Consider the following 144,179-nt stretch of genomic DNA (forward strand, 5'->3'; position numbering starts at 1 on the left):
CATTATAATTTAAAGATGCCTTGCTGCAGTCTTGTGAAGATGGTCTACATCTAAGCTAATGGATGTCACTATTATGCATGACTGTTATATGATATGTACACATGGTTGGTTTTTCTTTTCTTTCTCCTTCCAAGCCACCATGTTTGCAGAAAGCATGGGATTTCCAAGTGAAGACTTGACTACACAGAATTCTCTTTCAATATATTTAAAGTGGCTTAATCAAAACTGTCAGCCAAACTTCTGGAAGGTAGACTACAACTCTTTTCTCTCTATAGCCCTGGTTGACTGTGTTGCTGTTTACTAAATAATTTTTATAAGTTTGAAAATTAGATAATATGTCAGTTATATGTCCAATAAATAATTTCTGGATTTAGCTTTCATTTGAATTTGGCATGGGTGTCTGCAGTCTGATTTGCAAATTTTTAATCAGCTTTGAATGTAGATATAATTTGTCATTGAAAGATGATTAAGGAAGCATGGGGAAAGGATAGCTATTCTTAAATTTGCAGAACTTGTGCCAGATCTTTCAGTTGGTGAAGGAAGGAGAATAGGATGATTCCCACGAATTGTAGCCATAGAATGTTCCTAGCTGTTTGAGGAAACCCTTTGCTGGACCATTGCAAAGCAACTGAGCATACTTTAAGTAATATTCTGGAGCCAATTGGGCTATTTTTTAATTGTCTGATTGCCAGCCAAATCAGCACTAACTACTGACAACCCTGACTTCTATATTTTTATCCAGCTTTCTTGCTTTTTCAAGCAGGTGACTTGGTGATAATGGCTTATGAAGACAGATTCTTCCCTCCCTACTTTCTTTCAAAAGTCTTCCCTCTTCAGGGCTTTCAACTGGCTTTCCTTTGGGAACTAATTAAAGACTTCCACTTTCTCTCATTTGTCACTTACAGCCTTCAACACTGCATCTGATGTGTTCTCCCTTTTAGAATGGAACTTCCTAGCTTTGCTTCAAGTTGACATGCTTAGAATTAGAATTTGTGGAACAGTTTCTCTCCCCAGCTGTTTTTTTGTTTGTTTCGTTTCTGTTATGAACATGCAAGCGGTGTTCTGTTTCATTTTTTAGCATCGCAGTGATCCTGGTAAATGTATGAATACCTCGTCAGTGTGGCAACCAATAGGATGAGGACATCTTACATTATGGATGCAAACCGAAACAAGCTTATTTGGAAGGACGGTCACACTGAAATCCAGAACTTTCACATTAAGCTTCAGATACAGTCGTTCTTTTTGAATCTTTAATTTGACATTCTCATTTAGCTTGGCATGCTAAAATGCACAAAAACACCAAAAGATTCAGTCTCAACACGAAATGTAAATCATTTTTTTCTTTTGATGATATGCTTTATAGGTGGGAGGCAACAGTGCCAGATGTGATGTGAGAAAACTGTGTGTAATCACACAAACAGAATTATCTCTTCCTCTATAGCCAGGCATGCTTGAGTTGTTCCATTTGAGCTTCATCCATTGTTCCATCTGATTGAATTCTTCTCTTCAGAAAATGAGTTTATTTTCACCACCTATTGTCTTTTTCTGTGTGCTTTATTGTATATGTTAAATTGAGTAAATAATTTTTTGTTTGTTATTGTTAGAAGCCGCTCCAAACCTGTAAGGAGAAGAGCGACATAGAAATTTAATGAATAATAAATAATTGCAGCCTAACGTTGTCTGAGGTTGCTACCCATGAGCCAAACTGGTGGGTAATTAACATTCCCAGCAATTAAGAAATATCACCAGATTTTCTACCATCATTGTTTCATACTTGAATTGGGAGCAAATTGCGATTTTAAAAAAATCAGTTTTCTTACTTGCAGCCTGCAAAAATGCCATATCTAGGGTATTTTCTGCAAGTTTTTCCACATAAAACAAAAGACATGCAGTGGCCTATTAAGAAACCAAGATCATTGGAGGGACATTGGAAATCTTGCAAGGGGAAATTTGAGTTTGTTAAACCCCAGAAATCCTTGTGGCTTTAGTGGAGTCACCAGTGACAGGAAAACAACAGTGTTGTAGTTTGTGAAGTGTGTACAATGGGAAAGTGAGTAGAGTTATGAGGCTTCAGTCCTACAGAGACTAGCAGTGTAGCTTTAAATATATGCAAGTTGTCTTATCGTGACCAGTAGGGATGCTCATAAGACTTGGGAAGAACTGATCTTAAATTACAGCTGTAGGTGGTAAGAAATATTATCATGCTGGGTTTTTTGCACACAGAATGCTGATGTATTGTATTTCTCTTCTGGCTATTCATTGCAGGACACATTTGCAAATCACATAACAACATGAGATCTGAGAGGGTTGTTTGTAACTGAAGTGTTTCAATATTGAGTGACTCTAAATTGAGAAATATGCTTTGTCTGTTCTTTGTTCAAAGCGTCTGAACTACAGTAATTTGCTTTCAACAAAACTTTGCTCTTGACATATACAGAAGCCTTATATTATTCTTTTAGTATGGAAATTTTGTTCTGTTTTTTGACTTACAAAAAGATACAAGTTTGTAAGATACCTTTTTCTTTCTTAAGGATTTCATATGAATAAAATTTTGATTGCAGAACGTTATGCCAGATGCTTCAAAATCATGCGGACCATACAAAAAGATTGAAGATTTCAGTACAGAAGAGCAGAACATCTTGGAAAGAACAATTCAAGTTCATAATCATGATACTATCGGTATATTTTTTGCAACTATTCCACGCCACAAAACTTAGGGGGGTTTTTCTGTCATCCTTGACAGACCTGATTGAGCGTATGTTTTTAATTTTATGTAAGTTACAGATAACAGAATATTCTGTCTTTTTCCCTCAAAGGGACCCAAACAAAAATTAAATAGCTATACCTTGGTCTGATCCTGGATCTGATGAACCGAGTCATCCAAGGCCACAGGGCATAAGCCAAAAGCCCTTTGCCTTTTGCCCTTGTGCCCAAGGGCTCGTACCTCTGACCATTCCTGCAATTTTATACTTGGAGACAGGAAGATCAAACAAAAGCACAGCCAGAATCTTCCTGTCTCCAAGTATAAAAGATGCACAAAAGAGCATCAGAGATGCAGCAATAAACAGTAAACTTACTTGGTACTTAGATATTGTGGTTACCTAGCTTACACTTCTCTATTTAGTTTGAGAATCTGAACTATTTGCACCCTGTTTCATCATTTTAATGCAAATCCTAATGACACAATTTCAGAGGAGAGGCATTTTGGTTTGCGGTAGAAATGCTAGATTCAAGTCCAGTAACACTTTAGAGGTTAACAGGATTTTGCGAGAATAAACTGTCAGGAGTTACCACCAGTGGTAATCACATGCAGCTCTCAGCTCAGGTTCAAGTTCAGTTTTGTTGCATAGGGCCAAAGGCCACAAAAATTAACAAAGAAAAAAAACTGTAAAACCACGTAACAAACATTGTTACAAGTTACGTTTTAATAACAATTTAGATCTCAACGGATTTGTTTCTCTAACCCACTGCTGTTATCAGACTGTTAAACATAAAACCTTTTTTGAAAAAATATTCAAAGCTATCTGGAATTTGACTAAAAATATAACAGCAAAAACACCCATGGCTTGGAAAAGACTGTGGAATAAAGGAAACCCATGTTAGGAAGTTTCAATCCTGCTGTGATTTTAATCCTATGTTATAACATGATTTTTAAAAGCTGCCTTAATAGAGTTTATTTTTATGAATAGAAAATCTCACTTCACATCAGCCTCATAAAAATGGTATTTGTAGTTCACTTCTGTTCAGTTTTATTGCATTAGCCACCCTGATCCAGATTTTCTTTGCAACTTAAAGCAAAGAAGGCAACTTTATAAGACACTGCAGGTCCAGCATCTGCACAAAGAAATAAAACTTTCTCCATCACTGTGCATGGGCCTAAATTGGCCAAGATTGGTATCTGATTTTTTTTTTGCTTTGTTACAAGATATAATGACAAACAAGCAAATAATGGCATGGATCTTCAGGTTTTGAACCTCTGCAAATGCATAGATGCTGACCAACTGGTTGTTGGGTATAACTTCTTGCAAACATGACAATTTGCATCATTTTAAAAGTGAATAGATATAAAGGTTGATAATCCTTTTTAAAATGTGATCTTAGATAGGTAGTGTGCCCTAGAAAAATTAATTAATTTGTACCATTATGGATATTTGGATCTTAATATGATTTGCCTGTTGAATACGGCATTGTATCTATGTATCTGGGCCCATGCAATTTACCTGGGAGACCCCATGAACACCATGTGACAAATTGTATAATTGAAGGATTTTATTGTAATAGATTGACCATATGAGGTCTTTTAGAATTATGGTAAAATAAATGCCTGAGAGATGGCTTGCTGGAACTGTCTTCAGTTTATGATACTAGTTAAGATGGGCTTTGTGTGCACTAGCCTGAAGGGACAGGAGACCTATTTACGCTCTCAGCAAGGCAGCTGGAATGTTTGGGGGCAGAGCTAGAATCTTTTTTCAGAAAGATATTTTGGATTCTCTCCAAATTAGCTAGCAAAGCATCATTCCATCCCCAAACCTAAATGCCATATAAAAATTGGGAAGTCACCTTGCTGCGGAAGAGCTTTAAAACTGAATATCTTGAGAAAAAACCCTGTAGTACAATACATTTTTAAGACGGCTCCCATCACCTAGAAGGATGTTGCTTTTATAAGGTGGGCCTTATACGCAAATGTGACACTAAATGCGATTCCCACATTTGAAGGTTCAACATTGGTCAACTTGGAAATCATCTGTGCACCATCTGGAAATTCATTGCTGTTTTCTGAAGACTGTCATTTTGGTCTTATAGTAATTAATGTTTAACAGTTCTTCTTTACAGTAGTCCTTGAGTCTAGACAGCAACCTTCTTCACCCAGTATGGGATAGGGACAGCAAGACTATATTGCCTGCATACAGAAAGGCTAATATTTTCCATGAGCCGGGGGGGGGGGGGGGGTGTCAGCACCTGATGGTCTCTTAATGATGGTGCTAGTGTAAAAGGTTGAAAAGAGGAGGAATCAGAACACAACCCTGTATCACACCTCTAACCACAGAGGTGCTATATGTCAGGAAACTTGGAATTCCACCTCTGTTTTTAGAAGAAAGTTACTGTGACATTTCCTTATCGAAAGCAAAAGATGTTATCAGCGTTAGTGCTTGCCAGTTTAAATCAAAATCTTTATCAAAGGCAGCAGCAAGATCAATAAAAGCCACATAAATATTTTTGGTAATACGTTTTACGCAGTCTGTAGTAAGACATGGCAGTGGTTGATAGTACATTAGCCTTTCCTAAAGCCAGTTTGTACTGGAGTGATGACCTGATTGTCCAGCTCCCAATGTACCAGTTTTCTCAATGAGAAGTTACTGTACAGTTTGACAAGCAATATGTAACAAGATGATGGAACTATAGTTGTGGGGGTTGTGTTTATTATCCCTTTTATATATTGGGATGACTATACTTTGCTTCTAGCCAGTAGAAGGCTTCCAAAAGAATTTATCTGAATAAACACTCTTTCCAAAAGGGGCTCTCACCAATTCTGAAATTGCTTTAAAAGCTCCAGAAGGGTCATATCTTCTCCAGGGCTTTTGCTAGATGACAGTGAGACCTCTTGCCTCAGATGTTGAGGGCTGCTGATGTACATCAGAGAAGCGTAGTGGAAAAATATATTGATCAGTTAAAAGGGAGTTTCCAGCAACCCGGCTGAAGTGGAAACGCGTGTCTTTAGTATTAACTGGGTATCTTACAATGGATATGCATTGGCCTTACCTAAGGATACCAAGTTCCAAAACCTTGTCTCATTTCTTTCACGAAGCGCAAGACCTAATTCTTCCTATTGAGATCTGGCATAAGTGACCTTCTTTTTCTCAGCTCAAACTGGTTCAATCCATCATTAACAACCTACAATCTATGCTGGACAATTACACTCCTCTTCTTGTCCACATACAGCATTCTAACCATAAACAACCTGTCAGCCACAACAGTGTGCTTCTGAACATGGACAGGGACTCTGGGACCAGGACCTACAACAAACCAAGATGCTAACTTTGTCCCCATAATCACTCTGACAACACAGTTGCCAGACCTAATGAGGCCAACCATAACATCTCAGATTCATTCACTTGCTCATCTTTCAGGGTTATATGTGGCATAAAATGTCAACAGTACCCTTCCACACTGTACATTAGACAAACATGTTAGTCCCTATGCAATAGAATAAATTGGTATAAATCTGACATTAGGAATCACAACACTCAAAAACCAATGGGAGGACATGTTAATCTTACAGGACATTGCTGATCTAAGAGTGGCAGTCCTCATACAGTGAAGCTTCAAAGGGAGATTACATGAGTTTGCTGAACTTGAGTTCATTCACAAATTCAGAACAATACACACATACACACCCAAGGCTGAATAGGGACCAAGGATTTTTATCTTGCTTATTTTCTACCCGTTGGCACTTTACCTCTGCTCAAATCAAGCTGATTACATTATACCTTTGCATTCTATGTCCTTTCTTAGCAACATTCCTCCCAGTTTCTGACTGGGATATGACTCTGGGATCTCCCTTCCAACTAGTATTTGATAAAGGGAGCTTTGACTCTTGAAAGTTTATACCCCACCAAAAAAATCTTGTTGGTCTCCAAGGTAGTACTGGACTTCAATCTAGCTGTCCTAATAAATTGGCAGAGCTTGCATTAGGAGAGCATAGTGGCGGTGGCTCTGGATTGTGAAGTCCTACTATAGGCCGAATATATGTTCTGTATAATTTCATGACCCTTCTGCTTGCTTTTTAAAATGTTATACAGTACAGCTGCTAAAGCTGAAATTGAAAAGAAGAGAACAGGGAAAGAGAGATTTTTAAATCTACAAATCTCTTAACTACTCACAAATTTCTTTTCACTTTGGAGAAAACATATGTTCACCTGTAAGTTTTCCCCAGTGAGGACAAAAGCAGTGGGTGTAGATATAATGTTCAGAAGCAAAATCTGGAAAATGTTTAGTTAACACCCTCAACCTTTGCACCATTCTTTGCCTTTAAATTGCACCCCCAGTGGCTTCATTCTGTTTGGGTTGTTTTTTTTTCAAACAACTTGGCAAAACATTGCTTGTTCAAGACCTGCCATCAAAGGAACGTGATGATAAAGAAAAGGTAAAATATTGCCAAAACAGGACACAAGATGCAGTTCCATACTAACATTTCAGGTCAGAACACTGCATGTAAAAATACATCGAGGTAGGCTCTGTTATTTAGGAAATCATGTCAAGAGTTACTTAATATGTCACATTGATTTTCATTGTGGATGTTTCAAAACTACATAGAGCTGACAAATCTTTGTAAACACCAGATGCAAGTTCACATTGGAAAAAGTTTACTAAAGCTGGAGAAGGTGTTTTCTGGGTTTGATCTCTCCATCTGCATAGCAATTATATATGAAATTTACAAAAACACCTAAGTGACTTGGGAACACAAGTCTCAGTCTTAAGGAGACACTTCTAGTATGATTAAATTTATAATCACCAAGCAATTAGCACTTTAAAAATGTCAAATGATAAAGCTCTTACTAAGGTGTGTACTCATGAACACTTATACCATGGCAGCTTGCCAATCTAGTTGTTCTTACAACCAGTTTTCCTTTGGGGAGGGTGTTTTTTGAGTTGCTGTGAAGAAGGAGCAGATCCAATGCAGCTCTATTGAGGCGCTTTGCCCACTGCAGGCAAACTGCCCCTTTGCTCAGTTTTTGTTTTCCGGTAAGGGCAGCATTATGCAATCATCCAGACTTTGCAGAGCAGGACTTTCCTGCATTTGTCTCTTACTGCATCCCCCATCCTAAAACTTTGTTTCTGGAAGTCAGTGTGTGATCCTGGCCATTGCTGATGAGCAGGGACAGGGTGCCCAGCAGGCTGGAAGGAGATCTAACCTCCCTAGGATCAAGGGGAGTCACAAGGTGTGTGGCAACCAGCCTGCTCTGGCAACCAGTTACTGCAACACATTTCCCGGCATCACACCCATTACCTTACCTTACCCCTTGGCTCCATCGGTGCTAAGGCATGTGCTCCCCTGCTAGGCCATTGCCTTCCAAGTCATGCCCCCTTCCCTGCCTTCCAGTTCCTGCATACAACTGCCTGCAAGTGCTCCCCAGCCAGCTGCCCTTGCTTGGGGTAATTACTGTGCGCTGTTAAAAATGGGGGAAATGGCTAAACCTCTCCCCACCCCCTCCATTCCCTGGCTCTAATCTGAATTTATCTCATGGTATGCTACACATAATCCTAACTCCCACACAGGGTAGGCTGTACCTTTCAGTCAATTGATAGACTTTTTGCCATGCCCTAAGTTTCATTCTTTTTGGCTTTTTAGGCATGATTGTGATTGGTCAAAATGGAAGCATTGCTGCAGGGACATCTACAAATGGCGCTGTCCACAAAATCCAGGGGTTTGTATTTGTCATAATATAATTCTTTATTGCATGTAGATTGAAATATTTCTCTAAACTGAACTGTGCACTGTGTGTATTAACTGCTCCTATAATGGAGGTACATTTTATATAACTGGAATAAAAGAACTTTGAAAAGCTTGGTTCATGAAGAATCACCAATATATTAACCAGCAACTATTACTGATTATAAAATTTTATTCTTTAGGGCTGCCTTGAATTGAACTAGTATGTGCTAGTGATTTTTGCTAAAAGGCCTTATTACCTATCTAAATCTGACCACATTCACTAGGCAGGCCTTAAGCAAGCATTTGTCTTTAAAAGTTAAACCCAGCTCTCTCATTTATAGTAAGGGGGTTATTACTAGCTGAGTTGTTTGTGAAGTGTTTTGATCTAGGTTGAAGTTTACTGCAGTGGAACCATTTCAATATCAAAAAATAATGAAATAATTCCCTAGTACAGGAGAACCTAATTTGTCATAAACTACTGAGACTTGGATCTAGCTCTCATTGAGTTTGCATTTTAGACTGCAGGCGGGAATACATGTGATTTAACATGCTGCCATGAAGAAACAAGCAAAAATCCCCAAAAAAACTTGGAATGTTTTTGTGGAAGAATGTTCAGTTGCATGAGTGACCTGAAACCTGAACTGGTTATGCCCCAACAAAGATATTCTGCCTCACAGAGAACTCCTCCTTCAAACTGCTTTCTTAAGTATGAAATACCAAATATTGTCCTCATCAGCCAAATTATTAACATTATTTTCCTTCTCCTGATTTAGACGTGTGGGCGACTCTCCCATAGCTGGAGCTGGAGCATACGCTGATAGCACAGCTGGAGCTGCTGCTGCCACTGGAGATGGTGATGTTATGATGCGCTTCTTGCCCAGGTTTTTAACTTAATGATATTCAGGACAAGGCACTTTTGATATCATTTGGGAGAGAGATTCTAGAAAGTTTCAGGACAAGGCACTTTTGATATCATTTGGGATAGAGATTCTAGAAAGAATTGGGTACTCACAGGATTCCCAATTAAAATTCTGTAAGTCATAACAACAAATAAATGATACACATATTTGCTTGATCATTGGACTGTGAGTTCCTATGCTACATAATCTCAATCCTCTAACAAAGAATTGAAATCTCTCTTTCTTAAGCTAAAATGGTATATCATCTTTCATTTCTGGAGAGCCAGTGTAGTGTAGCCATTACTGTGTCATATTAGAACTGGTTTAGCCTATATGCCACATTAGAGGTAAGTCCTAGGCCACAATAGGTCTCTCAGCAAGGGTTCTTGGCTTTTAGTCCAAAATCAAAATCCAGGGTTCAGTAGTACAGCCCAGAATCATAGACTAAGATTTCCAGAATCATAGACTAAGTAGGTTTCCAGAACTTCAACAAGACAGGCAACTGGTAGGGTTTATTAAAAGGGTTGCAGCAAGGTTGCAGACTTATGTAGTGAGTTCCCCTACTGGTGGTGCTGGATTTCAGGTCAGGCTTCTCTTAGTAAGTTAAGTCAACTTGACTACTTGTAAAGAGTACTGGGGCCCAGATCTTGTGATGACTTATCTGTCTCACCTAGCATTACTTTAGCAGAGGGGAGACCTTGAGATGCCAGACATGTCTCAGCCCTAAACTTTGCCTCTTCCATTTCTGTAGTGCTTCAGGAGATCGTGATGGGTTTGGTCATAGGTGGGTCCATGCTGGGACCTCCAAGCATGAGGACCCTACAGGCTCAGGAAGCAGTGTCAGTGCTTACCCAGGGTCCCTTTGGCATAGAAATTCCACCTCACTGGGTGGGTCTGCCAGGGCAGAGCTTGGGAGCAGGTTGCTCTCCTCCAAAGTTTCCTTTTCCCATTCTAACCCAGGACAGTCCAGGACATGGAGAGACCCCATTCCAATCCTTGTTCATCCATGAAGCTCAGTGGACAGCCTTGGGCCAGTCATTGTCTTATGTTTTAAGGAAATAATTTCACACATTGTTGTGCAGATAAAACAGATGACAGGAAATCTGTGTATCCTGCTCTGAACTCCGCCATGGATAAAAATCTAAAGAGTCCTATGAATGCAAAACTATGAAATGGTATGATGATTCCTTAGTATCTCACCCTTCTTCTTAAAACAGTAGTTTTCCTGTATGAATTCCTGTTAAAGCATCCAGGTGATGCTGCAAAGGGCTCTAGGGGGCACTAGCAACTTCACTAGTTCACTTTCACGAGCCCATTTTTATTACTGGAGAAAGTCGTAAAAATCATTTGCTTGATGGGAGCGGCAGGCTTACTATGACAGTTTTGAGAATGCTTGTCTGTTCATTTACCTTAAACCAGCTATCAAGCCGTGGAATATATGCGAATGGGAATGGAGCCAACGTTGGCGTGCCAGCAAGTTATTTCTAGAATTCGGAAGTATGCCTCAAACTTCTTTGGTGCTGTTATCTGTGCCAACACAAGTGGAAGCTACGGTATGTCTTCAAACATTTTCCCCCGTTCTCATTTTACATTTGTGCAAGTTAGCAAAACTTTGACTCTGCATATATCCTCCATTTTTCACATTTGCCTAGGTATGACTGTGATTACTAAGAAAGTGTTTAATGTTCACATTCTCGTCAGAAAATAACATGTGGCTGTAGCGACTTCAAAGCGCTCAGAGATCAGACATGCTGGGTGACTCATTAGCTAGCCACTGGATCAGGAAGAAGTATCATTTTGCTAATCAATATGGCTTATTGGGTTAGGGTGCTTATTTGGAGTTCTTTTATCTTTAATTTCCCACTGTTCTGTGTTTGAAAGATTAGAGATGCAAGGACTCATTACGTTTCCCAGTATTAAGATGTAAATTTAAAACAAAATATATTAAACTTTGAATTATATTTTAAGGAGATGAGGTCCAGGGAGCTGCTTGGAGGCCCTTTCTTCTTCAAAGGTTAAAAAAGAGACTTTAAAAAGAAATCTCAATGCTGAGTTAATTAAGGCTATGAAAGAATAATTAAACCATTGTAGTCAAGTTATTAGAGGAATCCTCAGATGTTAAAAAGACAAGGAAACAGATTAATGCATCTATCATATTTGCTCTCTTTATTTTCTTATCTTTCCCCTTCCTGCCACAGGTGCTGCCTGCAATAAAGTTCCAGGATTCACACAGTTTCATTTCATGGCTGCTAATCCCACTTTGAGGAAACCATCTCAACAAGTAGTGGACTGCATTTAACATCGGTTTCCTCTTAACCTCAGCATTTATATTCAATAATTGAAGAAGGAATTAAGCTTTGGGGGCTTCCATGTTCACAAAAAAAAAGTTTGCACACTTTCCCTAGAAATGCTATAAGGGGAAATATATGGCCCCTTCCGCACACGCAAAATAATGCGTTTTCAAACCACTTTCACAACTGTTTGCTAGTGGATTTTGCTATTCCGCACAGCTTTAAAGAGCACTGAAAGCAGTTTGAAAGTGCATTATTCTGCATGTGCGGAATGAGCCTATGTTTGCGCCAAGTGTTGCAATACTTAAGTAAATATTAAGCGTGTATGAAAGTATAGCAAAAAGGTTCAGAAAGTGGACAATTATTTTTCAAATTCTACCAAAGATGCCATTTTAAAGAGAACACAAAGAAACGAGCACCTCAATAGTGTCACGAAACCATCTTTCTGACCTTGCTTTTTATTTGGAAATATCTTCTTGAAATGTATTTTCTGTATTTAAATGAGGAATATTTCTGGGTAAAACCATTTAAATGGCAGTGCGGTTTTGCAGCAAAATAGGAGAAAAGGACTGGATTGGACAGTATTGTAGCTGCCACAATTAACCCTTTATTTGAGGTACACAGCCAACTATGTTGTTAGATTGATATTGCTTTGGTTCTCTCATACAAGAAAGACCCATCTGTCAAATGCATGACTAACAGGATCACAAAAAATGGGCAAGGCTCTTGATCACCTGAACTGAATAGTTCTTCACCCCACCAAACAATTTTAACAAATTGTGCACACTAATATAAAACTTGCATTGTGATAACTCGAACAATAACATATTGCCTCTTTTATGCAGAAACAAATGAAGCACAAGATTATTCTAGCTGGACTTTTTTTCTCCTTGTATTTTTAGTTACTGGGGATTTTTCCCCCATGAGCTGTGATTTGTGTCACTGCAGCCACAATTCTATGCAGTCCTTAAAGAGAAAGATGGCCTCTCAGGGTCTAAATCTGGCAGTTTTTTGTTATCCATGATTCCATTGAAAACAGTAGAGCAATACATAGTTACCTGGATACAAGTACTGCTTTCCCCTTGTGATTGCAGGAAACTTTTTCTGAGTGTCTCCATTCTATTCACCTTTCAGAATTAATAGCATCTTTTTTGTATTGACATAGTTTGTCCTGCATTAGACATGTCAAATATAGGGATGGAAGGATTTCAAATCCAAAATCACTCATATTGTTCCTAATAAGCTGGAAAGCCTTTCAGAGCTTGTCAATTTGCCTGCATAGTTTGGATCTATGAATATCTGACATGCTTCCTTCTAACATGTTCTGTTATTCATATTCTGGTACAAACCTAAAATACCTGTTTAGGCTATTCTCAGATACAATGTTATGAATTATTTCAAAAGGCAAATGGAAAAGTTAGTTTAATTTGCTTAGTGATAGCAACAAGCCTTCATCAGGTATCCTGAAAATATATATATATATTAAAACCCAGTATATTTTATAATAGACCTGTTTGAAACAACCACTTTATATGCACCAATAGGCACTGGAGAGACCGAAGAAAACTGTCATATTTCATGCCAAGAATGTCTTGTCTGTAGCAGAGATCCCTACTGTTCTGATAGCCAGTGGTACAATTATATGTAGGAACCCTGCAGTGATGCCTTTCAAAAATATATAGCCCAGGAAACAATTGGAGGTCAGCTATGCAGAAAACAAGACACCTTTTTTCATTAAATAAAGGTAAAATGGCAGCAGGCATCACCCATGATATGTCCAAGCTGACACTTGTTAAAGAAAATATTTTCTTTCAAATCATTTATAGTCACTGGAACTTTTAAAAAATCCAAAACGTCTGATTTTTAGTAAATAAATTCATACTGTAAATTCAGAATTAAGTCATATAAAATTGTGTATATTTAACAGTATATTTGGTGGAATCTATTTAAATTAGGTACTTGGATTTCACAAAAGGTAAGGAAGGACCGTGGTATACATCACTGAACAGTTTAATTGGTTCTCAACATTAGTTGAATGTTTTTGAAAGTGAATTCACAGGGGGCGCCTATCGTGATCACATCCAACCTGTGCTGCGCAGCCTGCACTGGCTCCCAGTTGAGTTCCGAATCATCTTCAAGGTGTGGGTGTTAACCTTTAAGGCCTTACGCGGCCTGGGACCCTCGTATCTTCAGGACCGCATTACCCCATATGTCCCTACTCGGCCCCTGCGTTCAGCAGAGGCCAATTTACTGGTGGTTCCTGGCCCCTCAATGATGCGGCTGGCCTCCACACGGGCCAGGGCCTTTTCTGCCTTGGCCCCTGCCTGGTGGAACACTCTCCCTCCAGCTGTCCGGGCCCTGCGGGATCTTTTTGTTATCTTTTTGTTATCCGCAGGGCCTGTAAGACTGAGTTGTTCCACCGGGCTTTTGGAGTGCCCAGCCGCTGATTAGGTGCCCCTTCTACTCTATTCCTCTGGTTTTCGGAGTCCCCCTGTCATCTAGGGGACCCACTTTTGTTACTGTCTTGTTCTCCCTTTTTTGGGAGGGTTTAATCTGGGGTATTGCTGACGCCATTTTACTGAATTACTGCTGCGTTTTAAATATTTAAACTTTTAAACTTACATTTTAATTTAATGGGGTTTTGTTTATATACTGTATATGGAATCCATGTTGTACACTGCCCAGAGCCCTTTGGGGATTGGGCGGTATAGAAATCCCATAAATAAATAAAATAAAATAAAATAAATAATGAGCTTTTCCTTGTATATTTTCGACAAGAGACTTAAAACCCAATTCAGGGGTTAAATTTCCCTCTGGAGCAGTCACACCCCTGTGCTGACATGGGTGTCTACTCCACAGGCACAAGGGGCAAATGTGCCGGTGGAGGGGGTACTTAACTTGCCGGCCAGGTGCTGCGCAGTACCCAACCCAGAAACTGCTTTCGTCTACCCAACCCATTGGTGCAAAATGCTGTACCGGCATAGCCACTGCCCAGTCGTACCCTGTGTGACAGAGGAGCCACTGGTGGACAAATGCCATGATTTTCATGGCATATCTCTATAAGAAGGGGTTACCATTTTATTTGTTTTTACTTTTGGGGGGCTTCCTGTGCCACAGGAAAACTGTTTGGAAGGCGTGGGGTGGTGTCAGGGCAGTGCCATCCTTTCCTGCTGACTCACTCAGGATTGGGCTGTTAGTATCTTTGCACAGGTGTTTCATTGGCTAGGTACAACACTAGATAAGACTTGTTTGTGTGTGAAACAGTCAACAATGTTAAACTACCACAGAGAGACTTTTAAGTGTAATCCCACATAAACAGATCTAAATGGTAATATCAGAGATCACTAGAACCTGCCTGTTTTAAGATTATCTGCCAAGGCCCTCGTGTAGAGTTCCCTTCTTTAGACAGGGCCTTTTTAGCTGTGGTGTCCAGATATTGCAGCACCCTCCTGAAGTTCATCAGTCTGGCTCTTATTGGCTGGATGTTTCATCAGTTGTCACATGCTCGTTCTTTGCCTAAGCCTTTGGTAGCTTTTGTCTATAGTTTGTGAACTGTTTGTTAATATTGAGTGTTATGTATTGTTTTACTACTTTTTAGCTATAGGTTGTTTTATTGTTTTCATTTTGACTGTATTTTTTAAACTGGCTGAAGAAGTTGGAGCATAATGCTTATTTCAATGTAATCAGTTACTTGCTGAATGATGCAGATGCACGTGTAAATCACTCTGATAACAGGATCCACTTAATCAGACTGTTTGCATTTTTTCTCTCTCTATCTTCCTGACCATTTCCAGTTTCAGAATGTCAAGCCAAAATGTGATATGTGAACTGGCACTATGCAAATATAATTTGCTGTTATACCAGAACAGTTTTAGGATCTGCCACCATCCTGGACGTTATGCAGATGTCCATGTAGAATGAAACCATACAGTTCCTTTTGAGCACATGATGGGAGACAGGACTGGGAAGGCAGACACAGCGGTTTTCATGCAAGTGCATCTATGGTAGGCCCAGAGTTGAACTGACATTTTAATGAATTGGTTCATTTTAAGTGGTATTGTTCATATCCTAATGCATATTCTCATGTTCTGGATGCATTTCAGTTTTTAATTATTATTTTTTAAAAACCCTTTATTTCCACAACATAAATTAATATCAATTTGTTATGGTGCACATGATCTCCTAACTGCACTCCATTGCCACTCACATTTGGTCTGATTTTTGCTATATTAATCAGATCAGCCACAAATGTATACCTACTAGGTATGGCCTGTCCAGTAACAGTTAGGCAGGAGACTGGGCAATGCTACTCCCTCATACCCCTTTTTTTCCATAGTTATGCAAGAGAAGCAGGTTATCTATGTGATGGATACTGAAGTTCTCAAATACAGCTGAAACTCTACACATCATTTCAAGGAGACTATTAAACCAGTCTGTCTGGCGTTGGGGGTAATGGGAGAAGCATTATCCTCACTTTTCTTCCTCTCAATGATATTTTTTTTTTAAAAAAATGTCCTGCAAAGTGGCTGGTTAGCATATATATACTATCTTGAAGAAAGAAGGCAAGAGTGGTTTGGCTAACAGCGACTCTACAGCTATTTCTCTTTCCCAGAAAATGTTTGCTGGTGTGATTGGCCACACTGAGCGCATTATAAAACTTAAAGAAGGAACACAGTGTCCGGGCTCGGCTGCAGCGCCCGGACTTACCCCACTGAGTCCCGCACCAGCTGGCACTGCGGGAGATGGGAAGGCTGCAGAGGAGCCTTTTGCAGGGAGGGAGAAGGCCTTAGAGGCCCCAGAAGCCTTGTTCAAAGGTGAAGGCAGGGAAGAGAGGAGGCTTAGGCCCAGCCCGCCCACAGCTGAGGCGGCTGTAAAAGATGGGCTGGAGAAGCAGCTGGGACGAGGAAGAGGAATGAGAGGGCAGAAGGTATGTAAGGAAATGGGAAAAGACAAGTCTGGAGCTGCCACAGCATCAGGGAATGTGGGTGGTGGTGTGAAGAGACAAGGGAAAGGGACAGCTCAATGGTGGGAAGGAGGGAAGAGGGCCCTGAAGCCCAGACCCCCTTTGAGAACCTAGACCCCGATTCAAGCTGGTCCCCACCCTGTGCAGTAACAGGGTGGGAGTCATTCACACAAGCTGTAAACACCTCTCCCTGTGAGGCCATAGGGGAGAGACAAAGCCCTGGAAACTCCTTTCTCTGTGAAGCAATAAGGGAGAGAGAGAGGGAGGGTGTGAACTTGATGGTTTTTTGCCATCAAGAGGGTGTGAACGAGGGTGTGAACTATCAAGACACGGGAAGGGAGGCAAGGAGACCTACTAGGAAGAGGGAGGCGTGGGTGAGGGCTGCCCTGTACACCCAGTGCTTTGGGTGGTTTCTTGGCCCTTGGACCAATTGGCGCAGTGGTTTCTTGGCCCTTGGACCAATTGGGAAAGTCATTGTCTGGGGAGACCAAACCCCAGGTTAGGGAGGAGGGAAGGATATACCACCCAAAGGGCCCAGGCGAGGGGGGAGGGGGAAACGCCACACTCAGCATATATCAACAATGTGTGCTATGCTTGTCTTTTTCTTCCACCTTAATTAGCTGGATTTTATTTCAGTGACTAAAATATATCGCCCTGCTCCTGGCCATATTAGTCAGCATGGCTTTAAAGCATAGCTGGTACACTAAATCTAGAGAGAAAAAAGTCTGTTCATTATCTTTCTTTCCAAAACAAAAAACAAGCCCAAAAGACCCCTTTAAACCTTGCTCCTCAATCAGTAGAAGTATTCAATCAACCGGGCTGGCCACAGTCACCTAAGCAATTGTTCAAGTATCCGTCTCTATCTGTAGAAACCATTTGACAATTGCAGTCTGAACAATTACGATTAACAGACCACATATTATGTTGGTCAAACCAAGTGAATGCTGCTTGATTAATACAGCTCTCAAGGACATGCTTTTTTTTTTTTAACCATCAAAGCTGGAATTCAGTTTTCTGTTAACAAAGTGCTCAAAGGTAGCCTGAGCAGTGAGGAAAGGAATGTGCAACATAAAATCCAATTGAATGGATTGTTGTGTGCATATTAAATGCGGATAATGTATTTTTAATGTCAAACACACATGTGATCTTGACCATACTTTATCATACATTACTTTTATAGCACATAAGATGGGTTCCATACATTTAAAGAAGAATGCTTCCTATTTATTATGGTTTTATCTGTGCATTTATTCTATATATTAAAAAATTCATCATGTATTCTTTTCCCATGTTGGCATACTTGGACAAAAGAAAGAAGCATCTTTGTTGATGCAAACTGGCTCTTCATATCTGCTGGTATGTGGAGTCACTGTCTTCACACCTATTAGACAACCTATACACTAAGAGACATTTTATCAGGTAAATTCACAATTTATTACATGTATCTCACACACTCCTACCATCCTGGAGCCTAAAGCAGAGTATACAGATTATCTACGACATCTACCATGTAGGCAGCACTCAGAAGGTTTTGGGTTTTTTGCCATCAAGATACATATGACTCATGGCAACCTCATAGCAATAGATGTTCAGAGGTGGTTGCCACTACCTGCCTCGATGTCATGACCCTGGTGGTATGCCTTGGAGGTCTCCCATCTGAACGTATGCAAGGGTTGATCCTGCTTAGCTTCTGAGATCTGATGAGATCAGGTTAGATTGGGCTATCCATGTTGGGGCATTTAAGGCTTTAGCTGTGACTTATGTGTGGGTCCTAGCCACCAACTGGAGCAAATGTATTAAAATGGTCTCCACACAATGCAGAAACATTCTAATGTGACCAGTTCTGTTATAATTATTGCAAGTAGATTGTATGAATATTCCCAATAGGAACTAAGACTGCTGGCCTGTATAAACGCTGTACTGCTACTGTTAAACTGGCAAACATGTGAAATAACCAATCCCTTTATGAGTTATAATTACATATTAAAATATTGTTTAAAATGATGTCGCAAATGCTGGCTAAAGTAAGAATATGTCATTTTTACTAGCTTCATAGTAGGGAAGATTTGGACAAAGCTGCAGTGGAGGGATAAACAGTTTTAGCCAAAGTTGTCCTTTCTAACTCAGCTGTTAAAGGCCCAAGTATCCTCTCTGGTATTGAACCTGGCAACCTGAGGCACTTGGCTTAAAAGCTGAGAAGCTTTCTAACAAACTCTTCCCGTAACTAGAGAGGCAAGAGGTGTAACGGGATCCTCAAAAGGGACCAGAGGTGCAGTTTTAATTATAAGAAAAAAGCATTTTAAATATTCCCCTCTCTCCAAACTGAATCCTTACTTTCAGAGAGAACCACAACTGACAGCTGATATACTATTGCCATTACATTATCTTCCCCCGCCCCCGAAACAGCTCCCAGAGTGCAAGCCCAAACAAGATGAATGACTGTGTAATTCAGCTAAAAAGCTTCTGTGGGCTTCAGCCATCAGTTTTTCCACCTCCCATCTGTTAGCATCCTGAAATCTGATGCACACAATTGTTGCCTAACTTGCACTTAACTACACTTATGCTTAAGTGGAATTTTCATGCCAACACTTGGTATTCATCATCTACTTTAAATTGCCATTTGGTACTTGATTTTTTTCCTTTACTCTGATGAATGATGTTAGGTTTAAATATTAACATGAGCAGTACATGAGGGGGAGGGGCAAGAGTAGCTAATTGCTTGCATGGGCAAGAGAACTTCACTGAAGCAACAGAGCTTATGTGATGCAAACTACCGGTAAGTCTCACTGGTGCACAAGCAAATGAGCCAAACTGTACTCCTAGTGAACCCTCTTATGAGGCTGAGGGAATGGGCCAGAGCAGAAACAGCTGCTACGCTAGACTCTGCCCAGCTTGCTTGTTTCCAAAGAGTCATTAAAGGCTCCTGGCGAGGAAAGGCTGAGAGCAGCAAAAAAATGGACCCAAGTTCTCATCTTTTTATGATGTCCTGTTGCTAATTGGAGATCAGCGACCCATGGGGGTCCAGGACAGTTTCATTCCTCCCTCTTCTACTGACTTCTTTCAAGCTGATGGACTGAAGACACAGGTGATTAAATGGTCCTTCTCACAATCAGTACTGTTACGCACAGATATCTAAAGATGCTGGCCTGTTTAGTTTAGGAAATATGACAGGAGAGGGCAAAGGTTAAAGTGGACGCAAGAACAAATGGCAAATGTTGGACAAAAACCAGAAGGTTGGATTTTTTTTTAAAAAACCCTCTTTACTATGTTCTTTTATAGTGTCTTCAGGGGGAAAAAAGCACAAGCCGCAGAAGTGAATGCAGACAAAGAGCCATCAATCTTGCTCTCATCTGTTCCTTTGGCTTCAATAGGACTTAACTTTTCTCAAATTGAGCTCACTACTGGGCAATTCTGTAAGCTTTATTGACTCTGGCAAGGGCTGCCTAGGGGTTTGTAAGTTATCTGTCTCTAATATGGGGAGATTGCTGGCAATGAGCTGTTGAGAGACTGGCTTTGACCCTGCATGGCAAGATCAGAGCTGTGTTACATCGACCGCAACTTTCACCCCATGCACAAACACTTCTGCTGTAGTCTTCTGCGACCGTCCTCCTAAACTGTGTTCCATTAATTCCTAGGAGCATTATTGGGGGGGGTTGTCAAAGGGAGGGTATAGTAAGAGGAAGGAATCAGCCACAAATTTTCTGTGAACAGAAAGAGAAATCAGAATCTAAGCTACTGTTTCCTTCCATTACAGTTATTCTTAATAGTACTGCAATCTACCTTTTGAGCATTCACAAAGTAAACATACAAAACATACTGCTTTCCTGCTTTCAAAAGTAGAACTGCTAGAGCACCAAATCCTATTTGCACTTATAATTGCATTATGTGTTGTAACTTAAAAATTTGTGGCAATTGCCAAAAGAAAATTACAAATATAATGATCTTAATCATTGTTTATTAAGGCTGCCTTCAGACAGCTTGAACAAACTTGTTAGTGACTGGCACACACTTGGTTAATCATGCTTACATGCTCCAATACCTGCTTGAGGGGAGAAAGCTGTGAGGAATGCATGATTATTAACTAGGAACCAAAATAGGGTTTATGTTGACTAAAGGTAGATGTTGCTTTTCTCCTTCCAAAATAAGAACTATCCCTGATTTCAAAGATCAAATTCATTTATAAAAAGGCATGAGGATCTGCATATGAACAGCAATCCCATTTTCTCACTGTAGGGTTGCATCCCCAGTGAAGTGGGGGATCCTATGCCACCAACTTCTGCTTCCTGTCACTTGCCTAGGGTTGCCAGCTCTGGATTGGAAGTACCTGGGGATTTTAGGAATGGAACCTGAGGAAGATGAGGTTTGGGGAAGGGCTTCAATAGGGTGTAACATCATGCAGTCTCCCTTCCAAAGAGGTTATTTTCTTCAGATGATTTCTGTTGCCTGAAGATCAGTTGTAATCTTAGGAGATCTCCAGCTACCACCTGAATTTTTTTGGATAACCACCTGGAAGTTGGCATCTCTAGCCACTGCTCTGACCAGCGGCAGGAGTAAAATAGAAAAGGGCAATGAGCTGCCAGGCCTATGGCAATTCAGTTTTGAGGAACAACTTGAAGAGGACATGCATCTCTTTGAGATAGGGTGCCAATCTCCAGGCGGTGGCTGGACAACTCTCAGAATTATTTCTGGCCTACAGTGACAGAGATCAGTTCCGCTGGAGAAAATGACTACTTTGGAAGGTGGACTTGATGGCATTATACTTTTCTGAAATTCTCTCCCTCCAAACCCGCTCTCTTGGGGCTTTACCCTCCAAATTTTCAGGACTCTCACAACCCAGAGCTGGCAGCCCTAATCTGGGAATCTCTCTGATCCTGGAGAGGCATGACATCACTTCTGGGGAAACCCTGGAAGTGACACCATGCCTTCACTGATGCCCTTCCCATGTCTTTGACCCCTGCTCTCCTGCTTGTAACCAGAGTGCATCCACCATATTCCACAGCAAGGGGAGGGAGAGCATTGTGCAACTAATGTACAGACTGGATCAAAATTGCACAATACGAGGCTAATAAGTTCAAAGTTTATTTGACAATGTAAATAATATCTATGTACAACAAAAGCTTTCAAGCAAGCTTCATCTTGACTTCAAATCAAAATTAATATCCATAAAGTGTTTTCCTGAAATCTAGCCAGTTTCCAGGATATGCCTGGTTTCCATGTGTCTTTGAAGGTTCATGGTATATTCAATGTTCATCAAAGTTCCAAACAGAAAATGGACATATTCACGGCAATTGAGAAACTCGTTGGGTTGAATTATGAGAATGTTTCTGTTCGGAACATTGATGAGCACTGAATATACCACGACCCTTCAAAGCTAGGCATATACTGGAAATTGGCTAGCTCTAAGGAAAATGCCTTATGTGTATTACTTTTCATTTGAAGCTTGCTTTATTTATTTATTTGCATTTCTATCCCAAAGGGCTCAGGGAAGATAAGAAGCTTGAAAGCTCTTGTTGAACATAGAGATTATTTACACTGACAACTTTGAACTTATTCAGTCTTTAGTAACTGTTGTACAGTTTAGTAACTTGTATTGTACAATTTTGATCCAGTGTGACCAGAGTGGACCTGAAAACCCTATGCCTTTGAATTCTTTCACCTTCTGGTTTGCTTTCTCATCCTGTCCTCTCTTCCCCTACTTAGGTTTTCTTACTCTCTCCTGCCTGTTGTGCTCACCATTACCTCTCCCTTCCCCCAGTGAGCTGGAAGAAGTAAGTGGTGTTGGTAGGAGGCAAGCCAGCTACCCTCCCTCTTCTCTTTAGCACCTGGTGGCCACTGCTACATTTCTGTATGCCACCCAAACTCTAGGATTTTTTTTAATGTCTGTACATGACCAAGCATCACTATTAAAATGCGATAGAGCAGGGTATAATGCCATCGAATCTGAAGCAGCCATTTTCTCCAGAGTAAATTATTTGTGCAGGCTTGAGATCAGTTGCAATTTGGGGAGATCTCCAAGCCCCACTGGGAGTTTGGCAAATATAATACAGCCCAATTCAGAGCTGTCCAGCGGGTTGGGATGGTGCCACTTCAGTGCCACTCCAAAAGGTTTTCATACAGTGCAGGAAGTCTGAAAAATTTTTTTAATAAAAAAGACTCACTTGAAACTACCTAGGGGACAACAGATCTATGCCACAAAAATTGTGGCTTATGTCTGCCATTCCCCCACACATGGGGGCTGAATGGGCTCTGGAGCCCAAATAAGATTGGCCCCGGCCCCAAAATGTTCCTGGCCACGCTGGAGCAGAGTTTTGCTCTGGTGGGCCTGGATGCCAGAGGAAACTTCCAGGTTGGGTGCCACAAAGCTGTGTGGCACCCTGGTAAGTTGCCCTTCCACCTACACAGGGCTGCACCAGCTCCAGAGAGGGATTCCCCCACCTCTGGATTAGGATGTAAGTCAAGTCATTTGCAAAGATAGTTGATCAACAAATCAAGCATTTAGTGCACTACTTAAATACTTAGCCAGTTACTTCCCATTAAACCTGAATACAGTTAAAGTCTATTTCTTATCTTCAACCACAATTTTTTTCAAACTATTTCTGAGCCAACTTCCCTTGAATGTGCAGTTATGAAATGGTCTCTATTTCTCTGCTGCACCAACCACCTGGCCCTTATCCACACCCCATGTAGCTGCCTAACCTCCCCTTCAGCCATTTTTTCTCCCCCTTCTCCATTTTCAAAAGGATTTTTAATTTTTTTCTCTTTTTTTCAAATTAATGATGTAATGTTGAGACTGAGATACAAAGAAGCAAGGTCAATTGGATCAGCTTTGTCAGTTTCACATGAAACTCGCAATCACATAGAACTTACAATGTTAACTTTTAGGCAGGAATACAAAGAAGCATGGGCCATTGTATCAATTTCATATTGAACTATTGATATCATGTAAGGACATGCAGCGATTTTGAAGAGGTGATGATTACTGCTATAATAAAATGCTGAGGTGCTGGGCGACTGAAAAGAGTACCAGAAGTAATTGCTGCATGTAATTAGGGACTGCTGCAACAACCATTGTACATTACTCCACATCAAATTTGGCCGGAAAAATGTGGTTCTTTTGCCTGGGGTGGGGGGCTATGTGTTTATGTTTCTCAGGTAATGGTGCTTGCTCCAGGAGTTGTTTTGGCTTCCATTTTGGGTCTCAATTGTAGAAATGGAGACTGAGATATTTTTGAATTGCTGCTTCAAAATGTAAATGTGCGGTAACGCTAGAGCATCTGCTCAAAAGAAAAAAAAGGTGAGTTCTATTGTGTCTTAGATGACATCCCACCACCATCAGAAATAATGTGTTTTTAGCAATAGCATGTGGAATAAATGCAATTGAAGGGGCGGGGGAGGAAACCCAGAACGATGTGGGAAAAGGAGATTTGCAGAATGATTTAACAGAACATGTTTTCAAGACACAATATTTGATCACTGGGAAAATCTGTGGTAAGCTGCAGACGCAGGAAAGGCATGTAAAGTGCTATCAAGTTGCAGCTGACATAGCGTGACCCCATAGGGTTTTCAAGGCACGAAGGGTTTAGAGGTGGTTTGCCATTGCCTACCTCCACATGGGCTGAGAGAGCTCTGAGAAAACTGTGGCCCAGTTACCCAGCAGGCTTCATGTGGAGGAGTGGGGAATTAAACTTGGTTTTCCATATTAGAGTCTGCCATTCTTAACCACTGCACCACACTGGCTCCAATAAACCCTAACTAAAAGTCAAATAAGACATTGACTAATCTGATGCTTTTTTTGAGAGTCACAATTTGAGAGTGACACTTGATTCAAACACAGGGAGCTCCAGAAAATGAATGGCAGGGTTCACCCAATCTCTGTGGATCAGACTTTTTATACAATCATTACACATATGCAGAACATTTCTCTAGAGCTTTCTATCCATCCCATATTAACGTTCCTAGGCTACTTTCGAAGTTTCTGTCTTATCTGAATAGCTGTGCTGCTAGACAGAATTCCCATAGTCAGAGCCTTGAAACTTTTAAAGAAAGAGGCATCCCTTTGTCTTTCTAAAATACCAGAGGCCACCATAACACACCGTACCTCTTTCAAAGCTATTCCTGCGCCTGCTTGTTTTAAGCTGCCTATAGCAAATTCATCTTCAGCTAGAACAATGTAAAATGGAGGTTCTTTGATCTCCATCTATCAGAATGGAGTGTCTATGCACATAATCAGAGAAACGATTCTGGAATACAGTCAGAGGAATTCACTTCAACTGCCATTTTAAATTAGCATGTTTAAAATAGGAAAAATCAGATTATGAAGTAAAACACACTAACGAAACACAGATGGCAGTACTCAAGACTTAGGTTGTTCTACATTTCAGCTTTTGGCTTTCACAGTAACTTGTTTTTCTTGCATATATCCCCAAACAGAATCAAACATTCTGCTGAACTATAGGCATAATAGGTTTCAGTCACAATTGTGTGCATTTTGCTTCATTAACACCTGTGTTTAGGATTGCTATATTTTTGCCCCAACAAATACTCTCTGTCTTTAACCACTATACGATATAGCATTGTAAGCGCAGAAGAAAAAGAGTGAAAGAGTGAAAGAAAGAAACAGCAAGTGATAGAAGGTGAGAGCAATAAAGAAAATATAAGAGAAAAGGGGAAAAGATTTTGGATTCATAAAGGAAAGATAAACTTTTCTTTCCCTCCATTATTTTTCCTTATAATGGAGAGATGGCAACCATAAAGCTGCTGACCAAAGAAATCATGCAGGCCTCAAACCTATTCTTTCACTAATAATGCTAACTCAGCCAAATAAGCTCCAAAGATGCCTCTTTGTTCACAGTTATACAAAATGTGCAAACTAAACTGTTTTTGAGATCCTGTTGTACCCAGAAGATACTTTAAAGTTGCCCTCTTCCTAAAACAATAGAAAACGCCTATGGGAATGATCAAACTCCTTGTTTAAGGAACAGGGCAACAACAAACATTAATGATGTTCACTTTACGTCAAAGGGTGAAATGCTGACATCTTCCAATGGGGACTTTGGACAACCCCAAAATACTGTGGGAACAGGGAAAATCTCCACCTTTTGTATGATTGATTGATGATGTGGGCATTTTGGGATGTAAACTTTGCTGCCATTTTGATGTAACCTGTCATTAATACTATAAAAGTGAGAACACACTGCCATTTTGTGTGAGCTCCCCTGATCCCAAGTTCCTCTCTTGCCCAAGCAGTTGGCTAATAAAGTTTTTCAGAACTTTATTTTATTTCAACTTGAGCTTCTTTAAGCTTTTATTATTTAAACCGTTACCCTGTAGTAACAGCATGGAAAGGAATTTCTGGGAAGGGCTTTACCCATTGAATTTTTGCTTTTTTTAAAAAAAGTTTAAATACTTACAGAATCCTTAGGTTTGGGGTTACTTCTCATTAGTAGACATAAAGATTGTCAGCTGAGGGATTTATTTATTTATTTTTAATTGAGCCTTGAAGGGGCTCAGGGTGGCTATAACATTTAAAACCAACAATAAAACATATTAGAATTAAAACAGATAAATAATTTATAAAATACTCAGCTCTGATGGTGACTTATTAAAACTCGCATTTCCCCCACTCCCAGGAGGCCAAAAAATGTTATTTCGGCTGGCTCTCAGGGAAAGCCTGATGGAACAGCTCCATTTTGCAGGCCCTGTGGAAACTACTTAGAAATAATCACTAGCTTTAAAAATATACCCCTTCCATAATAATAGCATCCAGGTTTGTAGACCTTTGATTCTGGGTCTCCAAACCTGGATACTATTACCAGGAGGGCTTCCTGGAGCCACCCTGAAAGTCTGGTGCCTCTATCTTCAAAAACGTGCAGCCTGCCTGCACACTCAGAAATTTTCCATTGGCTACAATGGAGCAAAGTCACTGCAAAACAAAGAATCTTGGGCAAATTTCTTGGGGTGCCTGGAAGGGGTGTATTTTTAAAGCTAGTGACACCAAATTTTCAGGGTATCATCTGGTAACTATTCCTATGGGATGCCACCCAAGTTTGGTGAAGTTATGTTCAGGGGGACCAAAGTTATGGTCCCTCAAATGGGTAGCCCCCTATCTTCAGGGTTAGCCCCCATTGAAAACAATGGGGATGGGGGCACCCCCTTTGGGGGTCCATAACTTTGCTGCCCCTGAACCAAACATCACCAAATTTGGATGGTATCATCAGGCCAGTTGGTGGGGAGAGAGCCATGTATGTTTTGCTGGGAGTGGGAGGTGTTTTGTGAGCTGGTACAAAAAATCATTGTTTGGTCATGGTGGGGGAGGGTGGCCACCCATACCCCGGGCTGGGGCGCCAAACTCAGGTTTTGTCCCCGGGCGCCAGTTTGCCTAGGTACGCCCCTGGGAGAGATACGGAGCCAACAGTCGTGCCTGGCGGAGATGATAAAACACAGCCAGTTTTTACTATGAGCCAGTCAATTACAATTTAAGGCATATGAACATGCACACACGCTGATGTCTGCACTGAAAACATCTGAGAATACATACAGGTGTAATATTACCGTACTAAAACTATACTGCTTTGGGAAAGAGTTGCATTCTTTCCTGAAGCTTAACAAATCGGCAAGAGACTCTTCAGTTATTCTTGTTTTACAGTAAGGATTTACAAGATCTCAAAGCAGAACTTGGATTTAATACCAAGTCTCCAAGCCCAACATTTTGTGCAGCAAGAAACACTACCCTTTTGGAAACCAGTGCTTTCAAAATGGTGTAATGGGAGGAAAGTGAAAATTCTCTTTCACAAGGTACAGGAAATGTCCCCTCAAGGGATCACTCAGTTCAATGTATTTCTACCCTTCTCCTTATATGTGGTGGTACTATCCTTAAGGTGTCTATTTGAAGAGCTTTTAAGGTCACAACATCTGCAAACTGCTACACCAGTCTCATACTTCAAGGTAGTCTCAACTGTTTCAAAATTACTTCAAGGCACTTAAAGATTAAACAGTGCTTCACAGGAGTTAAAGCACTGTTACAATAAACTGCTACAACTGACCTAGTGAGATTTCAAGAGGTGACCTGTGGCCACCAGACAAAGGTGAAGTGCAATTCAATTGGATGGGAGAAAAAATCCATTCTATCAGACACTGTGAATAGCAATATACTGGATAAATAGCTATAAGAAGCCAAGGTAGCAAGGGAAACCAGTTTCCAGAATATTCACACTGAATATATGCCGCTTTTATGAGTTACAAACAATAGTACTAAATTCCTTTACATCCACACCACAATGTGGATTCTACACTACAAATAAATGGAAGTACTTTAGCCTGATTCTATGAAGCATTAAACAGACCTAAGCTGAATAACAGTTGTAGATTTAATGATCTGTCATCTCAAAACCAAACATTTCATCTCAGTGCAGGTTCCAACATGAGAAAGTACTCAGACAAAACCAAGCTGAAATCATGGCTACAGGGTCACCTATAGGTCTGTAATGGATGGCTAAACTTGTTAGATGCATGAAAACTATGTAGTCTTTAGAGCCAACAGCAAGCTTTTAAGGACAACCTGGTATAAACAAAGCTTCATCAATACTAGAAACATTTTATTGAGCATATTAATTTTTCATAACGGAGTTCCAAATGTATTAAAATCTATTCATCTTAAATGCATTGAGTCAAGTTATGTTTTCCATAAAAGTTTTATTAGAATAGGACAGAAGTATTGAAGGACAAATGACACAGATAAATTCTAAACTGAAATATATATGTTTACTGACAAACTGCAGTACATTGCAAGACAACTGTGTCAAATACAGCCTCCCCCCACACAATGCATTCTGAGTTTCTACAGTTAAAATAAACAAGAAGTAATTAACAGAAAATAGCACAAACAGAAGAAGGGATGGAAGAAATAATGTTCATATATATAATTTAGACAGATTTGTAATCCAAAAGTGCCATAAACCTTTTATAACATCTCCTAGAGAAGTACAGAATACATAGTTGGGGAAGATTAACGTCAAAGGGTGCATTGGAGATGAATAGCTCAGCATCCTGGGATAATCTTCATTCCTGGACCATTTTCTGCCCACTGAAAGAAGTCACACTGTTTATCCTTCCCAAGAGGACATACAAAGAAATTCTTTCCATTATTAGGGCCAATCTTCAACACTGTCCTCCTAATGCAGCGCTTCCCATGATTGCAGAAAGGAAAATGCAGGTCTGCCCACTGTGGAGAGAAATCATTTTCCCTTTAACACTAGATGCTGTAGCCAAATTTCTCCTTTAGACTGAGAGCAGGAAGCTTGTCTTAAATTCTGACAGGTAATAGTCAAAATAAACCACAGGTAATAGTCAAAATAAACCACTACCACCTCTTTAAAATACTTTGTTTCGATGTCTGACCTCTACTGGTTTGACTTTGTGGAAGGGCAGTTTTTGATAATCTCATTCGACTCAGGAAATGATATAGGTTTCACTTATTCATAGTTCATGGCTCCAAAACAAAAGATTTTACACTCAAAGAACTACAAATGATCCTGGCACGTTCTTTTTCCTTTTAGAGTCTGGAAGGGATTTTCACTTATAATACTGCCTTAGTTGCCACACCGCAAGCGAAAAAAAAAGACCTCCACCAAAGCTTTCGAGCGTGAATTGAAAACACATGTAAAGGAAATGATCCTGGCATCTTGCCTTATTCATCACATGTTTAGTCAGGAGCTGCTAATACTACACTTTGTTCATGTGCTTTTGGTTGTTATATTAATGGTCAGGAGAACCAGCAGCCATCTATCACTTGACATCAAAAGCACCTGCTTCGCCTTTCTGCCTTACCGCGTTCGCCTTAATGATCTAGAGCAGGGGTAGGGAACCTGCGGCTCGTCTCGTTTCGCACTGTCGAACTCATCGAGTCGTGAAAATGGGGCCGTCTATTCCGGTTCTTCCCAGGCAGCAGGGCTGGCGCACTTAAATCGCCTGCGGTCGGCTGGGTCGCGCCGCGGGCTTCCCCTCTCGCCCACCCCATTGGAGGCAGCAGGGTGGGCGCATCCATGCGCTCCTCAGAATGTGCGGAGTAAAAGGGAAAAAAACCCAATATATATAGTGTTATCTTTATTTTAAATGTCAAAAATTATTTGTGGCTCCAACTGTTTTCTTTTCCAGTGGAAAACGGGTCCAAATGGCTCTTTGAGTATTAAAGCGCCCTACTCCCATTCTAGATTCTGTGTAGACATTGTGCGATGAAAAGTCAAGCCAAATGGATGTTCACACACAGCCCCATTCAAGAGGCCAGGCAGCCAGCTGGGGTTGCACTGCCCCGTCGTACCCATAGGGCAGTGACAGCTAACCTTTTTTCGGGAAACCGACGTTGCCCAAACGCGGTTAAACTCCAAAACTAAATGACATTTCCGCTGGCGCCAATGCGGCAATTTAATCTGAATACTGGCGGCTCGGTTTAGAAAAAAACAGTTAGTTCCTGGCGCTTGCGAAGGCTTGAGAGTAAAGCTCGGCGGCAGCTCGGTAGTTTTGAAGGTTTTGAGGCAACCATGCAACTTTTTTCTTACCGGGTGAATCGCGAATCCTAGGAGGGAGTTTACTTCAGAAGCAAGTTCCAGCTTGCAAAACTTCGAAAGCTTTACTCCCAGGTAAAAGCATCACGCTTTTTAATCTTTTCTATTCGCGTTACAGTACCAGTGCGCGGCTTTAACAGCCGCTTAACAGGGTTATTTTCTCCTACACTGCTTCCCCAAAACTAGGTCTTAAGTTTAATACTAATAATCGAGCCCAGCGGCCCAGGTCAGCCTAGATGTGTGTGTGGTAGGGACGATCGTGTGCGTGCCCACAGAGAGGGCTCTGAGTGCCACCTCTGGCACCCGTGCCATAGGTTCGCCACCACTGCCATAGGGCAACGATGGCGAAACTTTTTGAGATCAAGTGCCCAAATTGCAACCCAAAACCCACTTATTTATCGCAAAGTGCCAACACGGTAATTTAACCTGAATACTGAGGTTTTTGTTTAGAAAAAACGGTTGGTTCGGTACGGCGCGCTACTCCAGGAGTAAGCTTCGCGGTAGTCGATGGCTTTTGCTTTTGAAGCAACCAGCAGGTAACTCTTCCTTCATAACTTTGAATCACTAACCCTAGAGGGTTTACTCCAGAAGCAAAGCCCCACCAAGTTGCCAAAGCAAACCGAGCTTTACTCCCGTGCAAAAGGATTGGCAAGCTTTTAGTTTAACAGCACTTAACAGGGTTACCTACACTATTTCCCCAAAACCAGGTTTAATGCTAATAATCGAGCTCAGCAGCCCAGGCCAGCCTAGATGTGTGGAGGGGGCACTCTGTTTGCGCGTACCCACAGGGAGGGCTCTGAGTGCCACCTCTGGCACCCATGCCATAGGTTCGCCATCACTGCCATAGGGGCTTCCCGGCTGTGTGGGGAAACTTGCAAAGCAGAAAAGCCTCCCTGCCACTGAGAACCCCCATTGGGCTTAATAGACTTACAGCTCCTCTAAAATTCTGGCTGCTGGCGTAAGGTGGCAAACGGCTGGCAGGAAGCCTTCTGATATTTACCCTGAAAGCCCCAAAGGATTTAGAACCAGCATACCTTAAGGATTGCCTACTCCCACATGAACCTATCCAACTACTCCACTCACCTTAAGACACCCCACATCAGGTGCCTTTGCCATCCAAGGCGAGACAGGTGGCAACCCCAAAAAGGGCTTTTTTACTCATGACACCAAAACTGTGAAACTCTCTCCCCAAGATTTCTTGTGTCTCCTTCTGTTGTTGACTTCCACCAGCAGGTGAAGGCTGTTTGGTTTTGTGTTTTGTTTGGTATTCTCTCATGAACTCTCATTGGTCTTTCTCCCTGTTTGTGGGTTACTATATTCATGTGTTTCATTTAATTGTGTTTTATTTATTTAATGAAAATGTTTATCTGCATTTTAACGTAGTTTTGATTGTTTACCTTTTCGGTCTCTACATTGGGTAGAAAGGTGGCATACAAATATTTTACATAAATAAATAGTTATTTCTCCCTGTAGGGTAAGGCAACACTTTTCTTGGAAATGCCATGAGTGCTTGATAAAAAACCCTACCCTTATTCCAATCTTTCCTTTCCACAGCTCTTCCACTAAGTACTGAAGAGCTCATCCTTCCACTGCTCTGTCTCAATGAAACCTTCAACCAATGTTCTTTTGATTTCCTCTTGCAAACAAAGAGGGAAATATGTCACAACAGACCATTAAGTACCATACCCATTCAGGAACCCTTACAGGCAGTGGTGGGATTCAAATAATTTAACAACCGGTTCCAGTGGTGGGATTCAAATAATTTAACAACTGGTTGTTTCACAAGCATCATTTAAACAACCGGTTCTGCCAAAGTGGTACGAACCTGATGAATCCCACCACTGCCTTCATCATTATCTGTACTCTGTTAGGGATGTTTTATTAAATTTTCTATATAAAAGTATATTTCATTTGTTATTGTACATCATGAATTTGTGATAGTGACTCAGATCCAGTGATAGACAAGCAGAAGCATAGACTTAGCACAATTGTACTTGTTTGAGGTTTTGTACAACACATAGTTCTTTCCTGCCTCTATTTTATATGACTAAATTTGTTGAAGATCTTGCACAAGTAGAAACACAAGTGGGGGCAGAATAAGTTTGACTTGGAACAAGTGGCTGCTGTAATCTTTTTATTGAATTCCACCAACACAATAGCTCCAGTGTAAGCAGAAAGAGGAGCCGCGATTGACCCTGGCAGCCATTGCTGCTGGGGAAGGGATAGCCTCCTGATGCTGCCTCCTTCCCCAGCCTCGCGAGCTCCTTGGTGCTCACAAGGCTTGACAGCGCATGAAGCACGGGCTGGGCAGGCTTTAGGGCGCCAAGCAATGATGCGGGGCACCCTGATGTCACTGGGGGGAGGTGAATAGAATAGAATAGAATAGAATAGAATAGAATAGAATAGAATAGAATAGAATAGAATAGAATAGAATAGAATAGAATCTTTATTGGCCAAGTGTGATTGGACACACAAGGAATTTGTCTCCGGTGCATATGTTCTCAGTGTACATAAAAGAAAATACATTTGTCAAGAATCATAAGGTACAGCACTTAATGATTGTCATATAGGTCTAGTAAGCAATCAGGAAACAATCAATAGTAATAAAAACATAAAATGTAAAATCATAAAATAAAATGAAATGTCAGCACAGGCTATAGTCATACAGTCATAATTGGGAGGAGATGGGTAATAGGAATGATGAAAAAGTAGGTGCAGCAATTCATATAATAAATATATAATAAATGGTTTGACATTATCGAGGGAATTATTTGTTTAACAGAGTGATGGCATTCGGGAAAAAACTGTTCTTATGTCTAGTTGTCTTGCCTATTTCTAGTTGTCTTGCCTATTTAGACCGGGGCCCGGCCTTCCCACCTCCCCATTTGCCGGAGCAGCACGTTTCCCACCCACTTCTCCCTGTTTTAGTCTGTGTTAATGCATGCGCATTATTGTTATTGTTATGGGGTTGGCGGTTTGCGCATGAGGACTGATCTTTAGCTGGGGGCAGCGGGCAAATACCCGCTTTAGTGGAACCTCCTCAGGAGGTTTGGGGTGGAGCAAGCCAAGGGGTCACCTGCCCAGACGTGGGCTTAGATGGCTTGCGCCCCTGGCAGCAAAGAGTCTTCAGGAAGCGGCAACTGCCCATCTGGAATCTCACAGCTGCTCCAGTGTGTATGATAATTTTTCATCGGCAGGCATGCTGAGAAAAATGTAGGTGTCTGGGGGACAGCACTTGTGCTGTCCAGTACACAGACCAGAAGATCAAACCCCCATGCTGCACCTGACACTTTTGTTTACCTTGAACCAATTTTGTTAATAAAATGTTTTTTACCACACACAAATGTTTGTTGTATTTACAATTTCTCTCAAAGGGTAGGAGGGTATTAGCTACTTCCCTCAGGCAGCACATTTTGCACTGGATCTGTCCCTGTGACTCAATCTTTTCATGCTGAAAAAACCCTTTGATAGTCAAAATTATCTCTTATTCATTCTAAACCACAACCCAAACCAAAAACATGTTTCAACAAGATTCTGGACTGGGATTCTACCAGCATTTCCACAGGTCCCAAAGGAAGAAGGCCCCTTTTGAGCTTCAAACAAGCAATTTGCTAGGGATTTAGGGCCTTATTGTGCACAGAAAACTATATGTGATGGGGCTGCAGTGGGGAGGAGAATCAGATAAAATAACATTTCTTCTTCTTATTATTATTTATTTATCTTATATGCCTTTTAAATTTTTATGCCAATGGAAAGAGTGGTAGGATACAACCCAGTCATCATCCATAGTCTACTATGTTCATTAATGAATGAATGAAATCCAAGAGCTGTCAAGATTGCCCAAGAAAGTGATTTGTACCCTTCAAAGATCCTGGATAGACTGTAATCTCACGTACTTCAAAATAGTCACACCGAGTCTCTCTAGGCAGAGGACAAGCGTAAAATTGCCTGCCCTTGTTTTCTCCGTCCTTCCTCACCACTCGAAGAACGCAGACGCGGCGATGTTTACTGCAGCGAGGGCTGCCAGAATTTAATGTACAAGAACCATCTGTCATATTAACTGGAGGTGCTCTGTAATGACAGGTTACAAAATAAAAGCTGCATAAAGCTAAAGGGATTAGTTACACCAGAACTATCACTCCTACCCATTCCACAACTCTCACAAACTCTTCCCTTTCATACACAGCTATCAATAGTGTACCTTAATAAACAGTGATCAAAATGCAAGACAGTCCTTGATATTTTATTTACCCTATTTGTTTTCTCTAAATAAACCAAGGATTCCATGCTCAACATACTGAAGCTTGAAATTAAATGCAAAGAACAAAGTCCAAAAAATTGCCTTGACTCTTATTTTTATAAACTGCACCATTCTGGCACTGCTAGCATAAATTCTGCACCTTTACGTAGTTTAAAGACATCCTGAATTGGCAGCAGCAAGACATACTACAGGCCCAATTCCATCCAATTATATTCTCCCTTCTGGAAAGCTATTACAAGTGTCTTAGACCGGGCCATGGGGATCTCTACCCACTTGTCTGCTTCAGAGACAATTTTCCATGCTCTTTGATCAAAGCTACTTTAATGATCCCAATCATATTCTACTGAGGAAGCTGTCTGACTGGCAGAGCAGAAAACGGTATTTCATGAAAGTAGCAGGGAAGCTTTACTCTCCTCTGATACTACCGTCATTGGGATAGTTGGCAACCATCTCTGTTTACAATATGAAGGGTATGTTCCTTGACATTGAATGTTTAAATGGGGCTAGTTTTCTTGTTGTTTCAGTGACAGAGCAGTGGTCAACCTTTGGGCAAGCTCCTAAGCATTAGTGCCACCCTAATACTCACTGTATTATAGATAAAATGTCACATAACCTGATATTTCCCCTCCCTAGAGAGGAGGATTCATGGGTAAGGTTAACCCAACTACAGGCCATAACAAGGGCAATGGAGTCTTCCTTGACCCCATCCATTGGGCCCCAGTTCCCATGCCACAGACTGGCTATTATGCTATAATTCTTCCTTTCTCCTACACTCATCTTGGAGCTTTGTCTGAAAAGCATTCGTTATTGTGACTTTTTAACACCAGTTCTTTTTAACACTCGTCAATTTTTTAGATTTGGATAGCATGTGGCGCAACTGGTTCTGACAGTTTCCGCCATTCATATTGGAGAAAGGCAAGTCTTCTCACAAGAGTAAATGGATATAAATCAGATATTTAAAACAAACAAACAAACAGATCAGCGGATGAGCATTTTAAGGAAAGCATTCAAAATCTGACATTGTGAAATCTAGATTCAATGGACACAAGGAATGAGCAGCCCATTGCAGGAAAGTGGTTGTCCCTTTGGGGCATTTGTTTATACTGCTCATCTTGATATCCTTGTTCATCCACAATAGGTCAAGAGTGGGGCTCAGCCTACATTTGTTGAACTCATTTGAGCATAGTCATATGACACTCCTATTACTCTCACCACCCTCTTTTCTTTCTCCATACTCAGGCCCTAGATGTCTATCCAAATTGTTAATCTGTCAAAGTGGGTTCTGGACCACAAAAACCTATGCCACAATACATTTGTCTTTAAAATGAGTTCTTGCAAGCAAACCTACATTAAACTGACTGTTTGCTCCTAGAATAACAATCTTGCACATCAATTCCTGGGCTTCAAGTTTGCATTTGATGATATATATTTTACAAGAGTTGGGTTTAGATATGGAAACAACAAACCTGCTCGTTAAATTCCCAATGATAGTCCCAACAGATGAAGACGAATAATCAATCTTCTGTTTCTTCTCCACTGGCTCAAACGAATTATATTGGCTGAGGAAGGGTACTGGTGTGTTTACTGCATAGTGGTAGGTGCTATTATAATCATTTCTTGAAAAACCATGCAGAGAGCTTCCATCTGGAGTAAGGCTCTCACTTCTATTATGGTTTAGGAGAGCAAAATCTGTCATAACTAGAGTTGTTGTCCCAAATGCTGTTTTCCTGTTGATCTTAATTTCTGTTCTTGGTTTTGTGAAGTTGTTACAGTGGTATTTAACCAGATCTGTTAAATCTTCATCATTCCGTGTTTTCTGAACTTAAAATGAAAAAGCAAGAAAAGAAAAAGGCAACTTAAGTCTCCACCTTTCTCTAACCCTTTTCTATCTTTACAACTCTGTGCTGCTGTATATAGTAGCACTGTGTATTCATGGTGACACAAGGGTCGAATCCCCACTACCGTCTTAGCCAGGTTTCAGAACACAAACTATCCAGGTTTGAGGGACGACCTGCCCGGTCGAATCCCCACTACCGTCTTAGCCAGGTTTCAGAACACAAACTAACGGTGGTTTGTGTTCTGAAACCTGGCTAAGATGGTAGTGGGGATTCGACCAAGGACTCCAAACCAGCTGCTGTTGTGTTTGAATAGTTGTATGACAATTAATAACCTTAGATGTGGACACATTTGTATTAGAAGATACATCCAACCTAGTTCAAGAGGGTTCACATGACCATTACTCCAGAACAGAAGAAAACTTCACAGCACTCATCCAGAGATATAACAATGCACGAGGGAGAAAAGAGCAAACTTTTCCCACTCTTGACTAAAAATGCTTGCACCACTTCCCAGATAAGTGAATGATGACATGTGAGCACAGCACCTACATACATACAAATGGTACTGTTACAGGTTCTGTCCCCACATTTGGATTAAAAGGAGTGAGTAGAGTATTTTTGCATCAGTGGACTTTCCCTAGGCCAAGTTTAACTTTCACCTACCATCACGAATTAACAGTGAAACCCGCAATATAATAACACCCTTCTTCTAAGTCCATTGAAGGAAATGGGCTTAATATTGCACTACAACCCGTGGAAATGGTGGAGGGAAAGCTTCAGCAATATTTCCAAAAATAATGGCAAAAGTAAAAAAAAAAGTATTTAAAAATTACTTTATTTGCCACATTTTTAAAATGGATGTTAAGAGAAAGGTGCTTCCTTTAAACATATTTTTAAAACTTCTTCAGGTGCCAGCCTTTGATAATAGCTTAAAAGCTTCACAACTGGAATGAAAGATGTGAAGGGGGAAAAGAGCATTATCATTATTTTGTTCTAAAGCTCTAAGCTACAGTGTTTTTGTTGTGCAGGGTCTGCCTCTACTTTTAGGTAAACAGCTGGGTGGATAAATTCCAGGAGAGAAGTTAATTGGCAAATCTGACTTTTTGAACAGCCTAAGCCCCTAGATTCCTGGGGCTGGCATTTTAGTGGAAGACAATCAGCCAAGAGCAACTTTTGCAGACAACAGAAAGGCCTAACTGACTGCAATAGTAATTCACCTGCCTGCCTTGTTTGGCCAGAACACTGTGCACCAGAAGGCTTGGATCAGCATGTCTTTCCATACCAGCTTTTTGGACTTTTGCAGTCCATTCCTCTTAAGTATAATGATGCCTCTGATTGCTTGTCCAAATCCTGCAGTGGTAACATGACAGCTGTTCAGACAAGAGCTAATAAGTCTAGAATGTAAAAGGCTCTGGTATTTTTAAGAATGGTATTTATGGAAGGATTTTGTACGGAACAACTTTCAGTAACCACGTGAGTCAGAGACAGGATACAGTCAAACACCCTGGGTCTGAAATGGGCCAGCTAGCTCACACAAGTCTCATGAGTCCGCAAGTGAGAGAAGGAAAACCTTACTATAGGTATACAAGACAGGAAAAAGAGACTATCTGTAGATAGTGGGGTCAAGATCAGGGATGCAAACTGTGACAATCAAGAAGTCATGATGGTGTTGAGAAGGACCTTAAAGGAAAAGAAGGTGACTTACCAGTTAGAGGGCAACTGACTGCAAAGGCAAGGCAGAGAGAGAAGGATCAGACAGAACTAAGAGGGTGGGGGGGGGGGGCACAATGAACAAATGTGTGAGAGAGGGCAAGAAAGGAAGCAATGTAAAATGAGGGGGAAATACAGCTGGGTTAGAGAAGTATAGCAGAGATTATAAGATTGTTGTTGTTGTGGATTATGACAGAATGAAAAATAAATGTCTATCAGCCATATTCCGCCCTGTCCCCCTGCAAAAAAGCTGAAAGTATTGTCATTGCTCAGAAACTGGAGTTTGTCACAACCAGTTTTCAAAAATTAAGTTTGACTTTCGAAGTCCCAACAGATACTTTTTTTAAAAAAATCACAATTTTTATTACAGGGTTTAAACACATATCAGCCAAAGGCACAATTCCATTGTCTTTGAAATGCCACCAGGGTGGAAGATGGTATTTGTACCTCCCAGCTATAAAGAAAATAGATTTCTCTCCCCTCCCCCCATACACAAAATATATTCCATTTCAATTCATGAAACATTTGGTCTGACAATTCAGGAAGTTGCTGAAATAGGCAAAAAGTACAAAAGGTTTAACTGAATAATTCATGCCACATAGGAAAGGATGGGATAACAGCTGTGGAAGTATATATTTCAGTTACAAAAGGAACATGCCATTATAGCACAAACAGTTGTTCCCTAAGACAACATGCTCTGGGGTTTATGATGCAGATTCGAAGAACACATGCATCTGCTCAAGGCTATTTTGCAGCTTCTCTCAATTGTGACAGTCTTAAAAACTGTACTTCCTCTGATCTTTCTTTCCTAGTCTGAAGTATTAAGAACTATTCTTTCGCCTTCCCCATAGAGCTGTCTCTTATAATCTGCCTGTGCAGGGACCAATGCCTGCTAAATCAAGTACCATGTACACTGCTGCTACTATAACGCCACTGGCATATGCCTAATCATGAGGCTGCAGCCCAAGCCCAATACATAACCCTGAATGCTTAGAGACATCTATTTTTCATCATATTTTACAAGTTTGGGCAAGAAGTGCTGGCGATATAACCAGAGTATCGATAGTGCTATATTAGCTATGCCCTGATTGCCCTTGAAAATAAATTGCACTGGTTTCCTCACAATACATTTCAGATTGAAATGTTAGGGAAGCATTCAAATCATGCATTAGGATCAGAGAACTCATACACACAATTACTCTAAATACATATTGCCTCTGTAACATGCTCAAAAGTTAGTTCCAGGCTACTGTAGCGTTGTGCTACATTACACTGGCATATAATCACACAAACATCATCATTACTTACCTTCGGGCCTTGGAGTCAAGCAAACATCACAGATTTTGACAGAAGGCTTATTTATCAGAGTGCAACGCCTACAGGCCCACTCCTCTTCTGATTTCTGAGCTACTTGTTCATTAGGGGAAGACCCCCTGCTGTACACCCAGCCAATTAAACTATTTCTTGTTGGCAGTTTGCTGTTCAATGAGGGAAAGAGGAAGATTGATGTTAACAGTTCAGAGGTTTGTTCTGAAAGTTGTACTCTACCAGGGCAGTATGGGGGATGCAAGATTGGACTTTAATTAACTTGGCTGTGTGGATGGAAGAGGCATCGTGTGCTGTATCTGCTGGAAGGTTATTATTCTGTCTTTTAGATTTGCCTCACTTGAGCTCTTTCCATTTTGCCATCAAGTCATGGGATGGGAACTGAACCATCCTACTCTTCAAAATGGTAAAACACATCAGAAACACATTATTTCCTTTGGTGACAGAATACCCTGGTGCCACATCAACCATCTATATAAAGTGGCAGTGCTCCAGTCTTTTGTTGTTGTTGTCACTGTTGATTTTTAGTAGCCCCATGAGCTTTTCAAGGCAAGAGAGGTCAGCGGTGGTTTGCCATTACCTGGCTCTGCATAGTAATCCGAGACTTCCTTGGTGGTCCTCCCATCTAATTACTAACCAGGGCTGACCTTATTTAGCTTCCACAATCTAAATTGCTGGGGTTATCCAGGTTAGTGTTTCCAGTCTTATCTCAAATTCTTCTACATTTCAAAATCTGAAGCCTACCAAAAGCTGATAAAAGCCTTTATCAGTAACCTGCCTCTTCCTGCTCAACCCTTTTCGATGTTTTGTTCACCTTATCCTTACAAAAAGTTTACCTGACCTTAAACAGAAATCATTTAACATAGTATCATTTCCTAAAACCCCAAACACCTAAACAGAAGTAGTCAAGTCTGGAAGTTATATAACATGTAGACAAAAAAAACCTGCTCGTGCAAAGCAGACAGATAGATACAGGATTTTCTGTTCAGCCGGGAATGCATACATGCATCAACATTAGCTAGATTTACCTGTATGTGCCTTTTTATTAGGGGAAGGGCTACAACTCTTAGTTTGGAATCTGCTTTGTATGTATAGGATCCCAGGCTCAATCCCAGCATCCCCAGGATTGAATGATGTGGAAGTCTTCTGTCTGAGAACTCAAGGGAGCAACTACCAATCAGAGTAGACAATATTGACCTTGATAAACCATGAAGTCTGAATCAATATAAGGCAGATTCACGTGCCCATCTTGTAGATCAGCCCATCTCTATCACACTACTAACATAAGAGTCCAGCTGCATCTAGAGCAGCATCCCATTCCCTACAGAGGCCAATCACTACAAGCCGTCCTTGGTTAACACCCTTGTGGTATTCTGAAGAGCGAGGCCTGTAATGAATGTAGGGTACATCACACACTGAATTCTACATGGATCTATTCAACCCATGTTCTGAACATGTCTGTTTGTCATGTCAAAATGAGCCCTGGTTAAGATCCCTTCTATCTTTCAGATTTAATGCTATCTGGTGATCATTGGTTGAGCTCCTTTTACAGCTTAACAAGCTGAATTACTGCTGACTGCATATTTTTCATCAGAGAACCAGAGAAAATAAAATGAGATGCTTGGCTGGCTTCTGTAAGGGAATCTGTTACCAAGGCTCCTTGTTTTAAAATCAGGGCAGGAAACTCCTAGACACAGTTAATGCTACAAGAGTGTGAGGTATGCAGAGATTCAGGGCAGGTACTTCTTATTATAGATAAAAGTTCTGCTTTTACTAGAAATATATTAGAAAGGGAAGTGATTTAAGCTCCCTTGTTTTAGCTTTGAAATTCATAAGAATAGGAAAGGAAAGAGAGAAAGGAAAGCAAAAATACTGTATGTAATTAGAACCTGTAGTGTGGATATAAATAGTGTACAGAAAGCAGGGCTCTTGGGCAAATCACCTCTTTCAAAATTTACCTCACATTCCAAAACAATATTTTGTAAATCCTACCCTGGGTCCACAAGTTGCGGCCTGTCCTTTTGACACTGGGGGCAAAAATATGTCATCCTTCTATTTTCTCCTAAACGACACACTGTAATCTTTGCCTTGCACTGGACACAGCTGAGGCACTTGTACACCTTGTAATGTTTGTACAAGGCCAATCCTGTCTTCCGACACTGGAATAGAACACAAAAAATTATTTATAGGCCTCAGGAGGGCTCCACTCATGTTCTTCTAGATACCATAGGCTGTTCCTAAGCAGCAAAAAGAAAACAGCTTCCTATAGTCAAATGCGGAATTTTTAAGTGTTTATAATAAATGGATATGTATACAATATTTCTATTTAGTAGTATTTCCATAGAGTTTTGGTGAAACGTTTTCTTCCCTACCTTGTAGAAAAGGAGAGTGAAATCCCGAATCATTTTCACCAAGTGATGGATCTGCTCATCTGTTAATTGACAAGCCTGTGATTTAGGAACAGAGGTTGAAAAATGACAGTGAAACATCTGCCAAAATAGTACTCACAGCTGCTTCCTAGCATATTTCAAGCAGGGTCATACTTATGACTAGTAGCCTAAACTTAAACAATCACATTACTTGCAAAAGTAGAGGGATTTTACACAACTTCAAAACAGACATTATCAGTACCATTTTCCAGTACGAGAGTGATCCTGTGGAGTTCCACAGATCGCAACTCTGTCCCCCAAATGAAAATGGAAACTGATTGATATTTACTTGCTTTAACTGTATGGTGTGCTATTGATTTGATAAACTTCAGCCTTTGTTCAACAATGCCCAAGTTAAAGTACAAGTAGTAAGAAAAATTGTACATACTGTAACACCTGGATGGAGTCCACTGTCAAAAAGAGCTTCATTCTTTATTATGTTCCCCACTCCTGGTAGAACTGCCTGATCAAGCAACACATCACATATCAGACGGTCCTTCTGCTTCTTAATCTCATTTTCTGCTCTTGAGAAACTAAATTTTGGAGAGCATACATCTAAGTCTTCCAGCATCCTAATTTTCTGTTCACTTTCAGCAGCATTCCTGCAAGACAAAATTAAAAAAGAACACTATCAAAATGTCATTGTAGTCATGTGTCATGCAATTCAAACATTGAACCGGTTGTTAAAATTAAGATAAAAATGTTCAAAGGTAAGTACTGCTAAGCTGCATATCGGAGAAAACAGCCCATATTTCTAAAGAACTTACTCTTATTTTGGTGGCTCTGTCTCAAAAAGAACCCTGTCCAAAGACAGGGCTAAAAAAGTACCAAAAAAAAAGACTCTTGAAATGAAGGTATTGAATTTTTCCCCAACATGAATGTATTTAGAAGTGGTGGAGAAAAAAAGACTAATGGACAGTAGGAGGGTGCAGGAAAAGACACAACAAAGAGCAGGCATGTTCTGAGATTAAGCAGAAGGCAAAACAGAAACTGCTCCTGCGGTAAGTCTAGCTGCTGTTCATCCTCTGATTCAGAAAACAGCAATTCCGGGAGTTCCAAACTGACAGATGGGGGTCTGAGGCAAAACTGACAATTCTCATTGGGCACTCAGAATGGAGTCAGGCACAGGCTTGTGTTCTGATTTATCGTGATTTTTTTGTGTTTCTTCAACTAAACAAAGACAGAATGGGTGTGATCTGAGAGCTTCAAAACCAAAGGCTCACACAGGGTCAGTTCTGACTGAGAAGTGCTTGGAATGGATCCCGCAGGGGATAGCACCAATTCAGACCTCAGTTTCACAGGAACCAACGGACCCAGTGGTAGCCTCTCTAGGACAGACTGAAATGAGGCTGGTTGAGGGAAAGTCTGGGGTCCCACAGTTGGGGTGACTTAGGAAAGAATCCATTTCCAGAGGCTCACTTTCAACAGAAAGGCCCTGCCAGTGACTTTGGATGTGAATCTCTGGGAAATTCTGCACAACTGAACTAGATGAGACTTGCCCAAATGGAGCAGGCACGAGGCATGCCCATCATTGTAAGGTATTTTTGCTCCACAGTGGGAGCATTTCTTAAATGGGGCTTTGGAGACCATAAGGAAGTGACTCTGAAAAGAATTAGATACTTACAGAAAATACTCTATATCTAAACGTATAACACTATCTGCATTAACTGGCTGTTTAATTTTTTATAGTTGTTACTTTTTCATGGTTGTACATGTATGTACACTCACTGTCTGTTCCCTTGCAAGAGCTTAGTCCAGGCCTCATGCACATCAAAGCTAAAGGAACGACAACATGAAAGAAAGCCATAGCTCTCAGAGATATGATAATTCTCTCCATGTGTTGCAATTAATTGCCAGAAATAATTAGATTTTGTCAAGGGTGGCAGATTGCTTCAATTAACTGATAAAGGACAAGGTGATGCGAGAGGGAAAATCCTTCCAAATGCTATGGGATGGTTGCTTGTAAGGAATTCCATAGAGCAGAAATAAAAGGCTTTTTGGGTTGAAAGACCGTTTATTCAGACATCTTAGAAAGCTCACGTACACGACGTGACAGGAATGAAGTCTCCCGCCAGAACCACAGGTTATAAGCTTTTCCGTCCCATCCCCCTCCCGGTTTCCCCAGTCCCATTCTCATGGGAACGGCATTCTCATCTCTTTCTGTGAGATAAGGCCTCTACCAGAGTAATAGCCGCCGCTTCTGGCTTGTTGGCCATCGCCCGAGAATCCTGGAATTCAGTCAAGGCCAAGCGGCTGTGCTGAGAATCAACACCATTGAAACCTTTACACTCTGCCTCCCCTAAGAAAAACTTCTCCCCCCCTGGTTTGTGCGGGAAGGTACGATGGAAAGCAGAAATAAGGGAGGGGAAATCAATATTTTCTGAATACACCCATTAGTTATACCCAGAGGAATACCCCACCCAAGAAACCAAGTATTACAAGCGATTCACGATTAAAGCGAGAAGTCCAGGATGGCGTCAATTTCATAATGCTTGTAGCCATCAATTATAGTCGTGAGGGAGTATCTCCGGAGGGTCGTTTTAAACATGTCCCGAGGCAGAGGAGCCTCAGCAGAGCAAGCTGGAATGAAAAGACAGGATGGATATTACTTAAAGAATTAGGCAAAATCCTAGCCCGAGGGCAGTAGCATCATTAATCACCTTCATAATTCTAAAAGGTCCCACGAGACTTTTTGCCCAGTTTTGAGAATTTATATACGTCTCTGAGGGTTTACGTGAACAAATGAACCCAAAGCCCCAACACATAAAGGAAAGTCAGAGCGATGTTTATCTGCCTGGAGCTTTTGGGAATCTTTAGCCTGTTACCGAAGCAGTCTGAACCGTTTTCCACCCCTCCGCCAGAGATAGAATCCATTTAACGGAATTCTGGAGGGATGCAGCGCCTCCAGCGGGTAGTTGGGGCAACGGCTTGGTGAAGGAGTAATGAGACACAATTTCGAAGGGGTTTTTTTAGTGCTGCTATGAAGCGGCATTGTTGTAGGCATATTCTGCAAATGGGTCATCCTTTTAGTTGTCTTGGTGATAGTTGGTGTAACAAGCGTAAATGCTATTCGAGAGTTCTGTTAGTTCTCTCCGACTCACCGTCGCTTTGAGCGTGGTAGGCGGCGGCAAACGCCCGAGAATTGGCCCCTAATAAGCCCAGGGAAGCCTTCCAGAATTTTGAAATGAATTGAAGACCCGCTGATCGGACACCACCTTGAGGGGGGAGTAGTGAAGACGATATATATATTGGGAATGAACAGTCGCGCCGGTAGGAAGCGAGGAGAGGGAATGGAGGTGCAGGGGATAAAAATGGGCTTGTTTGGAGAATAGGTCCACCACCACCCACAAGACTGTGTTTCCTTAGCTCTCTGGTAAATCCCGTAATAAAATCCATTGAGATAACTTCCCGGGGCCGGGGAGGCAAGCGGGAGAGGTTTTAACAGTCCACAGGGCTTTCCCAGAATGGAGTTGGCCTCCGCACAAACAGAGCACCCCTTGATATAAGCCTCAATGTCTTTAGCATGGTATACCACCAGGAGGTATTGACGGCGGGCTAAATGCAGTGTCTTGAGAAAGCCAAAATGTCCAGCTGAAGCGGGCATGCGGCAGGCTTCGAGAACTTGCCTACGAAGGGGGGGAGGCCGCGTACCGGCTTAAATCCCCCGGCTTCCAAACACCATTCACAAAGCATAGCAGCTGGGGTAGTCGCCCTACCTCTGCCGGTGGCTCCGGGAGACCCGCCTCCTCCCTAGGGTTTTGCCAGGAAGGGGGAGACTAGGCTGGGAGCGGGTGATGGAGGAGGAGCTGGATAACCAGCGAGATCGAGTGTGGCCAGCCCTAGTTGGGAGGGGGAGAGAACAGTGCGCGGGATGTCGTCGTAAAGCAGCTCCACACCCCTCCCCGGGAAGGCGTGACAGCGCCATCAGCCAGTTTATTGGTTTTTCCGGGGAAAAAATGGACGATGAAAGAAAAACGGGAAAAGAAATGCGGCCCAGCGTAGTTGTTTTGCAGACATTCTGAGGGGGGTGGAGAGGGCAGCCAAGTTCTTGTGATCCGACCAAACCTGGAAGAGGTGTTTAAGCCCCTCAAGCCAGTGGCGCCAAATTTGGAAAGCGCTACCTTGATGGCCTTGATCTCTTTATCTCCCTCTGTTGGTCCAGTTGAGTTCTGGGCGAGGAGAATTTTTTTTGTCGTAAGCACACGGAACCGGCTACCATCTTTATTTCTCTGCAAGCAGGGCTGCGTAAAGCGCCTTGTCCGAAGCATCCACGTGAACCGCGAAAGGAAGGTCTGGAGTAGGAATTGTTTAAGACAGAGCTTCGGTAGTGAAAGCCGATTTCAAAAGTTGGAAGGCTGTTTGACATTCCTGTAAAGGACCAAGGGAGGGGAGCTCCGGGCCAGCGGCCTGTGAAGTCTTTACCCTTAGTGCGTAAGAGGGTCTGTGAGTGGAAGGAATTTGGATTCAGCAAATTGGGGAGGGTATAAAATCACGATAAAAATTAGCAAATCCTAGGAAGGATTGGAGCTCTTTCCGGTTGAGTGGAGGCAGGCCATTGGAGGACTGCGTCAATGCCGCGGGGATCCATTTTTAAACCCTCAAGATGAGATCCTGTAGCCTAAATAGTCTATGCAGAGGATTGATTAAGAAACAGCGCCAGACAGTTTGGCCGAAGAGGGGAGTTGTTGAGTAAGCGTTGCAATGCTTCCCGAGACCAAAGCCTCATGCTCCTCCATGGTTTGTGAATAAATTAAAACATCGTCCTAAGTACGCAACTTCTCATTTATATAGTAAGTCATGCAAAACGCACTTTTATTGATGAGGGCCATGAATGTAGCGGGTGCCCCAGCTAACCCGAATGGCATAATTAAGTATTCATACTGTCCAAATTTAGTGTTAAATGCTGTTAAATGTTTGTAGCCTTCTGCAATCCTGATTCTGTAGTAGGCTTCCCTCAAATCCAACTTAGTAAAAATTCGTCCCTTGCCCAATGCATCTACAGAGGTCCTTGATTAAGGGGCAAAGGAATTATTTATTGAACATGGAAACAGCATTTAATCCTCGGTGAAAATCGATTACAAAAGTCTTAAAGACCCGTCCTTTTTTTCTTTACAAATAGGACCCAGAACGAAGCGTCGCGAATGTTTGGTAGCCCTTCCATTATGAATCCATGAGCAAGGAGTTTTATCTAAGAAGGCACGGAGTTCAGCCCTATAGCCGTTAGGAGCTCATCACGATAGATTCTACCCTTAGGGAGTTGAGGCCGGGCTGTAATATGATTTTACAGTCGAATTAATGTCTCTATGGGGGGGGCAATTGATCACATTCCTGTTCTTGAAACACTCTGGCTAAGTCGATCCTGAAAGTAAGCTGGTGGAATGCCATGTGGAATTGAAGAAGTCATTGGGGTTATGCTGGCCGAAGAAACCAGGGGTTTTGTGTCATTGGATGGTGGGCTGTTCCCCCAATGCATATGCTCCTCTCCACATGGGGGGGGTCAGTGAATTCTAGAATCCATTCTTTCCAAATAATATTTGGTTCATGTAACAATAACCATGGCATGCCCAGGATAGCGGAATGTTTAGCCACTGGAGCAAGTATAAAACTAATCTTCTCCCAATGGTCAAGCATAGCGAAAAGAAGGACAGGTTGCGTTTTTTTGAGTCGAGCCAGGCCCTCGGCTCCGAGGTAGACTGCCGAATCCATTTGTATTAATGACGGTATGGGCTTTGCTAGAAGAACTCGGTCCTAAACCGAGCTCTTCTTCAGCCACTTGGGGCCGCATTAAGCAATGGGAGCAGCCAGAATCTACGAGGGCTGAGGCTAGAATACGATGTATGCTTAGCAGGGTTAGCCAGAACAGCAGAACAGTAATAGAGAGCTGCCTTCACTCTCACGCATCAGGAGTAGGATCCACACATCCATGGGTGCTGATGAGAGGCAAATCGCCACTTCCCCCTCCTCAGGATCACAGCCATTAACTTAACCCCAAGACGAGCCAGTTGGAGGAGGACCGGATCTCCGTGGTGGCTTAGCAGAGGGGATGCGTGGAGTCGGAGCGGTGGACTTCTGTTTTTTAGGGCGGTTGGCAGCCAGATGGCCTGGTCCTCCATAATAGAGGCACAATCCCAAAGCGTCGGCCGGCGTTGAGGAGGTGGTTTCAGTAAGAGGCGGCTGGGCTTAACTGGCGAGTCGCCCAGAAGGTGGTGCGTAGTAGCGGGTTTCGATGGACGCCCCCTGGGCCCGGCGTAATCCAAGCGAGCAGCTACTTGAGATCCCCAATTCGATCCATTCAGCTGACAAAAGATGCGGCGGGATCTGGATGAGAAACACCGTTTCTCGAAGTTTGATGTCAATGGCATCAGAGAAGTATTCACATTTCATCGCGTTCCAGGCCACTCAGGAGGAAGTCGAGCAGCCGCCGCACGGATTCCACGAGCAAAATGCGGCAAAAGTACGGTTGCCCTGCTGAATAGATTTTATAGTGCGGATGGCTTCATTTTCGAAAGCGTCCGGATCTTGAAAGCGGAGCCCGTAAGGCTTGAAGAAATGCAGCCACTGCAATGCGAGTGATATCATCCGCTTGCGAAGCTCAAAAAGAGTCACAAACCAGTCAGCAGCCACCACCCCATCCAGGACAGACCCGATGTCCCGTATTTTTCCGCGTTCAGATGCGATATAAGAGTCGTCGCACTCCTCCATATGTGCATCGAGTTTACTGGGAAGAATAGAGTAGGGGAGTTTAGAAGCCAGTCCATCGAAGAAGCGGGCAGGGATCCGGGGGGCCTGTAGTATCCCCTCTCCATGGCCCTTGAGGCCCGCTGGGAGCCTCTTGATTGCTTGTGAGTTGAGGCGGCGGCGTGGGAAGAGCAGGAATCGGTGAGGAGGCCGCGGAGACCTGTAGCCACTGGCCCCTCTTTGGCGAACAGGACCTTGGGAGGCTGGCTTGGTCTTGCGCGAGTAGCAGGACCTAGAAGCGTGGCTCCGATAGGAGGGGCATTGGTGTTAGGCGCTTGGGTGGAAAGTACGTAGAGTACCAACTTTCGGGGCATCCTATCCCGCTGTTTTCTTCAACTCCTGTTCCAAGACAGCTAATTCCCTCTCCTTGCGAGTCAAGGCATCTTGATGTAGCATGCAAAGGCGCTTTTCACCGGTCCAGTTTGGCTAGTGCGTCTCGTTGCATGGCTGCGGTTAGTTCACTTCGCGTTCGGATGGCTTTAATGCCTTGGCGTTGTCGTTCCAGTCCCATTCTAGAGTGTTCCAGGACCTTGTCATGGATCGATAAATCCTGCATATATTGCCGTTGCAACGCGTCTTTGGCTCGGTCCAGTTAAAGAGTTGGATGTCTTTGCTGCTGTTGTTCCGCGGTCTCTTTGCAGAGTTCTCACGCTCTTTTTGCAGCTGTTCACCGTTCCTCCTCCCTTAGCTGGCGTTCACGGGCCCGCGCTTCTTGGGCATCTGCGCAGTCGAGGTACTTCCTCGTTCCAGTTTTCTTTGGGCGGGAGGGGAAACAAATCCCGGATGGGGAGTCAGACTTTCTTAGGATTCCTCCTCGCCGGAGAACAGCACCTCAAGTCCACGGCGAAATCCACGCGAGCGCCTCTTGTGTATCAGCTACACCCTAAATCCGGAATCTGAAGGGCCCGATTTAGGAGCAGGCCCGGAAACCCCTCCCAATCCCCGATCCCGCTTCCGTCCGACGCCAACTGCGGTCTTGGGGCCGAGCCCCAGTGCTATGCCACTGTAATGGATTCTTAGGGCATCATCGAAATCACGGAATTAAAGAAACCGTTCAATCGACTCCTGGGTTTACGCATGCGGTGCGGTGGGGCCATCTCCTCCGAGACAGGTTGCATCTGAGGTTTGTAATCCACACGCAGCGGGTAGAGATCCGATCCACAGGCGCCGCGATCCATAGACAAGCGCCCCCAAAGCGACTCATGAAAACTCCGCGCCATGATCGTTTCCGTGTCCCTCATCCCAACGAAGTAAAGGGAAGACTCGATGTCGGTATGCGAGGGGCACGGGAGAGAGTTACCAGCGAGACCTCGCTTCTCCCACTGGATTTCCTCCAAGTCAGGAAGGGAAGGTTCGGAGCCCTCTACTAGGGGGCTACGGTGCTCTCCACAGTTGCAAGGAATATTCAACCTCTGCATGTCCGGAACACCAGGAGGAGTCCGCACTGATAATTAGAAGTAGAAATGAAGAAAGATTCCTCATGTCACAATGTAAAGCAATTCCATAGAGCAGAAATAAAAGGCTTTTTTGGGTTGGAAAAGACCGTTTATTCAGACATCTTAGAAAGCCTTCACGCATTACCACCTTAATGGCCAGTGACAGGAATGAAGTCTCCCGCCAGAACCACAGGTTATAAGCTTTTCCGTCCCATCCCCCTCCTGGTTTCCCCAGTCCCATTCTCATGGAAACGGCATTCTCATCTCTTTCTGTGAGATAAGGCCTCTACCAGAGTAATAGCCACCGCTTCTGGCCCATCGCCCGAGTCCTGGAATTCAGTCAAGGCCAAGCGGCTGTGCTGAGAATCAACACCATTGAAACCTTTACATTGCTATTCTTGAGGCAAAAAGTGGAGACCCTTTTCCCCTAAGGGACAAATAGTATTTGCTTAGTGGAATTTTCTGTCATCCACTATGAAGGTACCATGAGAGTCACAAATCTCTCTTAAGCCCTTCACTTTAAACTGACCAGTGGAGGAGGCTTCTTGAAGACCTTCTCCCTAGAACATTTGAAAATAAAGTTTCATTCGCCCAGCAATATATTGTCTATTTTTGCATGGTTTATTCACTGCCCTCCTTCAACCCCATACTGATAACAATGATGATGATGCCCTGTTTGTTAGCATCCAAAGAATATCAATTAGCTCTTATTGGATACTGATAGCTCTATTTGGATCATCTAATTGAGCAATAAAAACAATTAATATTCTATATTCTGTGAATGAATGACTTTCCTGCTGTATTTGTAGGTAAAAGGGGTACTAATTACATTGAAGAATGTGATTATGGTAAAGGACAATCACAATTCTGCATTAAATGAATCTTTATACTGGGATTCTTCAACTTTTTCCCCCTGTACAGACATGCTCTATATCCATGAAGCAAATTAAGTGGACTGCTTGTCTAAGCAAGTTTTTCCCTTGATTTATGATACCTGGTGACTTGAGCATAGCAGTCAAGGTATTTCCCTCTTCTGGAATATGAAGAAACATCTGTCACAAAAGGATAGGCTACTTTACCTAAGTTCTACAGTTGCATCGTAAAAATGAATCGAATCAGCAGTAAGTTGTATTTCCAAGGCCGCTCCACTTCTGTTTTGGCTGCTATCTGAATTTATACGAAAAGAACCATTCATGCCAAAGTGGACCCTAGAAGAGAAATATTTCTTGAACCAAAAATTCTAACTGAATTTTTCAGAACTTTTTAAATGTTGCAAGGCAAGAAACAGTAATACAAAAACTGGTCTAGGAAAAAGGCTGCAATCCAGCATTTTTAAAAATTAAGCACATGCTTGAGAGTGCAATCTAAAGGGGGGGGGGATGAAGCAGCATTGGAAGTGGCAGAAGGGTTGCACCAGCATCTAGCCCCCAGTGCCATGCAAATTGGCACAAACTCCAATGCCTAGTGACTTACCCAGAATGGCCACCACAGATCCCTGCACCAGCCGGGGGGGGGGGGGGGGGAATGTTCCAGAGTTGTTCCCAATGCACTTTTGGTCTAGGAATGCCCCCACCCAGCAATGCATACACTATCAAAAAAGGTGGTGTAAGTCATTCTGGCAAATGGACTACCCCAGGAGAAGTGAGTGTTTTTATGGAAAATACCTAACTTTGGCCCTTTCCGCACGGGGCCAAAAACAGTGGCCCAGGTACTGAAAAACACCGGTTCTTGGGGAGCTGTTCGCACTGTCCTGTGCAGCCCCGAGCGGCGTGAAGGCGCCACTTTCCACCTCCCTTCCCGAGGGAAGTTTTTGGAAAGCGTCCTTTTGGAAAGGACGAGGTGAGTGGGGGTGGGGGGGGAACGCAGAAGAGGCTGCTCCATGCAGAGCCACCTCTTCTGTGCCGGCCTCTGCGGGGCCACTCGCACGCTCCCATGCAAACGACCCCCTCCCCTCCACTGGCATAATTTCTGCCAGTGAAGAGGCGCCCTTTCCACCGTGTGGAAAGGGCCTCTGTTTGGGTCATACCCTCCATAAAAATAATGGAAAAGTTATTAATCATTTCCCCTTCTTTCACCTTTATACTTTCTCACACTAAAATTCAATTTATGCAATCAATTAAAATTATATTTCTATAGTTAGCTACTGACATGCATGAACAATCAGCTAAAGTTTCAACTTAAATGTCTTTGCTGCCTGGACAGCAATGCATAAGATGAGGTGGGGGTGGGGAGGGAATTATATTTCATTTTTTTGCCAAAACTTGAATAGATCTCTGAAGATGTAGCATATTAATTTTTAAGACCACAAATCTATAATTTTAAAGAAGATATAGTATATTCCCCAATATGTTTGAAATTTAAGTTTTATTTTAATAAATACTAGCAATTACCAGCTACTATAGTTGCAGAAAAACTACAAAGGCAGATTTTGCTAATTTTTCAGACATAAGAGGATTCAGAAAGCCTCCAATGCCAGAACTGAATGTCTATGCAGTTTCCAGTATTTCTTTACAAACCAGGATTCTGACTCTTTCATATTTATATTCCCTAAGGTTCCATCTTTTCTTTACTTTATTATTTCTCAATCCAGTAAAAGAGACTATGTCCTGAACAAGAGAGTCAGTGATCAGAATTTTAAAAAATCAAACTGATGGAAATATATGCAGCTTGCATAAATTATTCCATTAATATATGTTGAATATCCTAAAAATGCTGATTCATTAACTTAGAGGGGTGTGTGTGTAGAGAGAGGCAGAATGATAATTACATATGTACAAAAAATGGCTCTCACTCTACACAAGTATTTTCCCAAAGAGGGTGGGTGGAAGACAAGAGTTTAGGTGATGTTCAAAACTGAAAAAAGTCCTGAGAGAACTCTAGGAAGTAGGTCGAACTTACAACTACGCAATACACTGTAAAAGACAATGGTCTATCTACAAATATCCCAATTTAGATTTTCCAGGAAAACCATACTCTTTCCTTCACTTTTACTCTGGCTTGCCTAGCGACCAATTCTTTGTGCGTGCTCCTTCCCCGCTGCCCGAGGGGAGTAGGAGAAGGTTGCATTACTTTCTAAGGCTTTCACATCCTGTTTTACTGTCAGAATTCTTCCACACACAATATAAATCCTGCTTCAACTGCCTTGCCTCTAATAATAAATGCTATTTTACAGTTTCTTTTGCAATATATATAATTTGCCTCTGTAACTGTTGAATCATCCAGAAATGCTTTTCTTTTGGGACAGTCACACCAACACTTTTGACTACTTTCCCTGTTGTCACTTAACTCTTCAGATTACAACCTCCCTTTAGTAAAATAAAGCAAACAAAATACAGTGCAAATGTTCGCACTGGCCTAAATCACAGACATTTAAGTAGGGCATGACTACTCTTTAATGATCTTGCTTATATAGCCAATCTGGCTCTGAACAGTGTTCCACTAAGATTAAGGTAAAAAGAAAAAAGAGAAAGCATATGGCTATTCAATACAGTATTTATCTGAATGACAACCCCGCTTAAGAAAACATAACTTCTATGTCCATTTAAGACACCCACTCTTTTTCACCACAATATATGAAAAAAAAAACTTGCCAAATAGGATACAACAAGGGACAGTCCTTTTCTAATATTTATATGGCATGGGAATGTGGCTCAGCAGTACATTTGCTTGGTATGCAGAAGATTTCAGGTTCAATTCCTGGCATCCCAAATGGAAAGAATCAGGTAATAGAGGATGTGGAAAGCTGGTTCAAATCATTCTTTGAGGACTGGACCTGAAGAATTGCCAATGGAAGCCAATTATCCTCACTTTGTGACCTATTCTGTGGGTCTCACATGGCACAATCTTATCCTCCCTGGTCTCCAATTTTTATGAAAAGCCTGTTACCAGATCAACCGTGGTGGGTGGTGGAAGACTGTTTTTAGGACAGCAGCATCTCTGCCTATCCTGCCAAACGAAGAGGTAGCCTGGTGACACAGTGTCAAGATGGATGCCATCCCCATGTCAGCTCAGAGTAACTACTAAGGCAGAAAACCTTCTAACAACCACCTTCATTTGTATTGGCACTGTCCCGAATCTGTGATTGTATCAAGTACACCCCAAAATCTAATAATTTCTAGGCATTCCCCAGGCTTCAAACATTAAGCCCAAGTGTCAACCATTAAATTCAATGTAGTCACCACTTAGCTTAAGTGTCTTTTTGTTCTCTTTTTTACTGTTTTTTACCCATCTCTATTGGAACTCCATGGAGATCACTGAATTCCGCTCATTTGACCATTCCACTTCTAGATAAGGTAATTATCAGCTTTATTCCCTGAAAATCCTGTTCTATCCCAGACCTATATCCTCAACACTATCTATATCCTAGGACTGTATGAATTCTTTGTGTGCTTTTTACATTGTGAGCTTGTAACTTTATTATTTTACCTTTTTTCTTAATAAAATTGTTAAACTTTTACTCCTGCTTCCTGTGGATTTCTTGCAGAAACCATCCCTCGTAAACATTGGTGGAAAAGATCTCATAAAGTTATCCAGCTTCTCATTAAGCATGGTCTGCCTTGCTAATTCCCCCACTCTAAAAGGGGCAGACCCAACATTTTGGGTCACAAGCCCTTAGGCCAAACCATTCATACTTTTCGGGCTGGCTGTCACCAATATGCAGACAATACACAGCTATACATATCACTATCCAAATCTCCTGGTGATGCAGTAAAGGTCCTAAATTGTTGCTTGGCAACTGCAGTTGAATGGCTAAGAGTGAAAAAACTTAAACTAAACCCTGAAAAAACAGAAGTAATACTGGTTAGAAAGGTAGAGGTCCTAAGATATCATGCTTCCCTGCTGACTCAGTTAACAGCCTCAAGTTATACTGAACTAAACATTGGCCCATTCCACACAGTTGAAACAAGACATCCTGATGTTGCAAAAAAGGTGTCCTAAGATGGCACTCTGCACAGCTTCCCCCCCCCTTTTCCTTAAAACACTTTATTTCTTCTCAAGAAGTATTTTTTAAAAAAAGAAATGTGTCTTGTGTCATAAAAATTACTTCTGACTTATTGCAACCCTATGAATTAATGGCCTCCAAATCATTCTGTCATTAATAGTATTGTTCTTGCCTTGCAAACTGAGGCCCCCCAGCTTTCTATATGGAATCAATACATTCCATGTTGTGTCTTCTTCTTTTCCTGTTGCCTTCAACTTTTCCTAGCATTATTGTCTTTTCCAGTTACTCTTGTCTTCTCATAACATGACCAAAGTACAATATGTTACAAACACTTCTGGAAGACTCATTTCATAAATTAATAGATTGTCCTGGACAAAATTTCACAGCAAGTTAGCCCACACCGTCCTGCATTAGATGATACAAGTCGTCAGTGCTGATCAGTGTTATAGCCTTTACAGCAAACAGTGTGAGAAAATGTTCAGTAAGCAAGAAAATGAAGCGAGTCTTCTTTACAGACTGAACTTTGCTGGGAAGTGATTGTTGTGGGTTTTCTGGGCTGTATGGCTGTGGTCTGATAGATCTTGTTCCTAACGTTTCGCCTGCATCTGTGGCTGGCATCTTCATAGGTGTATCACAGAGAGAAGTCTGTTATACACTGTGTCCAGTTGTTGGGAAGGTTAATAAATATGGAATTTTTCTACCATATACAAGCATATACACATTTTCCTTACCTTAAAGCCTGCTCTCCAAAGAACATGAAAAGCTCTTTTCCCAGAGTTTTCACACCGATGTAGACACATCCATTAAGCACACTCGTGAAATCTTGACAGGAAATCTTATTTCTAATTGCCTGAGTGGTTAGAAAAATGTTTATTTTAATTATCAAATACAGTAAGCAAAAGAAATTTGAATAACATAATTTTAAAGCATTTACTCATGTTCACTTCATGCTAAGATAAGGAGAAGCTCTTTATGAGGCATCAGGAAGGAGCTGAACAGAATAAATAGAAAAACAGTAAAAAAAAAGTCCCCAAATAGTAACTGATATCCAAATGTGGCCAGTAAAGGTTTGCAAGACAGGACTAAGAGTAACTGAAATAGCTGATTAGGTTTGATTGGAATCAGAAGAGAAGATGCTTCTCATCTTTCAAGCTTATCATGAGGGCATTAACTGCCTAGAACAAAGATAAGAAAAATATATAATGGACCTAGAACAAACATCAGAAAAACAACAGAAAAACACGAGAAGAGGCCTACTGGATCAAACCAGTGGTCCATCTAGTGCAGCATCCTGTCTCACAGGGGCCAACCAGTTCTTCTGAAGGTCTAACAACAGGACATAAAGGCTAAAGTCTTATCCTGAAATCCTCTCTTTGTACTGGTGTGCAGAGACAATGGCAGACAACAGCCACCTCTGAACATCTCTGGCCTTGAAAACTCTATGGGGTTGCCGGAAGTCAACTATGCGTTGAAAGCACTTACCATCACCATCAGGCAGCAAAGGTCACAAAGTGTCATCTTGCAGCTCATACATGCACTATTCACTAACTTTTACAGCCCCCTAACATTTGCTATGGGAAATTTATAGACACATTCCATTCTTATGGATTTAGTTTGCTTCTAAACATGGAGGTTTCCTTTAATCACCATGGCAAGAAGCCATTAATAGACCTATCCTCCACGAATCCCTTTTTAAAGTCTGTAACTAGGCTTGGTCAATACTCTAGAAATTTGGTAAAATTTGGATTTATTCAGGCATAAAATTATCTGTATGCCCGAATAAGACAAATAACAAATTCGGACATTTGGTTCTGTCTGATTTTTTTTTGTATTTTTGATGTTTTTTGCATTTTGGTCTGCAGGGGGCGCATTTTTAAAACTAGTGGCACCAAAATTTCAGGGTATCATCTGGAGACTCTCTTGATGATACCAACCAAGTCTGGTGAAGTTTGCTAAAGTTTGGATGGCTGGGCACTCATTCTGTGGGCATCAGGTTTACTTTACCAAAGTTGGCTGGTTCCTTTCAGGAGACTCACACCAGGAGCCATGCAGGAAATTAGACACCCCTACCCAGAACAACCCAGCAAGCCCCATTGAAGTCTATGGTGGGAAAAGTTAATTAATTTTTCCCAAAATAGAACTTGCTAAAGAGCCTGGCAGATTCTGTGTTCTGCAGTGACTCCATTGTACCCAATGGGGAATTTCTGTGCTGGCTGCACATTTTTGAAGAGGCACCAGACTTTCAAGGTGGCTCCAGGAGGCCTCCTGGTAATAGCATCCAGTCTTGATGAATGTTGCTTCTGGGGGCGGCAGGGGGCGTGGTTTGAGAGAGAATTCACCAGCAGGCTTCATGTGTAGGAGCAGGGAACAAAAAATTTTGGGCCCATAAAAAATTTTTGGGCCCATAAAACTGAACCCCAGAAGCAAAGTTCACCAAGCCTGGATGCTATTACCAGGAGAGCCTCCTGGAGCCACCTTGAAAGTCTGGTGCCTCTATCTTAAAAAATGTGCAGCCTACTTACACACTCAGAAATTCCCCATTGGGTACAGTGACAGGCACTGCAAAGCAGAGAATCTGGGCAAATTTCTTAGGGTGCCTGTCAGGGACACATTTTTAAAGCTACTGGCTCCAAAATTTCAGGGTCTCATTTGGAGACTGTCCTGAGTTTGGTGAAGTTAGGTTAATGGGGTCCAAAGTTATGGACCCTCAAAGGGGTAGCCCCATCAGCAGTTAGTTCCCATTGGAAGCAATGGGGGATGGGGGCACCCACTTTGGAGTCCATAACTCTGTAGCCCCTGAACCAAACTTCACCAAACTTGAATGACATCATCAGGACAGTCTCCAGATGATACTCTGGTGCTGCTAGCTTTAAAAATGAGCCCCCTGCAGGCTGAAACTAAAAAAACCTCCAAAAGCACCCCAAAAAAATCAGACAGACCCGAATATCTGCATACAGATAATTTTATGTCCAAATAAATCCAAATTCGAATTTTACTGAATTTCTAGGGTATTGACCAAGTCAAGTCACAGGCTTTAAAAGTGGATTCGTGGAGGATAGGTCTATTAATGGAATCTTGCCATGGTGATTCTTGCCATGACCTTGAATTCGGATTCATTCATATTCGGGCAGGACATATTCAGGTCGATTTGGGCTTGAATATGCCTGGATGCATCCAGATTTGGGCCGAATCTGGGATTCAGTGCTCCTGACTCTCCAAGCCTACCTGTGACCACAACTGTATTCCCTAGCAGTGAATTTCTTTTTGTCCTTCCTGAATCTACAGACCATACATTGTTTTTGATACCCTTGAATTTGAGTATTCTTGGAGACAGATTTTAAAAAGTTCTCTCTTTCCACACTCCCTATCCCAGGCCCTATCATGCTTCACCACCACCCCAATCTCTTTTCCAAACTGAAAATAGCAGACAGGATTCATAATAGCTATTTGCAACTGTTTTATTTCACTGATATCAGTGATCCAGACCCAGGCCATTAAACAGACTCCAAGTTTGGCAATTCCTGGAAATTTGCAAGTGAAGATTGGGAGGCTGAAGTTTAGGGGAGGGGACAGTCTCAGCAATGAACTGATGCCAGAGAGTCCACCCTCCTAAACTGTCATTTTCTCCAGGAGGTTAGCAAACCCTGTCAATGTGCAGAGCGCTATTACCACAGTATTTTGAAAGTTCTTTTAACGTATTTAATCCAACCTTGCACCATCAACAAATGAACTATGCCAGGCCAAGGAAAATAATTTATTTGTATCATATACATATGGGGTAGGGCATGCAAACAAACAGCACTTTTATAGAGCAAGCAATCATTTTTGTTATCAGACAAGCTAGTTTTACTTCAGGAGAGAAGGAGAGACGTGATTAAAAGTTGTGTTGCTTGACCCTACAAAAGCATTCAGCTTAAGATGGCTGCCTCCTGCCTCAGAGCAAACATACTCGAAGCATTACTGAAAGAGACTTAGATTTCAGATGAGTGACAAAATGGAAAGCAACAGGAAACATATCTAGTAATGGCTTCTCTATTAAGCGAAGTGCAATTTATTTAATGACATGAGCATCTGAAAGCCACTTTCATGTTAATTTTTCATTACAAGAATAACTTACATATGAAAGCTGTTTCTGATGTGCGACTTACACTTTTCTATTCGGAAGTGAAATGCTGTCGTGGTAAACTAATTCCAGATACCCATGTCTAAATCTCCCTTCCCACTGTACAGGACTTTTCTTTCCTTTTCTTTTTTTGACACATGACTGATAGAAAAGAAACATTCCCAAGACCAATTAACACTGTGAAAACGGTCCCCTTTATTCACATACAATCCAACCAAATTAAAGATCTTGGATAGAAATAGTTACTATATTGGGGGCCTTTTCCGAAATGATATAGAACTGATTCTGCCTGTTTAAGTGTGTTCCATATTTGCTGCTGGCCTAGACCCATATTTACTGCTGGCTACTTCTCTGTAAATGGCTTCAAGCTGATAAAAGACGAAGTAGCCAATTATATCCATCAAGGCAAATGATGTTGGTAAATTCATAGAAAACAAGTAACTGAAATCGATAGTGAGAGGCAAGGGCCAGCATGCAGCACCTGAAATCTTAGCTGCATACACTGTGGATACAGAATAGAACGTGAAGGTTAGAGGATCTGCCTGTACTGAGCACTATCTGTTGGTGCATCATGTCTGAAATGATAAACCATGATAATTAACTATATTCTGATAGATAAAATAGTGCTTCAACATAGCACAATAGTGTAGTGTAGCACAATAGTTAGCTTTTGTTAAACTGAATATCTAAATGGCAGCTTTAAGGTAATGTTTAAAAAGGAGGCATCAGCTGAACACAATTTAAGAAACTATTCAGATAAAAATTCTTTGGGGACTACACTTGAAATAAACTGAACACGGCTTCAGTGACATTTAGCTATTCATTTGCCACAGAACTATAAATATACTGCCATTGTTTATGAAATTTCTTCCTTGTTACATACACAATAGTAAATAATTGAAGGGCCTAAGGTTGCTGTTTTCTCAATTGCTAATTTGCTTTTTAATTTTTAAATGTATCTATGAAATAAGTAAACTGAAGGTCACAGTGTGAATTACATTTATTTCCAGCATGGCAACAACCCACTGCCAGGCACACAGAATCAGCCTATAGATGTGAAAGATTTCAGACTTTCTTCAGATATTGCTTTTCCTTTGACAGGACTCACACATCACTGTCAATCTGAATAAAGATTTCAGTTGAGGTTGTATCTTAGGAGTGAACACAACATTCCAATTACCATCTCCCAGCAACACAGATCCCACTGGTAAATAGCAATTGTGTCTACCCAAATAGTCTTCTAAACCAGGCATGTATAACTTGTTTCCTACCTAGATAAAAGCTGCTGGGTAGTCACACACTGTGACCTGTCAGGTGCCTGACAACTCCACTACTTTTGCAGCCCTGGCCAGAAGGTTCATCTAGGCCCTGGTGAGGGATATGAAACAAGGAACTCTTGCTTGCCCATAAAAGTGGTTACACAATTGCACAAAAAAGTTTATTTTGATAAATATATCAACTAAGGAGTTCATTGGCAGTAGCTCGTCCTATATCTCTACATTGTTTACAACATGCTTTGAGTTCCCAAGCTCCTCCAGACAAGAATGGCAGCAACTTCCTCACCATTGGCTCTGCCAGCAAATCTACTTCTCCTCATTCAGCCCCCAACTAATGAGTTTCACAGGTTGACTGAATGCTACCTGATGGTTCAAGAGAGTTCCTAAACACTGTTGTGGCAAGATTTTGCTAACTCAGAAAGTAAGATTCAACATTAGAACTTCAATTGACATGAATAGTCACACTACTGATCTATCTAGGTCAGTATCATCTTTACTCATGAGAGCTACCAGTATAGATAAGTCAGTGTACAATGGCTGCAGCTTCACTGTTGTTTAGTTTTATGCACAGCTGCAAGACTGCTCGAAAGGGGAGAATAGTAATTACAGTATTACCAATAAGGCAACATAATGCAATTGCAAGTGCAAACATATGTTAAAAGCATTGTACAAATTTTACACGTGGCCACTCCTTCCCAAGGAGAGTGTGTGTGTACGTATGTACACACACACACACACGCACGCACGATGTTAAGTCAGATCTGACTAATGGTGCCCCCACAGGGTTTTCAAGACAAGAGACATTAGGAGGTGGTTTGCCACGGCCTGACTCTACATCACCCTAGTATTCCTTAGAGGTCTCCCATCCAAATACTAGCCAAAGTCAGAGCTGAGAGTGTGGAACTGACCCAAGGTCACCCAGCAAGCTTCCACATCATGAGTGGAGATTCAAGCCTGAGTTTCCTAGATCCTAGTCCACCACCTTAGCCAATACACCATGCTGATTCTACCAGGTATAATAGTTTGTCCCTTTCTATCACAGTCTACCACCAATTGGCAAGGATTTTTTTCTTGCTTTGTCAGCATTCCCTCAATGCAGGATAGATTTGATTTAAAATCCGATTTAAATTTTAAAAATCCAATTTAAATTTGAAAATTTGATTTTTATTTTTAAAAAATTGTTGATTTTTATTTGTACTACCTCAATTTTAAGTTCTGTTTTTAATGTATTTTTATTTAATGTAGTTTTTTTAAATGTAGTTTTATGATGTATTTTGTTGTTTTAATTGTTAGCCACCTTGGTAGCCATAACTTGACAGAAAGGTGGGATAGAAAAGTTGCAAATAAAATAATAAATACAATGTGAAAGCAGATGCGTTTTCATTAATTGACGAGATATGCCAAATATGGATATTACATGCAAGTTTATGAACCAAAACAGAGTCCTCTGTATATTTTTCCTGTTAGGAATACTATAGACGATGCAGCCTGATGCTAGAACACTTTGAGCTGAGGATTATGTTGCCTTTAATGAAGTTTACTTGCCTGCATTTGAACAAAGGCAGGAGGGTGAAAGAAACACCCATCTCCAACTACCCTCCTCACCAATCAGGAATTCAGTCTTGGCTCTTCACAGCTCATTAACCCAAGCTGCTCATTTATATTCCAACATCTTTTCTCCTATAAAGTACCACAAACCCCAATAGAATAATTTTACACAGGCAACACAAGTGATCAAAACTTGTAGGAAAAATTGCATGCTGTGTACGTGGTATCCAAAGGGGGGGGGGGGAGGAAATCCCCTCATCCTGCTCATTCACACCATGTACTCATTAGTACATTTTTAAGCAAACAAACAAGCCCATTCACCCAGTAAAAATTATTTCCTTTCTGCAGGCCAATTTCAGTATGTGATCTTTCCCTGGACAGTATATTTTCTAATGACAGTTGCTCTATGGTGGGTATTGTATAACAGGCTTCCTTCTAATAAATTATATTTTAAAATTTGCCATCTTTCTAATTAGGCAAAATGACTTGAGGATACTTTCCTCATTATTTCTTACATGTGTTAGATGTTTGCCAGAGCTGTACCAGCTCTTCAAATTAATCAGACTTGTTATGGTTGATTTATTATGTTAATGACAAAAATATATTATAGATAGCTGGTTATTCCTTTTTAAGTATTTTGTGGGGCAGGGGCACAAACAGCTGCCAGAAACCTCTTCAAACTGACAATTTACTGAGGAGATTATTGTGTCTGTTACACCAACATCATATCAATCAGTCGTGCTTTTTGCAATTCTAGCATGTCAAAAAAAGTTCCATCTGCAATCTCCAGGAATTCCTAAGCCTGTATCAGCCAGAGGCGTTCTTCCCCTTGGGCAAAGTGGGCAGCTGCCCAGGGTGCCACCTTGTGGTGGGCGACATAAATGCAGGTTTCTTTGTGGTGGATTTTGTATTTTCAGTGCTTTTTCCGTTTTTGGCCTGCAGGGGGCGCAGATTTTAGGCTAGTAGCACCAAATTTTCACAGATTTTTTGGGAGACTCTCCTGATGATATGCGCCAGGTTTGGTGAAATTTGGTTTTGAGAATCCAAAGTTATGGACTCCCAAAGGGAATGCCCCATCCCCCATTGTTTCCAATGGGAGCTAATAGGAGATGGGGGCTACACCTTTGAGGGACCATAACTTTGCACCCCCTGAACTAAACTTCACCAAACCTGGGTGGTATCATCAGTAGGGTCTCACGAATATACTCTGAAATTTTGGTGCTGCTATCTTAATAATTGCACCCCTGACAACAGGCACCCCCTAAATTTCCCCAGATTCGCTTTTTAAATCCACTCCCTTCCAATGCTTGTTTTCTTTCTTTTATTCTCTCGATGCCTAATAAAGGTTATTATTACTATTATTATTATTAAATCCACTCCCTTCGGCATGGATTTAAAGGGAGAATCTGAGGTCCCCAGTTTTAACATTGAAAAGGGATGCTGTTTCAGGGTGCGGAGAATCCACCCCAAAATAGCATCACTTTCAATGTTGTTTAAACTGGGGACCCTGGATTCTCCCTTTAAGGTGGATTTAAAAGGAGAATTTGGGCTCTCTAGTTTAAACACCATTGAAAATTATGCTTTTGGGGGTGGATTCCAGCATCACTTGTTTAAACTAGGGAGCCCAAATTCTCCTTTTAAATCCACCTTAAAGGGAGAATCTGGGGTCCCCAGTTTAAATAACATTGAAAGTGATGCTGTTTCCCCCAATTGGGGGGACTGGATACAACACCATAAGATGTTTTCATAGCAGTAATAAAACATTTTGTAAGCATTTTGAAAATGTTTTCCAAAAATTATTTCTGCTGTGTGGCATGTCCCATTGCTGTGTTCAGATTTGTGAGTTGGGGGATGTTCTTGTGATAGTGACTTTGAAATGACCTAGTGGAAAAAATAATTGTTTGGTCACGGTGGGAGAGGGTGGCCGCCCATGGGGGGGGGTGGAATCAAACTCAGGTTTTGTGCAGGGCTCCAGTTTGCCTAGGTACGCCTCTGGTATCAGCAATCCTTTTTTAGCACCTAAGTTTGAATTGTGTGATATATTTATAGTAAGGAAGACAAGTTCTGAATAGGAACAAAGACTTTTCCTCTCCACCAAGGATCAAGATTCAAAACCTCTAGAAAATAACCCCTTCCCCTCCTATTCCCACCAAAGTGTAGGGATGCCAGCCTCCAGGTAAGACCTGGGGATTTCCTGCAATTGCCGTTCAACTCTCTTGGAGAGAATGGATGGTTTGGAGTATGGATTTCATGAGTGTGGATTTCACTCTACCCCACAGAAACCTGTCAACCTCAGGCTTCACCCCCAAATTTCCTGGAATTAGCCTGCATCTGGCAACCCTACTGCAGTGATGCGCTAATCAGAACATTGTTTATCTTTGCACTGAGGTCAGCTACTACTTACCGAGCTGGTGGAAGAAGGGACGGCGGCAGCTCCTGCCAGGGCACTGGAGTGCTGCATTAGCGCCGTTCCTCGCACTCTCTTTACTCTCTGGCCCAGAGCTACGCGAGCGCGAAGCCTCTCACCATTCAGCGTACAGCCTGGACCTTCTACCATCCTTGCACAGTAGGACCACGCGCGTTTGGGGAGGCAACAGCAACTCAGGCAAAACACGGGAAGAAAAGCCCGGCTGACTTCATTCAAATTTGGCGCCTGGGATACGTCGTTGCTGCTCCGCCCAAGTACGTCCGGCGCCTCTACTCCTAGCCTTTATGATTCAGGCTTGGTTTCCGGCAAGGTGGGAGAGTTGTGCAACGCGGTTATAAATAGGGTGGTTAGGATGGTGTCAAGTAGAATCGGGGCGGGGAAGAGCTTGGTCTTGTCTGCTACCCCGGAGCAGGAAATGTCTGATAAAAACAGCTGGGCAGCCTTTTCTCTCCAATTTTTCACTGCGATGTAGTCAGTCCCGTCCCGTCCCGAGAAATGTCAGGGTGGATACATTGGCACAGTTCTTTCTCGGATGAAGCCAGGCCAGACTGGATGGTCCCTTCTCATTCATAGCTGAGACAGGTGATGCTGGGTGGGCATCTCTGGCACCCGTGGTGGCAGAGAAGCTAGCCAGCCACGACCCAGTCCTTTGCCGGTAGAGCCGTGAGGCTGGACAGATAATCATATTATGATCCTTGACATGGGATGAAACTAGTGTTTTTGCAAAGCCAATCTGCCATATCTTGCGTTTACCGAGATCGCATATAACATGCATGTTCTTCAGTGAAAGGGGGACTTTGCCCCAGTATCTGTTGAGAACAGAGTCATCAGATTGACTCCAACGAGCTTTTCGGCTGGTGAAAAAAAAAAGGGGGGGGGGGTTCTCTTTGATTGCCCAACAGCTATGCTGGGGATCACAGGACTTTCATGTACACAAGCCATGTGGGACCGAAAAGCTGTCTGGATCCACCTCTTTGTGTCCATATGAACCAACAGATTTCTGACAGCTGGGTGAAATGACCTCCCCGCCCTCCCAAGATATATCAGTGAAAAGTGACATTCTATTTTTTCCTTCTGAGACCATTACAGCTTCATTATTTGGGTGGTGGAGGGGGGAGGGTTGAAGAAAAGTTGTTTTGTTAATTCTGCTCATGAAAACATGGTTTTATCTTGCCACCACTTTACAGTGTCCCTTGAGTCAAGAGTTAAATTGGTGCAATATCTGTGTGGTGAAGGACAGCGATCAAACTTGTTATTACTTTTGATCTAGAGAGAGGAATATAACAGGATAGCTAAATTCCCCAGGGCAAGGCCAAAATGAATAGAGAGATTCAGGGAAGAGGTAATAGAAAGAGATGGAAGCAAATATATTGTGATACCTGACTTAGGTGGACAATTGCCTGAAGCTAACTTAACAATTGCTGTCCCCCAGTGCAAGCTGGATCAGACCAATGGCCCATATAGTCCAGTATCCTGTTTCACATACAGACAACCAGATGCTTTCAGAAGTTCTGCCATCAGGGTATTGTTGTCCCCCAGCAACTGGTATTCAGAAGTTTAATATTGCTGAATGTGTAGGTAATCATAGCTAATAGCCATTAATGCCCCTATCCTCCTAATCACCTTTTCAAGCCATGTAGAATTTTGTTTGTCCTGAACCTACTACCTGCCAACTTCACTAAATGTTCCTGAGTTCTAGTATTACAAGACAGGGAGAAAGAAGTTCTCTTGCTGTGCGTCACTGAGAGTCACCATAGAAATTTCCTTCTCACACAACCTGGACCCCCCATAATCATATAAAAAAACATGCTGCATGTTGCATGGCTGCATTAGTCCCCAGGGTGATCAGGGCCACTAGAAGTTTGCTCCCCTGGATCTTGTTGCTTTTCCCTACACAGTTTTATAAATCTCTGTCAAGTCAATAGTTTAGAGGGCATATTTTTGTTGCTCTTAATTAGAAGAAGACAACTTTGGATTTATATCCCACCTTTCTCTCCTGTAAGGAGACTCAAGGTGGCCTACAATTAGTACATATTTTGAGTTTTAAGAGGTATCATGCAGGAACTGATTGATTCAAAGGTTATTTCAGCCATGAACTCACTATGGAAGCAATATTAAGCAGGTCTAAATCTCACTGAGAGGGGCTTACTCTCAGGACAGTGTCTTTATAAGCTAAGTATGTGGGTGTCAGCCTCCCTCCCCTATACACGCGCACTCCCAGTCTGCAATTTTGGTATAATTATATTGACATGTCTTTCCAGTGTGTGGTGTGTAGTATTTTGAACATGGAAAGAGACTGATGAAACAGGTGGTGTGGTGTAGTGGTTAAAATGTTGGATTACGATCTGGGAGACCTAGGTTTGAACTCTCCCCCCAATAGAAGGTTTCTTGATTACCTTGGTCCAATCACACAGGCTTAACCGATTTCACACAGAGTTCTGTGACGATAACATGGAGTAAATAATTTAAGCTGCTTGGGTCCCCAATTTGGGATAATGTTGGGATATGAATAAAATATTACTATTATTGTTTAAAAATCATGTTCTTAGTGCTTCATTTGCCTCCAAGTTTGTCTGAAGGACAGTTCACAGACTCCACAAGTGTGGAGGTTTATATATCTGGTGGGGTATGGAAGTGAATCTTGGATTGGTGTGCCCTCTCTCCTGATTATGTGTGATCTCTCTGATCCAAGAAAATAGAAGGAAGAGTTCTGCATATGAGACAGATGCTTAAATCCTACTTGACATGTTAAGCCAAAGAAAAATATTATTTAATCAGTGCTATAATGAAACATCTTAAATCATAGCAATCCCCTTTGCCAGATCTCTACTGTTCATCTGCCAGTCAGCATATTAGAGAATTCTAATGTGGAAGTAAGTGATGGTTGTGTTCAGGAATTTTCTTCTCGTTTTCCCACTTCATCTAAATGCCAGGGTTCAGGTGCCTTGTTGCAAGCCTTTATCAGCTACTTGCACTTAATTTTAATTAGCCTCAAGATCCAAGTCTCTGATGGAATAGCGGGGTTCTCTAATTATCTTCACAAACTAATAGTCTGCCCAGAAAATGAGGAATGAATAAGGCATTAGGCAGTCAGAGGCCAGTGGTACAATCAAGGAGAAAAGCTGAAGAAGTGAGTGATTAAGAAATCATTCTTTTCAGTGACTTGTCAGATCTCAAATTAGTTCTAGCAATCTTTGTGTTTTGTTTTGTTTTTAATTTGGTTAATTTTAAGTATTTCATATTTGACTTTTCACCATTTATACATGTAATATATGCATATGAGTCATTAGATATAATTTTTATTTATGGTCATTATTTTAATCATTTTTTAACCATCATCATTTCCCCCCAAATGTAGATGTTCATAAAATGGACTTTTAACAAAGCTAAAATATTTTGGATACAAGTGCATACAACAATTCAGAAGATTTTAAAGATTAATATACAAATGAAACCACAGGCCTTTCCTTTGGGTCTTATGGACAGACAGCTTGAAAAAAATGGAACTTGTTTTTGTTTATGACATTAGCAGCGAGAATATTCTATATGCAAAAATTGGAAACTTCATCTATACCTGTAGCAGAAGAGTAGCTTGTGAAATTGTTATAATTGGTGGAAATGGCTAGATGTACTTCTTTCATTAGAGAAAAGGACTTACATAAATTCATTGATAATTGGAAATTTTGCTTAAGACAAAAAAATTGTATTGAAGATCTGACCATTTGAGGAACAGGACAAGAAAATAAAAATAGCACAGAAAAGTGTGGACCTTATTGGTAAGAATAATTAATGATTAATTTATAATTAGAGGGAAATCAGCACGTTTAAGTGATTATATTTGGTGTAGATGAAATCAGGAGACTTCCCTCTCCCTTTATAGTGTGACTTTAATGAACTTTTTGTGTACTTTTTTGTTTGATTTTTGGTTTCATCTTTCTGATTTTTTTCTAGTTCAGTCTCATCTTTCTGTATGTTTTTAAAGTCTTAATAAAAATATAATTCCCCACCCTCCAAAAAAATAAAATGAGAACTTTTGCTGTTAATCTCAAACTATGCTCTTAATGATATTTGTTTGTTTGTTTGCTGGAAAGCAAAATGAAACATAGCCAGAGAGAAAAATATCCTTCATAATCCAAGTATTATACTGAATTGTGATAGAAAATCTCCCACTCCCCCAAATTAAATATATTGGCCCAACCTGCAATATTCCAACAGAGCAATCCTATGGGGGAGAGTCGAATTGAGTTGGGGAGCTGATGCAGGGTTGCCAGCAGAGGCAGCAAAGGTGCCGGTGGCCCTTCAGCTCTGCAGTGCCATAACATGAAGGTTAGGGCCACTGTGGAGCTGTGTTGGCATCCAATCAGAGCATTCCCAGAGGTGGCAGTAACGCTGCAGCCTGGGGCTCAGATTGGACATCATAAGTTCATTTAGGTCTATGGAGGACTTTCCTGCAGTGCAGGCAGGAAATGTTTTTTTTTTTATGCTTTACCATGCCACCAGAAAGTCTTCTGGAGGCAGCAGCATTCCTAGCTGCCTCAGGCTGTGGATTGGGCTATCCAGCACGCATGTCGAAAGAAACAATGTCATGATCCAGAAAGATATGATCCAGAAAAACCCCCACCCTGTCCCAGAACACCCCCAGAACGCCCTTGGCAAACTCCCCACCCCACCCCCTTGGAGCTACGCTTCTGATCTCATAGATAATGAATACTGCTCAAGAGATATCCATTGTTGAAGCTAGGTTGTTTCAAGAATTCATCTGCTGCAGGTGAATTCTTGAAACAACCTAGCTTCAACAGTTACCTTTTCTCACTTGGATTACTGGCCTTTCTTCCTTTGTTCCTGAATACCATTGGGAATGTCAGATAGGGGTATACAGTATAGGTTCTCAGTTACTGGTTTACTCTTCCCCCTCCCACAGAACTTTATAGTATTGTGTGTCATCTGGAACTAAAGTGAATTTGATTGAGTGCAAATTTACACATTTTAAATATCAACATTCTAAGATACCAGGTGTTTTTTTTAAAAAAAATGTAAATTTAGAATTACAATTTTAGACTTTACAACAAATTCATCATTCAGAACTTGAGTTAGGTCAAAATGAGTTAGGTCAAAATTTAAAGATGTGAAATACTCCAGGAGACTTACTACTATGAGAAAGAACTGGATAAATTAAACAGGACAAACGTGATCATTTTAGAAGATCCTGAAAAATTGGCTGTGTTAAAGAACTTCCTATATGAAAGGAAATAAGTATAAATAGAAAACACTAGGTTTTTTTTTCTAATTCCCCTTTTAAAAAGAATGAAACCTCTGGACTTTTAAATTATTGATCTTTGCAGATTGGATTTGACAAAGGCCATGAATGATCTCATAAACCACTAAGGTTCAACGTTGCATTACTGATAAAGAAGCTTAAAATACTTCACTGTTCTTTATGTAATCAAAAGCAACACATCACAGTCCAATACTGCATCAGTAAACAGTCTGAACTCTTTCAATAATCCCTTTAAAATGTCTGACATCATACATAGTTACTGTAAAAGAAGTCAGGGAGGTGAAAGATTTGCTCAGGTAATTTTCTATTGCCTTCATTTTCACCCCCAACCCAATCCTGTAATTGCATAGTCGATGAACTTCTCTTATGCAGAAGCAGAAATGACAGTGTTCTTTATCTCAAGCCCTTGAGTACCAATCACTAGTCCCACCTTCAAGAAACTTAAACCTGCCAAGCTAGTAGATACAAAACAGGTGAGGTCATACTTCTTCCTCATACTTCTTCATGAAAATGTTAACATTTAAAAATAGATACTTTGGCCAAAAACAGCACCCCTGGAACAGTAAAAGCATCATTCCAGGAAAGCAGTTCGCATGGCTGCCGCCTCTGCAACGAGGCAACACCGTGCTTTCCCTCTCCCAACCGGCGGGGAACCGCTGTTTTTGAAACTCGCTCAATGAGCAAGTCTTTTCAAATGCTCCATTTTGAATCCGGTGCCGAGTGAACTGCACTGGGTCAGAGGCGCTGTTTTTCGGCACCTCCATTTTGTTTGCCAATTTACCATCTCTGCCCTGCACAGATCTGCAGGGATGAGGGGACACGCCTTCTACCATCTGACTCCTGAGCCGTTGCCATGGCCAGGGGGGGAAGAGAAGGTAAGTTTACAAATACAATGGAGGCGAAGGTGCCTCTGCGGGCTGTGGCGGCTCTGGGACCGCCTGCATGAGAACATGTGAACGGTCTGGGGGCTCCATTGGCATCATATATGTCAGTGTGCTGCTGCTACACAGGCCCGTGCAGAACAGGCCTTTCAGTTAACCAACAAAACCCAGAATGTTTTAGAGGAGTGTAAAATAAAAGATGAAAAACTGAAAAAATCCAAAAGGCAAAGCCATTTTACATCAAATAAAATTTTTACAACAGCTATCTATGATAACAGTAAGATAAATGAAAACAAAACATGTGCAAAGCAAAAAAAAACTTTTGAATTTGCAAATAAATCAAGAAGAAGCAAGAAATAGTTAGCTTACAAATTGAGAAAGGAGAAAGGAAAGAAGGGGATATACTTTAACGGACAGTGTGTCGCTACAAGAAATATTTCTTAAGTATTACATCAGTTCATATAAAAGACTAGAGACTTTGCTGGCAAAATAGAAGAATGTCTTAGAAAACAAAACTAACCTAAGGTTATAGAAGAGCAGAAATGTATTATTAACTGTACCATAACAGTAAGAGAGGTGGTGGAGGCAGTAAGAAAAATTAAACCAGGAAAGTTCCTGGGTCCAGATGGTTTTTTGGATTTGTACTGTAAGTGTTTTGTATGATGAAATTTCACAAAATACAATGAACTCCATCTTCAAGGAGTTGCTGAAATCTTTAAATAATTGGTATAATATTTCCCTGTAGTTAATACACTTAAGTAGGTGGGTTGCCTTGTTGTTCATCAGCTCCATCTTTCAAATAATTTTCAAGCAAACTGTGGTAATAAATTGAGCTGCAAAAAGATGTCTAGTGAAGTTCCAGGGGGAGCTGTATTAGTGATGGTCTTATTTAACATGCTCATTAATGATCTGAAAGAGAAATTAGACAGCACATCCATTAAACTGGCATATGCGTTGGGGAAGTTATAGGAAGGTAAAGTTCCTGGATAGATTTTAAACTTGAACATAAAACTGTGAGGTAGCAAATTCCTTATCTCATTTTTAAAATAACACATGTTTCCCATTAAATACTATGTGCACCCAAATCCAAAGTTCCTTGGACTTTCAAATTCTCATGTGTTCCTGGGCATCCACAGAATTCCCGAGAGTTTGGGTTTGTCCCTTTGCTGGAGCTGTAAGTGCTCAGAGTTACTCCAGTAGTTGAAGTGAATGGCATAAATCTTATGGACAACAACAAAGTTTCACGTGTGCATAGAAGCAGACAGAAAGACCATGTACCGGAATGAATGAGAAATGAGTTTCTGTACCCAAAAAAATCTTGGGATTTGGACAACAATGTCATACAGCATTTCTATTATAACATTCCTTTTTTAAAAAAGTGAATAATTTCAAATTCTTTAGCAGAGAAAACATCAAAGGAGCTCAGCAGGACCCATCTTCTCAGCTTGGCAACCCAGTCCGATTCATATTGACTTTGAAATAAGTTCCAGCCAGCTCACCAGCATCTATGGGACTTACTTGCAGGTAAGTGTATATATGATTTACATATATAGTGTAAAAAAAATAGCAAGTTCTTAATTTTGTTTTGTTTATGAGGCATAAATTGTGTTAGATTTCCTGCACAGAAAGAACTACAACCCACTCCCTGAAGTGTGTGGGGATTTCCCCCCTATCCCCCCACTCACACTATTCTTATTTGTCTCTACTGGAGCTGTACATATTTGGCAGCTCTGAAAATCAGACTCATGTTGTCTTCAAGATAGAATACAAAGCTTCCTGACTGCTTCCAAGTCATGAATATATGGAATATATGAGTCCCATGTACACACTGACAGATAACATGAGAGGCTTAATACAAAAAAAAATCTCTGCAGGGAAAAAATCTATCACCTAGACACAGAGCTCTGGTATATTGCAGTTTTAATGTGCACTGTCTATATTTTGCTCAGAGTAACAAATGGTCTTTGCAAATAAAAGTACAAAATCCACATCCTCCAGAGTGAGCTAACATTCAGGAGTGTATCGGTTGCAAGCAATATTACACATCTTGGAAGCCTACTGCGGGTTCTGTTATGAACACAAGCTCAAGACGATGCAGCAGCGCTCTCGAGAGGAAGTGAGCATTATAGCACTCTCTAAATAAATCTAGGAAGGCTGCAAGCAGTGGAAATATGGTAGCGGGTCTGTAGCCAATGAATCTGTCAAGCAGGAGGAAAAGCAAAGAGGTGACAGGCTGGCAGAATGAGAAAAATGGCATAACATAACGTGAGTTAATGATGCCAGCAATTTTAGCATTTGAGCAGGTAAAGAGTGTTAAGACAAGGTGGCATCTAGTGATTTATAGGAGGAGGAGGAGGACAGGCAATTCAGTCTTTGTAAGGTGTGGATTTTCAGCCATCAAGAAGCCCACAATTTAAGGTTATTTGTGGCTGTCCATCAGTGTAATATTCTGTAGTGACCAAGTAAATTTGTTTCTTTGTGTGCATGTGTGTGTTTAGATGAAAGATCTCAAAGCAAGATGAGGAAGTGAGCTTTGACTTTCATAAACTCATGCTATAATAAACGTTAAAGGTGCCACTAGACTTCTGATTTACTTGATTCAGAATATAGTCTTCCTTTGCTGTAAAGTGGAGATTATTTTTTTTAAAAAAATCAGTTATTCTTCTGTTGCTGTTCACCAACTTGGACACATTTGTGGTAGTGATACGTGGTCACCATGATCAATGTCATTTAGAAACTGGACTATCCAGGAAGGGTGAGATTTGGAGGCTGTTTGGCCCTTTCTGCACAAACCTTTTAAAACATTTTGAGGCAGGAAATAAAACATTTCCTCCATGGAGTTCCACATAGTTCTTACTTCCAAACATTTTATTGGCAGCCTCAAAATGTTTTAAATGAATGTCCTTTTAAAACAATTTTTTTGGTTTTTTTCAAAATGTCTTCCATTGCCTGTGCAATCTCTTTAAGACATTTCCTACATCTCTGTGCTGTCCCTGGACTTCCTTCTTGGCACCATTTTCTGAACTCACTCCGTTCCCTCTTGCCTGCTTATTTGCACCATTTCTGTTTGAGGGTTTTTTTTTTTTTTGGGGTAATTCTTTTTGGGGAAAGCATTGGAGTATAAGGAGGGGCTGAATTACAGAAATTACAGTACAAGGTTGTGAAGCATTGATTGAACATGTAGCTCAAAAGGAAAAATCACATAATGGTGACCATGGATTGTTTCAGGGGAAGGGTCCGTGTGGACATGAAAATGTTTTAGAAACTTTTTAGGTGATTTGTGTGGAATGGGTCTTTGTTTCTCAATTCTGAATGTCTTTACAGTCCATGGCAAATTCTGAGAGAAAAATCTTTCAACAGCACTGGCAATCTTGATATAGCCCTACAGAGAGACTCATGTAGCAAAAGCAATATTCAGAGTGCCTTGTTTTAAATGGCTATCAAAATAACATAGTTTCCAAGTAATAAGCACAAAAGCCTTTCATTGTAAGGAACAGGAAGTGATACATGGGACACAAGAAATGATTTATGGTGGTCACCAATCACTTCAGTTAAAGGAGTTTTCACAGAGAAATGAAAACATGGCTTGCTTTCCCCTTCCAGGTACAGAAATGCTGGCATCCCCTGTAATTATAGTTCTGTTTTTGTGAGTGCTAAGATACTGTGATACAGCTTCATCACAAGGGACTGGCACACCTCACCTGTTTGTAAAGAAAAATCCAGAGCTCATGTTTTCTAAAAGGATTTTAAAAGGATTTTAAAAAGAGGCTGCTGAAGAATTGTTAAGTGTCAACTCAAATCAAGAATTCTCAAGATCAGCGTAATCAGACCAGGCAAAGTATATATTTGTTCAGGGAAACATCTGTTAAAGAATCTCTCCTGAGTGTCATCCAAAAGATGGCAAGTTTTACTGCTGTAACTGTGTTTTCTTTGCTGATAGGTCTATGAAACAGCACAACATTTTACACTGCTTCTCTTTAATGATCAGTTTCCAAAAAAGGGTAACAGTCTGTTCATATAATTATGATGGAGCAATCTCTTAAGGGCATTTTATATATTATACTAGCAGCAACGTTCAGTGTGGAAGAGATGCAATGGACCCTAGCAAAGGGTTGAAGAGGAAGCACCTCCCCACACAATGGGCTTTACTGGGGCTTTAGCAGTGGCCACCCCACCCCATGTGGCACACACGTATCTGGGTCTGGCTTAGGGTGGGAGAGGTGTGGCTTGGGGTAGGTAGGAAAGTGAGGATATGGGGACGATGGAGAGGAATGGCTTCAATGGGGGGAGGGTAGCAAGGTGAGTGCTGGGGTGGGGGAGGGTGGGCAGGAGTGGCTAGGGGTGAGGGAGCAGCAAGGTGAGTATTAGGGTGGGGGAGGGTTGAAAGGTATGGCTAGGGGTGGGGGGAGGGTGGCAAGGGGTGGGTAGGGTTGGAGGAGGGTGGCAAGGGATGCCTAGCAGTAGAGGGAGGGTGGCAAGTGGTGGCTAGGGAGTGGAGAGTGTGACAAAGGGTGGGAAGACGGTGGGAAAGGGTGGGTAGGGATTGGAGAGGGTGGCAAGGGGTGGGTAGGGGTGGAGAAGGTGGCAAGGAATGGGCAGGGATGGGAGAGGTTTGCTATGAGTAGCTAGGGGATGGCGAGGGTGGCAAGGGGTGGGTTAAGTAGAATGGCAATGAATGGCTAGGGGTGGGGGAGGGTGACAAGGGTTGGTTAGGGGATGGAGAGGGCAACTTTGGGGAGAAAGAGGGTGGGGAGGTTCTGCCAGGTCCCCTGCAGCCCGGCTTGAGTTTGGGGGGTGGGGGGTGGAAAGAGGTGGGAGAGGCAGGAGGCCATTGCCAGCCATGGAGCAGCTGTTCCATGGGCCAGCAATGTCCAATGGGATTGCAGGATGCACAGGACTTGGGTACCTGTGTGTTCTGCATGGTAATTGGCCAAGGATTCATCGACGTTTCGTTTGAACCCTTAGCCAATTATTTATTGTAGACATTTAACTAATATCTTTCTTGACTGAGGACATGCAATTCAGGCATAATAGTAGGCATTTGGGGGCTGCTTCTGTTCTCTTACCTAGGGCAAACATACAGCCTCTATGACTATATTTTGGGTAGACAGCCCCACTTCAGTACACATCCTATCTGCTTAGAGCCAACTGTGTCCAAATCTTGAATGATTAACAGTTCTAATAAGAGACACACCATACTAATCTCACTGACTTCAATGGCTTTAGTAAGACCTCTGTTTATGACTGAACTGTTAGTCTATTTCAAAAGTCAGGCAGGGAGACAGGAAATACCTGAATTTTCACAGCGTGGCAGGAGTGTACCACCCAGGGGAACATATGAGGTCAAATGTCCCAGGGCTGCAGACATTTAATCATGTGGGGAGGAATCACCCCCACACCCCTCCTCCCCCCCCCCCCCCCCCCAGGTCCATACACTGACTTCAAGACCTCATGCAAAAATATGTTGTTTGATCATGGTGGAGGGTGGCAACCCATATGGGGTGGAGTGTGTGTGTGTTATGTATGTGTGTGTAAAACTGAGATTTTGCACCAAGCTACATTTTCCCTAGATATGCCTCTGCAGCATGGAAGCAAAAACGTTTTTGTCCACTTGTCCTGTATTCTTCTGTAGGAAATATTCTCTGTAGTAGGCAGCTGTCAGTTTCCAGTCCTACTATTGAGATAAAACATTTCTTCCCACCTTATCTCCATGGATTCAAGGTGTCTAACAATGCAGCAACCAGGTTGCAAGGATGCAGATATAAACAATCAGCAAGATTAAAATACTGATTAAAATGCACAGATTATAAAATTTAAAAAATATGCAGGATTACAGCAAGTGCAACTCAGTCTTCTGAATCAGCTCAGCTTCCACCAAATGCTTACATGCCTTTTTAAATATATCACATACACACGCATGCACGCAGGCACACACCTGGGGAAGCAGAAGAAGCACCAGAAGCAATCACTAGCTGAATAAAAAAAAATCTTTCAAAGCCACTACCAGTACACATTCAAAGATATGAGTAATGTTTCAATTGTACCAGATCCACAAGGACCCAGTCTATCTGAATAAGCTACTCCTTAGAATCTACCCAGCAAAATAGTGAAGGGGAAAGCATTCAACCTAGCCAAAAGAAAAGCCCCCTGCTGAAAATAAGATGGGAGGTGTAGGAAGTACAATACTAAACACACATTCCACAGCACATTCTACAATGCCTAGCAGGGACTGGCTGATACAGTGGAACCTCGGTTTTCAATGGTAATCTGTCCGAAAAGAATCGATGAAAACCGAAACTGATGAAAACCGAGGCAAACTTTTCGCATTAATAAATGTAAATTCAATTAATCTGTTCTAGGCACTCCAAACAACATACCAAAAACACATTTTTGGTGAATAAACATACTGTTTAATGATGAAACAAAACATGACACTATAGGACCAGCTTCAGAGCCAGTGGACCAAAGTCGCACTAGAAAGCTGTCTAAAGAGGTCTGTTTCTGACGCCTCTTTAAGATTTGTCTGAAATGGGGCAAGGCATTGTCATTAAACAAGTTGCAGACACGGCCTGCAACAGCTTTGTCCGGGTGATTTTTCTCTACAAACCCCTGCACCTTCCTGCAAATCGATGAAAAACAAGGCAAATTGATGAAAACCGAGACACATTTTTCACTGAAAAAATAGATGAAAACCGAAACTGATGATAACTGAAGGCAATGAAAACCGAGGTTCCACTGTAATCTAAAGCTTCCAATGTTCTATCAAAAGATAGCCTTGCATCCTGGGGGCCAATAGATAGGAAGGATGCAGGGGACAGTCCCAAAAGTTCCTTTAAGAACATGGAATCGTCATGATACAGCCGTGGAATGGTTGCCAGAAACTACAAACTGTTGTGTGCGATTTCACAACTCTCTTAATTCCCTGTTCCACTGCAGTCATCCCAGTATGAGGTTTCTATTTGATCAACTGCAGAGGGACCTGGCTTGCCACAAATTAATACTAGCTAATGCACAGGCAGTTTGCATCAAGGTGAAAAAGAGGAAATATGAGGCACAGCATGACATGGTTGCCACTTCTGTGCAGCAATATATGGCAAGTGAAAGATAAACTTAATTGCTTAAGGAAATTGGCTAATTTGCAATAAAGAGGTTTTTTGTGGGATGTGTGTGGGATGGTGATTGTGGCAATTTATTGTCAATTTTTGTTTGGTATATATACTCGCGTATAAGTTGAGTTTTTCAGCCCTTTTTGGGTGCTGAAAAAAGCCTCCCTCGACTTATACGCGAGTCAGCCCCCAGCCCTTTCACCTTTCCCACCTGCAACCCTTGCTAAGGCAGCCTGTGGGGGCTCCCCGCTCACCTTCACGTGTGTGGAGTCAGTTTGCAGAAGGTCTTGTGGGGTGGCGTGCCACCACTTGGTGCCACAGCTGCCGAGCGCCTCGCTAGCTCCTCCCTGCAGGCTGGGACAAACTAGGCAGGGGCTGCACGCGTGCGCTGGTACTGCCTGGGGAAGAAGGCTGGCTGGTGGTGGGACAAACCAGGCAGGGGCTGCACGTGTGTGCGGTTGGGCTGGTGCTGCCCGGAGAAGGAGGCTGGCTGGTGGTGGGACAAACCAGGCGGGGGCTGCGCGCGTGTGCGGTCGGGCTGGTGCTCCCCGGGGAAGGAGGCTGGCTGGTGGTGGGACAACCAGGTGGGGGCTGCGCGCGGGCGCAGTCGGGCTGGTGCTGCCTGGGAAAGGAGGCTGGCTGGTGGTGCTCAGGAGTGAGTTGCTGGCTGGCCAGCTGGCTGGGACACACACGTGGTGCAGGAAAATAAGTGGAGGGCGAGCATCTATTTTTATTTTTGAAGTTTACTAGTAGCTGCTCCCAGTGCTTAAAAAATGGACTGATAACCCCACCCGCAATACAGTGTACTCAACCACACCTTTGCACAGCAAGTTCCACCCAAACACTTAATGATTGGTTCCCCACCGTGGGACATGGACAATATACCACACTAAACTTTCCCTTCTCACTTAGACACAGTGTGAAACAGACTTTTCTCTGTGATACACCTCTGAAGATTCCAGCCACAGTTGCAGACGAAGCGTTGGAACAAAATCCACCAGACCACGGCCACACAGCCCGGAAAAACCACCAGAACCAGTCTTATGCTGTTCATCAGAGATCAGTATAACCCTTTAAGGGCCTATATCTCCTCATTTCAAAGTTAATGGAATTCAAAACAGCACGATCAAAGAAAGGCAATCCATCTTCAGAACTAAAGTAGTTTCCCATTGTGCCCATCACAGTCAACAGGAACCAAAACTCAGGTTTGAATAGTCAAGATCAGAAACAGCTTAGAGCTACTGTGGTACTTTTCCATTTGATGCTGGAGAACCAAAAGCATACTTTTTAACAAAAATGAGAGTAGAGAGTTGCCAACAGGAAAACCATATGTTTCAGATACATCTATAAACATTTTACAGTGGTGGAAAATAGGACAATGGGGTAGGAAAAAACTGGCCTTTTTATTACATAGTTGGTTTGTCTTTGGGTCAAACAGTTTTCAGCATGTTCTGCCTTTCCTAAAGTATCTTAGGCAGTACTCATACTAAAGGTATACTCATATCAAAGAACCAGTTGACCTTTGAGTCATGCCAGTTGATGAAAGAGGTCTTATTCTTTCTCCCTGTTTTTTCTGCAGGGTGGATGCTGATGGAATTTGAGGGGAAGAGGCCAGCTGGTGAAGGAGGGCGCAGGTTTAGGAATGGATCCTATTCTAGGACTGGGAGGTGCATATGTAAAGGCCACATCTGAATCCTCTGGTTATATCAAAGAAATAGTGCTGCTACTATATACCTTCCATGTTGGTATGTTCTTCACAAATACAAGGTGCTTTCTTGACCTGAAAGGGTTTTCTTTATTCAGTAATGATAGTAATTTTCAGGGGAGTTCATTTTACCATTGATTCTGTGCATCATATTATTGTTCTTAGATAAATGTTTTGTCCCAGTTGTGTGGCATATGTGTCCTGCTGACCTGCTTGTTCATGTGAATGGAATGAGGTCGTCTGTGCCTGGAGCCAAAATGAAAAGCACAGTCTTTCATTTGATTCTCAGTGAAATCTCATCTTAGGGCAAAGAAAGATATTGAAGGTGCTGTTAGCACTGGAATTTATTCCCAGTGACCCTTACCATCGTGAAAGTGCTTTCAAGATTTCAGATACCTCCCTGCAATTTCCTCTCTTAACACAGCCTCTCTGTAATACAAGATTCCACAACACTTCTTAAGAATGTTTTTTTCTTCTGTTGACAATGTTCTGATGAACAGGGTTAGATTAAAAATAGCATCTGGGCATCCTTTTCCTTAGACAGTGAAAGTTTGCCAAATGCTTTTCGCCATTCTACTGTACTGCAGCATATGAGTCAACTTCATTTTTGCTCTTTGCAAATATTGATTCATTGTGGTCAAGTTTATCCTGCAAAGAGCATAGCAGAAGAAGGCAAGAGTCTAATTTATCCTCTTCTGCAAAAGCAAATAAATAGACATATCCTGAATGTAACTCTTTTAATTTCATTGGACTTGCATTAGGGATCACTTTGGCCTATTTTCCCTGTGCTCAGTGCCAACCTACGCTTGCTGATTCCTTTATTAAGTTAATTGTTTGGGTCATCAATCTGTGTCAAGGAAGCTCTCAGAGTGTTTGATGAGATTTCAGACATCAAGCTGTGAGGCATTAAAAATGATAAATTTACATCCAGGTAAAACTATGCCCTTCAGCTTCAATAATGAATCACCATTTTGTTTACAAATAAGGATTCAGCTTGAGACATGGCGAGTGCAGGCAGTTTTAAAGGAGCTGCACTGCTGCCGTACATGATCTTAGAACTCAAAGCAGGCAGCATAGCAAGAAGAGGGAGAGTGATTTGACACAATTACTCTGTTATATAGGGGATTATGGATGCATATTTGAATTGATTGTGCCTGACCCATATTTAAGCATTACTAATGAGGAAACTTTAATTTAAAATGGCTTCAGTAGAAATGTTTTAACTGCACTATTTTTTCTTTTATAAATGTTCGTTTTTACTCGCAGCCTAACAAAAAGAACCTTTACAACCCACAGTTAATACTCATTCCATTCTGGGAATAGAAAGCTGTGTATTTTACATCTGCCTTTAATGGCCCAACAAAGATCATTTTGGTTCAGTGGTAATATTTTGGTCCAAGGCAGAATGTCAAAATTAGTCCTAAAACTAGACAGTATTATGGAACTTTGATCACTGGTTATTATACCACTAATGTTGCAGTCTATGTTTCTGTTTCTCACTGATGGACCAACAGCCATGGACCAATGTCCTAAGTATGTATATCCCTGAACTTGTGTACATGACCAACAGTGTAATAAGAAGCAGAATTATACCCTCCCAGATCCATTAAAGTTACTTTGGCTATTTCTGCACGGGCGGAAAACAGCGCCCTAGGGACGGTAATAACACCGTCCCTGTGGCGCTGTTTGCACAGCAAGCGCTGCTGCATTGCAGCAGCGCTGTGCTGGGCCCACCCAAGCAGTGCAAAGATGCCGCTTCCAAACCACACTCCCTGTCTCTGGCTATGCAGAAACGGCTTTTGATTGAAAAATACTGTTATGCTAAAAAGTGCTACTTGACATCAGATGTAGTATTGGATTAAACTAAACAAATTATGGGTAGTCAATATTCATGTATCAAATCAATTCAAACATGTTTTTCAACAGTGGCGTATTCGCACCGGCGCAGTGTGAACCACACCAGTGTGAGGATGCCGCTTATGGCCCCTCCGGTGTGTGCGAGGGACTTATCTTGCCTTCCTGTATAGCTCCAGGTGGCTGGAAAGACACGCCCATGCTGCCCTCTGACCCCCGGGGGTCGGAGTACTGCATGGGCATGTCTTTCCAGCTGCCCAGAGCTGCACAAGAAGGCAAGGTAAGTCCCTTGCACACACCCTGGGTGGCTCCATGCGGAGCTGCCCCTGTGGGCAGTGGCAGCATCAGGACCGCCTGCACAGGACCGTTCTAATGGTCCCGACGCTCCACCGGCTTCATTTAAGCTGTAGGAAGCTGCTGTCTCTGGCTATGCAGAAACGGATTTTGATTGAAAAATACTGTTATGCTAAAAAGTGCTACTTGACATCAGATGTAGTATTGGATTAAACTAAACAAATTATGGGTAGTCAATATTCATGTATCAAATCAATTCAAACATGTTTTTCCAAAAATCATCTGATATTACAAGGCCTTGTGATCATTTGAAGTGAAATGTTAATTTCTCTATTAATATAGACTCCCAAATCCAGCTGCCGTAACAGCTGGTGTATAGTCAGTCTTTCACTGCTTTTCTTGCACGGGGAACTCAATCTTTAGTGGGATGTCTGTCATGCCTGACATGCAACTGAAGAGAAAAGGTTGTTAGTTGCTGCCAGCAGCAGCCCTGACTAGGTGCTGTTTGGCTCCCTTCACTGTGCACACACATACATTTTTACCTTGCCTTTCCACCGGAGTGGTCTTAGTGATTCTGGACCCTGGGCTGCAGTTCAGCCTCTCACCAGGACCAGGACTTCTTGTCAGGACCCTCAGTAGCCTTCCCTGCTGGAATCAAGCAACAGCATTGGCCCATGCTGGACACATGGGAGCTGCCACAAGAAGTCACAAGAAGTCAATAGCCTAAACCTCTGGCAAAACAGGCACAAGCAGGTGCTTGAGGTGGGGCTGTGCATGGTTATGTTCCCCCCATAGCATGGGGCCCCAGAGCCACTGATCTTGTTGCCCATTGACTAAGCCTGCTCCTGCTTTTCATCCAACTTGGAAAAAGTCAATTTCTGGCAGAAGGTAATGATAGAGTGGTACAGACAACTCTCCCTGTGATAGGAATTCCATAGTTTTGGTGCCATGACTTGGGATGGGGACTTATGATTCTGTTACCTCAGAGGAATGCCACAGCTACATCTCTGGGTTGCTGATTATTATGAGAGGAAATGTGCATATGGAGCTTCAGATTCTAATCTGTCATTGAGTTCAATGGGGGACTTTGTGCCTGTCACTTATATTTATTTATTGTTTGGACTTTTATACCGCCCCATCCCCGAAGGGCTCTGGGTGCGCCCGAGGGCACCCGAACTTGCTCTCAGCCTGACGTTCCTAACCGGATTTTTGTAAGGATAAAATGAAGGGGAACCCATGAATTCCTCCCTGAGCTCCTTGGATTAAAGGCAGTATAAAAATGTGGTAGATAAAAGTGCAAAGGATCTGCGCCTGCTGTGTGAGTCTGCCAAATTTGGGGGAGTTTAAATACCTGCCTAAGCCTGACAAGTAAGAATTTTATCTATAAAATTAGGACCTTCTTTCTTATCTACCTAATATTCTGTAGGGCGAGTCCCTTGGATAAGAAATATGATCTTGGAAAATTTAATTCCAGTTGCTGTAGATGGTGAGACTCCCTCGCTCAATAAGCACACCACAACGACAGGCTGGAAAAGGAATGGGCCGCAGCCCGTTTATTAAACAACAAACATATAAACAAGAACTATTTACATCAGAGCTGGGCGGCAAACGGGTCGCACATCACATCCCAATGAATGGGAAACTGGCGGGAAGGGAAGCCCAGAGATCATACTCCTGCTTGCTTCCACACTTCCCGCCCCTGCTGAGGAGACGGGCACCGGCTGAGCCCCAAGGCCGCCCCCAGCCCGTCTTCCTCCCGTGCTTGCTGGGGTGTCGGGCACCGGCTAAGCCCATGGCCGCCTAACGGCCCAACCCAACCCCACTCCCTGGGGTGTCGGGCAGCGGCCCGGCCTGCCGGCCTGCCAGCCTGCCCGCCCCCCCGGCCCTCATAGGGCGCCAAGCCTGGGAGCCCCAGCGGAGAAGGCCGTTCTCTCCCAGATGTAATGCGACACCGTTGCAAACCCGCCAGGACTGCGACAGTAAGGACCCAAAAATCCCGCCAACCCTAAATTACAGGGAGGGTGGGTGGGCCACGCCTTGCTGGTTCTCGCCGCCGGGAAGGGCACGGACCGGGGAAGGCGTCTAGATATACCCAGGCTCCTCCCGCCTTTTTCGGGGGGAGCCAATCATTGCACCCGGTTCTGCAGCTTGCCACCAGGCCATGCATGCCCCTTATCTTGCTGCGTTGCTCACCACGGCAGCAATGGCTGCCCCTGGTTATTCAGGTGCATCTTATTTTGCAGAAAAACAAGTTACATCCTATGTGCACATGCTGAAATGTGTTCTTCGCAAAAGAAAAACAAAACAGTGAATGCAATAGCAAATGCAACAAAATAAATGGATTTTTAAAAACAGTTTTAAAATCAAAACTGTACACCCACAGTCCATTGTTGTAGTTCTGCAAGACTGGAACTAAACACTGATCTTTTATTGTCAGCAGTCACATCCAATAGACAGATGAGAAAATACCATACCTGTGATAGAGCACTATAAATGCCTTTCCCCTTCATTACACCCAAAATGTAGTATGCTATAGGTGATATGTTCACATATGCATCTGAGGATCAGATATGCATACTGCCTCCTACAGTGTATATATCATTTCTGCAGTGGTGAATGTGTTAACTAGTCCCGCTTCATTTGATCCAATCCAACAAGCTTGCTATTAGATTTTTTTAACAGACCTCCCCCACACCCAAGGCCTAATTATTTGTTTGCCTTCAATTCAATATGAACTTCCGTTCATCCTATTTTTGATGGAATACACACAGTTAAAATGAAAAATAAATGCAGCTTAGGAATTTTCTGTAATTGTATATCTCATGATACACTAGTGTTGGGTGATAACTGGACAATTAGGACATTTAATTATGTGTAAATGGGCTTCCATAGAACAGCTGTAGCACCCTTTGAAACATGCCATTTTTGCTTTATTGCATTTTCTTCCAAATCTTTTGGTAAAATATTTGCATTACTTGCTGTGATATCAAATAAAATATTTAAATGGGTAATTAAGCTAAGAAAATTCTCACTGTAAAGAAGCTTTAATCAGTCATTACAACAGCAGTGGTCCATTGAAGCAATAACTGGTGTAATATATAGCGACATTTATTGGATGAGAGGAACTGAGTACAGACATTTACAGTTGCATTGTCAGGAATTCTTTAATTTAGCAAACAACTCTGCTGGCAAAGAACTTCCTGGCAGAGAAATGGAAAGAGCACAAGGCAGGCTTAGAAGTACTCTATATAACTTCCAACTGTAGTGGGACCATGAATGCCAACAGAAAGTCCAGGAATCTTTGGCTAGTTTTATTTATATGGTGGTTTCTAGATCTAATCAGTGTGTTCTGACTTGTGGGGTGTCCTCTGTTTTCAGTATTGTTTTTTTGTGGTGTTATGTTATATTAGATTTAGATTTAAAAGTTTTGGACAGTGCTTTTCTAGCTAGGCCAATCGTTCAGATCATCCTATGAGCTGCTGGAAGCTTATTTACTAATCTGGTCTAGCAGGCCTCTAAAGTATTAATAGTGCAATCCTAAACAGTGTTACACCATTCTAAGCAAACAAAAGATTTAGAAAGGTGTATGGCTGCTTAGGATTCACCATCTATCATCTGAGAACCCTTTTGTCTGATTATTCAGGTTCAACAGTGCCCTATTTTCCAAGTCACTAAGGTTTATGTGAAGTTTCCTTATTAAACCAGAACATCTGTTTTGACTGGCAAGAACTATCAAAGTCTTAAGTAATAATCTTTCCCACTCTGGCTAACTATGATTAGCTGGATGTACCAAAAAATGAACATGACACATATTTGTGCTATCACTGAGATACTGAGGCTTATGTTGATATATGAAGATGAACATATACATTTACCTGATATTGAACTAGACCAATGACCCTTCAAACTATAACTTTCTGTGGTTCTTGTTAATTGAAAAAGCCAAGGATGGAATCTGAGACCTCCATCCAGTATATATTCACAACACAACACTATGGTCTTTCTTGACATGTACTGATATATCTAGGCTCCCTTCCACCGGAGCCATGCCATATGCCCTGGACACCATTTGCCTGGAGTACCCTGGCTGCCCCTTTGCAAGGCAAGAAGCCACCTTGCCTCTTCCTGCAGGTTGTTCCACACCTCTGCCACCCACTTCTGCTCAGACAGCAGGTCTACTCACCATTAAGAACTGGTAGACCTGGCTCTGGTGGCAAGGGCTACCCATTGGTTTCAATCACTAGAAGCCATGTCTAGCAGTTCTTCTTCATGGTGGGAAGACCATTTAGCAATGGCTGCTAGAGAAGTAATCCACCAAAATGGGAAAGACTATTCAGATTTGGGGTGAGTGGGTTGCAATTTCAGTGCTTGCTCTGGGCACCATTTTCTGTAGATATGTGTCCCTATTGAAAATACTTGGGCTCACTTTGCACAGACCATGAAGACCAGCATGGGGCCAGTAAAAACGCCGATCTGGGGAGGACTTCGCATAGTTGCCGCAGCTGGAGCAAAGCCACAACGGCCCACCTCCCTCACGATGGTGTTTTTCTGACTTGTTCAACAAGCAAGTCTTTTGAAAAACGAGTGAATGGCAGCGGGTGGATGCCGCCATTTTCCCCGCGCTGCTTTAGTTCCCCTCTTACTCCCTTTTGACTGCTGTCGCTCTGCAGGGGCCAGGGGACACGGCTCCTGGCTTCCAATCCAGAGGCGTTGCCATAGCCATGGGGTGTGTCCCCTGGCCTCTGCAGAGCGATGGCAGCCAAGAGGAGGTAAGAGGGGAACTAAAGCCATGTGCCCCATGCGAAGGCGGCCCATGGGCTGCAAGGGCACCAGGGCCATTTGCATGACAGCGTGCGAATGGCCCTGCGGGGTGCACCAGCATCAAGTATGCCAGTGCACCACCACTCTTGAGGCCCGTGTGGAGTGCGCCTTGGTGTTCATCCAGTCATCACTACAACTATGTACAGGTCAATTCTTTAGCTTTGTTAAATATAATTCAGTGCCACTTTGTTTAAGGGACTGTGCTGCAATTTTATGATGCTTGTAGAGCAATTTTATGATTCTTGTAGAGCATGGCAAAGTGAGCAGTGCCTCCCATGCAATATTACTGGTATGTTTGTTTTCTATACTTTTTCAGATGACTCTTTCATTCTTATTTGTACAGTGCAGGCAGTTTATTGGCCTAGAGGGATACTAGATGAGGGATACTAGAAGAGTATACTCCTAAGCAAGTCCTATTTTATTTAGTGGGGCTTACTCCCAGAAAAGAAATCTTCAGATTGGAGACTTAATTATTTGCCATGGTTCTGTACCAGTCAATTACAAACTGGCCATACAGCTTCACAGTTTGTAACTTTGTCTTTCATAGGATATTTTTAAAAAAACAAGAGTAATGGCAGCAGTGGCTATGCAGAGGGAGCTCCTGCTTCATATTTGAAAATCCTTTCAAAGAAAAGAGTTTCAAAGTCTGTGTAAAGCAACCGCAGTAATGCAAAAGCCATTCACCAATGCAGTTGCTACACACCAATTAGAGAGGCTATAGTTTCTGCCTTCTGCATAATTAAATGTCAGCAAGATTCATTTCTGTGAGAGCAAAGAAGATTTTTCTTTTTTTTCCTTTTCCTTTCTTTCTTACAGGTAAGTTACAGCTCAGAGCATAAAATATTGCTTTAAAACACCAAAAAGTGACAGTCCAGAACCTCGCCCCCTTGGAAAAAGAATTTTGCCTTTACCGTCGGAATCCGTTCTGTCAGTTTTAAGCAGCAAGCTGAAAGAAAAAAGAAAAGAAAATCCGAAGCAGCAAGCTGCAGACTTGCAAAATTTGTGGTGGAAGAAATTCTCACACTGCGCATTACCCACTTTTCTTACCAGCTCTTTTTCTCCACCCCCTCATTTTTTTTACTCTTTTTATCAATTTCTTCTCCTTCCCTCCCTCCCAATTTTATGCTTTTTCCTCTCTATTTTAACAGCTTTTTCTCCTCCATTCACTTCTCTCTTAACGGCTCTTCCTCCTTCCCTAGTCTCCTGCATTTTTCTTTCCCCTAAGCCTTTTACCATCTTTCCCTATTTACTGCTGCTCCTTTCTTCCAAGCTTCAGGCAGGCAGGCAGGCCTAAGCTAAAGCCTAGGCGCAGACTGTACTGCCTTGATTGAGAGGCAGCCCACAATTCTAACTGTGACCTTATGAGCTTTTGTGAGATCTCAGCATTCCTTGTTTTGAGGAAATTTTCACACACACGCCCATAACTATTAAAGTGTATTTTTTTCTGCAAACTTGGTGATTCCCTCCGGCCTAGAAAAATGCCCCCTATCTAAACATGGCCTTATTTTGAGGATTTTTTGATCCATGCTTCTTGGCCATGCTCAGATTAAGTTATAATGATGTGAAAGGGATGGAAAGATAGCAGATTTTCACACAGACTTGCCACCCTGTCTTCATATATGTGATTGTAAATGTTTTCTTAACAGAAGTAATATTATACTGGAGTTCTTTTTGTGCTGTTAGTGAAAAGAGATAAATCTGATGCCTTAACATGAGAACTAGAAGACGGAAAATAATATTTCAAGGCTGTTTGAAGTGTGTTTTTTCCCCACTACTGGTCTGTTCCTAACAGGACTGGATTCGATCAGGTGGGATCCTTGAGCTTTCCACATTTTGGAACTAACTATGTAACATTCACATATAGGGATCTTGCTTCTTTTTTTGTTTTTGATGGTGGAAACTTGTCAAGTCACACTTAACTTATGGTGATCCTTTTTAGTACAGTATTAATCCTCCATCTCCTTTAACAAATTGGGAAATATGGCCTGTTAAAGACTGAGTAGCTGCTTCTCTGTTGTTAAACAGATTCACCCTTATATGTAGTCTTCTCACTTGATACATTTATCTTTTCACAACAAGTAAACTGTACATTAGACTTCAGAGCCGCTTGACCAATAACATTATTTTTTATGGTACTGGGCTGGAACAACGTTCACTACATAAAGACTGCAAGCTTATCTATTACTGCTAAATGTATGGAATTGGGCACCACTGCCAGTTACAGATTCCCAAAACATGCAAAATAAATTGTGCATTTTCTGGGCTGAAGTAATCAGAATGATCACTAGCCTAATATTATGGAACAATGAAAAGATTATCCAAGAAAACAATAAGAAGGTATGCAGAGGTGGGATCCAACCAGTTCTCACCACTTCTCTAGAAGTGGTTACTAATTTTTTCTGAGTGCCGAGAAGGGGTTACTAAAGCAACCTCCCTGCCCAATAGGGACTGGAGGGGCGTGTGTGCGCCAGCGCCACTGTTTGAATCCCACCACCATTGGAACCTGTTATTAAAATTTTTGGATCCCACCACTAAAGGTATGCCTTGTCAGATCACTACCTGTTGGGATTTGACTTACAGGTAGAGGGTTGATTAAGATCATCCACTCCTGATGATGACTGATTTTCAGATGGCATGAGAGGATTTTCTTTTTGACATGGTTAATACCCTGGTTGACCCTTTGAATGAGGAAATGACCCAGTCTAAAATTATGGACAGGATTTTTGAAATTTCAAGGTATACCACCTGCTTGTATGAATCTTTCACATATGGCTGCTTAAATCTACCAGGTGTTTTTTTTTGGGGGGGGGGGGGGACAAATTAGATCCAGGAAGCAGGAACTGCAGTGGTGCATCTAATGCTTAAGAAATATACTTGGGAGCAAAGAAAATTGACTAACTACCACCCAGTCTAAAATGTACCATTATTGAGCAAGATAATTGAACAAGTGATAGCTGAGTATTTTCAAAGATTCCTCAATGAAGCAGGTTGTTTGAATCCATTTCAATCTGGTTTCAGGCCTGATTATGGGAATGAAATGGCATTGTTTGTCCTGGTAGGTGGTCAGAGAAGTATGTTAATTCTTCTGGGCCCTTCAGCAGCTTTCTTTACCATCATTATAGTATCCTTTTGGGCCATCTTTTGGGGTGGGGACCAGATGTGTAGAGCATTTTTTTTCAGATTTGGAAATTTTCAAAAAAGCCACCACCATTCCCAAAAACCCAAACCACATGTCATATTTGGGGGTTTTCTGAAAATGGGCTTTTAAAAAGCCAAACCCCCAAAATATCAGTTGCACAACTGCTTGCAGGAATCAGGACACCTGACCCCTACAGGCAGCTCTGCTGGCTTCCATGTAGCCTGTATAACCTGATTGTGGTGCTGGGAAACTGCTGTTCTGCCTCTTGGTTTCTGGAATTCTGCTAGGTTCTAGCTTTTTAGCATATATGTGAAGCTGCTAGAAGAGGTCAGCCAGAGATTTGGGCTGAGTTGCTCCCAATATCTTGTGCATCCAGCAGATTCCAGGGAGGCTATGGAAACCATGAGCAGGTGCATGGAGGCAGTTTTGGAATAGATGAGGGTTAACAAATTGAAAAGTAATCCTGACAAAACGGGTGTTACTGGGAGCGGGAGAAAGTTTGACTCAGGCAGAGGCATACGGCCTATAGGAACATGGGGTCACCCATGTCCCTGGACGCACACCTTTCTGTCATTTGGGGGGGGCGCTGGGTGCCACGGCCACATGCAGGGAGGGGGGACTCTGCGGCGGACGGCCACAGCACCCACCTGGGCCACCTGCTGCTGATGAGCCCTCCCCCTTGCCTCTGTGCAGACCAGCTTTTGCCCACCCCAGGCCCTGGGGACAGCAGGAGCCAGTCTGCAGAGAGGTGGGGGGGCAGGTCCAAGCCACGCCCCCAAGCACAGAGGGGCACGTGTGGGGCATTCGGAGGAGGTATTGCCCCTGGGCACCATTTCCCATCGATCTGCTTCTGGACTCAGAAATTGGGATTTCTCCTGTCCTGGAGAATAGATTCATCGCTTGGGACTCAAGCCTCCCAATGTGGTCTTGTTGGATTCAGGCATCCAAGTGGCAGTGGTCGCAACATGCACTTTTTATCAACTTCAGCTGTTAAGCCAGCTGCAGCCCTTTTTGGACAGGAAAGACACCCTGGTAACATCTATATTAGATTACAGTAAAAGCATCCATGAAAGAAAGGTCTAGGATGAATCAACCCCTCTTCCCTTTTCATGCTGATGCTCAACTGAGTTGGCAAAGGTGAAGCAATTAGACCAGGGGTGGGCAACCTTTACCACCCAAAGAGCCATTTGGACCCTTTTTCCATGGCCCCGAAGATCTACTGAGCCAAAGAGGCAACTCTGCACGGAGCTGCCTCTGGTTCAGCCCCTGCACTCACCTTTCCTTCCAGCGCTGCTCTGGAGGGACATGCCCACACTACCCTCCGACCTCCAGGCCACGTGGAGCCGCAGTATAAGGCTGAAAGCCGCATGCGGCTCCAGAGCCTTGGGTTGCAGACCCCTGAATTAGACTGAAAGTACTGTTTTAGTGGCCTTACACGTGATACTGCATGAAGTTAGGCATGTCTCTGCCACTGCAATTCATGGTCTTCAGAATGCTGCACAGCATTGGAGCTGTCTTCAGCTTTCTGCAAAATCAACATCTAACCATCTTTATTAAGTTTCTCTTCTTTATATAGTCTTTCCTTATAAAGAAATCCCTCTGATTAGACAATGTTTATCTTAACAGTGATAAACACATGCTAGAGATGAGACAACATAACAAGCTGCTAATTCATTAATTCTGGGATGCAGATAGTGGAGAATCCTGGGGTGAGAATGTTTACACTACTGCCCAAAAGGAACATTTTGGACATGTTGGTAATATTAGCAGAGTTAATTGGTAGGTATGACCTTGAGTCCCTTCAGTCTAATTACACCAATCTCTGAATTCCATGAAAAAAAACAGCATCTGCACAAGACACAGCTGGAAGGACAGCATTTCACAAATAGCTGACTTGCCCTCTTTAACAGAGGATTAAAAACCTGTTATTTAAAAAAATCATTATGATGAACAGAAGCCTTTCCCTCCTGTAAACTGTTGGGACAATCTGCTTACTCTTTTCTCTCTCAAGAGTGTTTAGAGATAATGGAAACATGTAAATCTTAATCTTGAAAAAGGGATGCCAGAGAAGAGCTGCCTCATTATTGGGGGATAATGACTCTGAGCCTGCTATCAGTTACAAGAGACATTGTCCCTAGGGCGATTCCAGATTCTCTCCAAGTTCAAAATATTTACAACTATTCCTTTAAACTAATGTCCAAGTTTCTGGGGTTTTGTAAAAACCAACTATGGCAATCTTGGAATTTTTTTACCCCACACCCAGTGGAATCTGGCATAAGCTATTCATCTCTTAGTGGTCAGAGTTCTAGTATAGGGGTGAATAATTCTGGTTATGCCATGCAAACTGTAGTTCCACTCACAGTTGGTAAACAGTGAGATGTTATCTAAGGACTAATTATAAGTTATAGCATCAATACTTGCAAATGGAACTGGAAAATATTAAGATGCTGCCAAATGTTCAAACATGCCCCACAAAAACTTTCGGTTTCCATCCTTAAGCAGCTTAAGCAGCATAATATTTCACACATAGCCAACAAAGCCAAGGAGCTATTTTTGATGTCGCCAGTAGGATAGAGGGTTGAAAGGAATCAAAGGTGTTTTGGGACCCATTCATTAACCTAACTTTTATCTGCCTCCCTACTTCAGCTACAATTATTATTGATTTATTTATTTCATTTGTACTCCATCTTTTTTCACAGTGAGGACCAAAGCCGCTTACATTATTCTCCTGACTTCTTTTTATCTGCATGACACCCAGTATATGAGCAGTCAATAATCACCCAGTGAGTTTCTACAGCAACATAGAGATTCAAACTTGGGTTTCCCAGACCTTTCTCTGAAGCTCAGCTCACTATACATACTGGCTTTCATAAGATGGCCACTGTGGAAAAGTAGTAAACAGCCAGGAGTAGTACAGCCATCAAGTTGGGCAGTATAAAAGCACCCAGAAGTTGTTGCCAGGCCTAGGGTTGCTAACCTCCAGGAGGGGCCTGTTGATCTCCCAGAATGATAACTGAACTCCAGATGACACAGATCTGTCTCCCTGGAGAAAATGGCTGCTTTGGAAGGTGGACTGAATGGCATTATATTCAGCAGGGGCCTGTCTTCACCCTCAGACTTCGCCACAAAAATATCCAAGAATTTATGGTTACCATCCAGACCAATGGTGATATGGGTGGGGGTATTTTTAACAGCAGAGTGTTAAGTTGGATCCTCTGTTTCCAGTGAACAAAGCACATGCCAATGACCTAACACAGTGGTGGCGAACCTATGGCACGGGTACCAGAGGTGGCACTCAGAGCCCTCTCTGTGGGCACACACAGAGTCGCCCCCCCGCAACACATCTAGGCTGGCCTGGGCCGCTGGACTCGATTATTAGCATTAAACCTAAGACCTAGTTTTGGGGAAGCAGTGTAGGTAACCCTGTTAAGCGCTGTTAAACCCCACTGATTTTCATGTGAAGAACTAAAGCGTGATCCTTTACCTGGGAGTAAGCTTGGTTGCTGGCAATGGGGCTTGCTTCTGAGTAAACCCTCTAGGGTCGTGATTCACCCGTTGGAAGAGTTGCACGGTTGCTTCAAAGCAAAGCTACCGACTACCACCAAGCTTACTCCCGAGTAACGCACGCCTCGGAGCCAACTGTATTTTCTAAACTAAAACCTCAGTATTCAGGTTAAATTGCCGTGTTGGCACTTTGCGATAAATAAGTGGGTCTTGGGTTGCCATTTGGGCACTCGGTCTCGAAAAGGTTCGCCATCACTGACCTAACACAATCTGAACTTCCTTTCAGCCATTCTTCAAATGTGCTAATCCAATCTGCTTTTTCATAACATCTAGAAAAGACCAGTTCTATTCACACTGGCATTTTTCCAGGACTGTAATTGTATCAGTTTCACCCTAAAACTAATAATCTTTGGACATTCCTCTGCCTTGGGTTGTTAAGACTAAGTGTCCACCTCTTGTTCTCCTTTAGAGAACAAAAGCTACCTCTGTCCTGGGAAGATTAGCTCTCTTAATGTTCTTGGAGGGCCAAATTTTGCTATAAATTCATTGTCCACCAGACAGTTAGTGTTCAGTGGTGCCTTAGCTAATCCCTGATCTAGTCACATTGTTCTGCCTCATGTGTCTATTGCAGTGTGTGCCATCTACTTTTACACCATTCTTTGGAGTTCAATGCAAGCATTGAACTCTGCTTCTCAAGACCATTCCTCTTCAAGATAAGGTAATTATCACCTTTCCTCACAACACTCTGATCTATTCCAGACCTCTCATCTTACCTTTCTAAATCCTAGGATTATGTGAACTCTTGTGTGCTTGTTAACATTTGAGTGTATAAGTTTATTATTGTATTCTTTTTTAAAAAAAACTTGTTAAACTTTATTCCTGACTCCTGGGAAATTCTATGGAGAAAACCTACCATAAAAACAGGAAAAGATCTTGGTTGCCCCCTCTGGTTAAGCAAGGTCTAAAATGGGCAAATTCCCCACTCTAAAATGGGCAAATCCCAGCATTTTGGGTAACATTTCCAAACTGGAGCTCACAACCCTAGTCAGATCTGGCTCCAATAAGCTCCCCGTCAAAGGCCAAAATATGCCTAGAAGGATTCTGCCATCTTCCTTTTATTCACAGAAACCCTGCCTAGAACACTGTGGTTGCCTACTAACAGCCACTGAGGGAATCCATTGCTTAAAGCTACAGGTGCTTCTTTTATCATTTTTTGCACCTGGGTTTTTTTTTTCAGGTTTGTGGAAAGATTTGTTTTGCCATTCACAGTTCCAGTCACTGGATTTTAGTATCCTCGGATCTGTTCTACTTTGTTGTTAATATACTGATGATAATGATGATGACAATGATATGAAGAAAGGAGGGATGAAAACATGACAGCAGGGTTGTGATTTGCTAGACCATTTAGGATAAGGAGGTCATATAGTTGTTGATTTTAGATGCAATATTATTCTTTTGTCAGTGAGATCTTGCCAACACTTTCATGCTCCTTTGTTTTTTAAAAAGGGCATTCTGTGCAATTTGCTTCTGGGCTTTTGAACAAAAGGTCAAACAGCCAAGAAGCTAGGCAAGAAAAAGAGCTCTCAATCAACTGAGCAGCAGGAATCAAATATAAAAGGTCAAGGCATTTTATATTAAAAAAGCTGCCACCTTTCATGCAATTTGAAAGTGGGGTGTGAGGTGATTGAAACATATCTATGTAGTGATGTACCAATATTGTGATTAGCATTATTCCTTTAGTAAGTGTGTGTGTGTGTGTGTGTGTGTGTGTGTGTGTGTGTGTGTGTGTGTGCGTGTGTGTGTGTGTTAAGTGCCATCAAGTCATTTCTGACTTAGGGGATCCTGTGAATTGATGACTTTAGTCAGTGGTGGGATCCAAAAATTTTAGTAACAGGTTTCCATGGTGGTGGGATTCAAACTGTGGCGTAGCGCCAATGGGGATGGGCGGGGCACGACGGGGGCGTAGCCAGGCATTCTGGGGGCGGGGCATTCCTGGGTGGGGCTGCGCCGGTCCTTGGGCGGGAAACGAATGCCCGCAGGCACAGGCTGCCACGCACGCTGGTGCACCTCCTGCTAGACTGCTTCAAGTTCTACGCGCTACTGCTGAGAGGAGGGGCATAACTAAGGCAAAAATCATGTGGCAAAATCACAAATTAGTAACCCCCTCTTGGCACACACAAATAATTAGTAACCTATTCTCGGGAACCTGTGAGAACCTGCTGGATCCCACCTCTGACTTTAGTGGATATAAGCACCATTGGACTGACCCAAGCAGTATTACAAATAGATTTACTTTTGTAAACTATGATAGGTAATGCATAAACTGTTGGAGTAGAAATGGAAACCTGTGCAGCAGTAAGTGCAGTTACCACATAAGGAGACAAAGCCAAACATTTGGTATTTTTATCCATCCTGGACAACTGGAATCCATTTGCTGCCTGCCTTTTGTAGCCATCGTTGCGTCCAACCATTTTGGGTAACACTTTCACAACGGACTGTGAATGCTTGACAGTTTGTTCTTGCTGTGCCTGAAAAAAGGCTATGAAACCTAAGCATACACAGTCCCAAATATGTCACAAAGTTTGCCCCTATTCTCAGAACTATGACATACTTTGAAGTATGTATGTACCTAAGATACTTTGAGTGTGCAAATTCAAAGTGTGAATGCAACAAAAATTTGTGTGAACATTTGTTTCATTTTGTGGCAGATTTTGGCATATAAATCATGAAATAAAAGTTATTAATAGCCTAGCCAAACATGGAAGATCACCTTGCAAGGTCAGTTGTGATGATCACCTTCATTATTTATTGACATTTATATCCTGCCTTTCTGCCCGATTAGGACCACCAAGGTGGCTAAGCATTAAAACAGCATAATATAAATAATCATAAAACCAATTAAAACTACCGCTAAAATGCATACGTAAGCCATGACAACCAATTAAAACATATTTGTTTGCACTACGTGTGTTTGGCCTAGATGGCCCAGGCTAGCCTGATCTCATCAGACTTCAGAAGCTAAGCAGGATTGGCCCTAGATATGATTTGGATGAAAGACCACCAAGGAACTCCAGAGTTGCTACACAGAGGCAGGCAATGGCAAATCACTTTGCTGTGTTTCCCTATTATACACAAATACACACTGAGTCCAGTTTCAGTTGTCGAAGTTCACCTCCAAGGGTCAGGCACCCAAAGTTCCCCAACACACAGTGGTATGTTCCAGGATATTCCGAAAACACAAATCCAGAGATTCAACCCAAGGTCAAGACAGAGCAACCAATTTAGAGTAGGAGCAGCAATTCAAGAGCAGCAATTCAATACGTTGCTGTCACTGTGCTGGTTCCTGGCTGTGGGTTCAAGTCTGGCCTTATGAGGAATGGTTCTTCCTGCACCACTTTTGCCACTGGCTGTGGACAGGAGCCAGAGCCATGAGCAGATGGACAACTGGAGGAGTCTTCAGTAACTTCTGGACCCAGCTAGTCTATGACAGGGTTACTGTAAATCAGCTGAGAGTTGGTGGTACCTTCCAGCACTAGGTGAGCTTGAAGGTAGGCAGATAACTTGATTAATAGATACATTTACCTGAAACTAAACAAATTAATTTGCTTGAAAATGGTGGTCATGGTGAGCTCTCTATGGGCCTTTCCCCACTTACCTTAAGCCCCGCGCTACTCTCCTCAAGTAGCACGGGGTCCCCCTGCACTCCCCACAACAGGGGCGGCGACAGTGAAGCCGCCCTGATGCTGCTGCTCTTGCGCCCCCTCAGCGTGCGACATCCCTGGCGCTGGAGAAAACGGCACCTTTTGATGACCCCGCGCAGAGCGCGGGCTGAGAACAGCGCACGGCATAGGGGGGATCCTTGAGAGTGGGGAAACGCCCAATAATGTGTACATGCAAGTCTTATATATTGCTGCTGATTGTGAGAACCCAGCCTACAGCAAACACAGGTTTTTCTTTACTCTTTTCCAAAGAAGTAAATTACTCTTATTCACTTATATGTAAGAAAATACACTATTGCCATGCACCCATGTGCACTGTTGTCATGGGTTCTCAATCTGGTCCCTTCCACTAGTGAAATGAGCCTTAAAAATCAGGTTTCATCATTGTTGCTTAGTTCATCTTTGGATCTGCGTGACAGAATGGGGAACATAGCTTGGAATGTTGAGATATGGCTATTATAGAGACAGATGATACTGAAAGTATTTGCAGGGAAAATATTATCCCTCTCTCCAAGTGCCAGATTGTTAATTAAATCTTTTTGTACCTCTTACTAAGAAACATTAGCAAGAAAAGGTTGTGTTGAACAGTATGAGCTATCCTGCTCTTTCTCACTTTAATATATATGGAAAAAAATGCTTGGCCTTTTCTATTACCCTAAATCACCTGAGAGGAAACCACTGAACTTTTCTGTGTTCATGTTTTACAAAATGAAATTCATTCTGTGGTTATGGTGAATGTTACACTGTTGCTGACATTTTGCCTTGACATTTTGCTTTACCATTAAAAAAGCTGGGACAAATAATTTTGATAAATGTTCAAGCACTCAGAGAGTATTCTTTACCAAAGAAAAAATATTAGTTATAAAACACACATTTTCACCAGGAGAGACAAATGACTTAAGAAACTTTAGAGTTTCTTATCAGAGGAAACTTGAGTAACTAGTAACTCTATGTAACTTTGCTGATGTGGACAAGCAGATAAAATTACATATTATTGTAAGCTGTATGTCAGCACTCTTCACTGCAGGCACTTTGGAACTCTAAAGTGACCCTGAGGGAATCACTTCATATAATACAAACTTTAAAATATTAAAGCTTCAGGGAATGTATTAAACATTTGTGGAAATGGCATACAAGAGAGTAAAGTACCTCAATATTGTGGTCTGTTAACATGTTCTGCCCTAACCCAGGAAAAACCTAAATACGAGACTATTAAAGGAGCCTTTTATAGAACAAGACTTCATTTTTATACCCGCCTTTCCTCTACCTTAAGGTCCAAAGCAGCTTACAATCACAATCCCTTCTTCCCACAGCAGGAACCTAGTGAGGCAGTTGGGGCTGAGAGAGTTCTGACAGAACTATGACTGCTCCACCTTTATTCAGCAGGCTTCATGTGGAAGAGTGGGAAATCAAACCTAGTTCTCCAGATCAGAGTCCACAATCTGAAGCACTACATCATGCTGGCTCTCAAAAAGAAAAATAAGTCTAGGAATATTAGCCTATGAGATGTACCAAGGACCAGCAACCTCACTTCTAGTGCTTAAGTTCTTTCCTGAAACATTTTTAACAACATGCCCGTTATTAGCAAATGAGAAGTCAATTAGAATGAAGTCACTGGAAATATTCAAACAGCTGCTGGTTCTATTAATGGTCTATTTGCTGGTGTTGAACAGGGAGCCATTTTTTTATCAATCAGTTCAACTGGCTGCAAACCCTTCAAACCTGTTCATTGGGTAACATTTCTTATTTCACCTACTGGACAGACACAAAAGTATTCTCAAAGCAAGGAAATGAAATCCCACCATTTCAAGGAACCAAAATTTCAACGCCTCACATACTGCACAGCTACAAAGCAGTTTGGCAGCTATTCAAGGCAGTGAGAAGACAGGCAAACTGATCAGAAATTTGACTCAGAGACTGTTGAACATAGTGTGTTTGATTATAGAATGTCTTCCACAAAGTTAGCAGAATCCATAGATGATACAGCATCCTTACTTGATAGCTACTGCTATTCATATAACACAAAGTAAGGGTGCAGTATCCTGATCTGGATGGCCCAGCCTGTATCCTTTTCAGGTAAAAGATGTCAGGAGCATTGTGAATTCATCTGTCATTTTCTGGACTGTCTTTATTCTAGAATGCTTTGTTTTAGAACACTTGGATCCTAGTTCCTACCTAGTTCTGGTCCCAAGGCACTAGGAGCCAAGCAGAGCATTCTAGAAAAAAAATGATTCAGGAATTGACAGATGAATTCACAAATCTCCTGTCATCTTCAACCTGAAAAGGGTATAGACCAATCTCATAAGATCTTGGACGTTATGCAGGGTCAGCCTGAGAGACCAGCAAGAGATACCAGTGATGCTGCACAGAGACACACAATGGCAAACCACCTCTGAATTATTTCTTGCCATGAAAACATTATAGGGTTGCCATAAGATGGTTGCAACTTGATGGCCCTTTCCATACACAGACTGTCCTGGACAATGAAATTGCTTATAGACATAATAATCTTTCAGAAACTTGGAGGCATTATTGTGTAACAATCATTCCATAGAATTCACACCTTCATTTTTTTGCCATATAATAGTCAAACACAGAGGTGTATGGTGGGAAAATGGCGCCCAGGGACACCCGTTCTCCAGGTGCCCACCCGCTAAGCTCAGGGGGCTTATAAAAGCAAAGGAGGTGAGGATGGAGCCTCAGTTGCTTCTGTTCTCCCCAGAGGGGAGGGCAGAAGGGACTGATGGTGCAGGCTGGGATCCAGGAGGGGGGAGCGAGGCTTGGGGGCAGTGTCCTTGGGTTTCCTTGGCCCCACCCACATCACAGGGTGGCATAGGAGGTTAAGAGCTCGTGTATCTAATCTGGAGGAAACCACACAGCACCCCAGTGCTTCCGGCCGTGAATGCCTTTGACAATACATTCCAAGAACAGTTTCTAATTGTCGGCCTGTAGGGGCCATCTGCTACTTAATAGTTGACACCTCTTTTCCAAAGCAGAGGCCATCAGTGGTCAGTTAGTAAAATGATATATAGCAATACCCTTTTCAGTGGCTTATTTGTAACTCTTGTTTTTGTAACTCTTGTGTCAGTCCTTTTGATTTTGTTCTACTGATGCATATGTGAATTGGTACTAAGCTTAAGTCTTAAGACAGGTAAGAATACCAGACTTCTGTAATGCTATTGGCCCTGATCTGGATGGCCCAGGATAGCTCCATGTCTATTATTGTCTTTTCTTTTCCCTTACTCTTATTCTCTTCTAGTTGTATTTATATCTAGTAGTATTATTAATAATAACAATAGAATATTTCTAATCTGCATTTCTTCACTGTTCTCAATAGGATCAGAAGCCTGCCACTCCTTTTCAGGTCTACAATGATTCACCTGTCAGATTTGGCCTCTCCATCTGGGAGTTGTGAGAGGAAAGCAAGTAATCCTTCTCAGCTGACATTTCTCTCTTTAAATGTTGCACAGTGAGATAGGTCTTGGATAAGTGCTGCCATCAGACTGTCATTTAACTGGAAGTCCTCATTAAATCTTGGCAACTAAACATGGTCAACCCTTGTTAATACTAGGGCAGATTCCGCATGGGCCAAAAACGACGGTGTGAAAACGGTGTGAAAACAATGCAAAATGGTTTAAGATGGCAAGGGTTTACACCATTTTCACACCGTTTTCACACTGCTGTTTTTGGCCCTTGCAGAGTTTGCCTAGGATTGGAGATCACCAAGGAAATTCAGTGTTGCTAACAAGGGCAGGCAATTGCAAACTACTTCTATTTGTTTCTTGCCTTGTAAACTCTATGGGTCACCATAAATCTTATGCAATTTGGCAGCATTTTATACCATAACACCACTGATGGAAAACAACATATTTTAAATGATTCTATCAAATGTTCTACTTCATACCTCATGTAGGAAATTTGATTTTTATAGTACATCATGTATCAGCAGAAGCACCCAGATTTTAGTGCAAAAGATATATGAACACTGCATCAACATAATAAATAAATAAAATATGGAGTATGTTTTGTAAAGCTTTTCAGGATTACTTGCATATTTTGGGAGAACTGCCCTTCTGGGCCTCTGATGTCTTTATATGGGATAGTGTTTTACACTGAAAAGACTAGGAATTCTAACACTGGTATGTTGTAATACAATGGTTAAATGCAGATGTCCAATTACTTTCCAAGGTTCCAGATGGCGGAAACTGGCTACATGTGAATCCTGTTGCATCAATGAAGAATATGATTCCAGGGAGCTAGGATATATAGAGTTGTTTCATTATGTGGGATTCTGTCATTCAAAAGTTAAACTGCAATAACAATTGTGGAGTGGTTAAGAGCAGCAGACTCTAATCCTGAGAACAGGGTTTGATTCCACCTGTTACCTAGCTTAACAGGGGTTGTGAACTTATTTCCAAGGAATCTCCACCAGCTGCTAAGAGTGTAACAGCACACAAGTATCTTAAATAGCAATGGGGAAAATACTCGGCTTGGCAATGCGAGAGGTGGCTAGGAAGGGATCTTTTAGACTATGTATATGGGGAATGGATGGCAAGGAGCATTTTGCAGAGTAATACAAGAGCCCAAATTGAGTTTTAAAATATTCATATGAATTTGGTTTCAAAAACAAACATACAGCAAGGCATAAGAGCACATACAAGTTCCTAATATGTAGAAAGGTTGGAAAAGTAGGTGGGAGGATAGAGAGGGAGTTGGGAAGCAGCAGGGTGATACGTTACCTAACAATCTTAAGGAGCACACGAAGTGGTAGAAGGCAGGGATTCCACGCCAGAAACCCAGGAGTGGTAGAAGGCAGGGATTCCACGCCAGAAACCCAGTAGAAGACGATATATCGTGTCTCACACCAACCGGACCAAGGGAGGTTCAAGTTAGCAATGAGCAAGGTGTTGCAGGTGAACCAGGCTTTTGTAAGGTAGATCGTTCTCTTAAGAACATAAGAACTAGCCTGCTGGATCAGACCAGAGTCCATCTAGTCCAGCATTCTGCTACTTGCAGTGGCCCACCAGGTGCCTTTGGGAGCTCACATGCAGGATGTGAAAGCAATGGCCTTCTGCTGCTGCTGCTGCTCCTGAGCACCTGGTCTGCTAAGGCATTTGCAATCTGAGATCAAGGAGGATCAAGATTGGTAGCCATAGATTGACTTCTCCATAAATCTGTCCAAACCCTTTTTAAAGCTATCCAGGTTAGTGGCCATCACCACCTCCTGTGGCAGCATATTCCAAACACCAATCACACGTTGCGTGAAGAAGTGTTTCCTTTTATTAGTCCTAATTCTTCCCCCCAGCATTTTCAATGAATGCCCCCTGGTTCTAGTATTGTGAGAAAGAGAGAAAAATTTCTCTCTGTCAACATTTTCTACCCCATGCATAATTTTATAGACTTCAATCATACCCCCCCCCCCCCGGACGTCTTCTCTCCAAACTAAAGAGTCCCAAACGCTGCAGCCTCTCCTCATAAGGAAGGTGCTCCAATCCTTCAATCATCCTCGTTGCCCTTCTCTGCACTTTTTCTATCTCTTCGATATCCTTTTTGAGATGTGGCGACCAGAACTGAACACAGTACTCCAAGTGCGATCGCACCACTGCTTTATATAAGGGCATGACAATCCTTGCAGTTTTATTATCAACTCCTTTCCTAATTATCCCCAGCATAGAGTTTGCCTTTTTCACAGCTGCCATGCATTGAGTTGACATTCCCATGGAACTATCAACTAAGACACCCAAATCCCTTTCCTGGTCTGTGACTGATAGCACTGACCCCTGTAGTGTGTATGTGAAGTTTGGATTTTTTGCCCCTATGTGCATCACTTTACATTTTGCTACATTGAATTGCATTTGCCATTTCTTAGCCCACTCACCTAATTTTTCAAGGTCCGCTTGGAGCTCTTCGCAATCCTTTGTGGTTCTCACCACCCTACATAATTTGGTATCATCTGCAAACTTGGCCACCACACTACCCACCCCTACTTCCAGGTCATTTATGAATAAGTTAAAGAGCACTGGTCCCAATACGGATCCTTGGGGGACACCACTCCCTACATCTCTCCATTGTGAGAACTTCCCATTTATACCCACCCTTTGTTTTCTGTTCCTCAACCAGTTTTTAATCCATAGGAGGACTTCCCCTCTTATTCCTTCATTGCTGAGTTTTCTCAACAGTCTCTGGTGAGGAACTTTGTCAAAAGCCTTTTGGAAATCCAAGTAGACAATGTCCACTGGTTCCCCCTTATCCACATGTCTGTTTACACCATCAAAGAACTCTAGTAAGTTTGTAAGACAGGACTTGCCTCTACAAAAGCCATGCTGACTCTTCCTCAGCAGGTCTTGCTTTTCTACATGTTTAACAATTTTATCTTTAATGATAGATTCTACTAATTTACCAGGAACAGATGTCAACCTGACTGGCCTGTAATTTCCTGGGTCCCCCCTAGACCCTTTCTTAAAGATTGGTGTGACATTGGCCATCTTCCAGTCTTCAGGGATGGAGCCTGATTTCAGGGATAAGTTGCATATTAATGTGAGAACATCAGCAATTTCATGTTTGAGCTCTTTAAGAACTCTTGGATGAATGCAATCTGGGCCAGGGGATTTGGTAGCATTTAGTTTATCAATGGCTGCCAGAACTTCTTCCTTGTCTACCACTATCTTCGCTAGTTCCTCGGATTCACTTCCTAAGAAGCTTGGTTCAGGTGCAGGAATTTTCCTCACCTCCTCTTGGGTGAAGACACATGCGAAGAATTCATTCATTTTCTCTGCAATCTCCCTGTCATCTTTAAGCACACCTTTTGTTCCTTCATCATCTAACAGGCCTACCGCTTCCCTAGCTGGCTTCCTGCTTTTGATGTACTTGAAGAACTGTTTGTTGCTAGTCTTGATGTTCGCAGCCATGCGTTCCTCATAATCCTTTTTTTGCCTCCCTTACAGCTAACTTGCTTCTCTTTTGCCACCATTTGTGTTCTCGCTGGTATTCTTCATCAGTTAAGTTGGACTTCCATTTTCTAAAAGACATCTTTTTTTCCCCTAATAATTTCCTCAACCTCCCTTGTCAACCATGGTGGCTTTCTTTTGGACTGGGCGCTGCCTTTCCTAACCTGCGGAACACATTCCAGCTGAGCTTTTAAGACTGTGTTTTTAAATAACCTCCAAGCACCTTGGACATTTTTGACTCTCTTGATTTTTCCTTTCAGCTTCCTGCGCACTATCCCCCTCACCTTTGAGAAATTTCCCTTTCTGAAGGCAAATGTAACTACATTAGTAGTTGTCACTTGTTTGCATGCAGAGATACTGAATCTGACAGCATTGTGGTCGCTGTTCCCTATCGGCTCAACAACACTGACTGCCTGCACCAGGTCCTGGGTCCCACATAGAATTAGATCTAGGATCACATCTCCCCTGGTTGGTTCTACAACGATCTGCTCTAAGCCACAGTCATTTAGCATATCCAGGAATGTTCTTGATGGGAAAAAGGGACCAATTGCACTAAGTTTCGTTTCTCACATCTGTGCTGGGTTTGGGGTGCTGAGCTAATTAATCAGCTCATCTATTACTAAGTCCTGGGACAATAGGGCCAATTGCTTATTATGCTAAAGGGGGAAACGCTGTAAGGCTTCATGCAGATTAACTCTGTAGAGACACTGCCCAGGTTATTCAAATTTGGCTGAGACATTTGACTAGGACAGGGTGAGTGGTTTAGGAGAGTAATAACAATAGGTGGAGGAAATGCAGAGAAGCAACCATCTGTTGTTGACATGTTTTCTCGAAGAGACAGTGAAATGCAGCATCTGATACCAAGGTGTCTTTCCATATTCTTTTGCCTTAAGTATCTTAGCAAGGTGTGGTAATCAAGATCATGCCCACAAACAAAATGAGACCTCTAAGTTATACTGGAGTAACTCATCCCCTTGATTAGATTTTGTAAAGTAAGCTGTTTGCCTGTGGCTTGCTGCCAAGTGGACATTCTGCTACCTACACACAGAGAGATGTGACAACTGGCTTCTGCCAATATGATTTTACCAAAGAAAATATGTTGCAATAATATGTTGGGGGTGATCAGAGCCGTAACACACCTGTATGGCAAACTCTAATCTGGTGAATAAGGCTTGTTCCCGCACTCCTCGTGAAGTCTGCTGGGTGACCTTTGGCTAATCACAGTTCTCTCAGAATTCTTTCATCCCCACCTACAAGGTGTCTGTTGTGTAAAAAGGAAGAGAAGGAGTTTCTAAGCCACTTTGAGACTCCTTGCGTTAGAGAAAAGAGGGGTATAAATCCAAACTCTTCTTCTTTTAAATATCTGTTATTTAATAAACTGTCCAACAGTATCCATTCTTTTTATTGGTGTTAGGACAGAAAGATGTAAGGTTCGTTTAGTTGGCTGCATACCATTTTTATAGGATAATGACATAATACAGTTTGTCCCTCCACTGGAAGATATCACTTGTATATTTTTGAGGTTCTTGTAAACAGAATTTTAACTGAGACATACAGCTAGCTTTTTGCAGGCTTCCTGGTAAATAAAAATAAATAAATAGAATAAATAGAAATCCAATAAATAAATGTGCTGCTTTTTGCTTGATTCATTTTGGAAATTCTATTGTGCATGTTTTTCAGAAATTGTCTTCTCCTTCTCTGAAGAATTTTGCATCTCTGTGCGTTTACTAAGAAACAGGTCATGTTTAATTCAATGGAATTAACTGCCAAGCAACTGAGCATAAGACTTTGGGATTGGGTGATTGATATATTGCCTAAACAATAAAGATCTGTACCTGCTGCATTTCTCTTTTGGCTTGGTATCTTGCTATCTTTTAAAATTGGCATGTAAACTTATTGTATACGATGACATCAGTTCATGCATTCTGCCATGTTTGTTTACATATAATGGGTGATCTCTTTAAGCCTGAACATAATAAATGCTATAACCAGTATCCATGGCAACAGATTAGGTAGAATGCTGATATTTCCAGGGAAGAATGTCAAGGGCTTTCCCAATCAGTGAATTGTCTTTGTAGCCTCTGACCACTTTCATAATGAACACACATTTCCGATACTGAAGAATAGAACTACATGTCATGGAATTTTGTTGTTAATGTCAAAAAGATAAAACCTTGGAAATATCACAAATATATTATCAAGATGTGTTGGTTTAAAATAAAATTCTGTTAAATCTTAAAATGTCTGCAATACTAAGTTGTTTTCCTTCGCAGACAAAAAGTAGCTATCTGTAGCATAGTTTGGAGTGGGGTACCTAGGAATCACCCCAAACTGCAGTTGTGTACCTGCCAACCCTCCCTCCCCTCCCCCTCCCTCTGCTGGGGTGAATGGGCCAGGTTCCGGTAGCTGGGCCCCCTCCCCTCCCTCCACTAGGGTGGGTGGGTCATGTCCACTTGCTGGGAGAAAGTTACACCAGCATGTTAGCATGCTCACAGTGCAGTAGTGGAGTCCAATATATCTGCCAGTCCCCTTTTAGCTCACAGTGGTTGCAACCGCTTTTTGGGGGTAGAGCTAAAACTGCACAAAGAGTGGGTATAGAAGGATATGAGAAATGGAGATATCTTGGTGTGGGGTGGAGACTTTTGCTTTGCTTTCTGAGTGGGGTACATTGTCCTTTCATTCCTGTTTGGGGGTATATAGTCTTCCTTTTTGGTGTCTATGTCCTGAGTTGGAAAACTTGTAACGGTTCTCAACAAAACAAAGTTAGGCCGTTTCCGCACGAATGCGGAAGCGGCCGGGTCGGTGTACTTGACGCCGATCCGACGACGCTAGGACCATCTGCATGGATGGTCCTAGAAAGAGCCGGGCAGTCGGCGCCGCAGAGCGCCGGCGCCCGGCCGACCCGGTGTGTCCCCAGGCCTCCGGCGCATCACCGAGGCCTGGGGACACGCCCCCTAGCCCTGTGCACGTGCTCCAGCAGCGCAGGGCAGGGGGGCGTGTCCCCAGGCCTCGGCGACGCGCTGGAGGCCCGGGGACAAAGTAAGTACAGGGAGCGAGGGGGGGAAGCGGCGGAAAGCCGCTGCCGTTCGCACGGCAGCGGCTTCCAGCCGGCGTTTCCTAAACAAGTGCGCTTCTGAGCGCACTGGGGAAACGCTGGCGTCGAAACGGGCGGCCGGCACAAGGGCGGCACGGCTGCGACGCAGCTGCGCCTCCTGTGCGAACGGCAGTCTGGGAACGGCATTTTTGCCGTCCCCAAGCCGCCGTTTAGGGCCCGTGCGGAAAGGGCCTTTGTCTTATGCAACCACATCCTTTGTTTTCTGCCTTTTCTGTTTCAGTGTCTCACTGTTGTGCTAAGTGCCCTTTCGAAGGGGTTCTTTCACCAATGTCTCCCATGTGTGCTCTAAATAGGTTTGGCATAAAACACTCACACACCCTCTCATCTGAACTAGGGTACCCTGGCTTGGGTTCATATAATGCTTTGGAGGGCTGCATTTGGCTGCAGGCTCGTTGGTATTCTAAACTGTGTTGACCCTTGAGGCCAGAGTAGGATAGTTGTCAAACAATGTCAAATAAAGGGATGTGTCTGGGACCAGAGGGATTAGAAAGGTCCAGTTTGTTCACTATGTGTCGACCATACTACTGAATCCTTGCAAAATCCAAAATAGTAGTTTTCTCAACTCGCTGGAAACAGATGACATGGAAAATCAATAACATCCATCTTAATCAGGTCAAATCTTTTAAATATTTAGGCCTAAATTTCCAATATAATTTCCAGTGGTCACTACAAAGATCTTGCTCCATAACTTCCGGGAAAAGCCTGCTATCAGGTATCGCCCAATTCTGTTACGGGAAGGGTTTTCAATCCATCCTTGCTGCCCTGAAGATTTTCCAAGCAAAGGTGATTCCAAAGACTCTTTACGGGATATATATATATATATATATATATATATATATATATATATATATTTTCAACCGTCAAGTTATGTGGTCTATTTCCTTGCTACTGAACTATACTTGAGACTGAAGAATCTGTCTGTGTAAATCTTGATCCATTTATGCCTATTAAAGGTTAATAAAGATAAAGACTACTGAATCCTACATTTTCATAGAGGTTACACCATCATGGCATTGGCCAGTGCATCATCAGTATGTGTTAGTATAGAGCTTAGTCACCATCCTATGTCCTTTTGATACAGGAATTAGAATGAAGCTGTTAGCAACATTATCATTTCTGTTTTCCTCAAGAAATACCACCCCAAGCCTATACAGAAGACTCATTCACAGCAAAGTCAAGTTCATATTGTTTTGTAAGGAATACTAAGACACTATAATTGGAAATAGAAACACTATTTCTACTACTGCTTATATATTTACTTTCAATAGAATAGTCTATGCAGTACATTTGCTAAATCTTCATTATTCTTCTGTATGTCTGTTGGCCTGTACCCATTCCCTAGCTATCACAACTGGGAAATGGTCACTGTATGGAAGATGTGAACAGCAGCAACTAGTGCATTTACTAGCTTCCAGCCATCAGAAGAGGAGCCTGATTCATGCAGTATTTTTCCAGAGAATCCTGGATTGACTAAGGAAATGGAATAGTAACTTTGGTGGTAATAATCTGCCATGGAAGTACATGCTGTCATTCATTGCAGTGATTGACATGTTGTCTTGGCTGAAGAGATTAGTGTTCCTTCACCATTGCAATCCTGTAAAATATAGTTTGACTGAAATGTATAGTCAATGGCTCTTTGTGGTCAATTTGTTTCAATCTGGTAATACAACTAAGTTGTTTTATGCTTTTATTGTTTTTCGATAGGAACGCCCCATGAAATCCAATATAGATTACAGCATCTTATCCTTTCATTGAAAATTCATGACCTGAAAAGCTGCCAAATCTAACTCTGGAAACAAACTCGGCAAGGAAATTGGGAATCTTTGCAGCAACTCTACTTCAGTGATATGTTTTTTTCCCCAATGATAATAAGGCTTTTATAATAAGCCTTTTTTTCAGTTGCTCGGCTGTCACTGATGGACTTCAGACCTTCCCTCAGGATACTGCCAAAATGTTCCAACTTATATCCTGTTACAGTGACAGTAGTAAATGGCTGAACTTTTTAACTAAGAGCAAGCTGCACCATAAAGTCAGATTCCATCTCATTAACTTAAAAGGGAAGGGGAGCAAATATAGAACTATAAGAAAATGAAAGTCTGAGCATGTCTTCCTTTTTATATCACAACTAAAATGTGCTGTTGTAAGAACTGGGAACAATCTGTCCTCACCAGGTGCTATGTGAAAGAACTGAAAGACAAACCCAATCTTGTTTTCAAGAGACAGGTATTATGCACAGTTTCTAGAATCTTGAAGATTGTGAATGCTGATGGTTAGTACCAAAAGGAAACTTTGCAAAGTGTGTGGCACCAATGGAGGCTTTTAATTTCCAGCCCCCACCTCAAATAACAGAAAACTTATGTCAATTTGCATCTAGAGCTAACTCGCTGAGGGAACTCTTTCTTGTAAGTAGGGAATACCCCATCCGAAAGAATGTGTCTGTAATCAGAAAATGGACTAACAACATATTTCTCAGAAATATTGTCCAAATTATTTGACTGTAGTGTTAGGAAAATGTCCTAGTTTGCTGAAATTAAACAAAGACAGATACTTGTTTAGAATGCTTTAACTGCAGCCAATAAATATATGTCGTCACTATGGTTGCAAAAACAAATACCCGTTATTGGAATGTAGTTAACAGGCATGAAAGGATTAAGCTACATGGAAAGACTTACTGGCTATATTATCTTAACTGAGCTTTTGGATGCAGGATGAAGTAAGTAGAATGAATTGATTAAAAACAAATCACTGATACAAAGTCATAACAATTGGCTAAATCGTCAAAGCACTGGAGCCAATATGTACAACTGGATTACTTCAGTCCCACCACATGCCTTAAGGAGCAAATTCCCTTCCCAACACTGAGTCCAAGTTGTATGGCAAAATCTGAAGGTCACACAGCATATCAGGGCTTGAAGCCCAAGGCTCTGCTGTTTTCAGGAATTTTTAAAATTTTAAAAACAAACCTGGATAAACCTATTGATCAGTGGATTAATGTAAGCATGCACATGCACACTTAACAATGTTGAGCATTATTGTGTACTACTGTTGTTGCCAAATAATTTTGAAATACTTAGCTTCTTCAAACTATTTTTGTCATATAATATTTTGGACAGAAATGTGCAGGGAGTTTAAATAATTATGTACTTTAAAATGAATATTGGACCAAATTTTGAAAACTCTAGGAAGAATACAATTTGGCTACCTTTGATTTTCATTGGCCGTTTCCGCACGAATGGCAGCCTGGAGACAGCGTTTTTACCATCTCCAGGCCGCCATTCATTGCCCGTGCGGAAACGGCCTTAGTTAATTCAAGTGAAATGAAATTACATGTTCATATATCTCAGAAAAACAGCAGGCAAAAACGTGGAGTTGTGGAGCCTCACAAGTTGCAGTCTGTCCTCTTTTGACTTGGCCTGGAAAAATAATTGCAATCAATCCACTTATACATCAGGAGAAAAACCGTCACTCTCATCAGTGGTGCCATAGACAATGATCAGATTTAGAGGAAAGGCAAATAACTACACATGGAGGGATCACTGTGGTAATAAAAAAGCTGGTCCCTTCCCCACTGGGTCAGCTGAGGGAGTGGAGGAAAGGGTATACATAGAGACACATTGCCTGTGCGCATGTTCTAAATCTGTGTGTACATCACATACATACCAGACTGTCAAAATAACATCATCACGCAGTGTCAATCCCTAACAATAGAAGCCTGCTAAATAATTACTTTAAGAAGTGCTTAAATTCTATACAAATTAGTTCCACTTGAGAAGGAAGGAAAGAAGCCTAAGAAAGGAAGCGAGAAAGAATGCAATAAAACTACTCTACATGATTTGAATGACAGGAACCCCAGGCTTGTGAAAAAACCAAAAACCACAATGGGGACCCCCCCACCCCCCGAAATAGAAGTGATGTCTGTATAAGTGGAGGAAGGATAACTGCTTTATTTTTATTTATATCGTTTATTGTTCTCCTTTCTCTCTGGCATTCAAAGCATATTGCAACTTCTTTTTAAAAAATCATATTTCCAACTGAGATCTCATGAGATTGTATTGTGAAATCTTGGCATTTTGGAGTTGCTAGGAAATCTCATACAACATTGCTAAACTCCCTGGTCTCATACAAAATGTTAGTCATGAGACTGAGGAAGAAGGGAGGTGAAATTAGAGCTAATGGAAGAGAGAAATGGAATGTACCTTCCTCTTATAATCTTCATAGGTTTCCTTGTTGCAGCTAATAGTCCTAGGACAGTGGTGGCGAACCTTTGGCACTCCAGATGTTATGGACTACAATTCCCATCAGCTCCTACAATTGGCCATGCTGGCAGGGGCTGATGGGAATTGTAGTCCATAACATCTGGAGTGCCAAAGGTTCGCCACCACGGTCCTAGGAGGTTCAAGCAAAGGTCCATGTCCAGGTGACAAAATAAAAGAAGTGACAAAACCACATGTTATTGCTCTAAACAGGGTTGTAAGCAGCTTCACAAGCCTAGGTGGCAGTGCTAAAGAACTATTCACTTTTATGACTCAAAACATTGGCTTAGTTCAGACATTTTGTGAAATCATGGTTTAACAATAATTGTGGTGTGATTATGTGAGAAAAAATTACTCTAACAACTGTGGTTGATTAGATTCTGTCAAATTAGGATCTGGAGTTGGTTTTTAACCACACTTTGTCTTAATTATAGTTTCACAGGATGTGTAAATGCAGACATTCTGGTTTAATCCTGCCTTGTTCTTTGGCTAAAGAGAGAATGACAGGAAACCAGCATTGTCAAGAAAAATGAGGATTTGAGCAATTGTTTGAGATCCTATCACAGCTAAAATAAGTAGGGAGATGGATCAAATAAACTTTTTCACTTGGTGGCACTTAATTCCCTTTCATACAAACTTCTCATACTTTCAGCTGCCTTCACTACTAGTGATCATAGCATCATTCTGGATAACCTTTTGGGGTTAGGACTCAGAGGCACCATTCTGTGGTGTATTGTCGAAGGCTTTCACCGGAATCACTTGGGTGCTGTGTGGTTTCCGGGCTGTATGGCCGTGTTCTAGCAGCATTCTCTCCTGACGTTTCGCCTGCATCTATGGCTGGCATCCTCTGAAGATCCTCTGAATCCTCTGATCCTCTGAAGATGCCAGCCACAGATGCAGGCGAAACGTCAGGAGAGAATGCTGCTAGAACACGGCCATACAGCCCGGAAACCACACAGCACCCAAACATTCTGTGGTGGTTTCAGTCCTATCTGAAAGACAGGATTCAGAAACTGATGCTACTACTTTAGCTTGGTCTCTGGCCTATGGGCCCTGCAAGGTTCCATCTTGTTTTCCATGCTTTTTAACATCTACACAAAGCTACTGGGAGAGGTCTTCTTAAGATTTGGGCTGGTTATCACATGTAGATGATACTCAGTTCTGTCTCAGAATCCCAGCAGATCCCAGGGAGCTGTATAAACTGTGAACCAGTGCCTGGAGACAGTTTTGGGGTGGGTGTAGCTTAATTACAACAAAATAGAGGACTATTCAGTCTTGCTTGCATGCAGTGGCAGCAGAAGCAGCAGGGAATTCTGGGAAGGTGCACGAACATTTTAAAGGTGACAATTAAAAACTATTGGTAGTGTTCTGTTTCCTCACTGACATATTGCCTCCCTCACTAGCTAGCTAGTTTGCCTGACTAGCTCACTCGCTTGCTCTGACCTCCTGACTAAGTGAAAAGATGTTCTCTGTATTGATGTAAACCAAATGCTATGTAAAAGTGCTCTGACAAAGATATTGTACTGCAACCAAACTGTAACGAACTATGAGCCATGCATGTAACTATATATGTAATACTTTGTTAATGTGTATATACTGTATATGTTTTCTCTCTCAGTTAAGTAAAGTTATCCTTATGTTTATGAACTTCTGAGGTGAAACAGGTGGTCTTTTGAGAGATAACTATTCTAATTTATTGAGCCGCACAATCCACATTTCTGCTTGTTACTTGCTTGACAGGTTTGTATGTACTAAATATTGCCCTTCAGTTTTGGGGTGGGTGAAGCTTATTACAACAAAATAGAGGTGTTACTGGTGGACAGAAATATTTACCCAGGAATTGAAGTATCTCCTATTCTTGATGGGTTTTTCCTAAAGCAGCAAATTTGTAGCTTCATGAGGCTGCTGGACCAGAGATTCCTGTTACTTAGGTAGGTGGCAGTAATGGCTAAGAGCACCTTCCATCATCTTTAGCTGGTGAGTCAGCTGCAGCTTTTCCTAGAGACAAAAGATCTGGCCACTGTAGAATGTGTCCTGGTAACATCTAGATGAGACTACTGCAATTTGTTCGGTGTGGTCCTCCCCTTGAAAAGTGTCCGGAAGCTAAAATTTATACAGAATGCTGTAGTCAGAATATTTTCTGGTCAAAGAGACCATATCACTCCAATCTTGTTCCATCTACACTAACTCCCAGTTTAGGTCCAGTTCAAGATACCTGGTCTCAGGTCCAGTTCAAGTTACCTGAGACAAGTATATATTACAGACAATCTGTTCCCATATAAAATAGAATAAAACAATTATTTATACCCCCACCATCCCCAACAACTATGTCATTTTCATGGGACCTGATGTGGGTACCCCTACCATCTGTGGCTAGACATGTGGCAACCTGAAGAGGGCCTTCTCAATCATGGCACAAAATTATAGAATTTCCTTCCCAGGGGAATTGGTCTATACACCTCTATCATGCACCTCTATCATAGAACCAGGGGGCATACATTGAAAATGCTGGGGGGAAGAATTAGGACTAATAAAAGGAAACACTTCTTCACGCAATGCATGATTGGTGTTTGGAATATCCTGCCACAGGAGGTGGTGATGGCCACTAACCTGGATAGCTTTAAAAGGGGCTTGGATAGATTTATGGAGGAGAAGTTGATTTATGGCTACCAATCTTGATCCTCTTTGATCTGAGATTGCAAATGCCTTAACAGACCAGGTGCTCGGGAGCAACAGCAGCAGAAGGCCATTGCTTTCACATCCTACATGTGAGCTCCCAAAGGCACCTGGTGGGGCACTGCGAGTAGCAGAGAGCTGGACTAGATGGACTCTGGTCTGATCCAGCTGGCTTGTTCTTATGTTCTTACGTTCTTATGTTCTGCCAGCGGGTAAAGACTTTTCTGTTTCATTTGCCATTCCCTCATTGGGCTTTCTTCTCATTTATTTGTTTATGTGTTTAGTTAATTTTTAAAGAAAAAATTTCATGCGCACACATATGAATGTATTTTTAAAGCTTGTTTTGATGTTTTGATTATTTTCCATCTTGGGAAGGCTAACTTGATGGACAGATGGCATAAGACTGTTTTACATAAATAAATGCCAGAGCTTACAGCCGCTGACTAGCTTTTGTGCATGTAAGTTCCATGCTTTCCAGCATAGTGTTTTGGGTGATCAAATGAGATCCTTTCTTCTCTTTTTCACAAGTAGAGAAGCTAGTTTGATCCAATCCATGTTTTTTGTGTCTGAATCAAGCCACTAAGGGAAACTGGTTGTGGCAACAAAACAGGTGGGTGGGAGTGGATGAACAAAATGGAGGCTAATGTTTAAAGAATCATTGACAATAAAAACTCATTTAAAATGTCATATGAATGATGTGCTTTACCAAGGGAAATTGCTTCAGAGTTGCTCATGACATGTTAGTCAATGGCTCATCCAGTCATTTAACTTAATTTTGCTTTTTACTCTGTATGACTATTTCCATCTTTATAACCTTTTAAGGAATTTAACCAGCTTGTTATAGCATTCCCTTGATTTTTTTTCACATGACATTTTGTTTCATTTCCCCCTCTTTCATCTGTCATAAAAACTAATATATGTTCTCTTCCCTCCCCTCCCCAAATGCTGCATTTCTTTTTATTTAGAAAAAAAAAGTATAATTGGAATATATAAATTTTCCTATCAACCTAAAAATAGAGTTAGGTCAAGGTTAAAACAGTAGAACCATTTTGAGAACTGTCATTTTCCTGTGAACCTTAGGAAAATGTCTTCTATGGTAAGAAAATGATAGAATGTTGATGTCTATAAAATATGCCTGAACTCTCTCTGTCTGTCTGTGTACTCTCCTATGGAAGCAATCCTCCTACACCACTTAAGCCTAAAAAAGGGTTTCCCTTCAGTTACTATGTCACTTCTTAAACAATGCTTATTAAAATATTTTTAAAATGTTGTGTGGCTACAACACCGATATTGCTGTCCAGATATTATTGTACCTACCTCTTCAATTAATTCTATCTGTCCTCTGCCAATGACCTTGAAAGGAGCAAACATCTGTCCAGCGATTAACATGTTTGTGGGAAAATCTGAGTCATGTTTTATGTCCACTGTGCCTTTGCAAGGGCTGTATTCAAACCGTGACTCATCGTGGACTTAACTCCTCAAGATTTCAAGTTGAGAAGAGTCATCTTCTTGCATTTTATCAAATCTTTGTTCAATGAGGGCTATTTTTCCAAATCAGTTCTAGAAACCAGGATGACCTTACTGAAGCACTGATACAGTGCTTTTCTGCATTGGTTTTTTCCCCACCGCTTCTGGCTCCACACTGTGTATTCCAAGATTTTGGCACTTATCTTTTTGCCTTTATTTTACTTCTTGGGTTATTTCCCATTTTTTCTGGTTATTTTGAAACCACTTTTATTCTGATCAATTTATTCTGATCAAGTGGCAATTGGAATTACCCTAGATATGTAAGAAAGGGCCAGAAGAGCCAAGTACTGATACAACTCTTTGCTCCATCCTTTACATGAGAGACCCCTCACTATCTTTGTCACCATCCTCTGGACATGTTCCAACTCATCAATATTCTTCTTAAATGGTGCCCAAAACTCAACACAATACACCAAGTATTCAATGCAATAATACTCTCTGTGTGTGTCACGGCTGACATGGAATTTTGTAGACTTTTCTAAGATTACAAAATTGGAAAACAATGCAAAAACAATAAAAAATCTGTCAAAAGAACGACATACGATAATGCAGAAAGAAAAGTAAAAGACAATGCAGTAAAAGCATGGTGATGTATACAATAAACATTGCCATGGGAATCCTATTCCCTTATAAAAGCATTTTCCTTGGCTGTTTCAATGTACTATAAAATATAATGTTTGTATAAAAACTTAATTTATAACACATTTACAATATAAATATGTTATTATTAATGTTTGGATTAATTGTGAGTGAATGTCTAATATTAAGCCATTTTTAAATGCAATTGTGAATAAACTATATTCTTTTGGGAAGAAAAATGTGTGCTTTTTTTAAAAAAAAGGTTGAAATATCTTAGCGGAAGATAAACATATAAAATAAGATTTAAAAAGCACTTTCTACTGCACGTTAGCTAGAGAATCTATTAGTAATGAAAACAACTATTCTTCAGTTTGAAACAATTGGGAAGTTGTGCCACTACAGATCAATAGCTTGTGTCTCCTGATTTTTTTTAACTACTAATTTTCTAGCAAAAAAAAAAAGTAATGAGAAGAAAAAAGGAGGCAGTTTCATCCTATATAGCCAACTACATGTTCAATCCTGACTTTTTCCTGGGCTTCAGTTCTAGGAACAAATGTAACTGTCAGTTAAGAGATCACTCAAACGGTTGGCAGCAAAGAATCAAGGAAATGGTTGGCAGCAATTCCTGCAACTGCTATAGCACTTTTTACGCAGCTGTTGAGATCACTAGAATTGCTGCCAGCCATTTCCTTAATCATCCAGCTCATACATTTTATGTATCTTGGCTTGCTTGAGGTACTCACACATACTGCACGGACACACTCTAATATGAATGGTTAAAAGTTAATTGACTACAATACAATTAATTAATTATAAAAGAGCTTGGAGCAGTAAAGAGTACATTAACAAATGAAGGTCAGGTTTTCCTGTGGGAGCTTGATCTTATAGCATTTACTCATACCGTACTCCCCTGCTGTTGGTGACAACAGCTGAGGCCACATCAATGTCTTCAGTATCCCTTTTCTACTCAATGTGTGATTTAATGTAAGCCAATTGGCTAATGAAGGATTATATTCCTTCCTGTATTTAGAAAATTTGTGAATCACAAAAGAGCTGAGTTTATAAATGCAAACTATAGTAGTTTCATGTGTCAGGACTCAGATTAAAGCACTGTCAAAATTTTTCTTTTAGATCCAGCCAGCTTTTTCACGCAGACTTGCCCAATTCCACTTAGTACTGCAACCACGACATGACATGACATTATTACATGCTGGTACCAGGAGCCTTAAGGGATGGTCAGGTGGGAACCTTCCTTTATTACTAGCAGAAATGTTGCTTATTCAAACCTAGAGTTTTCCTTCTTTTCTTTTAGTCTTCCTCTGCCTCCCATGGCCTTTGGACAATATATTTTGTAGCTCCTTCTCTATTAAGAGCTCAGACAGTGTTCAAAGAGTCTCACCTTCAGGCCTTGCCATTTCTTCCACACATTGGCAAAAACCTCTTTGCTGGACTAGCTAGAATAGAAATTAGGAGAAAGCAGAGCAGAAGTGCACAGATCCCACAAATATGCACAGAGTCAACAGAGCACCCCAAGCAGTTGGCAGTCAAAACCAAAATTGAGCTCAGGTGGGAGAAACTTCCCCATATAAGAGGTAGGAAGGGGGAACAAACAGCATCACTTTCAATGGTGTTTAAACTAGGCCCAGATATGCCTGCAGCCTTATGCCTCACAAAAAACTCAGATTTTGCACTGGGATCCATTTTCCCTAGCTGCACCTCTGGCTCCTACCCCACCATGACATACCTCTATAGCCTACCATCTGCACACAGAAGACATTGAAATGCAACTGTAGATTTGTAATCATTCAACCCTACATGTTCATTGTCATTCTGATTAATAAAACTGTTATCTATTTTTGATGTTTCTATACCCAAAGATGAGTCAAAAAGTATGCATCTTTTTTCAATAAAATATATATGTTCTAATATATCCATATGCAGACAATTACTCATTTATTTTCAAATGTAACTCATGATTTTTTCTGAACATCCACAAATATGCATTACAGCAGAACAAACTTCCATTCATTTTAGCTGTGCTGGTCTAGTCAACTACACGTGGATTCTGACCACTGCTGGTGGAATCCACTATGTGGCTTCTGGAAAAAACAATATCCTGAGTGTCAAGTAAGAAATATACCTGCATTGATGTCATCCATGGTTCCACAAAGAATGTAAACAATCCTAAACATGTCTACTCAGAATTGTACTCGATCCAGTGGGGTTTACTTCCTGGGATGTGTTCTCAGGATTGCACAGAGACCCTCTTTAGTGAGACTGGTCTTGCAAGTTCTGGACCTCAGGGAATTAGTTACTCAGCACACCTGGATGGATCTCCTGTCTTGAGACTCCCAAAAAGGCTCCTCTTACTCAATTTCTCAACTTCTCTCTTAGGATCTCGCCACTAGCAAACCGAATCAAAAATGGTGTGGCTCAACCTGAGGATATGGACTCAGACTTCTCTCTTGTTTGGCGCTTTAAAGACCATAGAATTTCTGCCTTGTCTTGTCTGCTCTTGGTAAATATGAATTGAATGGAGTTTACATAGAGATCAGAATCATCATATCATCATATTTAAAGGGAAAAGAAGCTTATTAAGAAAACTGAAAGCACATACTGCATAGGTAACACCACAGACTGAACAAGGGTAAAAGAAATGGGAAATGTATGAAAATCCTCTATCCCTGGCATATACTTGTATCTAAAGATGGTAATAAGGGACAGGTGATCTAGTTCTTTGGTTCATTCCTTTCTTTCTCAGGACTATGTGCTCATGGCTGCACTTTTTGAGCTAAGTTGGATTCCTTTCTCAACAAACTAAAAAAGTTTATTCTTTACCTACCCCTCAGGACACTTGTTACAACTTCCCTCCTGATGACAAGCAATGAGCTCCCTTTAGCCTCTGTTCCTTCATCATGTGCAAACTGTGCCAGTTCTCCAAGCAATCCTAGAAGGCATTTTGCCACACCTTTAACAGAAGTGGCAGCAAGCTGTCTGGTCCAAATCTACCTGAGCTGTGTTGAATGAAAAATCAGGACAACACAAGTTTTCCTTCCTGATAAACTAAGAACAGCTTTAGTTTTATTTCTGCTCCCTCTAGCATGATGAAATGTAGTTTGGACTCTGCCCATTTAAGAAAGTTCTAAAAGTATTTGTCTCTGTCCAGAAGTAAGTTGTGATTTGTTGTGCCAATTTATGCAGTTACTCCTTTGTAAGCCCATTGACATCTCAAACGTAAACTGAAGTGACTGTTCATGACAAGATTGCACTATTGAACTCATTGCAGGTGGAGGTGTGGCCCTTCCTGCTCGGTAGCCCCACTTCCCAATGATACACCAGACAATACATGTAGTGTGGGTAATAAAAAACTGGCCATGGCCAAAGAATTTATTGACAGAAAGGCACAGGAAAAGCAAATTGGCGCAGCATGGGAGGTGATCCAAGCATCTGGGCAGCCCGGGTGCTGTCCCCAGAAGAAATTAATTCCTCCAGCCCGCCTGCTGGAGGAATGTAACCAAGCGGAGGGCTGGAGTGAGACATACCAGACCGGGCGGCGCCCATGACTGGAGCCCTTCTCCATCCCCGGGCTAGAGGCTTAGTTTCTTAGCCTGCTGGGCATTCAAACTGTGGACTGGTTCTCACCCCTGCCTCTTAAGGAGGTGTAATAACAGGGGAGCTCCCCCAGCTCCCTGTCAGCGGATCACCCCCCCATGCGCTACCCACCACAGAGCCGGGACAGAAGGGAAACCCTTCTCCCGGTTCCCGCCAAATGCCTCCTATGCCTTCAGCCAATCACACAATGCTGTTCTAAGGCCATGCAACCATAAGTCCATGCCCTGAGGCGATAAATGAACCCCATCCTGCCTGAACAGAGACTCTACCTTTGGAGAAATGTCCCGATGTGGAATCTCCGCCTCCTAAAACCCTGAACAAATCGCACGAAGCCCGTACCCAAACTGGCTCCAGCCCAATTCAAGCGGGTCCAATGCTCCCCTCCAGACGCGTCTCCCCAACAAGTGAGACCAGCAGATCATAGTTCCTGGTAGCAAGCGGTGAATGGAGTCCAAGTCCGTCAACATTGTTTGTAGCAGCTGCACGCTCTTCACTGCAGGGATGTCATTCTCTCCCAGCTGTAACACCAACGCGTGGGGAGGCTTGAAGGTTTCCAGCTTGTTCCGCAGGATGGGAAGGAGTTCAGGCCAACGCATGCCTCTTTTTCCAAGCCAGAGTAGTTTGAGTTGCTGATGCAGGCCAAGGTCCCGACCCCAACCAGATGAGGCAGTGTATCTGCCCGCCCAGAAAACGATGCTATGGCCGACCACCCAGACGACTCTCCGTGACCTTAAAAAATCTGATGAAAGGTGCATGTTAGATAGGGTAACCCGGCCCAGAACCTTACTGCTGTGGGAATGGCCTGATGTATGTTTTGTAGGCCGATGAGCGCCATCTCCCGACATCCATGACTCTGCTGGCTGGGGCTCCCAGCCCCGCCACGGTGGACGCCGCTCCAATCTGAAAGGAATGGAGCCCATAAGATTCAGGGGGGAGGTGCAGGGCGGACAGGCTAAGCCTTAACACTGCTGCTAGTTGGTAGCGTGACAGGTAAGTCCCATCTGCATGCACGAATAGGGGGCCGTTTCCCTTCGGACGGGCCGCCAAATAGGCTGCCATGTCCTTCACTGGGCATGGGCCAGGGGCCGCGGAGGCATGCATCGTGATGTGAGTGCCCCTTGCCTGCTGGTCCGTTTTGGACCGCCGCAGCTGGATATGGATAGAGCGCTCATAGATCCCCACATCCCTGATTGAAAGGGGTCTGTCACTAGTGCCCTCCCTGGAGGCTGAAACAATCTCCCCGCTGCGGAAAGCTCCAAAAAATGCCAGGCTAAAGGCCGCCTTGAAGAGGCAGGTCTCGAAAGGGGATGTGCACACCTGGGGCAGTGTAGATGCTATCTGAGCAAGCAACTTCAGGGAGATCGGGAGGCGCCCGTCCTTGCTCTTAGGTGCTGCCCGCACCCAGCCCTTTATGGTCTGCCTGACCAAAAAGGATCCCGTTGGATCTGGGATCCCCGAGGCCTTGCAGTAAAAGGATACCGCGGCCAAGTGTGTGCGCATGGTCTTGGGAGACCGCCCCTTTGTGTGTAAGGACCCCAGGTACTTCAAGAGGGAAGCCTCGGTGATGGTGGTGGCTCCCCTTTCCCCTGGAGACTGCTGGAACGCGAAGAAGGCCTGGATGGCTCCCTGATAAGCTAGACGTGTTGCCGGAGCCAGCGAGTTCAGCACTCCATCGACGATTATGGTCCTCCAAGGGCCCAGAGCTCCTGTGGAAAGGGTTCCGGATCCAAGGATGCTCCGGGGGCCAGATGTCGAAATCTCCCCATCTGGAATCTGGACAGGGCGTCTGCTATGCCGTTCTCCACACCTGGAATGTGCTGGGCCACAAAGGAAATGTTATTCACCAAGGAAACCACCACAAACTTCCTAACCAGACGCATAACCCGCTCAGAGCGAGATGATTGCCGGTTGATGACTTTGACCACTGCTTGGTTGTCGCACCAGAAGATGACCCTGCAGTTGGTAAATTGCTGGCGCCACAGGTGTAAAGCCACTACTATTGGGAAAAGTTCCAGAAAAGTCAAGTCCTTGCCCAGGCCCCCCTCCACCCAATCCTGCGGCCACCGCTGGGCACACCATTGCCCTTTGAAGTAAACCTTCAACCCCAGCTAATTCGGGAAGCATCTGAATGTACTTGGAAAGTGGACTCCGGTGTTAACCGTTCTTGCCACAGTGAAATCCCATTAAAATGGGCAATGAACTCTTGCCAGACCGACAAGTCATCTTTTATGCCCTTGGTCAGATGGATGTGGGTGGTGGAATCGAATATCTCTATGGCATGCGCCAGGCTGGGCACAGAAGGGTTCGCCAGCTACTTACACGCATGCAAAATTTAAGTGACCCAACAACTTCTGGATGTCCCTCAGCGTGCATTTGGACTTCCCTTGCAGGTGATGTAATAATGCCCTGATGGCCACCAGCTTGTCTGGTGGGAGGCGGGATGTGCCCTTTACCGTGTCTAATGTGATTCCCAAAAAATTGAGAGTAGTTGAGGGGCCCTCGGTTTTTTCTGCTGCCAGTGGGACTCCCAACTCCGCTGCCAAGGCCTGAAAGCTGTGAAGCCTTTGATGGCATTGCAAAGTGCCTGCTTCCCCCACCAAAAGGAAATCATCTAAATAGTGCGTGATGTGTGGACTGGCTGCCCGGCCCTTCGCCACCCATTCCAAAAAGGAACTGAAGGCTTCAAAAGCCGCACAAGCCACGGAACAGCCCATGGGCATGGCCTTGTCAATAAACCATTGTCCCTGGAACTTAATACCTAGCAGGCAAAAAATCTTCTGGATGTATGGGGAGTAACCGGAAGGCGGATTGTATATCACACTTTGCCAAGAGAGCCCCCGGCCCGCATGACCTAATGAGATTGATAGCGTGGATCGGCAAGATCATGAGCGACCTGGAGCAAAGGTCTCACGGCAGCGTCATTTACTGAGGACTCCCTGGGGTGGGACAAGTGGTGAATGAGACGAAACTCCCCTTTGGCCTTTTTGGGCACCACCCCCAAGGGGGAAACCCTGAGGTTTGGGATAGGGGGCGAAGAGAAGGGGCCTGCCATGCGGCCTGCCGCCACTTCCTTTGCTAACTTAGTCTCCACCACCAGGGGCATGTCCCGTGCTGACCTGAGGTTGCCGCAGTCAGTTGCCACCCTGGGGCCAGTGTGGCGGGAATGGCGAAAACCCTTCCCTAAAGAAATGGTGGCGCGTCAAGTTCATGGAGATATCCAGACAGCAAGAAGGAGTGGAGGGTGCAGGAAGTTTATCAGACTGGGGACAGGGCAACTCCCTCGAGACCCCAGGAGAGCCCAGCTCCCAATCTAAGAGGGCTGCGGAGTTGGAAAGCGGCTTACTTGGCCCGACCCCCCCTCCTCTGGGAGGTAGAGGGTTACGTGAGAACCCAGACTCCACCGAAGCGGGCTTTTTTTTGCTCCTCTTTGTGCAGGTCGAAGCTTTAAGCGTGGCAAGCCCAAGCAAAACTCCACAGGGAATGTCTGGAATTTGCACTTAGCCCTCGTGGCAGACCTGCCCAGATTGAAATTCCCAGCAAAATCCAGGCGTGATCGCTTTCCCTTTGTGAATAGGGCCGCTTCTGAAAGAGTGACCACTGGGGCGGGCTTAAAGGCTGAGCTAACATTGTCAAAACTTCCTGATTTAAGCTTGTCTTGTCCCAGCGAGACATCACTGCAACTAGGATGCATCCCGCGGAACTCCCTGCATTAAGTCGTCAACTCAGCGCCGCAGAGTCCCCCCCCCCCCCTATATAGCGTGCCCCTCAGTACGTTACAATTTACGCTGGGTAGCTAAATGCCAAGCCCTCAGGGGGTAAGCTGCTGAAACTAACGCCAAGCGCATTCCCCGAACCCTAGCAACCAGTTGTCAAAGCTCCTCTCCACCGGCTAAGTTCTTGAGAAATGATGAAGAGGGACCCGTGACTCCGGACGAGGAACCTGTAGGCGGATAAATTTAAAACTTATCCACAGCTATAATAGCCGTTCAGGGCCCTATCCTTCAGCTTGCGTGAAAGGTGCTTTCCCGGGGGATGCTTGGTGGGCTTTGCACCACTGAAAGGGACTGGGGGGGGGTGGGTCCCCTGACGGGAAGCCCAGGCTACGGTCCCTGCGTTCACTCAGGCCAGGAGGAAGAGATGGGATGGCTGCCGTATCCTCCCAAAATGTCCCTTCCCCTCTGGGAGAGTCCTCGTCTGAGGAGTACTCACTTGAAGAGGACGATGGAGAACGGCGCCTGGATGTACGCCGGCGAGATCCCTTATTTGGCTTCCCACGGCGGCAGTTCCGGCTGCTCCTCTCCCCTTCTTCGGCTGATGAAGGGCTCGAGGCCCCCTCGTCTTCTTCCTGTGAAAAGACCTCCTCCCCCTGGTCTCCTGCTGGCTGAGATGGGCCCGCTGCTGTAGCAGCAAAGGAAGCTGTTGCCCCGCTGGATGACGAGCTTTTTGCCAATTTTGCAAACGTATTTGCCAGGTCACTAAAAATTTGGGCACTCAGATCAGAAATCCCCGGTTGACCTCCGGGGGTTGGGGCTGGGGCTGCCTCCTGAACTTGCTGCCTATGTGCCGGTGCTTTTGCTACCCGCCTCGGGGCTCCTGAAACTCTCTGAGAGCTGCCAGACCGGGCGGTGGAATATGATGGGATGGGCTGACCAGCCTGGGCCCCTGCGCCGGAATCTAATTCCCGCCAGGCGGGCGCCTTCCCCGCCATTGCTCGCCGTGGCCTGCTAGTCAAAGGGGGCTCCCTACGAGTTCCTTGAGAAGGGCCAGGCCCTGTTCTATTGACGGCCGCCCCGCTGGTGGCTGTAACCCTGACTTTAGGTGCCTGTTTTGCCCGGCCCTGAACCCCGGTTGGGGTTTTCCTTTTAACTCCCTTGGCTGGCGCCATAATTGTTTAAATAGCAGGTGAAGAAATGCAATGCACTGTACAGCCGCAAAGTGTGGTAGTCCACCGCTTCAGATAACAGTAGCCTGCACTGTATGGTGAGCTAACTCAGCCAGCTGGATAAGGAAAAGAGATGGAGATCCCAAAACAACGCAATAAAGTCAGGACATAGCAGAGTATACTGCAAAAACAAAACACTCAATCCCCAACTGTTGCTGTGTATCAGCAACCTTTTTTCCAACCCCCCCCCAATGGCCGTATGGCGAAGCATGTGACCTGATAGAGGTCTGAGAGAACTGTGAATAGGCCAAAGGCGACCCAGGAGCCTGCTTTGTGCCAGGGTATCCCCCCAGCAATGGTGGTCCTGTTTCCCCCCCCCCTTTCGACTCGCCGCCTGGTGGGAAGAATCTGCTGCTTGTGTGCAGGAGTGGGGAATCAAAACCCAGTTCGCCAGATTAGGGCCCACTACTCTTAACCACTGTGCCAGACTGGTTCTCCTACGATGGCCCTTTGGAAGCCCCGCCAGAAAGAAAAAGGCAGAGACAAAAAAAAGGGGGGGTGGCTGCTTGGTCCCAGCGCTCCCATGAGGGCCGGGAGATGAGTGGCCGCGTCTGCCCGCCGCCTCTATACATGCCGGAAGCTCTATGAAGCCGGGGGAGGGGGTTTGCTTGGCCCTGCAGGCCAGCCTCCATGAATGCCGGAGGAGGGTGCGGAGGCGGGGTGCGTGCAGAGCAGCGTGGAAGCCTGGCGCCCCATGAAGGCGCAAGGCGTCGCGATGCAAGTAAGGTTCCAGGTGTGATGGTAGTTTGCATAGGCCCGATCGCCCAGCCAGAGGAGTCCAGCCACCATTGCGTCCCTCAATCCTCGCCCCTCACCCACCAAATCCAGAATGATCGGATGAAAAGATCCCTTCGCGCCCGTCCCGGATACCGATGCAGAATCCCTCGACAGTTCCGTTAGTAGTCCGCCCAGAATGGGCCCTACAGGAACCTTACGGGGCAGGGCCTTTTATAGGCCGGCCCTGTTCCCTCTGGCCCATTTCTGGACTGATGCAGTGCTCTCGCCATCCCAGCGAGAACGCGCGCCCATCTCGAATCCGGCCTCTGCGCGCAGCAGAAACAGGCAGTGATGCCCCAGCCCTCTGCGCATCGCAGCGGATCCCTGGCCAGCGCATGTTCAACGGGCCAAAAGCCCTCGCCGGGCCCCCTCTTCCCCACCCGCAATGGCGGCCGCGTCTTAGGCGCGGCCGTGCTTTATTGAAGAAAGAAGGAAATTGGCACATTTGGAAAATGCTCTATCAACTTTACAAATACGGACAATGATTTTGCAGCATAAGCAAATGGGGAAAGGAAACAATATTCCATCAAATACATGTTCAATAACGTAAGATTAATTAAAAGTAGACAGGAAGTGCAGTTGGACAGGGCATCTGGCATGTGAAAAGAGGAATATTCAAACTCTGTAAAAGGTGAAATATTCCTGTATGATTTATATTAAGCAGATTTCTAGTTCCTGCCTAATTGTCTGACACTCAGTAGCCAATACAATGATCAGTCCAATGAGGAAGCAGTAAATTAAATGAAGTCTGTGAGTCGATTAACTTTTCTGAAAATAACTGGAGTGATTGACTGCTGCTGTGACATTAGATCTGATCTTGTATTGGTAGCTTGATAACAGAAGAGTTGTAGCAAGGCCATCATTCCTAATTCTTAATGGCATAGCTGGAATGGAAGTTACACCTGGGTTTTCCCAGTTTTAGCCCTGTATGGACATGTCTGTTCTGTGGTTGCCACCACCCCTTACTGAAACTTAGTTTTTACATTTACAAGCTGTCTGAGGCTCACCAGTTAAGATTGATCCATTATGCACAGCACAAAAGGCTCCCCCTAATTTCCTCTGCTGCTGGCACCCAATATTTTGTGCTGCAGGGATTTTCCATGTGGCAGCTATTTAGTGAAAGCTACGCAGACACTATTTCAGAATCACAGCCGGTTTTCATATTGTGTCTGCAGAGCATTGAAGATAGCTCTTTGAAAATTAAAAAAAGGAAAAACCATGTATTGCCAGAATTGGCAGAACAAGCAGAGTACAACCATGTACTTTTTGGGCTGAAAAGGCACCCAGGATTGAAGCCTGCATAGCAAATGTAACCTTCACCAAATAGCTCCATGCACATAGAATCCCTGCAGCACAAAATATCAAGCGCCAATGGCAGAAGAAATTGATAAGAGGCTTTAACAGTCAGGCAGGAAAAATAAGATAACTCCTCAGCTCCTGAGCTCCATACAGCTAGCAGGAGATGTCTTACAGATGACTTCAGGGGAAAAGTCCACATTTTAGCGGTTTCAAAAAAATACAGCTTGAGCCACAATAAGGCATCCTGAGAACAACTTGGGGGAAAAAGCTGCGGCATGCCGCTGTTGTCCCTCCCTTCTGCAAACCCCACTCTCCCCAGGCTCCACCCTGGCTCCACCCTGAAATTCCCAGGTATTTTCCAACTCAAAGCTGGCAACATTATCTGCCGTGCCTTTCGAGATCACGCTTTACTCCCTCCCCCCCCCCCTCTAATTGGGCTGTTAGTGGAGCATAGACAGCAGGCACACAGGAAGCATTTGTACTATCAAAAAAGAAAGGCAGTTCTTTCCCACTGTGGTTAAAGAAAGGAATATACTTCACTCCTGAAAATGAAATGCCAAAAAAAAAAAGGAACAGAGATGTAAATTTCTAGAGATTTTGAAACAATGGGAGGAAATTGACCAAGCTTGCTACCAAGTTTTCTGAGAAAAAGAATGGAAAGTTGGGGGGGGGGGGAGAAACTGAAATGAAAACAATACTTTTAAATTTCAATATTAAACTTATTTTACTAATTTCAGATCATTAACATCCATAGTTCAATTCAAACTGTGTCTTGAAGTACTTTAGCACATAGTTTCTACCAGCTGGGAAAAAAGAGGAAAAATCAAAAACAAAAATAGAATATTACAGAATTGCAATAAACAAAAATAATCTTATATTTTCTGGACAGAAACTATTCTGTCTTTACAGATAGCATTATCTGTAAACAATGCAATAATCAACTCTGAAGGCTATAATCTCCAAAGGCAATATAGGGAGATTAATGGTCATACCACCATCATACCGCTTTGAAAGTATTTCCAACTGCCCAGTAAAGAGCCTGTGTCTGGTGCAAAAGATCAGAGTATTAAAAACCATTTCTCCATAAATCTGGATATTGAGCAACCATTTTAACACATTATTTCCTATGATGATGATGATGATGATGATGATGATGATGATGATGATGATGATGATGAATGACCATCGTAACTGTGGACAGAACTAGCCATAACATTTAAATAATACATCCTTTAAACAAGAATCATCTTGTAAAGCTGCAGACCTAAGAACACTTTGCTGGGAGTGCAGCCCATTCAGTAAAATGGAACTTATTTCTGAGTAGTCCTGCTTAGGCTTGCTCCCATTTTTCAAATCAAGTATTATAATTTTGCTTATAAACTTACTTATAATTTACTTCTGTACCATATACTCATTAGCATATGTTTTTTGCGTTCGTATTCTACCACATCTGTTAATACATTTACAAGCTTAATTTCATTTATATTACTGGATGTATAAAAACTGCTTCAAAAATGGAATAGTAGCAAATTTATGATTTAGATTTTCTCATGCTAACCCTTACTCTGAACAATTTGCACTTTAATACTCTCTAAATACCATCCAATTATTATGGCAAGTGGTGCATAAGGAGAAGAAAATTAAAAGGAAGATGCAAACCATCATAGATGTAACAATTCAAAGTTCCACAAACGGCAAGGAAAAATGATGGTAGTTTGGGGCATTTGTTAATAACATAAGGCAATACCCAGTTTGTTCAAAAAATGTCTCCACAGTCCAATTCCATTAAAAGTACAAACATTAAGAAGCATTGTAGTTTCGCATGGCACAGAGTTGGATTAATAATTTGTCTGAGTGGGAAGGTTTAAGATTGGGGATAAAGAACCCACTTGACTGTTTCTAGTGAGAAATAATTACCCTTTGGGAATGTTTTTATCCTTTTGTCATTCTGACTGCTGCTGTGAGAATTTCATTTGGGATAAGAGCAGTCTAGCCTCCAGTTAAGGACAAAGCCTGGACCGAGAGGTGAATAACCAAGCAAACTTTCATAAAGTACATTCACTTGCTGAGCAGCCTTTTAGAAAGCAGGCCCGGAGTGTCTAATTAAAACTGCCTGTGAAAACCTTTTGCTGAGAGCAACAGGAATGTCATGGAAGAGCTCCAAACTGCTTATCAGACTATTCAGCAATTACGAGACACTTGCTGTACATCATTAACAACTCCCCCAGATCTCCGTTTTAGTGATAACACCCAAGCAGGAATCTGACCTGCAGTGTTTTCTGTTCTCTCCCCCATCTGTTTCATCAGTTTTATTTTGTTAGCTGATGGCAAAATACCACTTTATTCTTCACAGCAGCCTCGGTCACCATATGGGAAAGGGTCAGAACTCAAACCATGAACTCCAAAACCAGAGGAAAAACAACTTAGGGGAAATCTGAAACAGAGAAAAAAAACAAGATCTTAATGCATACATAGTTTTTAACGGGCACTAAGTCTCTGTCTGATTTTTTCCATGTTAGAACTCAATTGGATAGCGACTGAGCAAAACCCAATTCTGTCTGAGTCCTTGGTAGATTCTGCACAGCATAAATATAACATCCTTAGGATGTTATAAATAGCGTTTTGGGGAAGAACTTTGCACAGGTCTCTGCCCCTAATGAGTTCAGTTTTATTTCTCTCAATTAGGGTCTTTCAAAAATGGCTAAACTAGTGATCTTTACCCCCCAACCCAGGTTGAGGATGATTCCTGCCTGCTGAGTGAATGCCAGCAGTCAGGAAACACTTTATTTCTTCTGCTCAAACCTCTTTTGTTTCTGTTGCTCGTGCCTGTCATTTTGTGTGCCGCAGAAGATTGTCCGTGGAGATTACCCATGGAGGTTTCCACTGCTTGCAGCTTATCCGTTTGCTATTTTGCTGTCAGTGCATGACTGGCCCAAGGTCACTCAGCAAGAACGGAAATTGGAACTTAGGTCGAGACTGAGATCCTAGAGACCAACACATTATTCATCACACCATATCACCATCATAGCATAAAAGACCTAACTGAGTTCCAGGACTGAAACTCCAGGCATGTACGATGGCCCTGCAAAGCAGCTGTGTGAAGGTAGTGAAACAGATTGGTGCTTTAGCTCTGGGGAATAGGAAGCTTAGCTAACTACTTCCTGCAAGACAGACTTGGAGGGATTATTTTTATGGCCAAAAATCTGCAGCAAAGTTAAGATCCCCTTTCTCAACTCTGCAGCCTAGATCATGTTTCCCTTGTCTTCTTTTTAGGATCAAATTATGGGATGGATCCAGCCAGCTTTTCTACCACTGAAAAATGATTACCGGTAGTCTGGGGAATACAGGACCTGCATGGACAAAATCTATATGGGACATGGATTGAAATAAGCAAGACAACTGGGTGAGATCAAGTGAAACACCTGGCTGGATCTAATACTACATGTCATCAGCTTGAACTCCAACATCACATGTCTTTTGGCACATAGTATGATATACTATGTGGTTATTTGACCTGACTTGGAAATCCTCTGTGTAATGTGAAAGGATGGTACAATGAATTGTATTACAAATAGTGTCTCTATGAGAACACTGATATAGAGAGAGCTTTAGGATAGTGCACATGAATACTTATTTCTACAAGCTATCTTTCCTTTAAATGTCTTCAACATTTGATTGAGCCCGTATCTAAAATAATGTACCCAGAAAAACTTGCTTTGCTCTTCTAACCCCTCCCAAGATGGTTGTAAAATCGCTTAATCAGATTTTTCACTCAAAATGGTAATTTGCATAATGAATACTAAACAAACCAGTTCCTGACAACCAATCTCTCTATGCATATGTTTGCTTAGCAGCCTTGAATGAGGAATATTTTAGTCAGTTCCAAATGAGTCAGCTTCATACTGGCAATCTGGAAGTGAAAAGCTGTCTTTCATCTTACTAATTTCCTGGACATGTAATGTCCCCCCACCACCACAAAAACCAGTTGATTTAATCACAAATGACTAACCCTAGCCTCCTCTTCTTGATACATGAGCATGGTTTGATGACATAGAGAAGAATAGGGGTGATAGTTCACTCTTAAAACACTCAGATTAGATGCTCAAAGTTTCAGTGCAGAGAGAACACAAGCTATATGTGCTGCAGTCTACTTACACAAGAACTTTTTGTCTTGTGTCTTGTGCAGTCTACTTACACAAGAACTTTTTGTCTCAGCCCACATCAGGGGACTATCATAGCAGCATATGACAATACTGTATGACTGCTTACATTTCATTCTTAGATAAACTTTATAGCATGAATTTCATCACCAGACTATTGTGACGTTTTGTTTCTGCATAAACATTCAGCAGTTATGCATGACGGGAAGTCAGGAATGAACTCTTTGGAGAAAGGAATTACTTTGAAATTTCTTTATGCCAAGCCAAAGCTGAACTTATGATTTTCTTAAAAGGCACATCTCTGGAATTTATTGTTTTGATATCTGAAATGAAGAGAGTCATATAGAAATATGGGTGATACATATATTTTACATTAAAAACCGAAGAGGTGTTTTCCTTATTTTCTAGACCAGCCCAGGCAATCCATCATCCTCCAAATGGCAGTAGAATTAGCCCCTGTAGCTTTTCCTCAGAAGTCACACTGTTTCAATTTTTAGCAAACAGCCTGATGATTCTACTGTCATTTGGTAGACAGTTAGTGGGAAATTTCTTTCAGTTAAGATTACAATGTTAGGCCCCTCAGGGAAACATAACATTTCTTCATCTGATTTCAGGAACATATGAATTGCTTCTTCGGGAGCATTAGAACAACATTTCATTTTAAAGTGTTGATTTCTTTTTTCTAGTGCAGTCTAACAGACTCAAAGAAACAGATTACTTGTTTGTTTCTATGTTACAAAGCTATCAGTTGCTTAGGACAAAACATATAGCCTCAACTTCAACCAGTTAAACCATTCTAATGAGATTAAAAAGTGCACAAAAGTCTCTTAGGCCGTTTCCACACACATTACGCCTACCCAACCTCCTGGTAACGAAAGGGAAGACGGCACCGCAGAGCGCCATCGTCCGATCGACCTACCTTCTCTGCCGTCCCCAGGGCACTGTATTTGGCCTGTGTGGAAAGGGCCTTAGGTTAAAGGAGATTTTGGTACAAGACTGAAGAGCCTATAATATGTCATTAATGTATTTTGGTTTAATGGAGGGTGGGATGATGTAGCCCAGTTTTGACAGATCTCAGATTCTAAGCAGGGTTGGTATATGGATGGAGGACAACAAAGGAAGATTCTGCAGAGGAAGGCAATAGCAAACCCTTGCTGGCTGAGGTAACCATAATTTGCTTGCAACTTGATTGCATTTAAATTCTCAATGCATTTTGGTAAGCAATTAAGAGATGTGATCTTCTGGTTAGAGATGTAAAATTAAGGACTGCTGGCTGACCGAGTTGCAGAAGAAGAACTTTTGGTTCTCTGCACTGAGTAAAATTTGTGAGAATTACAAACAATTATTTGTGAACACAATTGCAAATCAGTTGCTGTAGAAAGCTGTCCTCCCATCCTGTCCATCTCAGTGCATTGTGTCCTGTCATAAAGCAACTGTTCAACTGCCAACTCAGACTACTTGTGTCAAACAAATACATATTGCTGCAGCTGGTAAATGCTGCTGGTTACTCATTGTTTTCACAGGGCAATGATTTCTCTTGAAATATGCACCAAATGAGATTATTTGATATACTCCATAATTTGGCCAGTTGCAAAAGTTCAGTGCACAAAAATGAATTAGAACTTTTTCACATGTTCCTGTTAAATATCAATACAGTCTTGATCACTGACCTTGAAAATATTTCTGGTAAATTATCGAATGTTATTTTGACAAATCATTACAGGCAGAGCAGTGTTATTAAATCAAGTTCATAGCCTCATTTTGTTCAGCCAAATATTTGTGTCCTAGAGTGCAATGTTTTTGGACATTGGTCTTCTGTAATTAACCACAGAGTAGTTTAAGAAGCTGTCTGAAGTAAACGCTGAAGAAATCCTCTTGTGTTTTGTGCTCCCATTTATTACTTAGCAAAGTACACTGTTTCTACAATGAATATTTATGAGAGTACAACATAGGGCAAATTGCTATTTTTTTTACACAAACTTCTCCAGGATTCAAAGAAAGTTCCATCTGTTTGTTTGTGCTTTTGGAAACCAAGTATATAAAAGATTCTTTTTTATGTTTTTAAAGTACTCTCCTGGGGGAATTTCTTCATAACAACTGCTGTATAATTGTTCTGCTATGTATTTTGAAGATATGTGGTCCTTGGCTCCTGTAGAAAAATCCATCTTCAGGTTACACACAAACAATGATAATAATTGCATAGACTAGACGTGTATGCTGCTTTACACACAGTGCTGATCTGATCCATTGTTAGACATGAACATTGCCTTTGGAAGGAAAATTTATTTACAGGACAATCCTAAACAGAGTCATACCATTCTATCAGTGTCAGTGGTTTTAGAAGGATGTACCTCTGCTTTGGACCGCATTGTAAGACTCCTTTCAAGATGCTTCCAAAATTTTCTGTCTTTAAATTTCGCCCTGGAATTTCATTCTCAAAATTACTTACAGCCCCACCCAAAGGAAGGGGGAAGGGCTCTAGGGAGCAGTGTGGCCTTGAACTGGTGTGTTTGTTCTCCCCAGGGCACTTACCCCAGCAGAGGGGCAGACACACTGGTGGCTGCCTGTCCCACAGCCCTACCGCTGTAGAACCTGGAAGTCCGGACTGTGGTGAAGCTGGGCTGGCACCCCACTCAGATGCTATGGTGCTATGGCCAGTCAGTCCATTGTATGGGGCTGTTAGTCTTTTTTTGAACGTGGAATCAATGAATTAGTTATTTTCTATTATGCATATTTTTTACAATTGTGAAATTAGTCGAGGGTGCTATGCATTCCCAACTGGCCACAATGTTCAACTTCTTCTGTCAGTTTATATCAGGCGTTCCAAACCTTTTTAAGCCTCTGGGCACATCTGGAATTCTGACACAGCATGCTAAGCCCAGCAACAAAATGGCTGCCACAAAATGGCTGTAACAGGAGGCAGAGCCAGCCACAAAATAATTGCCACAGTTTAAAACCTGATGTTGGTGTAGCATGGTGTAGATCCTTGAGATTTTTGTGCTATAGTGGCGGTTGCAGAACCAATCCAATAATCAATCTGAAGCCTTGCTAGGCAAAAGCCCTATCCACTCCCTAAACACACTTGGCAGGCACCAGAAAAGTTCTTGGAGGGCACTGTGTTGGAGTCACCATATTGGGGCTTATATTTTCCCTTTGACATATACATTACTGATAAGCACATAAACATGGATGAAACACTATGCAAAAAAGAAAGCTTGATATGATCGCATATGTGATAGTGGAAGATTCATATGCTGGTATGTGTTATTATCAGTATCCATAACAGGAATCTTGATGGAACCACACATACCAAGATAAAGTAGGGAAAAACATTGCGCATGTATGTATCTGTAACACAGAATGGAAAAGAAAGCAAATGAACAAATTAAATTGAAAACTACAGCAAATGGTCCATAGAAATCTTCCCAGTACAGTGAAGTTCAATACAGGGGCTTACTGCCTATGAGGACATGGGGTAACCCATGTCCCCGGGCACACATAAACCTGAGCGCCAGCACCAGCTCCAGGCAGTAGACCTGGACGTCGGTGTCAGCTCCGAGCAGTAGACCTGGATGCCAGCACAAACTCCAGGCAGTAGACTTGGATGCTGGCGCAGGCTCCAGGCAGTAGACCTGGATGCTGGTGTGGGCTCCAGGTGGTAGACTTGGTCTCTGGGCCATATACCTGGGCACCTGCATGGGGTGTGGGGGGGGGGGGGCGGACAATTCAGATTTTGTCCCTGGGCTCCATTTTTCCTAGATACACCTCTGGTTCAGTATGAATGAAATTCAGGGCAAACTAAACTCCTGGAAAAATAAAGGTACAGTTACAAAGACTCTTCATGAATCTACCAATCCCTACCAATCCCACTGACTTTGAGATTATCTTTGTGGAACTTTGAAAAATCTGCAGGAGAAACAGAGGTTCCTGGTAGTGCAGCAGGGTAACATAAAAACGAAATGCACCTGCCATGCTGAAAGGGCCCACCCAGCCCAATGAGCCATGCCTGCCTTTTTGCTGGTATAAGTTGATGCTAGCAAAAGTGGGCATTCTCAGGCTGTAAGACTTGAGGAAGCTGACTAAAATCAGCTCCGCCCTGGGAATGTCCCCATCAGTGTTGGTGCAGACTCCTGCAGTGGAGAAGCACCACTGCAGCAGTGGATGAGTGCTTATGGATGAAATGGCAAAGAATGACTTGGCTCCCCAGCATGGAGTCAGCACCCCCAGACTGGTGTATGCCACATGGAAGGGCAATGACACTGGCATCAGGATCAACTGGTTCCACGGCCCTTTTGCTCCATGGATTTCATGGTAGGCAGATAGCCCATTGGGGAGAACAACCGTTCCTGATCTGATCTTGCTTGTAGTGGTGTTCTCCCTATCTCTGTGGCCATCTTATTCATTATAATCTTTGGAAAGCAAGTCTAAGGTATGTCCTATTTCAGACTGCAACTTCAGTAGATTTCTCTGAGTTGCAAGCAGTGGAAAAATGACTTCGTGTTGAAAGTCCTTTAAGAATTCTTAAAGGCTATTCAAGTTGGGAGAGTTTATCTAAAGTTTGCTATTGAAGCTGTCAGTCTGTCATTCCTTACCTCTACGTTGTGTAAAATAAACTTTAATATATCAAGTGTTGCCAGCTTCTGTAGAGCCCACTTTGTGTTACAATTTCCTCTTGCTCTTAGGAAGAAGAAAGAAAACATATGAGGCAACTGAAAAATTGCCCAATTTTCTAAATTAACTGATGGCATGTATTTAAAAAGGATGGTAGATAGCAACAAAAATAATATTGTGGGTATTATACATGTGCATTATTCTTATAAAAATGGGTGTACTTTTGGAAAGTAACATCAGGTTTGAACAGAGAGTCCGTGTAATGTAGTGGTTAAGAGTAGGTAACTACTAATCTGGAGAACCAGATTTGATTTCCCACTTCTCCACATAAGTGCTGGAGTGTTATCTGGTGAACCAAATTTGTTTCCCCTTGCCTACATTCCTGCTGATCACAGTTCATCCAGAACTCTCTCAGGCCGTTTCCGCATGGCAGAGCAGTGGCTTCCCACTGGCTTAAATAAAGCCGGTGGAGCATCAGGACCACTTGCATGGTCCCCTGCGGGCAGTCCCACCGCTGCCGCTGCCCGCAGGGGCAGCTCTGCACAGAGTCGCCCAGGGTGTTTGCGAGGCACTTACCTTTCCTTCCTGTGCAGCTCCGGATGGCTGGAAAGACACGCCCATGCTGCACTGTGTACCTTCTTGTATCGTGTTAAAGTAATTAACACAACAAAGATGAAAACCTGATTAAAGTATAAATAAAGCTTTATTCAGGAATTAACATACTTAATAGTAAAGAGCCCACTGAGCTCCCTCTCCAATTTAATTCTTGTCCAAGATGAAGTTGCTCTCCAGGCCCACTAGATTGAACTTCTCCTATGCTTCATCTTTCCTTCTGCTTCTCTCTTGGAGTCTTAACTCGGTCTCTGCTATTGCCTCTATCTCTGCTATTGGCATGACAAGGGCCATCATAAGCTCACAGAGGAAAAATGAGGCAATAAAAATGAGCTGCTGTATTTCATCCAGGGAGACAAGATCCCTTAATAAATAAACAGTGGCGTGTTTAGAGACTGTTTTTAATGATGATTGAACAAACTGAGAAGTTTTAGTTTATTGCTAGAAATAACGCTTTCATAGGGCATGAATGCTGTGAGATCCTTTGAGATCCTTTTCAGTCACTACGTGGGCTTTCATATGGATAATATTTTCATTTCTCATAGAGTTAAAAGTGGCTTTCCTGACTGAGTTCAGTTACCAGGAAAGGAATCTTCTTAGTCTGATTAGAAGCAAATAAATGTAATGGTCAGTTATTTATGGCATCTGCAGTTCTTTAGTTTGGAGCTAGTAGGTTGTTCCTTCTTTCCCTCTTGCTCAGGTTTTTTCTCTCAACAAATTATTCTTCTTTACAATTAAAACCAAGAGGTAAGTGAGGAGCCAAACAGATGACAAGACTGGTCACGAAGTCTGCAAGATCAAAGGAGACACTTGAATTACAAAAGTGTTTGGCCAAGTCAGGTCAAATTGTTGGTGTTCTTTCACCTTATATATCGACAAGTGAATGTGATAAATTAGGTGCTGATTAAGGTCAATATTATCAAGAACAGAAGTTGAAACCTTGCAGAGTTACTTGTATCTCTTCAGCCTGTAAAGGTTGTGCCATGGTAATTATGTACAATAAATGTTTTAGTTCCTAAGAGCTGTTTGGAAAAGCAGCAGACCAGGATTTAAATTTTATGGGCAGCAGCAACAAAAAGAATCCAAAGAATGGAATCAATCATTGTATCAAATTAAGCTCCACATTTCTTAGTCTGTCTGTACTATAACAAAATGGTAAAATAAATAAAAATGATGCGGAGGGGAACAAAACGCTGCTGAGATACTGATGTGCTGGTCTTTGTGCATGTCATCAAAAGGTACTAAGAACAATAGAGGACTTGAGGGGGAAGGACAAATAGAAGCACAAAAGCAGTATAATCCTAAACAGCGTTATACTTTTCTAAGTTCATTGATGTTACTAGATTCGATCCAACCAGCTGTTCAAGTGGTGGAAAAGAGAGAACCAGGTCGCCTTTGACCAACTGAAAAGGTGATGATACGGATCACAGGACCTGCCTGGACAAAAGTTGTATTGGTTGCACACTCTGTTAAGGGGGGAAATGGGTGAGAGTGAAAAAAGCTTGCTGTATGCAACCCAATGGGCTTAGAAAGGTGTAACTCTAGTTAGGATTCCACTGTAAATTGTCTGAATCCCACACTTCCATGAATGGAGTTTCCAGACCATAGAACCTCATTCTGAGGTTTTTGAGTGGATCTTCAGGAACAATGAGAGATGTGATACAGGGTGAGGCTGCAGCAACAAGGGGCAATGAGAAATAAGTTGTCTTCATCTCTGGCACAAGCTTTTGTTCCATTCACAGAACTTGATTCACTCATGCAGCAGGGTCTGGATTGGTTTTGGCGGAGTCCTTACTACAGATACCCACATTACAACTTGTGGTGTTTCCAAGCCCTCTCCTGCATGCTTCAGAAGCAGTGTTTGAGAGGGGTGCTTTGGAAGATAGCAAAATTCACTTCTATGTCATTATTTCATTCATGGAAAGGTTGGAGTGAGTCTAGAATTTCCAGACCTAAGCAGAGTTATAACTTGTTTTATCAGAGTTGTTACATTTTGCCTGTTTATGGTTCATTCATTGTGCATTTTGTTTGTGTGTGCATGAGAACTGTTCAATATTTTACTCTGGACAGCTGCAAAGTATTGTTAATTTATAGCTTATCTTTTTCTATTAAAAGACACAGTTGATTTATTTAATTAAATCATAGTCTGGCCGTTTCCACACGGGCGGAATATGGCGGCCTGGGGACAGCAAAAACGGCGTCCCCAGGCCGCCATTCGCACAGGGGGCGCAGCTGCATCACAGCCGCGCCGCCCTCGTGCCGCCCGCCTGGCGCCGAGCCGGCGTTTCCAGAGTGCGCTGGGAAGCGCACTTTTCTGGAAACGCCGGCTGGAAGCCGCTGCCGTGTGGCGCTTCCCCCCCCCCCACTCCCTCCCTTCACTTACCTGCTCTCCGGCCCTCCGGCGCGTTGCTGGGGCCTGGGGACACGCCCCCCTGCTCTGTGACACGAAAGCAGGTGCGCAGGGCAGGGGAGGCATGTCCTCAGGCCCCGGCGATGCGCGGGAGGGCCGGAGAGCGGGTAAGTCGCCCGGGCGATGGCGCCCAGTGGCGCCGTCTCCCCGGTTCCATGCGGACGGTCCCAGTGTCGTCGGGTCGGCGTCAGAAACGCCGACCCAAGCCCTTCCACCTCCGTGCGGAAAGGGCCTCTGTGTTTCTTGCAGCAGCTCTGAAAGTCAGGTAAAAATTCTACTAAAATGTTTGTACCTGTTTTGCATTTTTATTTAAAATGTTCCATAATGAAGACGCATAAACAATGTGCTTTTAAGGAAGATTTCTGAACAGTTCATCACTTGTGACAATTAAGAATTGCCTCTGAGAGATCAGGTGAATTTTCAATGTCCTTTTTGGTCTTAGAAAGCTACCACTTTTTAAAAAGAGACCCATGTGAACAACTGCTTGTGTGAAATGCAGTTTTCATGTGGGTCTCCACTGGGGACAAAAGAAAGGTATAAATATTCACATAAATAATAAATAAGCATTCCATGCTTGCTCTATGACTTATGCTCTAATACTTATTCAATTTCAATTTCAATAAGCCTTTATTGGCATACAGAACATACAGTATAAATACAGTTAACATTATAAGATAAAACTTCACATTAAATCATAAGTTCATTTTACAAACTTCAGCCAGGAACTTTGCCACTGTGAGACAACAGTTGAAATCATTACAGTTTAAAAGCATATTTACTTTGTCTAGCTCTGTATGGGTTTTCATAGGGTCAGTAACCTGTGATAATAAGCTGGATCTTAGGCCCCTTCCGCACACGCAAAATAATGCACTTTCAAACCACTTTCACAACTGTTTGCAAGTGGATTTTGCTATTCCGCACAGCTTCAAAGAGCACTGAAAGCAGTGTGAAAGTGCATTATTCTGCATGTGCGGAATGAGCCTTAGATTCTGGTAAAACGGGCAGTGGAGGAGCTTATTGTGAAGATCAGTCATGTAGAGTTGACATACTGGTAATCAGTGCCCTGGATGGACATTCTACAAACAAATGGCCCAACTTAGGGGGTGAATTTATATTTGCCTTGGCAGTCATAGAATGTCTGTGGCTGGTATCACATCAGTTTGACCCATAAAATCCCAAAGATCCTCCTTGTTACATTCTGTGACAATGAGCTCCACAGGTTAATTCTGCATCGTGCGGAGAACTCACCATGTAAGTCACCCATTTGCACGTAGGTTAAGCATGCCAAGAACGAGTGGCCTGGCATTCTAAATCTATATGAATGTGCCAATTAGGAAGTGTGTTGACTGACACATGATGGAGTGCTTATGGAACGTTTATACAGGCAAATGCTTTCACCATGGCTATTATTATCATGTCTGTTTTCACCCCAGAGCTGCATGCCAAAAAAAAAAAAGCAAGACTTCTGCTGTCTTCTGTTAAATAGTATGAGGAGCATATAATTCATTCTTTTTTCCCCCTTTCAGCCCCAGGCTAGAGGATTGATTGAGTCTGAATGGCCAGCAATCAAGTGTATGCAGAACAGCCAATATGGCAATATAACAATTTCTAAGTTATGTTTGCTTACATGCCAAGATATCAAAAGAAAAGGAAAGAAAAACAGCAATAAGGGTTCGCTGCTGTCAAGTTCAGTAACACAAAACTGATTCACAAATATTGTAATTTTCAGCTGAATTGATGGTTTTAACATATATTCTTTCTGTAGAGAGAAACAGCTTCTGTCTTCATTAAAAAGCCTGATTTTTCTAGAATATAAACACAAATTAATCTTCCTAAAGACATGAGAATGAATAACTGCAGGCCTGACAGAACTGTAACTAGTACTTTTGCAGGCTGTTCTTGAATTTGCTATGCCAGCAACTAAGCATTTAGGATAGCTAACATTATGCAAGAATTGCAGAAGGATTTCTTGTTACACTCAGCAGATATTCAGCACATGGTTCCAGAGACACATATGATAGTAACAATGAGAAATGGAATATAATGACTGGACATTGCAGGTTTGTGAATGAAATACATGCTTCCTATACAATTTTATTCCCAATTTAAAAGGCCCGTTGAATATATAAGAATGTCCAGGTTTGGCTTGGTTTGCTAAAATCTATGTCCTTTCAGATTGGATCTTTATTACACTAATACATGTGTAGCAATCAGTATTTCAGCCAAAACTTTTTGTTATATGGAATAGTTTGTTCTTTAGCAGCAAAAACTACTCAACAAAATTTTAACCACAATTTCATTCTAGAATTAAAATTTCATTCCAATCACAGTTTCCTTCTAATCATATACTCATACACATTTGATTGTGTCAGAATGTAGTTAGTGTGTAAATTAAATGAACTTCTCTTTTAATACATTTAATTACAGAAAAAATAGAATCTCCACTTGGATGTGTATTCTAGAATGCATTTGAATGAGCATTGAATCTTTACTTACAGTTCCTGATCTAACACATAATACGTGTGCGGTTTCTGATCCAGCAAGCGATACATGTGCAGAAACCTATTTTAGTATACAGATCTCCTTAGCTGGATCAAGATTATTTAATATAATGCTTACTTGTAATATTTATACTTCTTTAACTTTCCTTGTTTTTTTCTTCTTCATAAACTACCTCCTTTTTGACTTCATAAATTGTCCAGTCCAGAGTCAATTTCTTTTCAAGGACCAATTTTCTCAAGATGAAACCTGCCTCCCCTGATATTATACCTCTCTAATGTATCCAATTTTCATCTCCAGATGTACCATTTATCTGTCATTACTCTCATATTATTTCAGTCCAAGATCTCTTAAACTTGTTTTCTCCAGAATTAACAAGTTTAAGATTATGAAGAGACTTGGGGGAAATTATACATATCATACAGTTATGAAATATCATATTTAATCCCTAAGCAGTGATTCATATCTTTTTGCTTACCAGATGAACTGTCAAAAATATAAACTTAAGTGCCTTTTTAGTCCTTAGATGTTTCTTTAAAGTGATCATGAAAAATTTCAAAGAACATTCAAAAATTACATTTAAAGACTAGCAAAAAAAAGGAAAGCTAGAAAGAGTTTAGGAAAATAAGTTGATTACATCATTCTCCTTGGTTAAAAACACTAGATGACATTTTATCCTAAAGGTTTTAACCAATTACTTCCTAAGATTGAGATATAAAAATTAACAAAAAGTACAGGTTACCATATGTGATCAGGGACATGTGTCCCAGATGTGTATCACCCCACAAGGCAAGTTCACTGTAAAAGGCCACCCTCCTTCTCTACAGGCCCTCCTCATACCTTGGCTAGGTGTTGGTTTGGATTTTAATACTGACTATACCCAGACCAAAAATCTGTGACTAGATGATGAAGTGCTACAACAAATTTGGCAGAAAAACTGTGAGCCCTGTGACTGAATTCAGAATTGGGCAAATGCAGAAAAAACAACTCTTCCAGAGTTGACATCCCAACCTATGGCAAACAGTTCTAGCCCCCTTTGCATTTGAACATAATTGGGTCCACCTGTTAATCATTCCTTTTATTTATTTTGCTTCTTTACACCCTAACTGTGGTCCAAAGTGGCTTACATCATTCTCCTCTCCTCCATTTTATTTCTACAGCAACCCTGTGATGTAGGTTAGACTGAGAGTGTGTGACTCAGGTTATTCAGCAAGCTTCCAGGGCAGAGTACAGATTTTAAACCAGTTCTACTAGATCCTAGTCTAGCATAATTACCATCTTCTAAAAGCTAATGCAGCTAGAGATCAGTAGCTGAATTTCAAAGGATGTCTATCCTTTGCAGGGAGAGATGGTTTCTAGGGTTTTGCTCCATTGGTTTTAAATTGTAATGCTTTAACTATGACTTGTAAGCCACCTTGAATAATTCAAAAATAAAAATATAGCATTTGAAAATCTTACTTCAGGACACTGACATGCAGCAAACCAAGCAGGTCCTCCAACAGAGAAGCATTCCTGTTTGTCCCACAAAGGTGGGACCAGGACTGCTCAGAGTCCCCCATATCCCATTAACCACACCACACTCATATCTGTGTGTAAAATATTTTGGCCATTGCCACAGCATTTTATTAACAGCAATGAAAGAAGCATCCACCCCCGGTGGAACCTTTAGCCCAACCACCCTGTTGGAGGAAAATTAACCTTGTGCAGCCATAATGGAGCTCCACTGGGTGGAAGGCCTCTTGCCAGAGATCTGCTCTGCCCACTGCAGCAGCAGGGGAACTCATCTGGGTAGAAGGCCTTAGTGAAAAAGTGTTTCTTCAGCCTGACTCGTGGCTTGCTCCACCCCAAACCTCCTAAGGAGATTCCACCAAAGAGGGATAGTTCCCCAGCTTCCCCCCCCCCACCATCAGATCAGTTCCCCCCTCACCATCAGATCAGTTCCCCCCCTCCCCATCAGATCAGATTTGCTATGACAGAAAATGCATGCATTAACAACATCAACAAATGGGGAAGAGGTGGGTGGGAAACTCACTGGCCACTCTTCAGAAAGGGAGGGCCTAGGGCTGGGCCAGGTCTTATGTAGCCCCCCCTGGCCAGCCCTCCCTTTTTGGGCACAGCTGCTGGCCCTACCTCTGCCCTTCCCAGGGCAGTCGCTACAGGGCCTCTCCACTGCATCCTTCCCAGGTGGCAATGGTGGCCATGGTGACTCACGGCCACTCTTTATGGTAGAGAAGGCAGCAATGCAGCCCCCCTTACTGTTCTTGAGGGCCCACTGAAATAGCAATAGGCTACAGAAGGAGGGAGATGTGGTAAAGCTCCACTCTGCAGTTTCCATGGATGGTTAGATACATATCATTGTCTGCAGTGTGATTTTTAAACTGATATTATTGGATCCCAGTTGTAATCATTGTTCAAATTTATGCTGATTTCAGAGGAACAAAGATGAGGTCTATAGACTTGTCTCCATAACCAGACAACGTCGTCATAGAAGAACAGTCATTTTTCTTTCATCTTGGATTCTCCCATTTCATCCCCTTTTGCTTGTAAAAAAACCATTAGGCAATTTTCTGCCAGAAAACTAATACTTAGAATTGCAGTAGTTCAATGTTATTTTTGCATTATATAACCAACATACTTTAGTAGATTAGCATTCTTTAAAAGCAAATAAATGCTTTATATTAGCATTTAAAATTAAAACATACTCAGAAGAATGTTTCATGGTCACACGATTTGTTTTGATGTTGACTTGAAATGTATTTACTTCTATCTTTGTAAAGTATTGTGCAGGAAGAGGAAGGGAGTATTCTGATCCTCTTCATATGTTAACAGTACATAATGTGCTTGAACAGTCCTATGGGGTCAAATCATGAGATTTCATATTTATTTCATATTTGGATTTTTTGTGTACAGGAATACTTTCTTGAGCTGCATATGTTCTCCTTCATGCCATAAGATCAACAGGTATCAGACACAGCATGATAACTTGCAATGAGGTGCTAACCAGTGGTGGGATCCAAAAATTTTAATAACAGGTTCCGATGGTGGTGGAATTCAAACAGTTCCGCCGCCACACACACGCACCTCCAGTCCTTATTGGGCAGGGAGGTTGCTTTAGTAACCCCTTCTCGGCACTCAGAAAAAATTAGTAACCACTTCTAGAGAAGTGATGAAAACTGGTTGGATCCCACCTCTGGTTCTAACATTGCGCAATGCTACGTATGCAGCAAAATGCCTGAGCACCAAGTGAACAATAGGTGTTGAAATTCTGACTTTGCATCTTTTCCATTATGATTATTTGGTAAAGGAATGAGACCAGATCAGATGGAAACAAATCCAATATGCAATAGTTTGGTAAATGTTTTTGGGGAAATCTGGCTAGCAGCTAGTCTCAGTCTTCAGAGGATAAAGAATTTCAAATGTCCAAAAGACTGAACAACTTTGACATTTGATAAACATATATTCTAATGATAATATTCAGCATTTACATAGAACGTTTAATGTTCAAAACATTTCACATACATTATTATGGGAAAAAATTGCCTAAGATCACTCAGTTTGTGAAAAATGAAATTTGAAGCAAGATTTGAACTTTCTCAATTACTGTTCAGATGCAAAGGTACACTAGTAGAAAAGTCAGAGGACATTTTCCTGGAAATC

At 42.3% G+C, this 144,179-nt stretch overlaps 2 protein-coding genes across 3 annotated transcripts in view; one reads left to right on the plus strand and one right to left on the minus strand.

Annotated features, from left to right (window-relative positions):
* AGA (aspartylglucosaminidase) overlaps window positions 1–13,814 on the plus strand; it is a 23,935-nt gene extending 10,121 nt beyond the window's left edge. Inside the window, exons 4-9 of the mRNA XM_048509238.1 lie at window positions 135–247; window positions 2,562–2,679; window positions 8,351–8,426; window positions 9,208–9,315; window positions 10,753–10,886; window positions 11,532–13,814. Of these exons, the coding sequence (XP_048365195.1) occupies window positions 135–247; window positions 2,562–2,679; window positions 8,351–8,426; window positions 9,208–9,315; window positions 10,753–10,886; window positions 11,532–11,632 (650 nt within the window). The 3' untranslated portion in view covers window positions 11,633–13,814. The remainder of the gene's footprint in view (window positions 1–134; window positions 248–2,561; window positions 2,680–8,350; window positions 8,427–9,207; window positions 9,316–10,752; window positions 10,887–11,531) is intronic.
* Window positions 13,815–28,261: 14,447 nt separating this feature from the next.
* On the minus strand, window positions 28,262–64,417 carry NEIL3 (nei like DNA glycosylase 3). Of its 2 annotated transcripts, XM_048509236.1 has the most exons (10): window positions 64,179–64,417; window positions 55,558–55,676; window positions 50,964–51,092; window positions 42,099–42,312; window positions 41,654–41,728; window positions 41,274–41,440; window positions 39,264–39,433; window positions 35,874–36,228; window positions 34,043–34,217; window positions 28,262–28,807 (listed from the first exon to the last, which is right to left on the minus strand). In XM_048509236.1, the coding sequence occupies exons 1-10, from the start codon at window positions 64,329–64,331 to the stop codon at window positions 28,625–28,627; spliced, it is 1,740 nt and encodes a 579-aa protein (XP_048365193.1). In that variant the 5' UTR covers window positions 64,332–64,417; the 3' UTR covers window positions 28,262–28,624. The 2 variants fall into 2 exon arrangements, with proteins under 2 accessions (XP_048365193.1, XP_048365194.1); XM_048509237.1 differs by lacking the exon at window positions 50,964–51,092.
* Between the last annotated feature and the right edge of the window lie 79,762 nt (window positions 64,418–144,179).

This window comes from Sphaerodactylus townsendi, linkage group LG10 (assembly GCF_021028975.2).
Source record: "Sphaerodactylus townsendi isolate TG3544 linkage group LG10, MPM_Stown_v2.3, whole genome shotgun sequence".
NCBI lineage: Eukaryota > Metazoa > Chordata > Lepidosauria > Squamata > Sphaerodactylidae > Sphaerodactylus > Sphaerodactylus townsendi.

Coding starts and splice junctions, on each gene's coding strand:
- NEIL3 (XM_048509236.1), bottom strand. CDS start 64,331: ATGGTAGAAGGTCCAGGCTGTACGCTGAATGGTGAGAGGCTTCGCGCT. Junction 55,677..64,178: donor TCCCTTCTTCCACCAGCTCG/GTAAGTAGTAGC, acceptor CTAACCACTCAG/GCAATTAGAAATAAGATTTC. Junction 36,229..39,263: donor CTTGACTCCAAGGCCCGAAG/GTAAGTAATGAT, acceptor TTTCATTTTAAG/TTCAGAAAACACGGAATGAT.